The sequence below is a fragment of the Oncorhynchus keta genome, chromosome 21, assembly GCF_023373465.1.
Source record: "Oncorhynchus keta strain PuntledgeMale-10-30-2019 chromosome 21, Oket_V2, whole genome shotgun sequence".
In the NCBI taxonomy this organism is placed as follows: Eukaryota; Metazoa; Chordata; class Actinopteri; order Salmoniformes; family Salmonidae; genus Oncorhynchus; species Oncorhynchus keta.
Window position 1 is genome coordinate 57,244,064 of NC_068441.1, and position 144,179 is coordinate 57,388,242.

General features: G+C 42.7%; 2 protein-coding genes and 1 long non-coding RNA gene across 8 annotated transcripts; 1 reads left to right on the forward strand and 2 right to left on the reverse strand.

Annotated features, from left to right (window-relative positions):
• Nucleotides 1–25,837: 25,837 nt before the first annotated feature.
• dyrk3 (dual specificity tyrosine phosphorylation regulated kinase 3) lies at nucleotides 25,838–97,290 on the reverse strand. The gene is made up of 8 exons (XM_052474481.1): nucleotides 95,696–97,290; nucleotides 68,829–68,938; nucleotides 48,789–49,169; nucleotides 44,377–44,541; nucleotides 40,993–41,382; nucleotides 28,554–31,517; nucleotides 27,521–28,396; nucleotides 25,838–27,451 (listed from the first exon to the last, which is right to left on the reverse strand). The coding sequence occupies exons 1-6, from the start codon at nucleotides 95,736–95,738 to the stop codon at nucleotides 30,804–30,806; spliced, it is 1,803 nt and encodes a 600-aa protein (XP_052330441.1). The 5' UTR covers nucleotides 95,739–97,290; the 3' UTR covers nucleotides 25,838–27,451; nucleotides 27,521–28,396; nucleotides 28,554–30,803.
• LOC127910499 (melanoma-associated antigen E1-like) lies at nucleotides 41,341–44,366 on the reverse strand. Of its 5 annotated transcripts, none has more exons than XM_052474480.1 (6): nucleotides 43,190–44,366; nucleotides 42,615–42,866; nucleotides 42,235–42,408; nucleotides 42,061–42,204; nucleotides 41,917–42,024; nucleotides 41,341–41,743 (listed from the first exon to the last, which is right to left on the reverse strand). In XM_052474480.1, the coding sequence occupies exons 1-6, from the start codon at nucleotides 43,392–43,394 to the stop codon at nucleotides 41,679–41,681; spliced, it is 948 nt and encodes a 315-aa protein (XP_052330440.1). In that variant the 5' UTR covers nucleotides 43,395–44,366; the 3' UTR covers nucleotides 41,341–41,678. The 5 variants fall into 5 exon arrangements, 1 of the variants encoding a protein (XP_052330440.1); XR_008075102.1 differs by lacking the exon at nucleotides 41,341–41,743 and adding an exon at nucleotides 41,787–41,844 and having other exon boundaries at nucleotides 41,917–41,952; nucleotides 42,061–42,132; nucleotides 42,235–42,372; XR_008075100.1 differs by lacking the exon at nucleotides 41,341–41,743 and having other exon boundaries at nucleotides 41,859–41,988; nucleotides 42,235–42,372.
• On the forward strand, nucleotides 42,021–43,123 carry LOC127910500 (uncharacterized). 2 transcript variants are annotated; one of them, XR_008075104.1, is made up of 4 exons: nucleotides 42,021–42,138; nucleotides 42,627–42,734; nucleotides 42,807–42,842; nucleotides 42,950–43,123. It is a non-coding gene; the product is annotated as an uncharacterized LOC127910500 (long non-coding RNA). The 2 variants fall into 2 exon arrangements; XR_008075103.1 differs by lacking the exon at nucleotides 42,807–42,842.
• Nucleotides 97,291–144,179: the final 46,889 nt, after the last annotated feature.

Sequence of the window (144,179 nt, forward strand, 5' to 3'; positions counted from 1 at the left end):
CTTGTCCCAAAGCCACTCCTGAGTTATCTTGGCTGTGTGCTTAGGGTTGTTGTCCTGTTGGAAGGTGAACCTTCACCCCAGTTTGAGGTCCTGAGGGCTCTGGAGCAGGTTTTCATCAAGGATCTCTTTGTACTTTGCTCCGTTCATCTTTCCCTCGATCCTGACTAGTCTCCCAGTCCCTGCCGCTGAAAAACATCCCCAACAGCATGATGCTGCCACCACCATGCTTCGCCGTAGGGATGGTGCCAGGTTTCCTTCAGATGTGACATTTGGCATTCAGGCCAAAGAGTTCAATCTTGGTTTCATCAGACCAGAGAAGGTTGTTTCTCATGGTCTGAGAGTCTTTGGTGCCTTCTGGCAAACTCCCAGTAGGCTCTATTTTATTACTATGGATCCCTATGAGCTATTTTCCATTTTCCATTAAGCTTCGTTGAACCCGGAAGCCAGCTGGACCAATGTGATTGTTATGACCAGTGATTAGTTAATTGACTTTAACTGCCTTGGAAGTGAGGGATCTAACATTAATTAGCCCTATTTTGAGATGTGAGATATCACGATCTCTTTCAATAATGACATAAATGGAGGTGGTCTTTATCCTAGTGAGATTGCTAAGGCGAACACCGCCATGTTTAGTTTTGCCCAACCCAGGTCGAGGCACAGACACGGTCTCAATGGGAATAGCTGAGCTGACTACACTGACTGTGCTAGTAGGAGACTCCACTAAGCTGGCAGAATGGCTAACAGCCTGCTGTCTGGCCTGCACCCTCTCATTGTGTTGCTCGGGGAGTTAGTGCCCTGTCTATGTTGGTAGATAAGATGAGAGCACCCCTCCAGCTAGGATGGAGTCTGTCACTCCTCAGCAGGCCAGGCTTGGTCCCACAAACAATTATCTACAAATTCTATATTTTGGGATTTCAGTTCTTTTCAGTTTTCAACCAGCGATTGAGTTGTGAGACTCTGCTGTAGAGCTCATCACTTCCCCTAAGGGGGCCAGAGACAATTACTCGATGCCGACACATCTTTCTAGCTAATTTACTCACTGAAGCTATGTTACACTTAGTGACCTCTGACTGTTTCATCCTAACATCGTTGGTGCCGACGTGGATAACAATATCTCTATACTCTCTACACTCGCCAGTTTTAGCTTTAGCCAGCACCATCTTCAGATTAGCCTTAACGTCGGTAGCCCTGCCCCCTGGTAAACAGATTATCCTTAACGTCAGTAGCCCTGCCCCCTGGTAAACAGATTAGCCTTAACGTCGGTAGCCCTGCCCCCTGGTAAACAGTGTATGATCGCTGGATGATTCATTTTAAGTCTAATACTGCGGGTAATGGAGTCGCCAATGACTAGGGTTTTCAATTTGTCAGAGCTAACGGTGGGAGGCTTCAGCATCTCAGACCAGAGAAGGCTTTTGACTCTGACTCGCTGCTTAATGGGGAAAACCGGTTGAAAGTTTCTGTCGGCTGAATGAGGTACACCGGTTGAGCATTCCTAGAGCTTCTCACAGGGCTATAGAGCGAGAGAGAGAGAGGGTTCTCATTGGGCAGCTACTTCAACCTGCTGGCCTCATCATATCTGAAAGACAGAGCTAGAAGCCTCATCATATCTGTTGAGAGAGAGAGAGAGAGAGAGAGAGAGAGAGAGAGAGAGAGAGAGGGTGTAGCTCATTGGGCTGTGAGCTACTTCAACCTGCTGGCCTCATCATATCTGTTGAGAGAGAGAGAGAGAGAGAGAGAGAAGAGAGAGAGAGAGAGAGAGAGAGAGAGGAGAGAGAGAGAGAGAGAGGAGAGAGAGAGAGAGGAGAGGAGAGGAGAGAGAGAGAGAGAGGAGAGGAGAGAGAGAGAGAGAGAGGAGAGAGAGAGAGAGAGAGAGAGAGAGAGAGAGACAGAGAGACAGAGACAGAGAGAGAGAGAGAGAGAGAGACAGAGAGCTCATTCAGCTGTGAGCTCCTTCAACCTGCTGGCCTCATCATGTCTGTTGAGATTGAGTTACCCTTTCCTTTTCTTCACGTGTGAGTGTAAAGGTGTAAAGTGGTGGAAGTAATTTTAAGACAGCAGGTCCAATGTACAAATCAATGATCAATACCATGTCTATTCTTGGTTGGAGACGTCTCTGTAGTTTCCACGGTTGTGAAAGCCTCTCATATTTTCCCCTTCAATGAATTAGATCATATCGTTCTCAGAAGTCCCGTTATAATGCGCTGTTCTATTCACAGCCTATCTGTGGAGATTCTCAATAACTGGGTCGCATCTCATTGTAGCCTGTCTTGATATCGTCTATTTTAATTACCACATTTTCCAACTTATTTAGTCATGTAAATAAAACCTTGAATTAAGTGTCTGTGGTATTGAAGTGACTTGTGGGAGACTGGGTTTGAGCCTTTCCAGAACCTATTCAGAAAGAGGACATAGACTGAATATAGCGATGAATAATGATAAAGGGTTCCTCTATATCCAACCCTTAATTAATGGTGCCCCTCTTAATCTGGATAAACAAATTCAGCACATCAATCAGATCAATTCATCTGTAAATGATCTTGAATATCAATATTAGGTCATAACTCTGTGTGTGTGTGTGTGTGTGTGTGTGTGTGTGTGTGTGTGTGTGTGTGTGTGTGTGTGTGTGTGTGTGTGTGTGTGTGTGTGTGTGTGTGTGTGTGTGTGTGTGTGTGTGTGTGTGTGTGTGTGTGTGTGTGTGTGTGTGTGTGTGTGTGTGTGTGTGTGTGTGTGTGTGTGTGTGTGTGTGTGTGTGTGTGTGTGTGTGTGTGTGTGTGTGTGTGTGTGTGTGTGTGTGTGTGTGTGTGTGTGTGTGTGTGTGTGTGTGTGTGTGTGTGTGTGTGTGTGTGTGTGTGTGTGTGTGGCTGTGTGTGTTCCTGGCTGCTGTCAGCAGCAGACGGATCCTAGAGCTCCTTCAGACTCTCAGAGTCTTTCTGGGTGACCACTCAGGGCGAAAACACACACCCACAGCTGCTGCTAGGAAGGAGAGAGGAGAGGGAAGGAGATGGGATGAGAGTAGAGGAGAGAGAGTTGAGGAGAAGTAAGGAGAGGGGAGGGGAGAGAGCAGAGGAGAGGAGAGGGAAGGAGATGGGATGAGAGTAGAGGAGAAAGAGGTGAGGAGATTTGAGGAGAGGGGAGAGAGCAGAGGAGAGAGAGCAGAGGAAAGACGAGAGAGCAGAGGGGATGGGAGAGAGTAGAGGAGAGGGGAGAGAGCAGAGGAGAGGGGAGAGGAGAGAGAGCAGAGGAGAGGGGAGAGAGCAGTGGATAGGGGCGGAGAGAGGAGGAGAAGGAATGAGAGGAGAGAAGAGAGAGGAGAGGAGAGGGAAGAGGGAAGAAGAGGGGAGGAGAGGGAAGAAGAGGGGAGGAGAGGGAAGAAGAGGGGAGGAGAGGGAAGGAGAGGGGAGGAGAGAAGATGGGAAGAGAGAGGGGAGGAGAGGAGAGGGGATGAGAGGAGAGATAAGGAAAGGGGAGGAGAAGGGAGAAGAGAGAGGGGAGGAAAGGTGGAGGGGAAATAAGAGGAGAGGGGGAGAGCAGTGGGAGTGGCTATCCTGGCCAGAGGTAAAACATTCACACAACATAACAACAGATCAACGAGGGTTGATATACTGACCACAACATAGCTACAGATCAGTGAGGGTTGATATCCTGACCACAACATAACTACAGATCAGTGAGGGTTGATATACTGACCACAACATAACTACAGATCAACGAGGGTTAATATACTGACCACAACATAACTCCAGATCAACGAGGGTTGATATACTGACCACAACATAACTACAGATCAGTGAGGGTTGATATACTGACCACAACATAACTACAGATCAGTGAGGGTTGATATACTGACCACAACATAACTACAGATCAGTGAGGGTTGATATACTGACCACAACATAACTACAGATCAGTGAGGGTTGATATATTGACCACAACATAACTACAGATCAGTGAGGGTTGATATACTGACCACAACATAACTACAGATCAGTGAGGGTTGATATACTGACCACAACATAACTACAGATCAGTGAGGGTTGATATACTGACCACAACATAACTACAGATCAGTGAGGGTTGATATACTGACCACAACATAACTACAGATCAGTGAGGGTTGATATACTGACCACAACATAACTACAGATCCGTGAGGGTTGATATACTGACCACAACATAACTACAGATCAGTGAGGGTTGATATACTGACCACAACATAACTTAATTGTTGACTGCAGGCTGTCACCCTCACACAGAGAGAGAGAGAGAGAGGGAGGAGAGGAGAGAGAGAGAAAGAGAGGGAGAAAGACAGAGAGAGTGAGGGGAGTGAGAGAGAGAGATAGAGGAGAGGAGAGTGAGCAAGAGAGGAGACAGAGGGGAGAGGGAGAGAGAGAGAGAGAGAGAGAGAGAGAGAGAGAGAGAGAGAGAGAGAGAGAGAGAAAGGAGAGAGACAGAGGGGAGTGAGGGGAGAGAGAGAGAGAGAGAGAGAGAGGGAGAGGGGAGTGAGCAAGAGAGGAGAGACAGAAAGGAGAGTGAGACAGAGGAGTGAGGGGAGTGAGAGAGAGAGATAGAGGAGAGTGAGCAAGAGAGGAGAGAGGGAGAGAGAGAGAGAGAGAGAGAGAGAAAGGAGAGAGACAAATGAGAATGAGGGGAGAGAGAGAGAGAGAGAGAGAGAGAGGAGAGTGAGCAAGAGAGGAGAGAGGGAGAGTGGGAGAGAGAGACAGCGAAAGAGGAGTGAGTGAGAGAGATCGAGCGACAGAGAGAGAGAGGGGAGGGAAAAGAGACAGGGAGAGGGAGAGAGAGAGCGAGCGACAGAGGAGAGAGATGAGGGAGAGGGAGAGAGAGGGAGAGGGAGAGAGAGAGCGTGAAAGAGGGAGAGAGACAGCGAGAGAAAGAAAGAGAGGGCGGGTAAGCAGGAGAGAGGATCAACCAGTTTGGTCACATCACTCAACTGTGTGTGTGTGTGTGTGTGTGTGTGTGTGTGTGTGTGTGTGTGTGTGTGTGTGTGTGTGTGTGTGTGTGTGTGTGTGTGTGTGTGTGTGTGTGTGTGTGTGTGTGTGTGTGTGTGTGTACAGGTGTTTGCGTAGGTGCACATGGGTGTTATCATGTGTGTGTATCAGAGTTTCACTCAGTCAGGGTGACTCATGTAAATATACAGTTGATCTGTCTACAACTGATATCATCATGATATGAATGGAGCTACTGAGACTGGACACACCTGGCTCTTAGTCAGGGTACTGAGACATCTCTATGGAGTGGAGCTACTGAGACTGGACACACCTGGCTCTTAGTCAGGGTACTGAGACATCTCTATGGAGTGGAGCTACTGAGACTGGACACACCTGGCTCTTAGTCAGGGTACTGAGACATCTCTATGGAGTGGAGCTACTGAGACTGGACACACCTGGCTCTTAGTCAGGGTACTGGGACATCTCTATGGAGTGGAGCTACTGAGACTGGACACACCTGGCTCTTAGTCAGGGTACTGAGACATCTCTATGGAGTGGAGCTACTGAGACTGGACACACCTGGCTCTTAGTCAGGGTACTGAGACATCTCTATGGAGTGGAGCTACTGAGACTGGACACACCTGGCTCTTAGTCAGGGTACTGAGACATCTCTATGGAGTGGAGCTACTGAGACTGGACACACCTGGCTCTTAGTCAGGGTACTGAGACATCTCTATGGAGTGGAGCTACTGAGACTGGACACACCTGGCTCTTAGTCAGGGTACTGGGACATCTCTATGGAGTGGAGCTACTGAGACTGGACACACCTGGCTCTTAGTCAGGGTACTGAGACATCTCTATGGAGTGGAGCTACAGACTGGACACACCTGGCTCTTAGTCAGGGTACTGAGACATCTCAGTGGAGCTACTGAGACTGGACACACCTGGCTCTTAGTCAGGGTACTGGGACATCTCTATGGAGTGGAGCTACTGAGACTGGACACACCTGGCTCTTAGTCAGGGTACTGAGACATCTCTATGGAGTGGAGCTACTGAGACTGGACACACCTGGCTCTTACAGTCGAAGCCCCGTCTAACAGTCTAACAGTCCAACCCCCGTCTAACAGTCCAACCCCCGTCTAACAGTCCAAGCCCCGTCTAACAGTCCAAGCCCCGTCTAACAGTCCAACCCCCGTCTAACAGTCCAACCCCCGTCTAACAGTCCAAGCCCCGTCTAACAGTCGAACAGTCCAAGCCCCGTCTAACAGTCCAAGCCCCGTCTAACAGTCCAACCCCCGTCTAACAGTCTAACAGTCCAACCCCCGTCTAACAGTCCAACCCCCGTCTAACAGTCTAATAGTCTAATAGTCTAACAGTCTAACAGTCCAAGCCCCGTCTAACAGTCCAAGCCCCGTCTAACAGTCCAACCCCAGTCTAACAGTCTAATAGTCTAATAGTCTAACAGTCTAACAGTCCAAGCCCCGTCTAACAGTCCAACCCCAGTCTAACAGTCTAATAGTCTAATAGTCTAACAGTCCAACCCCCGCCTAACAGTCCAACCCCCGCCTAACAGTCCAACCCCCGTCTAACAGTCCAACCCCCGTCTAACAGTCCAAGCCCCGTCTAACAGTCCAAGCCCCGTCTAACAGTCCAAGCCCCGTCTAACAGTCCAAGCCCCGTCTAACAGTCCAAGCCCCGTCTAACAGTCCAACCCCCGTCTAACAGTCAAACAGTCTAACAGTCTAATAGTCTAATAGTCTAATAGTCTAACAGTCCAACCCCCGTCTAACAGTCTTAGCCCCGTCTAACAGTCTAACAGTCCAAGCCCCGTCTAACAGTCTAAGCCCCGTCTAACAGTCTAACAGTCTAACAGTCTAAGCCCCGTCTAACAGTCTAAGCCCCGTCTAACAGTCCAACCCCCGTATAACAGTCTAAGCCCCGTCTAACAGTCTAACCCCCGTCTAACAGTCTAACAGTCCAACCCCAGTCTAACAGTCTAACAGTCTAACAGTCCAACCCCAGTCTAACAGTCTAACAGTCCAACCCCAGTCTAACAGTCCAGCAGTCCAACCCCGTCTAACAGTCTAACAGTCTAACAGTCTAACAGTCTAACAGTCCAACCCCAGTCTAACAGTCTAACAGTCTAACAGTCTAACAGTCCAACCCCAGTCTAACAGTCTAACAGTTCAACCCCGTCTAACAGTCTAACAGTCTAACAGTCCAACCCCAGTCTAACAGTCCAACCCAGTCTAACAGTCTAACAGTCCAACCCCAGTCTAACAGTCTAACCCCCGTCTAACAGTCTAACAGTCCAACCCCAGTCTAACAGTCCAACCCAGTCTAACAGTCTAACAGTCCAACCCCAGTCTAACAGTCTAACAGTTCAACCCCGTCTAACAGTCTAACAGTCTAACAGTCCAACCCCAGTCTAACAGTCTAACAGTCTAAGCCCCGTTGAATAACATATAGTCCTTACTGCTATTAGCCAATAGAAACACATTGAATAACAGATAGTCCTTACTGCTATTAGCCAATAGAAACACATTGAATAACAGATAGTCCTTACTGCTATTAGCCCATAGAAACACATTGAATAACAGATAGTCCTTACTGCTATTAGCCAATAGAAACACATTGAATAACAGATAGTCCTTACTGCTATTAGCCCATAGAAACACATTGAATAACAGATATTCAATGTGTTTCTAATAGCAGTAAGGACTATCTGTTATTCAATGTGTTTCTAATAGCAGTAAGGACTAACAGATAGTCCTTACTGCTATTAGCCCATAGAAACACATTGAATAACAGATAGTCCTTACTGCTATTAGAAACACATTGAATAACAGATAGTCCTTACTGCTATTAGCCAATAGAAACACATTGAATAACAGATAGTCCTTTCTGCTATTAGCCAATAGAAACACATTGAATAACAGATAGTCCTTTCTGCTATTAGCCAATAGAAACACATTGAATAACAGATAGTCCTTACTGCTATTAGCCAATAGAAACACATTGAATAACAGATAGTCCTTACTGCTATTAGCAAATAGAAACACATTGAATAACAGATAGTCCTTACTGCTATTAGCCAATAGAAACACATTGAATAACAGATAGTCCTTACTGCTATTAGCCAATAGAAACACATTGAATAACAGATAGTCCTTACTGCTATTAGCCCATAGAAACACATTGAATAACAGATAGTCCTTACTGCTATTAGCCAATAGAAACACATTGAATAACAGATAGTCCTTACTGCTATTAGCCAATAGAAACACATTGAATAACAGATAGTCCTTACTGCTATTAGAAACACATTGAATAACAGATAGTCCTTACTGCTATTAGCCCATAGAAACACATTGAATAACAGACAGTCCTTACTGCTATTAGCCCATAGAAACACATTGAATAACAGATAGTCCTTACTGCTATTAGCCAATAGAAACACATTGAATAACAGATAGTCCTTACTGCTATTAGAAACACATTGAATAACAGATAGTCCTTACTGCTGTTAGCCCATAGAAACACATTGAATAACAGATAGTCCTTACTGCTATTAGCCCATAGAAACACATTGAATAACAGATAGTCCTTACTGCTATTAGCCCATAGAAACACATTGAATAACAGATAGTCCTTACTGCTATTAGAAACACATTGAATAACAGATAGTCCTTACTGCTATTAGCCAATAGAAACACATTGAATAACAGATAGTCCTTACTGCTATTAGCCCATAGAAACACATTGAATAACAGATAGTCCTTACTGCTATTAGCCAATAGAAACACATTGAATAACAGATAGTCCTTACTGCTATTAGCCCATAGAAACACATTGAATAACAGGTAGTCCTTACTGCTATTAGCCAATAGAAAAACATTGAATAACAGAGAGTCCTTACTGCTATTAGCCAATAGAAACACATTGAATAACAGATAGTCCTTACTGCTATTAGCCCATAGAAACACATTGAATAACAGATAGTCCTTACTGCTATTAGCCCATAGAAACACATTGAATAACAGATAGTCCTTACTGCTATTAGAAACACATTGAATAACAGATAGTCCTTACTGCTATTAGCCAATAGAAACACATTGAATAACAGATAGTCCTTACTGCTATTAGCCCATAGAAACACATTGAATAACAGATAGTCCTTACTGCTATTAGCCAATAGAAACACATTGAATAACAGAGAGTCCTTACTGCTATTAGCCCATAGAAACACATTGAATAACAGACAGTCCTTACTGCTGTTAGCCCATAGAAACACATTGAATAACAGATAGTCCTTACTACTATTAGCCCATAGAAACACATTGAATAACAGATAGTCCTTACTGCTATTAGCCCATAGAAACACATTGAATAACAGATAGTCCTTACTGCTATTAGCCCATAGAGACGCATTGAATAACAGAGAGTCCTTATTAGCCAATAGAAACACATTGAATAACAGATAGTCCATACTGCTATTAGCCCATAGAAACACATTGAATAACAGATAGTCCTTACTGCTATTAGCCCATAGAAACACATTGAATAACAGATAGTCCTTACTGCTATTAGCCCATAGAAACACATTGAATAACAGATAGTCCTTACTGCTATTAGCCAATAGAAACACATTGAATAACAGATAGTCCTTACTGCTATTAGAAACACATTGAATAACAGATAGTCCTTACTGCTATTAGCCCATAGAAACACATTGAATAACAGATAGTCCTTACTGCTATTAGCCAATAGAAACACATTGAATAACAGATAGTCCTTACTGCTGTTAGCCCATAGAAACACATTGAATAACAGATAGTCCTTACTGCTATTAGCCCATAGAAACACATTGAATAACAGATAGTCCTTACTGCTATTAGCCCATAGAAACACATTGAATAACAGATAGTCCTTACTGCTATTAGAAACACACTGAATAACAGATAGTCCTTACTGCTATTAGCCCATAGAAACACACTGAATAACAGATAGTCCTTACTGCTGTTAGCCCATAGAAACACATTGAATAACAGATAGTCCCAAAAACAAAAGGAAGTTTGTTCTGATGTGTCTGTCCAATATCTGAGAGATAGAAGAGAGATCAGGAAACTATTCATATTGGTGTATTTAACCCCTTATCTTAGGCACTAAACTATCTCCATAAGAGATAGAAGAGAGAGCTTATCTTTGGAACTAAACTATCTCCATGAGAGATAGAAGAGAGAGCTTATTTTAGGCACTAAACTATCTCCATGAGAGATAGAAGAGAGAGCTTATCTTAGGCACTAAACTATCTCCATAAGAGGTAGGAGAGAGAGCTTATCTTTGGAACTAAACTATCTCCATAAGAGATAGAAGAGAGAGCTTATCTTAGGCACTAAACTATCTCCATAAGAGGTAGGAGAGAGAGCTTATCTTAGGAACTAAACTATCTCCATGAGAGGTAGGAGAGAGAGCTTATCTTAGGCACTAAACTATCTCCATGAGAGGTAGAAGAGAGAGCTTATCTTAGGAACTAAACTATCTCCATGAGAGGTAGAAGAGAGAGCTTATCTTTGGAACTGAACAATCTTCATATATGCTTCCAATCATTTTTTTCAACTGGTACCGAGTATAACGATGTAGCCCATAGAAACGGGAAGCAAGTTCAGGGAATACATTTAAATTAATAAACAAAACAAGAAACACAAACAGCCGCACCGACATGAAACAGGAACACTGACGACTGGGGAAAAAACACAAAGGGAGGTGACATATAAAGGACAGGTAATCAAGGAGGTGATGGAGTCCAGGTGAGCGTCGTTATGAGCATTACGCTGGTGACAGGTGTGCGCCCTAACGTGCAGCCTGGTGACCTAGAGGCCGGAGAGGGAGCACACGTGACACCGGGGGATCTTCAGACGAGTCTTGTGTAAAACTGACATGTGTGTGTTTGTGAGAGTCTCATCTTTTAGAGGGCTCATAAGTTGTTTTTAATTTATTTTTTTAGGTCAAACCGTTTGGACGCTACAGACGATTTTGTGAGAAGACAGATTTTCAGGATGTCCTCATGGTCTGACAAACACAGCTCTAGCTCTGTCACTTCTTACAGCAGATGCGGAGGTGCGACGTAGACGGATGTGGGGAATTGAGACGCATCCACAGACATCAACAACAGCCCCTACACATTACACTCCATGCAGTTTGGCTTCAGATCGAAACACTCCACAGAAACGGCCAACTGCTTTCTTCTGGAAAATGTGAAGTCCAAGATGGACAAAGGTGGTGTTGTCGGGGCTGTGTTTCTGGACCTAAGGAAGGCTTTTGATACTGTTAACCATGAGATTCTCATCACAAAATTGTCCAAGTTCAACTTTTCCCCCGATGCCTTGAGATGGATATAATCATGCCTTGAAGGCAGAACTCAGCGTGTCAGAGTGAGCAATGAGCTGTCGCCCACTCTGAGCTATGCTGTGGGCGTGCCCCAAGGTTCAATAATGGGGCCCCTCCTGTTCAGCCTGTACATTAATGATCTGCCTTCTGTCTGTACTGGGTCTGATGTTCAAATGTATGTAGACGATACAGTGATATGTGTGCAAAGAGCAAACAACAAGCTGCACAAGAACTCACTACTGTAATGGTCCAGGTTACATAGTGACTCACTACTGTACTGGTCCAGGTTACATAGTGACTCACTACTGTACTGGTCCAGGTTACATAGTGACTCACTACTGTAATGGTCCAGGTTACATAGTGACTCACTACTGTAATGGTCCAGGTTACATAGTGACTCACTACTGTAATGGTCCAGGTTACATAGTGACTCACTACTGTAATGGTCCAGGTTACATAGTGACTCACTACTGTAATGGTCCAGGTTACATAGTGACTCACTACTGTAATGGTCCAGGTTACATAGTGACTCACTACTGTAATGGTCCAGGTTACATAGTGACTCACTACTGTAATGGTCCAGGTTACATAGTGACTGACTACTGTAACGGTCCAGGTTACATAGTGACTGACTACTGTAATGGTCCAGGTTACATAGTGACTCACTACGGTAATGGTCCAGGTTACATAGTGACTCACTACTGTAACGGTCCAGGTTACACAGTGACTCACTACTGTAACGGTCCAGGTTACACAGTGACTGACTACTGTAACGGTCCAGGTTACATAGTGACTCACTACTGTAATGGTCCAGGTTACATAGTGACTGACTACTGTAATGGTCCATGTTACATAGTGACTGACTACTGTAATGGTCCATGTTACATAGTGACTCACTACTGTAATGGTCCAGGTTACATAGTGACTCACTACTGTAATGGTCCAGGTTACATAGTGACTCACTACTGTAACGGTCCAGGTTACATAGTGACTCACTACTGTAACGGTCCAGGTTACATAGTGACTCACTACTGTAACGGTCCAGGTTACATAGTGACTCACTACTGTAACGGTCCAGGTTACATAGTGACTCACTACTGTAACGGTCCAGGTTACATAGTGACTGACTACTGTAACGGTCCAGGTTACATAGTGACTCACTACGGTAATGGTCCAGGTTACATAGTGACTCACTACTGTAATGGTCCAGGTTACATAGTGACTCACTACTGTAATGGTCCAGGTTACATAGTGACTCACTACGGTAATGGTCCAGGTTACATAGTAACTCACTACTGTAACGGTCCAGGTTACATAGTGACTCACTACTGTAACGGTCCAGGTTACATAGTGACTCACTACTGTAACGGTCCAGGTTACATAGTGACTCACTACGGTAACGGTCCAGGTTACATAGTGACTCACTACTGTAACGGTCCAGGTTACATAGTAACTCACTACTGTAACGGTCCAGGTTACATAGTGACTCACTACTGTAACGGTCCAGGTTACATAGTGACTCACTACTGTAACGGTCCAGGTTACATAGTGACTCACTACTGTAACGGTCCAGGTTACATAGTGACTCACTACTGTAACGGTCCAGGTTACATAGTGACTCACTACTGTAATGGTCCAGGTTACATAGTGACTGACTACTGTAATGGTCCAGGTTACATAGTGACTCACTACTGTAATGGTCCAGGTTACATAGTGACTCACTACTGTAATGGTCCAGGTTACACAGTGACTCACTACTGTAATGGTCCAGGTTACACAGTGACTCACTACTGTAATTGTCCAGGTTACATAGTGACTGACTACTGTAATGGTCCAGGTTACATAGTGACTCACTACTGTAATGGTCCAGGTTACACAGTGACTCACTACGGTAATGGTCCAGGTTACACAGTGACTCACTACGGTAATGGTCCAGGTTACACAGTAACTCACTACTGTAATGGTCCAGGTTACATAGTGACTCACTACTGTAATGGTCCAGGTTACATAGTGACTCACTACGGTAATGGTCCAGGTTACATAGTGACTCACTACTGTAATGGTCCAGGTTACATAGTGACTCACTACTGTAATGGTCCAGGTTACATAGTGACTCACTACTGTAATGGTCCAGGTTACATAGTAACTCACTACTGTAATGGTCCAGGTTACATAGTGACTCACTACTGTAATGGTCCAGGTTACATAGTGACTCACTACTGTAATGGTCCAGGTTACATAGTGACTCACTACGGTAATGGTCCAGGTTACATAGTAACTCACTACTGTAACGGTCCAGGTTACATAGTGACTCACTACTGTAACGGTCCAGGTTACATAGTGACTAACGGTCCAGGTTACATAGTGACTCACTACTGTAATGGTCCAGGTTACATAGTGACTCACTACTGTAACGGTCCAGGTTACATAGTGACTCACTACTGTAACGGTCCAGGTTACATAGTGACTCACTACTGTAACGGTCCAGGTTACATAGTGACTCACTACTGTAACGGTCCAGGTTACATAGTGACTCACTACTGTAACGGTCCAGGTTACATAGTGACTCACTACTGTAACGGTCCAGGTTACATAGTGACTCACTACTGTAATGGTCCAGGTTACATAGTGACTCACTACTGTAATGGTCCAGGTTACATAGTGACTCACTACTGTAATGGTCCAGGTTACATAGTGACTCACTACTGTAATGGTCCAGGTTACATAGTGACTCACTACTGTAATGGTCCAGGTTACATAGTGACTCACTACTGTAATGGTCCAGGTTACATAGTGACTCACTACTGTAATGGTCCAGGTTACATAGTGACTCACTACTGTAATGGTCCAGGTTACATAGTGACTCACTACTGTAATGGTCCAGGTTCATAGTGACTCACTACTGTAATGGTCCAGGTTACATAGTGACTCACTACTGTAATGGTCCAGGTTACATAGTGACTCACTACTGTAATGGTCCAGGTTACATAGTGACTCACTACTGTAATGGTCCAGGTTACATAGTGACTCACTACTGTAATGGTCCAGGTTACATAGTGACTCACTACTGTAATGGTCCAGGTTACATAGTGACTCACTACTGTAATGGTCCAGGTTACATAGTGACTCACTACTGTAATGGTCCAGGTTACATAGTGACTCACTACTGTAATGGTCCAGGTTACATAGTGACTCACTACTGTAATGGTCCAGGTTACATAGTGACTCACTACTGTAATGGTCCAGGTTACATAGTGACTCATTGACTCACTACTGTAATGGTCCAGGTTACATAGTGACTCACTACTGTAATGGTCCAGGTTACATAGTGACTCACTACTGTAATGGTCCAGGTTACATAGTGACTCACTACTGTAATGGTCCAGGTTACATAGTGACTCACTACTGTAATGGTCCAGGTTACTCAGTGACTCACTACTGTAATGGTCCAGGTTACATAGTGACTCACTACTGTAATGGTCCAGGTTACATAGTGACTCACTACTGTAATGGTCCAGGTTACATAGTGACTCACTACTGTAATGGTCCAGGTTACATAGTGATGTAATGGTCCAGGATAGTGAACTATGTAATGGCAGGTTACATAGTGACTTACTGTATGGCAGGTTCAGTGACTCACTACTGTAATGGTCCAGGCATAGTGACTCGCTACTGTAATTGTCCAGGTTACATAGTGACTCACTACTGTAATGGTCCAGGTTACATAGTGACTCACTACTGTAATTGTCCAGGTTACATAGTGACTCACTACTGTAATGGTCCAGGTTACATAGTGACTCACTACTGTAATGGTCCAGGTTACATAGTGACTCACTACTGTAATTGTCCAGGTTACATAGTGACTCACTACTGTAATTGTCCAGGCATAAAACACTTTTTAATTAAGCAATGAGGCTGACGCAACAGATCATAACATTTATCTTTAGATGTTGATAAACTATTAGGCTATTACTACAGTTGAAGTCAGAAGTTTACATAAACTTAGGTTGGAGTCATGAAAACTTGTTTTTCAAGGCCTCCACAAATTTCTTGTCAACAAACTACAGTTTTGTCAAGTCGGTTTGGACATCTACTTTGTGCATGACACAAATAATTTTTCCAACAAATATTAACAGACAGATTATTTCACTTATAATTCACTGTATCACAATTCCAGTGGGTCAGAAGTTTACAGACACTAAGTTGACCGTGCCTTTAAACAGCTTGGAAAATTCCAGAAAATGATGTCATGGCTTTAGAATCTTCTGATAGTCTAATTGACATCATTTGAGTCATTTGGAGGTGTACCTGTAGATGCATTTCAAGGCCTACCTTCAAACTCAGTGCCTCTTTGCTTGACATCATGAGAAAATCAAAAGAAATCAGCCAAGACCTCAGAAAAAAGTGTAGACCTCCACAAGTCTGGTTCATCCTTGGGAGCAATTTCCAAACGCCTGAAGGTATCACGTTCTGGACAAACAATAGTATGCAAGTATAAACACCATGGGACCACGCAGCCGTCATACCGCTCAAGAAGGAGACGCGTTCTGTCTCTATGGGATGTACGTACGTTGGTTCGAAAAGTGCAAATCAATCCCAGAACAGCAGCAAAGGACCTTGTAAAGATGCTGGAGGGAACAGGTACAAATGTATCTGTATCCACAGTAAAACGAGTCCTATTTTGACCTGAAAGGTCTCTCAGCAAGGAAGAAGCCACTGCTCCAAAACCGCCATAAAAAAGCCAGACTACGGTTTGCAACTGCACACGGGGACAAAGATCGTACTTTTTGGAGAAATGTCCTCTAGTCTGATGAAACAAAAATAGAACTGTTTGGCCATAATGACCATCGTTACGTTTGGATGAAAAAGGGGGAGGCTTGCAAGCCGAAGAACACCATCCCAACCGTGAGGCACGGGGGTGGCAGCATCATGTTGTGGGGGTGCTTTGCTGCAGGAGGGACTGGTGCACTTCACAAAATAGATGGCATCGTGAGGAAGTAAAATTATGTGGATATATTGAAGCAACATCTCAAGACATCAGTTAAAGCTTGGTCGCAAATGGACAATGACCCCAAGCAAACTTCCAAAGTTGTGGACAACAAAGTAAACGTATTGGAGTGGCCATCACAAAGCCCTGACCTCAACCCTATAGAATATGTGTGGCCAGAACTGAAAAAGCATGTGCGAGCAAGGAGGCCTCCAAACCTGACTCAGTTACACCAGCTCTGTCAAGGGGAATGGGCCACAATTCACCCAACTTATTGTGGGGAACATATGGTGTTGGGAACACTGGTACACGTTGGTACACAAAGCACTGTGCCTTCAGATACATAATGCTCTTATCCTCAAGCATATCCTTTGGGTAGTTCTGCTGCACATCCAACAAGATCAACAAACTGGACTCCCAGCACATTGTTGTTATTTTGGTTCAACTCTTCCAGCTCATCATTAACCTGTGTTAGAAACCTAAACCCACTTCCCCCACTCACCGCTTGATGTGCCTCAATGTTGACGTCTCAAAGATTACCCCCTCCCCTACCTCCATGTTTATGGAGCTTGTGGAAGGCTACCAGAAACGTTTGACAATTTAAAGGAAATGCTACCAAATAGTAATTGAGTGTATGTAAACTTCTGACCCACTGGGAATGGGATGAAAGAAATAAAAGCTGAAATAAATAATTCCCTCGACTATTATTCTGACATTTCACATTGGTAAAATAGAGTGGTGATCCTAACCGACCTAGGACAGGCAAATTTTACTTGGATTGAATGTCAGGAATTGAGTTTAAATGTATTTGGCCAAGGTGTTTGTAAACGTCTGACTTCAACTGTATATGGCAGTAGACTGTAAGAGTCAAAATGCAATCAAATAACATTAAACTTTGGAAGAAAAAAAACATGCTGGGCTGTTTGTCCACGTGTCCTTCAGACAAGGAAGTGACTGAAAATGTTGTTGTGTTGTTTGATGTAAAAAAACACATTACAACATAAAATGCATTATTATTACAGAGAATCAGTCAAATTATGCTACCCTCGGCCTATTGGCTACTTAGCTTATTAATGCCTTTCTCAAAATACAGCACTGCTCCTTTAAGACATGACTCACTGGCTCACTTTTCAAAGATGTCTAGAAATGTACACATTTTGTGCTCTTGTAGGAAGAAACCACTCCCCCATTGTTGACTAGAAATTATCAATAACTAGGCTAATAACTCACTATCTAGCAAAGTATATTAACAAAATGTGCATGTCAATACATGCACCTCTCGCCTTGATCTCAAAACAAGTGCATCTACTCATGACCGCTCATGCTGTAAACACAGTCCAGTTCAAAATAAATGGCACAGATCCATATATGGCAATGGTCTATTTGCATATAGGCCTACTGCAGCTCTGATGGTTTATGCCACACTGGTCTGTGTAAAGTACGGGCTGAGTAGTGCCTGTCAATGCAATAGAATCCTACTCCGATGAGTTCTGGCTACAACAAAATCTCTTGCATAGTTTGTTTTGTTTTGGTATGTTGCATTGAAAGTGATGAATATCACATTGATTCGATCACAATTGCCACAGTAAAGGGATACGTTGATAGTGTTAACCGGGAAAACTCTAGAACAGTGGGAACTCTAGAACCTTTTCTGATTGAAGATCAATGTCATTTGAGGTAGGCTATATGATAACAAATATAATAGACCCATTGTTTTATTTATGTGAAGCACATCTGATTGAGCATACATGTAAATCATTAGCTTTTTATTTTACTGGACTGATGGTACCTGCATCAAATGGTCAGTCTCAGCAGAGGGAGAGAGCAGCAGACTGAGGGTCAGTCTCAGCAGAGGGAGAGAGCAGCAGACTGAGGGTCAGTCTCAGCAGAGGGAGAGAGCAGCAGACTGAGGGTCCGTCTCAGCAGAGGGAGAGCAGCAGACTGAGGGTCAGTCTCAGCAGATGGAGAGAGCAGCAGACTGAGGGTCCGTCTCAGCAGAGGGAGAGAGCAGCAGACTGAGGGTCCATCTCAGCAGAGGGAGAGAGCAGCAGACTGAGGGTCAGTCTCAGCAGAGGGAGAGAGCAGCAGACTGAGGGTCTGTCTCAGAGGAGGAAGAGAGCAGCAGACTGAGGGAGAGAGCAGCAGACTGAGGGTCAGTCTCAGCAGAGGGAGAGAGCAGCAGACTGAGGGAGAGAGCAGCAGACTGAGGGTCAGTCTCAGCAGAGGGAGAGAGCAGCAGACTAAGGGAGAGAGCAGCAGACTGAGGGTCAGTCTCAGCAGAGGGAGAGAGCAGCAGACTGGGGGTCCGTCTCAGCAGAGGGAGAGAGCAGCAGACTGAGGGAGAGAGCAGCAGACTGAGGGTCAGTCTCAGCAGAGGGTGAGAGCAGCAGACTGAGGGTCAGTCTCAGCAGAGGGAGAGAGCAGCAGACTGAGGGTCAGTCTCAGCAGAGGGAGAGAGCAGCAGACTAAGGGAGAGAGCAGCAGACTGAGGGTCAGTCTCAGCAGAGGGAGAGAGCAGCAGACTGAGGGTCAGTCTCAGCAGAGGGAGAGAGCAGCAGACTGAGGGTCAGTCTCAGCAGAGGGGAGCAGCAGACAGGGCAGACTGAGGGTCCGTCTCAGCAGAGGGAGAGAGCAGCAGACTGAGGGTCCGTCTCAGCAGAGGGAGAGAGCAGCAGACTGAGGGTCTGTCTCAGCAGAGGGAGAGAGCAGCAGACTGAGGGTCCGTCTCAGCAGAGGGAGAGAGCAGCAGACTGAGGGTCCGTCTCAGCAGAGGGATAGAGCAGCAGACTGAGGGAGAGAGCAGCAGACTGAGGGAGAGAGCAGCAGACTGAGGGTCCGTCTCAGCAGAGGGAGAGAGCAGCAGACTGAGGGTCCGTCTCAGCAGAGGGATAGAGCAGCAGACTGAGGGAGAGAGCAGCAGACTGAGAGAGCAGCAGACTGAGGGTCTGTCTCAGCAGAGGGAGAGCAGCAGACTGAGGGTCAGTCTCAGCAGAGGAGAGAGCAGCAGACTGAGGGTCCGTCTCAGCAGAGGGAGAGAGCAGCAGACTGAGGGTCAGTCTCAGCAGAGGGAGAGAGCAGCAGACTGGGGGAGAGAGCAGCAGACTGAGGGTCAGTCTCAGCAGAGGGAGAGAGCAGCAGACTGAGGGTCAGTCTCAGCAGAGGGAGAGAGCAGCAGACTGAGGGCCCGTCTCTCAACGTCCCTCCTCTCTCCCTTTCCTCCGCTGACTCTGACCAAAAGGGACACCGTCTTCCAGCTGATTGTGAAACTCGAGTCGCACCGCATTATTTCTGCCTCATTTATTTACATTTTTTAACCTTTAATTAACCAGGCAAATCAGTTAAGAACAAATTCTTATTTACAATGATGGCCTAGGAACAGTGGGTTAACTGCCTTGTTCAGGGGCAGAAAGACAGATTTTTACCTTGTGAACTCGATCTTGCAACTATTTCAGTTACTAGTCCAACGCTCTAACCACTAGGCTACCTGCCACCCCACAAATTGTAGTTGATACTCTTATGAACAAGGGAAATATTCCGCGATATTAACAAAGACCCAAGCCATCAATAATAACCTAATACATCTCTTTGCTGTATTCGTTGACAGTCTCTCTCGTCATGGTTTTAAATGTTTTGAAATCTCAGAGTATCAAGTTTGCTGTAACTTTCTTTTATGCCTGCTACATTACTGCAGACATGGTCAACGGAGCCATCCGATTGGCCAGCGGGTAGGCCTTTTGTACACTTGATTCGCTCTCTGGGCCTGCCAGGAAGGCAACATTTGTAACTTCAGTCACATTAAATGGTACAAAATGGCAGCAGTTGCCCACCTGACACACAGGATGGCTGAATCACCTACTGCCAACAACAACAATAAAAAAATAGCAAGACATTATCGTTGTTTTGTTGACAGAAATGTTTGGCGATCGACTAGGAATGCCTTGAAGATCGTAAGAAACTAGCTACCTGGTATACAGAAAATACCCGAGCTCTGAAGCAAGCTACCAGAAAATTAGAACGGAAATGGCGCCACACCAAACTGGAAGTCTTCCGACTAGCTTGGAAAGACAGTACCGTGCAGTATCGAAGAGCCCTCACTGCTGCTCGATCTTCCTATTTTTCCAACTGAATTGAGGAAAATAAGAACAATCCGAAATTTATTTTTGATACTGTCGCAAAGCTAACTAAAAAGCAGCATAACCCAAGTGAGGATGGCTTTCACTTCAGCAGTAATAAATTCATGAGCTTCTTTGAGGAAAAGATCATTAGAAAGCAAATTACGGACTCCTCTTTAAATCTGCGTATTCCTCCAAAGCTCAGTTGTCCTGAGTCTGCACAACTCTGCCAGGACCTAGGATCAAGAGAGACACTCAAGTGTTTTAGTACTATATCTCTTGACACAATGATGAAAATAATCATGGCCTATAAACCTTCAAGCTGCATACTGGACCCTATTCCAACTAAACTACTTCCTGTGCTTGGCCCTCCTATGTTGAGCAGGCTACCCTGGGCGGCAGGGTAGCCTAGTGGTTAGAGCGGTGTACTAGCAACCGCAAGGTTGCAAGTTCAAACCCCTGAGCTGACGAGGTACATATCTGTCATCCTGCCCCTGAACAGGCAGTTAACCCAATGTTCATAGGCTGTCATTGAAAATAAGAATGTGTTCTTAACTGACTTGCCTAGTTAAATAAATGTAATAAAAAAAAAAAATGGCTATCTATCCACCAGATGTGTGCCAAACTCACTAAAAGTGCCAGTAATAAAGCCAAACCTTGACCCAGAAAATATTTTTTTAAACTAAATCGGCCTATATCGAATCTTCTATCCTCTCAACATTTTTAGAAAAAGCTGTTGCGCAGCAACTCACTGCCTTCCTGAAGACAAACAATGTATACAAAATGCTTTAGTATGGTTTTAGACCCCATCATAGCACTGAGATTACACTTGTGAAGGTGGTAAACTACCTATTAATGGCGTCAGACCGAGGCTCTGCATCTGTCCTTGTGCTCCTAGACCTTAGTGCTGCTTTTGATACCATCAATCACCACATTCTTTTGGAGAGATTGGAAACCCAAATTGGTCTACACGGACAAGTTCTGGCCTGGTCTAGATCTTATCTGTCGGAAAGATATCAGTTTGTCTCTGTGAATGGTTTGTCCTCTGACAAATCAACTGTAAATTTCGGTGTTCCTCAAGGTTCCGTTTTAGGACCACTATTGTTTTCACTATATATTTTACCTCTTGGGGATGTCATTCAAAAACATAATGTTAACTTTCACTGCTATGCGGATGACACACAGCTGTACATTTCAATGAAACATGGTGAAGCCCCAAAATTGCCCTCGCTAGGAGCCTGTGTTTCAGACATAAGGAAGTGGATGGCTGCAAACTTTCTACTTTTAAACTCGGACAAAGCAGAGATGCTTGTTCTAGGTCCCAAGAAACAAAGAGATCTTCTGTTGAATCTGACAATTAATCTTAATGGTTGTACAGTCATCTCAAATAAAACTGTGAAGGACCTCGGCGTTAGTCTGGACCCTGATCTCTCTTTTGAAGAACATATCGAGACCATTTCAAGGACAGCTTTTTTTTCCATCTACGTAACATTGCAAAAATCAGAAACTTTCTGTCCAAAAATTATGCAGAAAAATTAATCCATGCTTTTGTCACTTTTAGGTTAGACTACTGCAATGCTCTACTTTCCGGCTACCCGGATAAAGCACTAAATAAACTTGTCTCTAACCCTATTACAGGGGCTGAGTCACTGGCTTACTGGTGCTCTTTCATGCCGTCGCTAGGAGGGGTGCATCACTTGAGTGTGTTGAGTCACTGACGTGATCTTCCTGTCTGGGCTGGTGCCCCTCCTTGGGTTGTGCCGTGGTGGAGATCTTTGTGGGCTATACTCGGCCTTGTCTCAGGATGGTAAGTTGGTGGTTGAAGATATCCCTCTAGTGGTGTGGGGGCTGTGCTTTGGCAAAGTGGGCGGGGTTATATCCTTCCTGTTTGGCCCTGTCCGGGGGTATCATCGAATGGGGCCACAGTGTCTCCTGACCCCTCCTGTCTCAGCCTCCAGTATTTATGCTACAGTAGTTTATGTGCCGTGGGGCTGGGGTCAGTTTGTTATATCTGGAGTACTTCCCCTGTCTTATCCGGTGTCCTGTGTGAATTTAAGTATGCTCTCTAATTCTCTCTTTCTTTCTCTCTCTCAGAGGACCTGAGCCCTAGGACCATGCCTCAGGACTACCTGGCATGATGACTCCTTGCTGTCCCCAGTCCACCTGGCCGTGCTGCTGCTCCAGTTTCAACTGTTCTGCCTGCGGCTATGGAACCCTGACCTGTTCACCGGATGTGCTACCTGTCCCAGACCTGCTGTTTTCAACTCTCTAGAGACAGCAGGAGTGGTAGAGATACTATTAATGATCGGCTATGAAAAGCCAAATGACATTTACTCCTGAGGTGCTGACTTGCTGCACCCTCGACAACTACTGTGATTATTATTATTTGACCATGCTGGTCATTTATGAACATTTGAACATCTTGGCCATGTTCTGTTATAATCTCCACCTGGCACAGCCAGAAGAGGACTGGCCACCCCTCATAGCCTGGTTCCTCTCTAGGTTTCTTCCTAGGTTTTGGCCTTTCTAGGGAGTTTTTCCTAGCCACCGTGCTTCTACACCTGCATTGCTTGCTGTTTGGGGTTTTAGGCTGGGTTTCTGTACAACACTTTGAGATATCAGCTGATGTAAGAAGGGCTATATAAATAAATTTGATTTGGAGATGGACCAGTGGATCGTGATCGACTAGGAATGCCTCGGAGACGGAACAGTGGATCGTGATCGACTAGGAATGCCTCGGAGACGGACCAGTGGATCGTGATCGACTAGGAATGCCTCGGAGACGGACCAGTGGATCGTGATCGACTAGGAATGCCTCGGAGACGGACCAGTGGATCGTGATTGACTAGGAATGCCTCGGAGACGGACCAGTGGATCGTGATCGACCAGTTGGTGACCATTGCTCTAGAAAGTGGAGTTAAGTTCAGTCTCCTGCTTCCCTCTGTGGGCTGATATTTGGGAGCTAAGCTGTAGTCTTGGGCTACTGCACACGTGTCCGCACACGCTCAGTTTAGAGGGGATATTGTTCACAAGCTAATATTGTCACCCACAGACTATTCTTGATTGAATCTTCTCTTTACATATACTAAATAATGTGTTAGAATAGACCATTATCATACAGCTGTATCGAAACAGGGGGAAAATACATGTTATCTATGCACTTAAATATCGACTGGAGGACGCTTTTCATGCCAGCCAGGTAGGCTATACTCCTGTTGTAAAGAGAAGCAATGTGCTTCATATTAAGAAGGTTGAGAAATTTAGTAGGCCTAGCCTATAGAAAGCTGATGGGATACTCCTCTTTTTAGTAGAGGCCATCACTCTGTTTTCTCACACAATTGCATAACCTGTAGAAATGTTGCGCAACATGAGCTCACGGGCTCTTGAAGTGTTTGATTAGATTTTCTCACTTCATTTGCATTGATGTCAGAGTGATTAGAGGGACAATAGAGTGCTGAGTACCAGGCAGTTAACAAGTTTGGTAGGCTACTAACGACCATAAGCAGCATCAGAGCTTGGAGAAGACTAATTACTGTGACTAAATAGTCATGTGGAATTTGACCCCCTTCATGACTTGTGACCGCTGGTGTTGCAGTAATACAGTCATTATAACAGCCCTACCTCTGACCACCGTAATGTTCTACAAGGCGCTTGATAGTTAAGACTAACGTTCTACAAGGCGCTTGGTAGTGAAGACCAACTAATGTCCTACAAGGTGCTTGGTAGTGAAGACTAACGTTCTACAAGGCGCTCGGTAGTGAAGACCAACTAATGTCCTACAAGGCGCTTGGTAGTTAAGACTAACTAATGTCCTACAAGGCGCTTGGTAGTTAAGACTAACGTTCTACAAGGCGCTTGGTAGTGAAGACCAACTAATGTCCTACAAGGCGCTTGGTAGTGAAGACTAACGTTCTACAAGGCGCTCGGTAGTGAAGACCAACTAATGTCCTACAAGGCGCTTGGTAGTGAAGACCAACTAATGTCCTACAAGGCGCTTGGTAGTGAAGACCAACTAATGTCCTACAAGGCGCTTGGTAGTTAAGACTAACTAATGTCCTACAAGGCGCTTGGTAGTTAAGACTAACGTTCTACAAGGAGCTCGGTAGTTAAGACTAACTAATGTCCTACAAGGCGCTTGGTGGTTAAGACTAACGTTCTACAAGGTGCTCGGTAGTTAAGACTAACGTTCTACAAGGCGCTCGGTAGTTAAGACTAACGTTCTACAAGGCGCTCGGTAGTTAAGACTAACGTTCTACAAGGCGCTCGGTAGTTAAGACTAACGTCCTACAAGAAGGGGCTCGGCAGTTAAGACTAACGTCCTACAAGAAGGGGCTCGGCAGTTAAGACTAACGTCCTACAAGGGGCTCGGCAGTTAAGACTAACGTCCTACAAGGGGCTCGGCAGTTAAGACTAACGTCCTACAAGGGGCTCGGTAGTTAAGACTAACGTCCTACAAGGAGCTCGGCAGTTAAGACTAACGTCCTACAAGGGGCTCGGCAGTTAAGACTAACGTTCTACAAGGGGCTCGGCAGTTAAGACTAACTAACGTCCTACAAGGGGCTTGGCAGTTAAGACTAACGTCCTACAAGGGGCTCGGTAGTTAAGACTAACGTCCTACAAGGGGCTCGGCAGTTAAGACTAACTAACGTCCTACAAGGAGCTCGGCAGTTAAGACTAACGTCCTACAAGAAGGGGCTCGGCAGTTAAGACTAACGTCCTACAAGAAGGGGCTCGGCAGTTAAGACTAACGTCCTACAAGGGGCTCGGCAGTTAAGACTAACGTCCTACAAGAAGGGGCTCGGCAGTTAAGACTAACGTCCTACAAGGGGCTCGGCAGTTAAGACTAACTAACGTCCTACAAGGAGCTCGGCAGTTAAGACTAACGTCCTACAAGGGGCTCGGCAGTTAAGACTAACGTTCTACAAGGGGCTCGGCAGTTAAGACTAACTAACGTCCTACAAGGGGCTCGGCAGTTAAGACTAACTAACGTCCTACAAGGCGCTCGGCAGTTAAGACTAACGTCCTACAAGGGGCTCGGCAGTTAAGACTAACGTCCTACAAGGGGCTCGGCAGTTAAGACTAACGTTCTACAAGGGGCTCGGTAGTTAAGACTAACGTTCTACAAGGGACTCGGCAGTTAAGACTAATGTCCGTGCTCTGAACTCTGTAATAAGTTTTATCCTGCTGACCATATAGAGACTCAGCAGGATCTCATGGTGCACACAGCTGAGTACGTGCCTACATGGGCAGAGCAGCTGCGTTATAAGGAGGGGCTGTGAGGGTCAGTTGCCCACCCAACCCACCATACCACACCACACCCGCACACACACTGCTGGGGAGAGGGAATGTGGTGTGTAGCAGTAACACCGACACAACAGGACAGAAATGTGAGGAACATGACCTTTCAGTTAATATTTTATTACATCTCACCGGTTAACAGTAGGTCTTCATCTCAGTGTTGAAACAGTTTCATGTGATTCCATCATGCTGAAACAGCCTACAACACACATCACCACCATTAACGCTATAAAACACATCGTCACCTTCATTTATGCTTTTAAAAACCCTCTCGTCTTGAGTAACAAAAAGCTATAAAAAAAAACAATTTCTATAAAAAAAAAAGAAAGAAAAAAAGGAAGGAATACAGGATAAGTCCAAATAAAAACAAACCCTGACTGTCGTTGAGGAGGTTGAACCCTGAACTATAACCTCTGTGGCCTGGTCCATACAACATGCACCTGATGCATACATGTCGTCTGTGTGTGTGTGTGTGTAGTGACAGCACCATTAACACAATGTGTGTGTCTAAGAGTATCAGCAGTGTCCGTGATCTTTGTCTGCCAGAGCCCTGAGAGTGAGAGACTGAGCTGCACTTCCTGACCTCATGCTAAATGTATAACCACGTTACAGATACATATTTCACACAGAAACATAAAGAATTTGAAAAGAAAAATCAAACAAGACTTATTTGAAATGTTGATATTTTTGTAAAAACCTTTTTTTGAGTGCAATGTTGACTGTTCTAAATTCTAAATAGTTTTGTTGTTGTTGTTTTGCCTTGTCACTTTTGTAAACATGTTTCCCGTGCCAATAAAGCCTCTTGAGAGCGAGAACGTCTTTTAAAATCAGCCTCCACCATCTCAGGATGTAGAAATGTATGGTGTAGAACAAACATGGTCAGGTCTGTTATGTAGAACAGGGAGTCGTTCCAGCTGTAGTTCATCTATTTCTATCTGCAACGTTCTGACCGCTTCACGTCAACGATTAAAGCCCTGCAGCTGACAGAGAGTATGATGTCACTCTTCCGTCTCCTTTAACCTCTCCTACTGCCCCTCCACGACAACACCATGGCAACCACGGCAGGCTCCATAGCGACCACTGAGTAAACAGGGAGGTGTGGCATGTGCTACCTCTTTCCTCTCGCCTTTCAGTGTAACATCCATCCCTCCCTCCCCAGGCTACTGTAAACGACAGAGATATACCCACATTAGTGTTAAAGAGCCGCACTCTCACTCTCCTCCCCCCACCACATACCAACAGGGAGCGATAACGAGAGATAAACAACTCTGGACACAATGATTTAATAAACATTGTGATTTAGCAGAGAGATAGCCCAGTCTCTGGCTCAGCTCAGTGATCTAACGAGGTGGTCTGTGATGAAAGATATTTTTCTGTGCAGGAGTGTAGGGGCAGAGAGGTTCCTGTCTCTTCAGAAGGACCTGTCTCATCAACATGTAGGAGCAGAGAGGTTCCTGTCTCATCAACATGTAGGAGCAGAGAGGTCCGTGTCTCATCAACATGTAGGAGCAGAGAGGTTCCTGTCTCATCAACATGTAGGAGCAGAGAGGTTCCTGTCTCATCAACATGTAGGAGCAGAGAGGTTCCTGTCTCATCAACATGTAGGAGCAGAGAGGTTCCTGTCTCATCAACATGTAGGAGCAGAGAGGTTCCTGTCTCATCAACATGTAGGAGCAGAGAGGTTCCTGTCTCATCAACATGTAGGAGCAGAGAGGTTCCTGTCTCTTCAGAAGGACCTGTCTCATCAACATGTAGGAGCAGAGAGGTCCGTGTCTCCTCAGAAGGACCTGTCTCATCAACATGTAGGAGCAGAGAGGTCCGTGTCTCCTCAGAAGGACCTGTCTCATCAACATGTAGGAGCAGAGAGGTCCGTGTCTCATCAACATGATTCAATGATTTTTAAAAGCTGGTTGTTGCTACATGATCCAACAGATCTCCTTTAGCATATATATATGACACTACACCGCACAAACAAGGGCAGACGTGTGTGTGTGCGTGTGTGTGTGTGTGTGTGTGTGTGTGTGTGTGTACACACATGTTTTAGTTGTTGTCCTAGCACAACATAGCCGATTCAAATAACCAACTCATCGTCAAGCTTTGATTATTTGAGTCAGCTGTGTCGTGCTAGGACAACAACCAATGTGTACCCAAGAGGGGCCCCGGGACCGAGTTTGAGAAACCTGCTGTACAGCAAAACACACTGGAGATGAAAACAGCTGATCCTGGCTGACTAAACCCATAGAATAACATGTAGAACAGCTATGACCTCTAGGACCCTGGAGCTCCAAGCCAGCGCCACTGTTCTCCTCTCATCAGGGTCTAGACCTGGGATACCAGGTGGGTGATTCCCCTCTAATCAGGGCCTAATTTAGACCTGGGACACCAGGTGGGTGATTCCCCTCTAATCAGGGCCTAATTTAGACCTGGGACACCAGGTGGGTGATTCCCCTCTAATCAGGGTCTAGACCTGGGACACCAGGTGGGTGATTCCCCTCTAATCAGGGACTGATTTAGACCTGGGACACCAGGTGGGTGATTCCCCTCTAATCAGGGACTGATTTAGACCTGGGATACCAGGTGGGTGATTCCCCTCTAATCAGGGCCTGATTTAGACCTGGGACACCAGGTGGGTGATTCCCCTCTAATCAGGGCCTAATTTAGACCTGGGACACCAGGTGGTGATTAATCAGGGACCCTGGGACACCTGATTTCCCTCTAATCAGGGTCTAGACCTGGGACACCAGGTGGGTGATTTCCCTCTAATCAGGGCCTAGACCTGGGACACCAGGTGAGTGATTTCCCTCTAATCAGGGTCTAGACCTGGGACACCAGGTGGGTGATTCCCCTCATCAGGGTCTAGACCTGGGACACCAGGTGGGTGATTTCCCTCTAATCAGGGTCTAGACCTGGGACACCAGGTGAGTGATTTCCCTCTAATCAGGGTCTAGACCTGGGACACCAGGTGGGTGATTCCCCTCTAATCAGGGACTGATTTAGACCTGGGACACCAGGTGGGTGATTCCCCTCTAATCAGGGACTGATTTAGACCTGGGACACCAGGTGAGTGATTTCCCTCTAATCAGGGTCTAGACCTGGGACACCAGGTGGGTGATTCCCCTCATCAGGGTCTAGACCTGGGACACCAGGTGGGTGATTCCCCTCATCAGGGTCTAGACCTGGGACACCAGGTGGGTGATTCCCCTCTAATCAGGGTCTAGACCTGGGACACCAGGTGGGTGATTCCCCTCTAATCAGGGACTGATTTAGACCTGGGACACCAGGTGGGTGATTCCCCTCTAATCAGGGACTGATTTAGACCTGGGATACCAGGTGGGTGATTCCCCTCTAATCAGGGCCTGATTTAGACCTGGGACACCAGGTGGGTGATTTCCCTCTAATCAGGGACTGATTTAGACCTGGGATACCAGGTGGGTGATTCCCCTCTAATCAGGGACTGATTTAGACCTGGGACACCAGGTGGGTGATTCCCCTCTAATCAGGGACTGATTTAGACCTGGGATACCAGGTGGGTGATTCCCCTCTAATCAGGGCCTGATTTAGACCTGGGACACCAGGTGGGTGATTCCCCTCTAATCAGGGTCTAGACCTGGGACACCAGGTGAGTGATTTCCCTCTAATCAGGGTCTAGACCTGGGACACCAGGTGGGTGATTCCCCTCATCAGGGTCTAGACCTGGGACACCAGGTGGGTGATTCCCCTCATCAGGGTCTAGACCTGGGACACCAGGTGAGTGATTTCCCTCTAATCAGGGTCTAGACCTGGGACACCAGGTGGGTGATTCCCCTCTAATCAGGGACTGATTTAGACCTGGGACACCAGGTGGGTGATTCCCCTCTAATCAGGGACTGATTTAGACCTGGGACACCAGGTGGGTGATTCCCCTCTAATCAGGGTCTAGACCTGGGACACCAGGTGAGTGATTTCCCTCTAATCAGGGTCTAGACCTGGGACACCAGGTGGGTGATTTCCCTCTAATCAGGGTCTAGACCTGGGACACCAGGTGAGTGATTTCCCTCTAATCAGGGTCTAGACCTGGGACACCAGGTGGGTGATTCCCCTCTAATCAGGGACTGATTTAGACCTGGGACACCAGGTGGGTGATTCCCCTCTAATCAGGGACTGATTTAGACCTGGGACACCAGGTGAGTGATTTCCCTCTAATCAGGGCCTAGACCTGGGACACCAGGTGGGTGATTCCCCTCTAATCAGGGTCTAGACCTGGGACACCAGGTGGGTGATTCCCCTCTAATCAGGGTCTAGACCTGGGACACCAGGTGGGTGATTCCCCTCTAATCAGGGTCTAGACCTGGGACACCAGGTGGGTGATTCCCCTCTAATCAGGGTCTAGACCTGGGACACCAGGTGAGTGATTTCCCTCTAATCAGGGTCTAGACCTGGGACACCAGGTGGGTGATTCCCCTCTAATCAGGGTCTAGACCTGGGACACCAGGTGGGTGATTCCCCTCTAATCAGGGTCTAGACCTGGGACACCAGGTGGGTGATTCCCCTCTAATCAGGGTCTAGACCTGGGACACCAGGTGAGTGATTTCCCTCTAATCAGGGTCTAGACCTGGGACACCAGGTGAGTGATTTCCCTCTAATCAGGGTCTAGACCTGGGACACCAGGTGGGTGATTCCCCTCATCAGGGTCTAGACCTGGGACACCAGGTGGGTGATTCCCCTCATCAGGGTCTAGACCTGGGACACCAGGTGAGTGATTTCCCTCTAATCAGGGTCTAGACCTGGGACACCAGGTGGGTGATTCCCCTCATCAGGGACTGGTCTAGACCCTGTAATGAATGATGAGGTAGGAGAGCAGCAGGGCCGGAGCTGCTCTAAGGTGTCTATGTAGTAATCACTGAGTCAGTTAACCTGCTGTAAACACCTTTATATAGTCTGTCCAAAACGGCCGTTTACCAGATACAATTCTAAATCAACACCTGGAGTGTCCACGCGTTCCAAAATAATTAAAAACACAGAAAACCAAAAGAGAAAAGAACAACCCAACTCATTTAAAACCTCCTGGTTCTGTCCCTCTCTCCATCTGTCCTATGAGACCAGTTTGGGCAGCACGGTGCGGAGGGGTATGGACCCTGCTGAGTCTCCCATCATGTTGGCTCTCTGTTTGTGATTTGCCCCTGTGCCGCTCCCTCCTTTAGCCGGCGGGATGGATGGGAAGGAGGTAGAGTGGTGTTCTGCCGCTCCCTTCTTCTCCCCAGCGGCGGGGGCCAGGGGCTTAGGCAGGCGTCGGTAGAGCCAGGGGTGTCTGAGGGCCTGGCTAGGGGTCAGTCTGCTGGAAGGGTCCCAGTCTAGACACCTCTTAATAAAGTCTGCAAAGGTGAGATCTTCACATCCCTTCAGGGCCGCGCTCCACTCTTTACTGGCAGGGGGACCCCGGAGCTTACCCCTGCGCGAGCGGGAGCCCGTGAACACCGTGGCCCCACTGGGCAAGGTGTTAGCCCCGCAGTAGCGCGGGTGGCCCTTGGAGGAGATGAAGTTCTTAGCCCTCTTGGCTTGCTCCAGCAGCTTGGTAGGGGGCATGCCCAGTAGCTCCATGACACAGGCCAGCTGGTCCCCCTCGTCCTCGCCTGGGAACATGGGATACCCTGTCAGCAGCTCAGCCAGGATACAGCCAAATGACCACATGTCAATGGGGAGACCGTAGCGTGACCCCAGGATGACCTCAGGGGCACGGTAGAAGCGGGACTGGATGTACGTGTAGACACGCTGGTGATGGAAACATGACGAACCAAAGTCTATCACCTGGACAGAGAGACCGAGTCAGACACAGAAATAGCAAAGCAAGGAGCGTGTGTGTGCCTTTCTTTCTGTATCTGTGTGTAGTGTGTGTTCCTGTGTGTGTAGTGTAGTGTGTGTGTAGTGTAGTGTGTTGTGTGTATGTGTAGTGTGTGTGTAGTGTAGTGTGTGTAGTGTGTGTGTAGTGTGTAGTGTAGTGTGTGTAGTGTGTGTAGTGTGTAGTGTGTGTAGTGTGTGTAGTGTGTATAGTGTGTATAGTGTGTGTTGTGTGTAGAGTGTGTAGTGTAGTGTGTATAGTGTGTAGTGTGTGTAGTGTGTATAGTGTGTGTAGTGTGTAGTGTAGTGTGTATAGTGTGTATAGTGTAGTGTGTATAGTGTGTATAGTGTAGTGTGTATAGTGTGTATAGTGTAGTGTGTATAGTGTGTATAGTGTAGTGTGTATAGTGTGTATAGTGTAGTGTGTATAGTGTAGTGTGTATAGTGTAGTGTGTATAGATGGTCCCTGTAGCTCAGTTGGTAGAGCATGGCGCTTGTAACGCCAGGGTAGTGGGTTCGATTCCCGGGACCACCCATACGTAGAATGTATGCACACATGACTGTAAGTCGCTTTGGATAAAAGCGTCTGCTAAATGGCATATATTATTATTATATATTATAGTGTAGTGTAGTGTGTATAGTGTGTATAGTGTGTATAGTGTGTGTAGTGTGTGTAGTGTGTGTAGTGTGTGTAGTGTGTATAGTGTGTGTATAGTGTGTGTATAGTGTGTGTATAGTGTGTGTATAGTGTGTAGTGTGTAGTGTGTGTAGTATAGTGTGTGTAGTGTGTGTAATGTGTATAGTCGTCCCATCCTCACCTTGATTCCACTCCGTCCCTGCTGTTTCAGCAGTATATTCTCTGTGTATAGTGTGTGTAGTGTGTATAGTGTGTATAGTGTGTGTAGTGTGTGTAGTGTGTGTAGTGTGTGTAGTGTGTGTGTAGTGTAGTGTAGTGTGTGTATAGTGTGTAGTGTGTATAGTGTGTAGTGTGTGTAGTGTGTATAGTGTGTATAGTGTGTATAGTGTGTGTATAGTGTGTAGTGTGTGTATAGTGTGTGTAGTGTGTGTAGTGTGTAGTGTGTATAGTGTGTGTGTGTAGTGTGTGTATAGTGTGTATAGTGTGTATAGTGTGTGTGTGTAGTGTAGTGTGTATAGTGTGTGTGTGTAGTGTAGTGTGTGTAGTGTGTATAGTGTGTATAGTGTGTATAGTGTGTAGTGTGTATAGTGTGTATAGTGTGTATAGTGTGTGTGTGTGTGTAGTGTAGTGTGTGTATAGTGTGTATAGTGTGTGTGTGTAGTGTAGTGTGTGTATAGTGTGTAGTGTGTATAGTGTGTAGTGTGTATAGTGTGTGTAGTGTGTATAGTGTGTATAGTGTGTGTAGTGTGTGTGTAGTGTAGTGTGTGTATAGTGTGTAGTGTGTGTAGTGTGTATAGTGTGTGTAGTGTAGTGTGTAGTATGTGTAGTGTGTGTATAGTGTGTAGTGTGTGTATAGTGTGTGTAGTGTGTGTAGTGTGTATAGTGTGTGTAGTGTGTGTGTAGTGTAGTGTGTGTGTAGTGTAGTGTGTGTATAGTGTGTAGTGTGTGTATAGTGTGTAGTGTGTGTAGTGTGTGTAGTGTGTGTAGTGTGTGTGTAGTGTGTGTAGTGTGTGTAGTGTGTAGTGTGTGTAGTGTGTAGTGTAGTGTGTGTATAGTGTGTAGTGTGTGTATAGTGTGTAGTGTGTGTATAGTGTGTAGTGTGTGTAGTGTGTGTAGTATAGTGTGTGTAGTGTGTGTAGTGTGTGTAGTGTGTGTAGTGTGTGTAGTGTAGTGTGTAGTGTGTGTATAGTGTGTAGTGTGTGTATAGTGTGTGTAGTGTGTGTAGTGTGTATAGTGTGTGTATAGTGTGTAGTGTGTGTAGTGTAGTGTGTGTAGTGTGTAGTGTAGTGTGTGTAGTGTGTATAGTGTGTAGTGTAGTGTGTGTAGTGTGTGTGTAGTGTGTGTAGTGTAGTGTGTGTAGTGTGTAGTGTAGTGTGTGTAGTGTGTAGTGTAGTGTGTGTGTGTGTGTAGTGTGTGTGTAGTGTGGTGTGTGTAGTGTGTGTAGTGTGTGTAGTGTGTATAGTGTGTAGTGTAGTGTGTGTAGTGTGTATAGTGTGTAGTGTAGTGTGTGTAGTGTGTATAGTGTGTATAGTGTGTGTATAGTGTGTATAGTGTGTGTAGTGTGTATAGTGTGTGTAGTGTGTATAGTGTGTATAGTGTGTGTAGTGTGTATAGTGTGTAGTGTGTGTAGTGTGTATAGTGTGTGTAGTGTGTGTGTAGTGTATAGTGTGTAGTGTGTGTAGTGTGTGTAGTGTGTATAGTGTGTGTAGTGTGTGTAGTGTGTATAGTGTGTGTAGTGTGTGTAGTGTAGTGTGTGTAGTGTAGTGTGTGTATAGTGTGTAGTGTGTGTATAGTGTGTAGTGTGTGTATAGTGTGTAGTGTGTGTAGTGTGTGTAGTATAGTGTGTGTAGTGTGTGTAGTGTGTGTAGTGTGTGTAGTGTAGTGTGTAGTGTGTGTATAGTGTGTAGTGTGTGTATAGTGTGTGTAGTGTGTGTAGTGTGTGTAGTGTGTGTATAGTGTGTAGTGTGTGTATAGTGTGTAGTGTGTGTAGTGTAGTGTGTGTAGTGTGTAGTGACTAAATGGCATATATTATTATTATTATTATTATTAGTGTGTGTAGTGTGTGTAGTGTGTATAGTGTGTAGTGTAGTGTGTGTAGTGTGTGTGTAGTGTGGTGTGTGTAGTGTGTAGTGTAGTGTGTGTGTTGTGTGTAGTGTAGTGTGTGTAGTGTGTGTAGTGTGTGTAGTGTAGTGTGTATAGTGTGTGTAGTGTGTATAGTGTGTGTAGTGTGTATAGTGTGTATAGTGTGTGTAGTGTGTAGTGTAGTGTGTGTAGTGTGTAGTGTAGTGTGTGTAGTGTGTGTAGTGTGTATAGTGTGTGTAGTGTGTATAGTGTGTATAGTGTGTGTAGTGTGTGTAGTGTGTAGTGTAGTGTGTGTAGTGTGTGTAATGTGTGTAGTGTGTGTAGTGTGTATAGTGTGTGTAGTGTGTATAGTGTGTGTATTGTGTGTAGTGTGTAGTGTGTGTAGTGTGTATAGTGTGTGTAGTGTGTATAGTGTGTAGTGTGTATAGTGTGTGTAGTGTGTGTAGTGTGTGTATAGTGTGTAGTGTGTGTATAGTGTGTAGTGTGTGTAGTGTGTGTAGTGTGTATAGTGTGTATAGTGTGTGTAGTGTGTATAGTGTGTGTAGTGTGTGTAGAGTGTGTAGTGTGTGTAGTGTGTGTAGTGTGTGTAGTGTGTGTAGTGTGTGTAGAGTGTATAGTGTAGTGTGTATAGTGTGTAGTGTGTATAGTGTGTGTAGTGTGTGTAGTGTGTGTAGTAGTGTGTAGTGTGTGTAGTGTGTGTAGTGTGTATAGTGTGTATAGTGTGTATAGTGTGTAGTGTGTGTAGTGTGTGTAGTGTGTATAGTGTGTGTAGTGTGTGTAGTGTGTGTAGTGTGTAGTGTGTATAGTGTGTAGTGTGTATAGTGTGTGTAGTGTGTGTAGTGTGTATAGTGTGTGTATAGTGTGTAGTGTGTGTAGTGTGTGTAGTGTGTATAGTGTGTGTAGTGTGTGTAGTGTGTATAGTGTGTGTAGTGTGTGTAGTGTGTAGTGTGTGTAGTGTGTATAGTGTGTGTAGTGTGTATAGTGTGTATAGTGTGTAGTGTGTATAGTGTGTGTAGTGTGTATAGTGTGTATAGTGTGTGTAGTGTGTATAGTGTGTGTAGTGTGTATAGTGTGTAGTGTGTGTAGTGTGTATAGTGTGTGTAGTGTGTATAGTGTGTAGTGTGTATAGTGTGTGTAGTGTGTGTAGTGTGTATAGTGTGTAGTGTGTGTAGTGTGTATAGTGTGTGTATAGTGTGTAGTGTGTGTAGTGTGTATAGTGTGTGTAGTGTGTATAGTGTGTAGTGTGTATAGTGTGTGTAGTGTGTGTAGTGTGTGTATAGTGTGTAGTGTGTGTATAGTGTGTAGTGTGTGTAGTGTGTATAGTGTGTGTAGTGTGTATAGTGTGTGTAGTGTGTATAGTGTGTGTAGTGTGTATAGTGTGTAGTGTGTAGTGTGTATAGTGTGTGTATAGTGTGTAGTGTGTAGTGTGTGTAGTGTGTGTAGTGTGTATAGTGTGTGTAGTGTGTGTAGTGTGTATAGTGTGTATAGTGTGTAGTGTGTATAGTGTGTGTAGTGTGTGTAGTGTGTATAGTGTGTGTAGTGTGTGTAGTGTGTATAGTGTGTGTAGTGTGTATAGTGTGTATAGTGTGTGTAGTGTGTGTAGTGTGTATAGTGTGTAGTGTGTGTAGTGTGTATAGTGTGTGTAGTGTGTATAGTGTGTATAGTGTGTGTAGTGTGTAGTGTGTGTAGTGTGTATAGTGTGTGTAGTGTGTATAGTGTGTGTAGTGTGTATAGTGTGTAGTGTGTGTAGTGTGTATAGTGTGTAGTGTGTGTAGTGTGTATAGTGTGTATAGTGTGTATAGTGTGTGTAGTGTGTAGTGTGTGTAGTGTGTATAGTGTGTGTAGTGTGTATAGTGTGTAGTGTGTATAGTGTGTATAGTGTGTGTAGTGTGTATAGTGTGTGTGTAGTGTAGTGTGTGTATAGTGTGTAGTGTGTGTAGTGTGTATAGTGTGTATAGTGTGTGTAGTGTAGTGTGTGTAGTGTGTGTAGTATAGTGTGTGTAGTGTGTGTAGTGTGTGTAGTGTGTGTAGTGTGTGTAGTGTATAGTGTGTATAGTGTGTGTAGTGTGTGTAGTGTGTATAGTGTGTGTGTGTGTGTAGTGTGTGTAGTGTATGTAGTGTGTATAGTGTGTATAGTGTGTATAGTGTGTATAGTGTGTGTAGTGTGTATAGTGTGTATAGTGTGTGTAGTGTGTATAGTGTGTAGTGTGTGTAGTGTGTATAGTGTGTGTAGTGTGTGTGTAGTGTATAGTGTGTAGTGTGTGTAGTGTGTGTGTAGTGTGTGTAGTGTGTGTAGTGTGTATAGTGTGTGTAGTGTGTGTAGTGTAGTGTGTGTAGTGTAGTGTGTGTATAGTGTGTAGTGTGTGTATAGTGTGTAGTGTGTGTATAGTGTGTAGTGTGTGTAGTGTGTGTAGTATAGTGTGTGTAGTGTGTGTAGTGTGTGTAGTGTGTGTAGTGTAGTGTAGTGTGTGTATAGTGTGTAGTGTGTGTATAGTGTGTGTAGTGTGTGTAGTGTGTATAGTGTGTGTATAGTGTGTAGTGTGTGTAGTGTGTGTATAGTGTGTAGTGTGTGTAGTGTAGTGTGTGTAGTGTGTAGTGACTAAATGGCATATATTATTATTATTATTATTATTAGTGTGTGTAGTGTGTGTAGTGTGTAGTGTAGTGTGTGTAGTGTGTGTGTAGTGTGTGTAGTGTAGTGTGTGTAGTGTAGTGTGTGTAGTGTGTAGTGTAGTGTGTGTAGTGTGTGTAGTGTAGTGTGTATAGTGTGTGTAGTGTGTATAGTGTGTGTAGTGTGTATAGTGTGTGTAGTGTGTAGTGTAGTGTGTGTAGTGTGTAGTGTAGTGTGTGTAGTGTGTATAGTGTGTGTAGTGTGTATAGTGTGTGTAGTGTGTATAGTGTGTATAGTGTGTAGTGTAGTGTGTGTAGTGTGTGTATAGTGTGTAATGTGTGTAGTGTGTGTAGTGTGTATAGTGTGTGTAGTGTGTATAGTGTGTGTATTGTGTGTAGTGTAGTGTGTGTAGTGTGTAGTGTGTATAGTGTGTGTAGTGTGTATAGTGTGTGTAGTGTGTATAGTGTGTATAGTGTGTATAGTGTGTATAGTGTGTATAGTGTGTGTAGTGTGTGTAGTGTGTATAGTGTGTGTAGTGTGTATAGTGTGTGTAGTGTGTGTAGAGTGTGTAGTGTGTATAGTGTGTATAGTGTGTAGTGTGTGTAGAGTGTATAGTGTGTAGTGTGTATAGTGTGTGTAGTGTGTGTAGTGTGTGTAGTGTAGTGTGTATAGTGTGTAGTGTGTGTAGTGTGTGTAGTGTGTGTAGTGTGTATAGTGTGTAGTGTGTGTAGTGTGTATAGTGTGTATAGTGTGTATAGTGTGTATAGTGTGTATAGTGTGTAGTGTGTATAGTGTGTGTAGTGTGTGTAGTGTGTATAGTGTGTATAGTGTGTGTAGTGTGTATAGTGTGTGTAGTGTGTGTAGTGTGTATAGTGTGTGTAGTGTGTATAGTGTGTATAGTGTGTAGTGTGTATAGTGTGTGTAGTGTGTATAGTGTGTATAGTGTGTGTAGTGTGTATAGTGTGTGTAGTGTGTATAGTGTGTAGTGTGTGTAGTGTGTATAGTGTGTGTAGTGTGTATAGTGTGTAGTGTGTATAGTGTGTGTAGTGTGTGTAGTGTGTATAGTGTGTATAGTGTGTGTAGTGTGTATAGTGTGTAGAGTGTGTATAGTGTGTGTAGTGTGTATAGTGTGTAGTGTGTGTAGTGTGTATAGTGTGTATAGTGTGTAGTGTGTGTAGTGTGTATAGTGTGTGTAGTGTGTGTAGTGTGTGTATAGTGTGTAGTGTGTGTAGTGTGTGTAGTGTGTATAGTGTGTAGTGTGTGTAGTGTGTATAGTGTGTGTAGTGTGTATAGTGTGTAGTGTGTAGTGTGTATAGTGTATGTAGTGTGTGTAGTGTGTATAGTGTGTGTATAGTGTGTAGTGTGTGTAGTGTAGTGTGTGTAGTGTGTATAGTGTGTGTAGTGTGTGTAGTGTGTATAGTGTGTAGTGTGTGTAGTGTGTATAGTGTGTGTAGTGTGTGTAGTGTGTATAGTGTGTGTAGTGTGTAGTGTGTATAGTGTGTATAGTGTGTGTAGTGTGTGTAGTGTGTATAGTGTGTAGTGTGTGTAGTGTGTATAGTGTGTGTAGTGTGTATAGTGTGTGTAGTGTGTATAGTGTGTGTAGTGTGTATAGTGTGTGTAGTGTGTATAGTGTGTAGTGTGTGTAGTGTGTATAGTGTGTGTAGTGTGTATAGTGTGTAGTGTGTAGTGTGTATGTGTAGTGTGTGTAGTGTGTATAGTGTGTGTAGTGTGTGTAGTGTGTGTAGTGTAGTGTGTGTAGTGTGTGTAGTGTGTGTAGTGTGTATAGTGTGTATAGTGTGTAGTGTGTGTAGTGTGTATAGTGTGTGTAGTGTGTATAGTGTGTGTAGTGTGTATAGTGTGTGTAGTGTGTATAGTGTGTATAGTGTGTGTAGTGTGTGTAGTGTGTATAGTGTGTAGTGTGTATAGTGTGTATAGTGTGTGTAGTGTGTATAGTGTGTGTAGTGTGTATAGTGTGTGTAGTGTGTATAGTGTGTATAGTGTGTGTAGTGTGTAGTGTGTGTAGTGTGTATAGTGTGTGTAGTGTGTATAGTGTGTGTAGTGTGTATAGTGTGTAGTGTGTGTAGTGTGTATAGTGTGTATAGTGTGTAGTGTGTGTAGTGTGTATAGTGTGTATAGTGTGTGTATAGTGTGTGTATAGTGTGTATAGTGTGTATAGTGTGTAGTGTGTAGTGTGTATAGTGTGTAGTGTGTGTAGTGTGTATAGTGTGTGTAGTGTGTATAGTGTGTAGTGTGTGTAGTGTGTATAGTGTGTGTAGTGTGTATAGTGTGTAGTGTGTGTAGTGTGTATAGTGTGTGTAGTGTGTATAGTGTGTAGTGTGTATAGTGTGTATAGTGTGTGTAGTATAGTGTGTGTAGTGTGTGTAGTGTGTATAGTGTGTGTGTAGTGTAGTGTGTGTATAGTGTGTAGTGTGTGTAGTGTGTATAGTGTGTATAGTGTGTGTAGTGTAGTGTGTGTAGTGTGTGTAGTGTGTGTAGTATAGTGTGTGTAGTGTGTGTAGTGTATAGTGTGTGTAGTGTGTGTAGTGTATAGTGTGTATAGTGTGTGTAGTAGTGTGTAGTGTGTGTAGTGTGTATAGTGTGTGTAGTGTGTAGTGTGTGTAGTGTATGTAGTGTGTATAGTGTGTATAGTGTGTAGTGTGTATAGTGTGTAGTGTGTGTAGTGTGTGTAGTGTGTGTAGTGTGTGTAGTGTGTGTAGTGTGTGTAGTGTGTGTAGTGTGTGTAGTGTATAGTGTGTGTAGTGTGTGTAGTGTGTATAGTGTGTGTAGTGTGTGTGTGTAGTGTGTATAGTGTGTATAGTGTGTAGTAGTGTGTGTAGTGTGTATAGTGTGTGTAGTGTGTATAGTGTGTATAGTGTGTGTAGTGTGTGTAGTGTGTGTAGTGTGTGTATAGTGTGTGTAGTGTGTGTATAGTGTGTATAGTGTGTATAGTGTGTATAGTGTGTGTAGTGTGTGTATAGTGTGTATAGTGTGTATAGTGTGTGTAGTGTGTGTAGTGTGTATAGTGTGTAGTGTGTGTATAGTGTGTAGTGTGTAGTGTGTGTATAGTGTGTGTAGTGTGTGTATAGTGTGTGTATAGTGTGTATAGTGTGTGTAGTGTGTGTAGTGTGTGTAGTGTGTAGTGTGTGTATAGTGTGTGTAGTGTGTATAGTGTGTATAGTGTGTGTAGTGTGTGTCGTGTGTATAGTGTGTATAATGTGTATAGTGTGTATAGTGTGTGTAGTGTGTAGAGTGTGTAGTGTGTGTATAGTGTGTATAGTGTGTATAGTGTGTGTAGTGTGTGTATAGTGTGTATAGTGTGTGTAGTGTGTATAGTGTGTGTAGTGTGTGTAGTGTGTGTAGTGTGTATAGTGTGTGTAGTGTGTATAGTGTGTGTAGTGTGTGTAGTGTGTGTAGTGTGTATAGTGTGTATAGTGTGTGTAGTGTGTATAGTGTGTATAGTGTGTATAGTGTGTGTAGTGTGTGTAGTGTGTGTAGTGTGTGGTGTGTGTATAGTGTGTATAGTGTGTATAGTGTGTGTAGTGTGTATAGTGTGTATAGTGTGTATAGTGTGTGCAGTGTGTATAGTGTGTGTAGTGTGTATAGTGTGTATAGTGTGTATAGTGTGTGTAGTGTGTATAGTGTGTGTAGTGTGTATAGTGTGTATAGTGTGTATAGTGTGTGTAGTGTGTGTAGTGTGTGTAGTGTGTGTAGTGTGTATAGTGTGTGTAGTGTGTGTAGTGTGTATAGTGTGTATAGTGTGTGTAGTGTGTGTCGTGTGTATAGTGTGTATAGTGTGTGTAGTGTGTATAGTGTGTATAGTGTGTATAGTGTGTGTAGTGTGTGTAGTGTGTGTAGTGTGTATAGTGTGTGTCGTGTGTATAGTGTGTGTAGTGTGTATAGTGTGTATAGTGTGTATAGTGTGTGTAGTGTGTGTAGTGTGTGTAGTGTGTATAGTGTATAGTGTGTATAGTGTGTATAGTGTGTATAGTGTGTATAGTGTGTGTAGTGTGTATAGTGTGTATAGTGTGTATAGTGTGTATAGTGTGTATAGTGTGTATAGTGTGTGTAGTGTGTGTAGTGTGTGTAGTGTGTGTAGTGTGTGTAGTCGTCCTCACCTTGATTCCACTCCGTCCCTGCTGTTTCAGCAGTATATTCTCCGGCTTCAGGTCACAGTGGATGATCCGATGTCGGTTCAAAGCCTCCAGACACTGCAGGATGCTGTGGGCAAACTTCCTGACCAGCGGCAGACTGAAGCCCTGGAACTTATTCCTCTTGATCAGCTCATACAGGTTCATGCTGAGCAGTTCAAAGGTCATGCAGATGTGGTTTCTGAAGGTGAAGTGTTCTAGCATGTGGACGGCGTTCATGGATCCAGAGCGGTCCTGCTTACGGAGGTGCTCGAGGATACGTATCTCCTCCTGGGCTTGGCGGTGGAAACGCTTCTCGTTACGGACCATCTTCAGAGCCAGGTGCTGCTGCAGCTTGTGGTCGTACACCTTCGCCACCTGGTCATCAGATCAATATATATATATATATTTGTCAATACGTCAGTTATCCCATCAATACATCTATCAGGTAATCAATCAAAAACCAACCAACAGGCTGTTGTAGCACCTTGAGGGGACGAGGGTTAGGGTTCATGGGTTAAGGGTCAGGTTGCATAAAACCAATAGGCTGTTGTGGCACCTTGAGGGGACGAGGGTTAGGGTTCATGGGTTAAGGGTCAGGTTGCATAAAACCTCTTAAGTGTTTCACTTGTAGTTTGATACCAAGGAGATCACTGATTAGTAAGGAACACCCCTCACCCTGGTTGTCTCAGTAAGGAACTCCCCTCACCTGGTTGTCTCAGTAAGGAACTCCCCTCACCTGGTTGTCTCAGTAAGGAACCCCCTCACCTGGTTGTCTAGGTCTCAGTAAGGAACTCTCCTCACCTGGTTGTCTAGGTCTCAGTAAGGAACTCCCCTCACCTGGTTGTCTAGGTCTCAGTAAGGATCTCCCCTCACCTGGTTGTCTAGGTCTCAGTAAGGATCTCCCCTCACCTGGTTGTCTAGGTCTCAGTAAGGAACTCCCCTCACCTGGTTGTCTAGGTCTCAGTAAGGAACTCCCCTCACCTGGTTGTCTAGGTCTCAGTAAGGAACTCCCCTCACCTGGTTGTCTAGGTCTCAGTAAGAAAAACCCCTCACCTGGTTGTCTAGGTCTCAGTAAGGAACTCCCCTCATCTGGTTGTCTAGGTCTCAGTAAGGATCTCCCCTCACCTGGTTGTCTAGATCTCAGTAAGGAACTCCCCTCACCTGGTTGTCTAGGTCTCAGTAAGGAACTCCCCTCACCTGGTTGTCTCAGTAAGGAACTCCCCTCACCTGGTTGTCTCAGTAAGGAACTCCCCTCACCTGGTTGTCTAGGTCTCAGTAAGGAACTCCCCTCACCTGGTTGTCTAGGTCTCAGTAAGGAACTCCCCTCACCTGGTTGTCTAGGTCTCAGTAAGGATCTCCCCTCACCTGGTTGTCTAGGTCTCAGTAAGGATCTCCCCTCACCTGGTTGTCTAGGTCTCAGTAAGGAACTCCCTCACCTGGTTGTCTCAGTAAGGAACTCCCTCACCTGGTTGTCTAGGTCTCAGTAAGGAACTCCCCTCACCTGGTTGTCTAGGTCTCAGAAAGGAACCCCCTCACCTGGTTGTCTAGGTCTCAGTAAGGAACTCTCCTCACCTGGTTGTCTAGGTCTCAGTAAGGAACTCCCTCACCTGGTTGTCTAGGTCTCAGTAAGGAACTCCCCTCACCTGGTTGTCTAGGTCTCAGTAAGGAACTCCCCTCACCTGGTTGTCTAGGTCTCAGTAAGGAACTCCCCTCACCTGGTTGTCTAGGTCTCAGTAAGGAACTCCCCTCATCTGGTTGTCTAGGTCTCAGTAAGGAACTCCCCTCATCTGGTTGTCTAGGTCTCAGTAAGGAACTCCCCTCACCTGGTTGTCTAGGTCTCAGTAAGGAACTCCCCTCACCTGGTTGTCCAGGTCTCAGTAAGGAACCCCCTCACCTGGTTGTCCAGGTCTCAGTAAGGAACCCCCCTCACCTGGTTGTCCAGGTCTCAGTAAGGAACCCCCCTCACCTGGTTGTCCAGGTCTCAGTAAGGAACTCTCCTCACCTGGTTGTCCAGGTCTCAGTAAGGAACTCTCCTCACCTGGTTGTCCAGGTCTCAGTAAGGAACTCTCCTCACCTGGTTGTCCAGGTCTCAGTAAGGAACTCTCCTCACCTGGTTGTCCAGGTCTCAGTAAGGAACTCTCCTCACCTGGTTGTCCAGGTCTCAGTAAGGAACTCTCCTCACCTGGTTGTCTAGGTCTCAGTAAGGAACTCCCCTCACCTGGTTGTCTAGGTCTCAGTAAGGAACTCCCCTCACCTGGTTGTCTAGGTCTCAGTAAGGAACTCCCCTCACCTGGTTGTCTAGGTCTCAGTAAGGAACTCTCCTCACCTGGTTGTCTAGTTCTTAATTGAAAGGAAAAACAAAAACCAGCAGACACTAGACCCTCCATGGAATGAGTTTGACACCCTGTGCTTTAAGGAATAATTTCCCCTTGTTTAATTGTTTAAAGGTGTTACTAACATTTCCCTAGGTAAGGGCACAATTTAAGGGTTTTACGGTAGTTTGAAGGCAAGTACTGCAGAAAGAGTCTCTGGTTACCATGGAGACGACCTGGTTCATTGACAAAGTCTCCCCAAAGAGATTGCCTTTATTTTGGGAGATCGCAAAACAAAACTTCTATATTCAAGACAGGAGATTCAAGACAGGAGAAACAAATTGATTCAGAAGATAAAACACTTTTCTTGTAGTTGCTTTTCCTCAACTTGTTTTTATTCCTTTCTAGTACATGAAGCTAGCTCACAGAGTAGCTAACTAGCCAGCTAGCTTACAGAGTAGCTAACTAGCCAGCTAACTCTAGCCAGCTAGCTCACAGAGTAGCTATAGCCAACTAGCCAGCTAGCTCACAGAGTAGCTATAGCCAACTAGCCAGCTAGCTCACAAAGTAGCTATAGCTAACTAGCCAGCTAGCTCACAGGGTAGCTATAGCTAACGAGCCAGCTAGCTCACAGAGTAGCTATAGATAACTAGCCAGCGAGCTCACAAAGTAGCTATAGCTACTGATTGTGCACTTTCCATTGAATAACTAAGTAGCTAGCTGGTTGATATTTTCCTTTTGTAACCAGAGCAGATGAAAGCAACATTCACCTCCAAAAATGCAGTTTACATTGATATCCATACTGAATGAAGCCGTTAAGGGACCTCATGGGCCTTTTGCCTCTTGGTAGGCCATCATTATAAATAACAATTTGATCTTAACCGACTTGCCTAGTTAAATAAAGGTTAAATAATCAAAAATATAAAAACATTTCACTTCATTTAAGGGGGGAATATGCCTTAAAAAGTTGTGTGCAACTAATTAAGTTAAGGAAACATGAAGAGAAAAGATGAGGGGGAAATTAACTGGGTCCAGGGGTCAGAGGTTAAAGCGTTACCTGTCCGAAGCTGCCCTTGCCGATGACTTTGAGGAACTCGTATCTGAAGGCCAGGTGATCGTGGGGTACATGGATGTACCCGCCCTGCTCGTCATCAAAACCCCCATTGTTGTTGCCCCCAGCGACTGCAGGACGCTTCTTAGCGTTGGGACCCAGGAAATACACCTGTTGGAACCATAATATTATTAACAAATTAATCACAGAATTGTTTTAATGTAACAAAATACATGTTTGTGTGTGTGTGTCTCAGTGTGTGTGTGTTTGTCTGTGTCTCAGTGTGTGTGTGTGTGTGTGTGTGTGTGTGCTTGTCTCAGGAGGCTGAAGAAATTTGGCTTGGCACCTAAAATGTTTACAGATGCACAATCGAGAGCATCCTGTAGTCTGGTACGGCAACTTCTCTGCCCACAATCGTAAGGTTCTCCCAGAGGGGAGTGAGGTCTGCACAATGCATCACCGGGGGAAAACTACCTGCCCTCCAGGACACCGACACCACCCGATGTCACAGGAAGGCTAAAAAGATCATCAAGGACAACAACCACCTGAGCCACTGCCTGTTCACCCCGCTATCATCCAGAAGGCGAGGTCAGCACAGGTGCATCAAAGCTGGGATCGAGAGACTGAAAAAGAGCTTCTATCTCAAGGCCTTCAGACTGTAAAATAGCCATCACTAACACGTTAGAGGCTGCCGCCCAATATAAATAGACTTGAAAACACTCGTCACTTAAATCATGTTTACATATCTTGCATTACCTTTTCATTATCTATACTATTCTACAGTATCATGGTATATGCATTACTCATCTCATATGTATATACTGTATTCTATACTATTCTACTGTATCTTAGTCTATGCATTACTCATCTCATATGTATATACTGTATTCTATACTATTCTACTGTATCTTAGTCTATGCATTACTCATCTCATATGTATATAGTATCTTAGTCTATACTATTCTCATATGTATATACTGTATCTTAGTCTAGTCTACATTACTCATCTCATATGTATATACTGTATTCTATACTATTCTACAGTATCTTAGTCTATGCATTACATCTATACTATTCTCATCTCATATGTATCTATTCTACATTCTAGTCTATGCATTACTCATCTTGTACATTATATCATCTCATATGTATATACTGTATTCTATACTATTCTACTGTATCTTAGTCTATGCATTACTCATCTCATATGTATATACTGTATTCTATACTATTCTTACAGCATTATCTTAGTCTATGCATTACTCATCTCATATGTATATACTGTATTCTATACTGTATTCTACAGTATCTTAGTCTATGCATTACTCATCTCATATGTATATACTGTATTCTATACTATTCTACAGTATCTTAGTCTATACATTACTATCTCATATGTATATACTGTATTCTATACTATTCTACTGTATCTTAGTCTATGCATTACTCATCTCATATGTATATACACTGTATTCTATACTATTGTATCTTAGTCTATGCATTACTATCTCATATGTATATACTGTATTCTATACTATTCTACAGTATCTTAGTCTATGCATTACTCATCTCATATGTATATACTGTATTCTATACTATTCTACAGTATCTTAGTCTATGTATTACTCATCTCATATGTATATACTGTATTCTATACTATTCTACTGTATCTTAGTCTATGCATTACTCATCTCATATGTATATACTGTATTCTATACTATTCTACTGTATCTTAGTCTATGCATTACTCATCTCATATGTATATACTGTATTCTATACTATTCTACAGTATCTTAGTCTATGCATTACTCATCTCATATGTATATACTGTATTCTATACTATTCTACTGTATCTTAGTCTGTGCCGCTCTGACATTGCTCATCCAAATATTGATATATTCTTAATTCCATTCCTTTACTTTAGATGTGTGTATTGTTGTGAAATTTCTAGATATTACTGAACTGTTGGAGCTAGAAATCAAAGTATTTCACTACACCCGTAATAACATCTACTAAACGTGTATGTGACCCCAAAAATTGTTTTGAACTGTCAAGTTTGGTGGAGGAGGCATAATGGTCTGGGGCTGTTTTTCATGGTTTGGGCCCCTTAGTTCCAGTGAAGGGAAATCTTAGGCAAGTCAGTTAATTAAGAACACATTGTCATTTTCAAATACGGCCTAGGAACAGTGGGTTAACAGCCTTGTTCAGGGGCAGAACGGCAGATTTTCACCTTGTCAGCTCGGAGGATCCAGTATTGCAACCTTACAGTTAACTAGTCCAACGCTATAACCACCTGCCTCTCGTTGCACTCCACGAGGAGACTGCCTGTTATGCGAATGCAGTAAGCCAAGGTAAGTTGCTAGCTAGCATTAAACTTATCTTATAAAAAACAATCATAAGCACTAGTTAACTACACATGATTGATAATATTACTAGTTTATCTAGCGTGGCCTGCGTTGCATATAAACTGACTGAGCATACAAGCATACACGTATCTGACTGAGCGGTGGTTGGTAGCAGCTCGTTCATTCAAACAGCACTTTCGTGCGTTTTGCCAGCAGCTCTTCTGTTTATGACTTCAAGCCTATCAACTCCCGAGATGAGGCTGGTGTAACCGATGTGAAATGGCTAGCTAGTTAGCGGGGTGCGCGCTAATAGCGTTTCAAACATCACTCGCTCTGAGACTTGGAGTAGTTGTTCCCCTTGCTCTGCATGGGTAATGCTGCTTCGAGGGTGGCTGTTGTCGTTGTGTTCCTGGTTCGAGCCCAGGGAGGAGAGAGGAGAGGGACAGAAGCTATACTGTTACACTGGCAATACTAAAGTGTCTATAAGAATAACCAATAGTCAAAGGTTAATGAAAAACAAAATGGTATAGAGAGAAATAGTCCTATAAATACTATATTAACTACAAACTAAAACCTCTTACCTTGGAATATTGAAGACTCGTTAAAAGGAACCACCAGCTTTCATTTGTTCTCATGTTCTGAGCAAGGAACTTAAATGTTAGCTTTCTTACATGGCACATATTGCACTTTTACTTTCTTCTCCAACACTTTGTTTTTGCATTATTTAAACCAAATTGAAAATGTTTCATTATTTATTTCAGGCTTTTTTGATTTTATTGATGTATTATATTAAGTTAAAATAAGTGTTCATTCAGTATTGTTGTAATTGTCATTATTACAAATAAATAAACAAATAAAAAACGGCCTATTAATCGGTATCGGCTTTTTTGGTCCTCCAATAATCGGTATCGGTGTTGAAAAATCATAATCGGTCGACCTCTAATGGGGAGTGTCACCGCACAGCTGGTTAAAAGGTCTCTCCAGAGATGTTAGATCGGGTTCAGGTCCGGGCTCTGACTGGGCCCCTCAAGGACACTCAAGACTTGTCCCGAAGCCACTCCTGCGTTGTCTTGGCTGTGTGCTTAGGGTCGTTGTCCTGTTGGAAGGTGAACCTTCACCCCAGTCTGAGGTCCTGAGCGCTCTGGAGCAGGTTTTCATCAAGGATCTATCTGTCCTTTGCGCCGTTCATCTTTATCTCGATCCTGACTAGTCTCCCAGTCCCTGCCGATGAAAAACATCCACACAGCATGATGATGCTGCCACCACCATGCTTCACCGTAAGAATGGTGCCATGTTAACTCCAGACAGATGCTTGGCATTCAGGCCAAAGAGTTCAATCTTGGTTGCATCAGACCAGAGAATCTTGTTTCTCATGGTCTGAGAGTCTTTAGGTGCCTTTTTGCAAACTCAATGGGCTGTCATGTGCCTTTTACTGAGGAGTGGCTTCCACCTGGCCACTCTACCATAAATGCCTGATTGGTGGAGTGCTCCCGAAATGGTTGTCCTTCTGGAAGGTTCTCCCATCTCTACAGAGGAACTCTGGAACTCTATCAGAGTGACCATCAAGTTCTTGGTCACCTTCCTGACCGAGTCCCTTTTCTGCCTATTTCTCAGTTTTTCCAGGCGGCCAGCTCTAGGAAGAGTCTTGATGGTTCCAAACATCTTCCATTTAAGAATGCCTAAGCTCAACGTCGAGTCTCATAGCAAAGGCTCTGAATACTCGTTTAAATAAGTTTTACATTTTAACATTTGATAAATTTGCAAACATTTTTAAAAACCTGTTTTCGCTATGTCATTAACGGGTATTGTATATAGATATTATTTAATCCAGTTTAGAATAAGGCTGTAATGTAACAAAATGTGGGAAAAGGGAAGGGGTCTGAATACTTTCAGAGTACAATGGTCACACTGTAGAGCTCTGGTGTGAATGTGTGTCTGTGAGTGTCTGTGAGTGTGTGTGTGCCTGTGAGTGAGTGTGTGTGTGCCTGTGAGTGTGTCTGTGAGTGAGTGTGTGTGTGTCTGTGAGTGTGTGTGTGTCTGTGAGTGTGTGTGTGTGTGTGTGTGTGTGTGTACCTCTGGGTAGGAGTGTATCTCAGTCTGTTCCAGGATAGTGAGTTGAGAGCGGTACTGTCTGAGGGCCTGTTCAGGAGTCAGGGGTCCCACCAGTTTGCCTCCCCAGGGTCCGGTACTCTCTGACGACCCTTTACTGGAGCCCGTACTGTCTGAGCTGCGTTCTTTAGACAGCCCAGTCACCGGGGAGGGTTTACCGGTGGTGCGCTCTTTAGACAGCCCAGTCACCGGGGCGGGTTTACCGGTGGTGCTGTTGCCGTTGTGTGTTGTTGTGGTAATAGCATTGACCTTGCGGTTGTAGGTGGAGTCATCGTACGGGTACTTGACCTTCAGCTGACCCCCGCTAACACCGATCTGGTCCCGCATCACACCTGGCTTATTCACCTGGGGGAGGGAGAAGAGAGAGAGTTAGAGAGAACGTGACAGAGAAAGAGAGATGGGGGAAGGGTGAGAACCAGTGGAACAGGAACTAATTCCTGCCAGACAATGTCGTCTGGTAATAGGGTCAAGTGCAGCAAAGAAAGACTCATCAGAGCTGTAGCTGGCTCAAAACAGAGCTGTAGCTGGCTCCAAACAGAGCTGTAGCTGGCTCCAAACAGAGCTGTAGCTGGCTCCAAACAGAGCTGTAGCTGGCTCCAAACAGAGCTGTAGCTGGCTCCAAACAGAGCTGTAGCTGGCTCCAAACAGAGCTGTCGCTGGCTCAAAACAGAGCTGTAGCTGTCTCAAAACAGAGCTGGAGCTGGCTCAAAAGTTGTAGTGGTTTATTGGTTGTAACGGTGGTATTGAGGTTGCGCCTTGTGGTTATTTTTGTTTTATTTGTAATGTACATTTTTCTTCCTGTTAATCAAATAACACACAGCTCAGACACCCATACATACCCCACAAGACATGGCACCAGGGGTCTCTTCAGACACCCATATATAACCCACAAGACATGCCACTAGGGGTCTCTTCAGACACCCATACATACCCCACAAGACATGCCACCAGGGGTCTCTTCAGACACCCATACATACCCCACAAGACATGCCACCAGGGATCTCTTCAGACACCCATACATACCCCACAAGACATGCCACCAGGGGTCTCTTCAGACACCCATATATACCACAAGACATGCCACCAGGGGTCTCTTCAGACACCCATATATAACCCACAAGACATGCCACCAGGGGTCTCTCAGACACCCATATATACCCCACAAGACATGCCACCAGGGGTCTCTTCAGACACCCATATATAACCCACAAGACATGCCACCAGGGATCTCTTCAGACACCCATACATACCCCACAAGACATGCCACCAGGGGTCTCTTCAGACCCCCATATATACCCCACAAGACATGCCACCAGGGGTCTCTTCAGACACCCATATATAACCCACGAGACATGCCACCAGGGGTCTCTTCAGACACCCATATATACCCCACAAGACATGCCACCAGGGGTCTATTCACAGTCTCAAAGTACATTAAGCCAATGCACAGTATTACACAGAGCCATGATCGCATGGAACTCCCATCTCCAATTACTCAAGCAAACAGATGAAATCTCATGGAACGGACCGTGAGGGGACACAAACACACTAACATTATTCTGTTGTATTGTTAATATATTCTTGTATTTTAAAATTGGTCTGTTCTTGCCTATCACTGTTTTGTTTACTTGTCATGTTTTGTGTTTTCTTGTGGACCCCAGGAAGAGTAGCTGCTGCTTCTGCAGATCAACGAGGACAAACACAAACTCTCCATGTGTCAGCTGTTATCAGACTGGGAGGGTAGAGACAGTTAGACAAGACACACTATAAAAACCTAGTTACATTTCAATCTGTCCCAGAAGTCTACCAAGAGATCTAACTCCCGAGTCTGGTTCAAACTTCCTCAAGCTCAACAGGGATAAGACAAAACTTCCTCAAGCTCAACAGGGATAAAACATAACTTCCTCAAGCTCAACAGGGATAAAACAAAACTTCCTCAAGCTCAACAGGGATAAAACAGAACTTCCTCAAGCTCAACAGGGATAAAACAGAACTTCCTCAAGCTCAACATGGATAAAACAGAACTTCCTCAAGCTGAGAATGAGAACTTGTTCTCAACTGGCCTACCTGATTAAATAAAGGTGAAATAAATGAAAGCTCAACAGTGATAAAAACAGAACTCCTCATAGGCACCAAATCCACCCTCGCCAAAGCTGAGAACCTCACCATTGACAACAGCTCCTCTGTTTCTCCCTCCCTCCACGCACACAACCTTGGTGTCACCCTGGACTCTCATTTGACCACCACATAAGATTGAGGATTTGACGGTCTTTCTTCCACTTCCGCAACATTCAGATCAACTGTATTATCCCACCAGGGGGACATTCATTCATGTGCTTAAAGAAAAAAGACGTTACATAACACATGAAACACACAGAAATAACACATAAAAAACATTCACTCAAAGCGCTACAGCTACACATTGAAAGTGAATGTGCAGTATACTGGAGGGACCAACAGACTATCTATTATTCAGCCTGGTGGCTGTTGGAATAAACTAGTCCCCATGTCTATCTGGTTTATTCTTCTATTGAACAAGTCTCTTTTCCCTTGTCTGGCTGCTGCTGTCAATCAGTTCTCAGTGATGAGTACTGTCCTGTAAAACGCTTTCAAGTTCTACGAGGACGAGTTTTGGAGTGAAGGGGGATGAGTACTGTCCTGTAAAACGCTTTCAAGTTCTACGAGGATAAGTTTTGAGTGAAGGGGGATGAGTACTGTCCTGTAAAACGCTTTCAAGTTCTACGAGGACGAGTTTTGGAGTGAAGGGGGATGAGTACTGTCCTGTAAAACGCTTTCAAGTTCTACGAGGATGAGTTTTGAGTGAAGGGGGATGAGTACTATCCTGTAAAACGCTTTCAAGTTCTACGAGGATGAGTTTTGAGTGAAGGGGGATGAGTACTGTCCTGTAAAACGCTTTCAAGTTTTACGAGGATGAGTTTTGAGTGAAGGGGGATGAGTACTGTCCTGTAAATCGCTTTCAAGTTTTACGAGGATGAGTTTTGAGTGAAGGGGGACGAGTACTGTCCTGTAAAACGCTTTCAAGTTCTACGAGGATGAGTTTTGAGTGAAGGGGGATGAGTACTGTCCTGTAAAACGCTTTCGAGTTTTAGGAGGATGAGTTTTGTGTACAGGTTGGCGGCTGGTTCTTGTTCTTGTTCTATTCTTGTTCTATGCCAATTTTCTTTCCTGCCGTCTTAAGCAAGCCCTGAAGCTCGACTTGTTCTCGCATGTTTCCGAACACGCATATCAGACCAAAGGTCAGCACACTCTGCAGGACAGATTTTTAGAACAGTTGTAAGATATGGCGGTCGACTATAAAATGGTTTAGTTTGCGTTTCAAAAAAAGAACTCCTGCAATTTCTTTATCTTTGCAAAGGTACAGACAGAGGTTAGAGGAACAGGGGGGAGGGGCAGTTTAGAGGAACAGGGGAAGGGGCGCAGCTTAGAGGAACAGGGGAAGGGGCGCAGCTTAGAGGAACAGGGGGGAGGGGCGCAGCTTAGAGGAACAGGGGGGAGGGGCGCAGCTTAGAGGAACAGGGGGGGGGGGCGCAGCTTAGAGGAACAGGGGGGAGGGGCGCAGGTTAGAGGAACAGGGGAAGGGGCGCAGCTTAGAGGAACAGGGAGGGGCGCAGTTTAGAGGAACAGGGGAGGGGCGAGCTAGAGGAACAGGGGAGGGGCGCAGCTTAGAGGAACAGGGGGAGGGCGCAGCTTAGAGGAACAGGGGAGGGCGCAGTTTAGAGGAACAGGGGGAGGGGGGAGGGGGGCGCAGCTTAGAGGAACAGGGGGGGGCGCAGCTTAGAGGAACAGGGGAGGGTGCAGCTTAGAGGAACAGGGGAGGGGCGCAGCTTAGAGGAACAGGGGAGGGGGTGCAGCTTAGAGGAACAGGGGAGGGGCGCAGCTTAGAGGAACAGGGGGGCGCAGCTTAGAGGAACAGGGGGGAGGGGCGCAGCTTAGAGGAACAGGGGGAGGGGCGCAGCTTAGAGGAACAGGGGAGGGGCGCAGCTTAGAGGAACAGGGGGGGGTGCAGTTTAGAGGAACAGGGGAGGGGCGTAGTTTAGAGGAACAGGGGGAGGGGCGCATTTTAGAGGAACAGGGGAGGGGCAGTTTAGAGGAACAGGGGAAGAGGCGCAGCTTAGAGGGACAGGGGAGTGGGGCAGCTTAGAGGGAACAGGGGAGGGGGCGTCAGTTTAGAGGAACAGGGGAGGGGGGCAGTTTAGAGGAACAGGGGAAGAGGCGCAGCTTAGAGGGACAGGGGAGGGGGTCAGCTTAGAGGAACAGGGGAAGGGGGTCAGCTTAGATGAACAGGGGAGGGGCGCATCTTAGAGGGACAGGGGGGGTGCAGCTTAGAGGAACAGGGGGACAGGGGAGAGGGGCAGCTTAGATGAACAGGGAAGAGGTGCAGCTTAGAGGAACAGGGGAGAGGTGCATCTTAGAGGGACAGGGGGGAGGTGCATCTTAGAGGAACAGGGGAGGGGCAGTTTAGAGGAACAGGGAAGGGCGCAGCTTAGAGGAACAGGGAAGAGGCGCAGCTTAGAGGAACAGGGGGACAGGGGCGCAGCTAGAGGGGACAGGGGAGGCGCAGTTTAGAGGAACAGGGGGAGGGGCGCAGCTTAGAGGAACAGGGGAAGGGGCGCAGCTTAGAGGAACAGGGGGGGGGGGCGCAGCTTAGAGGAACAGGGGAAGAGGCGCAGCTTAGAGGACAGGGGGAGGGCGCAGCTTAGAGGAACAGGGGGAGGGCGCAGCTTAGAGGGACAGGGGAGGCGCAGCTTAGAGGAACAGGGGGGAGGGGCGCAGCTTAGAGGAACAGGGGGAGGGGCGCAGCTTAGAGGAACAGGGGGAGGGGCGCAGCTTAGAGGAACAGGGGGAGGGGCGCAGCTTAGAGGAACAGGGGAGGGGCGCAGCTTAGAGGAACAGGGGGGAGGGGCGCAGCTTAGAGGAACAGGGGGAGGGGCGCAGCTTAGAGGAACAGGGAAGGGCGCAGCTTAGAGGAACAGGGGAAGGAAGGCGCAGCTTAGAGGAACAGGGGGGAGGGGCGCAGCTTAGAGGAACAGGGGGGGGGGGCGCAGCTTAGAGGAACAGGGGGAGGGGTGCAGCTTAGAGGAACAGGGGGAGGGGCGCAGTTTAGAGGAACAGGGGGGAGGGGCGCAGCTTAGAGGAACAGGGGGAGGGGTGCAGCTTAGAGGAACAGGGGGAGGGGCGCAGTTTAGAGGAACAGGGGAAGAGGCGCAGCTTAGAGGGACAGGGGGAGAGGGGCAGTTTTAGAGGAACAGGGGAAGGGGCGCAGTTTAGAGGAACAGGGGGGAGGGGCAGTTTAGAGGAACAGGGGAAGAGGCGCAGTTTAGAGGGACAGGGGAGGGTCAGCTTAGAGGAACAGGGGGAGGGGGGTCAGCTTAGAGGAACAGGGGGAGGGGCGCAGCTTAGAGGGGGAGGGGCGCAGCTTAGAGGGACAGGGGGAGAGGTGCAGCTTAGATGAACAGGGGAAGAGGCGCAGCTTAGAGGAACAGGGGGAGAGGTGCATCTTAGAGGGACAGGGGGAGGGGTGCAGCTTAGAGGAACAGGGGGGCAGCTTAGAGGAACAGGGGGGCAGCGTAGAGGAACAGATGGAGAGGTGCAGCTTAGAGGAACAGGGGGGAGGGGCGCAGCTTAGAGGGACAGGGGGAGGGGCACATCTTAGAGGAACAGGGGAAGAGGCGCAGCTTAGAGGAACAGGGGAAGGGGCGCAGCTTAGAGGAACAGGGGGAGAGGCGCAGCTTAGAGGAACAGGGGGAGGGGCGCAGCTTAGAGGGACAGGGGAAGAGGCGCAGCTTAGAGGGACAGGGGGAGGGGCGCAGCTTAGAGGGACAGGGGGGAGGGGCGCAGTTTAGAGGAACAGGGGGGGGGGCGCAGCTTAGAGGAACAGGGGAGGGGAGCAGCTTAGAGGGACAGGGGAAGAGGCGCAGCTTAGAGGGACAGGGGGAGGGGCGCAACTTAGAGGGACAGGGGGAGAGGCGCAGCTTAGAGGGACAGGGGGGAGAGGGGCAGCTTAGAGGGACATGGGGAGAGGGGCAGCTTAGAGGAACAGGGGGGGGGGGCGCAGCTTAGAGGAACAGGGGGGAGGGGCGCAGCTTAGAGGAACAGGGGGAGGGGCGCAGCTTAGAGGAACAACAGGGGGAGGCGCAATTTAGAGGAACAGGGGGAGGGGCCAGCTTAGAGGCACAGGGGAGGGGGCAGCTTAGAGGAACAGGGGGAGGGGGGCAGCTTAGAGGAACAGGGAGAGGGGCGCAGCTTAGAGGAACAGGGGGAGGGGCGCAGTTTCGAAGGACAGGGGGAGGGGTTCAGCTTAGAGGAACAGGGGGGAGGGGCGCAGCTTAGAGGAACAGGGGGAGGGGCGCAGTTACGAAGGACAGGGGGGGGGCGTAGCTTAGAGGAACAGGGAGAGGGGCGTAGCTTAGAGGAACAGGGAGGAGGGGCGCAGCTTAGAGGAACAGGGGGAGGGGCGCAGTTTAGAGGAACAGGGGGAGGGGCGCAGCTTGGAGGAACAGGGGGGAGGGGCATAGCTTAGAGGAACAGGGGGAGAGGTGCAGCTTAGAGGAACAGGGGAAGAGGCGCAGCTTAGAGGGACAGGGGGAGGGGCGCAGCTTAGAGGGACAGGGGAGGGGCGCAGCAGAGGGACAGGGGAGGGGCGCAGCTTAGAGGAACAGGGGGGGAGGGGCGCAGCTTAGAGGAACAGGGGGAGGGGCGCAGCTTAGAGGAACAGGGGAGGCGCAGCTTAGAGGAACAGGGGAGGGGTGCAGCTTAGAGGAACAGGGGAGGGCGCAGCTTAGAGGAACAGGGGAGGGTTCAGCTTAGAGGAACAGGGGAGGGCGCAGCTTAGAGGAACAGGGGGAGGGGCGCAGCTTAGAGGGACAGGGGAGGGTGCAGCTTAGAGGGACAGGGGAGGGGTGTAGCTTAGAGGGACAGGGGGAGGGGTGCAGCTTAGAGGAACAGGGGGAGGGGCGCAGCTTAGAGGGACAGTGGGAGGGGCGCAGCTTAGAGGTACAGGGGGAGGGGCGCAGCTTAGAGGGAACATTTGTTATGAGAGGGTGCAAACACACTCCTGAACTATGCAATCCTTCCCCCCAGCTGAGAAGTGAGAGTGTGTGTGTGTGTGTGTGTGTGTGTGTGTGTGTGTGTGTGTGTGTGTGTGTGTGGCAGGCGTGTGTGTGTGTGGCAGGCGTGTGTGTGTGTGTGTGTGTGTATGTGTGTGGCAGGCGCGTGTGTGTGTAGCAGGCATGCATGTGTGTGGCAAGCGCGCGTGTGTGTGTGTGTGTGTGTGTGTGTGTGTGTGTGTGTGTGTGTGTGTGTGTGTGTGTGTGGCAAGCGTGCGTGTGTGTGTGTGTGTGTGTGCGTGTGTGTGTGCGTGTGTGTGTGTGTGTGGCAGCGTGTGTGTGTGTGTGTGTGGCAGCGTGTGTGTGTGTGTGTGTGTGTGTGTGGCAGGCGCGTGTGTGTGTAGCAGGCATGCATGTGTGTATGCCAAGCGCGCGTGTGTGTGTGTGGGCAGGCTTGTGCGTGCGTGTGTGTGTGTGTGTGTGTGTGGCAGGCTTGTGCGTGTGTGTGTGTGTGTGTGTGTGTGCAGGTGTGTGTGTGTGTGTGTGTGTGTGTGTGTGTGTGTGTGTGTGTGTGTGTGTGTGTGTGTGTGTGTGTGGCAGGCGTGAGCCCTGAATAGCTGTGGGTGTGCAGCAGCAGGCATTCCAGTGGGAGCAGAGCAGACCTTCCTCCTACATCAGCTGTCTGAACGAACACAGCCACACACAGACACACAGACACACAGACAGACAGACACACAGACAGACACACAGACACACACACAGACACAGACACAGACACACACAGACACACAGACACAGAGACAAAGAGACACAGAGACACAGAGACACAGAGACACAGACACACAGAGACACAGAGACACAGACACAGAGACACAGAGAGAGTGTATGAGGACAGTATAACATGTTGTAGCAGAAGACTAGGACAGCAGGACCCTATTCTCTGTGCTCGTGGATTATTTACATTTACATTTAAGTCATTTAGCAGACGCTCTTATCCAGAGCGACTTACAAATTGGATATAACTTGTCGGGAGAGAAGAGAGGTGAGGGGTAATGGTGAATGTGTTAGGTCAGATTTTCAAGCCTAGTAAATCTTTACAATCTATCAGACCTTGTTTCCTGCCTGCTTGTGGTGTGTGCCCTCCTTAATGGGTCTGGATGTAAACAGCCCCTCTGGCAGTAAGCCAATCAGAGAGCACCGTTCAAAAGGACCTACTGGGTCTGGTTCCAACACTAACACATCCCTCCTCCACATCCCTCCTTCTCATCCCTCCTTACGGTTCAAGGGAGAGAGAGACGAGTGAGGGGAGAGGATAAGGAGGGAGAGGGGATAAGGAGGTAGAGGGGATAAGGAGGTAGAGGGGATAAGGAGGTAGAGGGGATAAGGAGGTAGAGGGGATGAGGAGGTAGAGGGGATGAGGAGGTAGAGGGGATGAGGAGGTAGAGGGGATAAGGAGGTAGAGGGGATACGGAGGTAGAGGGGATGAGGAGGTAGAGGGGATGAGGAGGTAGAGGGGATGAGGAGGTAGAGGGGATGAGGAGGTAGAGGGGATGAGGAGGTAGAGGGGATGAGGAGGTAGAGGGAATGAGGAGGTAGAGGGGATAAGGAGGTAGAGGGAATGAGGAGGTAGAGGGGATAAGGAGGTAGAGAGGGGCAAATGACGAGATAGGATAAGGAGGGAGAGGGGATAAGGAGGAGAGGGGATAAGGAGGGAGAGGGGATAAGGAGGGAGAGGGGATAAGGAGGGAGAGGGGATAAGGAGGGAGAGGGGATACGGAGGGAGAGAGGATAAGGAGGGAGAGAGGATAAGGAGGGAGAGAGGATAAGGAGGGAGAGAGAGGTGAAGGACGAGAGGAGATAAGGAGGTATAGGGGATAAGGAGGCAGAGGGGATAAGGAGGTAGAGGGGATAAGGAGGGAGAGAGATGAAGGAGAGAGAGAAACGGAGGAGAGAGGATAAAAAGAGAGAGACGGAGGAGAGGGTATAAGGAGTGAGAGGGACGGAGGAGAGGGGATAAGGAGTGAGAGGGACGGAGGAGAGAGGATAAGGAGTGAGAGGGACAGAGGAGAGGGATAAGGAGAGAGGGACGGAGAGAGAGGATAAGGAAGAGGGACGGAGGAGAGAGGATAAGGATGAGAGGGACAGAGGAGAGGGGATAAGGAGGAAGAGGGAGGAGGAGGGGATAAGGAGAGAGAGGGATAAGGAGAGGATAAGGAGTGAGAGGACGGAGGAGAAGGGATAAGGGAGAAGGGACGGAGGAGAGGGGATAAGGAGGAGGGGACGGAGGAGAGAGGATAAGGAGTGAGAGGGACGGAGGAGAGGGGATAAGGAGTGAGAGGGACGGAGGAGAGAGGATAAGGAGTGAGAGGGACGGAGGAGAGAGGATAAGGAGTGAGAGGGACAGAGGAGAGGGGATAAGGAGTGAGAGGGACGGAGGAGAGGGGATAAGGAGAGAGAGGGACGGAGGAGAGAGGATAAGGAGTGAGAGGGACGGAGCAGAGGGGATAAGGAGTGAGAGGGACGGAGCAGAGGGGATAAGGAGTGAGAGGGACAGAGCAGAGGGGATAAGGAGTGAGAGGGACGGAGGAGAGGGGATAAGGAGTGAGAGGGACGGAGGAGAGGGGATAAGGAGTGAGAGGGACGGAGGAGAGGGGATAAGGAGTGAGAGGGACGGAGGAGAGGGGATAAGGAGTGAGAGGGACGGAGGAGAGGGGATAAGGAGTGAGAGGGATGGAGGAGAGAGGATAAGGAGAGAGAGGGAGGAGAGAGGATAAGGAGAGAGAGGGAGAAGAGGGGATAAGGAGAGGGACGGAGAAGAGGGGATAAGGAGAGAGAGGGAGAAGAGGGGATAAGGAGAGAGACGGAGGAGACAGGATAAGGAGAGAGACAGGGGAGAGAAGATAAGGAGAGAGAGAGGAGAGAGGATAAGGAGAGAGACAGAGGAGAGGGGATAAGGAGAGAGAGGGACGGAGGAGAGAGGATAAGGAGAGAGAGGGATGGAGGAGAGGGGATAAGGAGTGAGAGGGACGGAGGAGAGGGACGGAGGAGTGAGAGGGACGGAGGAGAGGGACGGAGGAGAGAGGATAAGGAGTGAGAGGGACGGAGGAGAGGGGATAAGGAGTGAGAGGGACGGAGGAGAGGGGATAAGGAGAGAGAGGGACGGAGGAGAGAGGATAAGGAGTGAGAGGGGCGGAGGAGAGGGGATAAGGAGTGAGAGGGACGGAGGAGAGGGGATAAGGAGTGAGAGGGACGGAGGAGAGGGGATAAGGAGTGAGAGGGACGGAGGAGAGAGGATAAGGAGAGAGAGGGAGAAGAGGGGATAAGGAGAGGGACGGAGAAGAGGGGATAAGGAGAGGGACGGAGAAGAGGGGACAAGGAGAGAGAGGGAGAAGAGGGGACAAGGAGAGAGGGAGAAGAGGGGATAAGGATAGAGAGGGAGAAGAGGGGATAAGGAGAGAGAGGGAGACGGAGGAGAGAAGATAAGGAGAGAGACAGAGGAGAGAAGATAAGGAGAGAGACAGAGGAGAGAAGATAAGGAGAGAGAGAGGGACGGAGGAGAGGGGATAAGGAGAGAGAGGGACGGAGGAGAGGGGATAAGGAGAGAGAGGGACAGAGGAGAGGGGATAAGGAGAGAGAGAGGGACAGAGGAGAGAGGATAAGGAGAGAGAGAGACGGAGGAGAGGGGATAAGGAGAGAGGGACGGAGGAGAGGGGATAAGGAGAGAGAGGGACGGAGGAGAGGGGATAAGGAGAGAGAGGGACGGAGGAGAGGGGATAAGGAGAGAGAGGGACGGAGGAGAGGGGATAAGGAGAGAGAGAGAGACGAAGGAGAGGGGATAAGGAGGGAGAGGAAGGGGAGAGAGGATAAGGAGAGAGAGGGTCGGAGGAGAGAGAGGATAAGGAGAGAGAGAGGCAGAGGAGAGAGGATAAGGAGAGAGAGGGAGACGAAGGGGAGAGAGGATAAGGAGAGAGAGAGGATAGGGAGAGAGAGAGGATAAGGAGAGCAAGGAAGGGGGAGAGAGATGAAGAGGGAGAGAGGAAGGAACATGTATTTGTATCAAGGCCCTGAGAAATAGCCGTCCTGTATCGCAACAAAACGTCTCCATAACAGTGTTTTAGGACAGGACAGTGAGTGTGTGCGTACCAACAGTGTGTTTGGGTACATGAGGCAGGCCAGAGTGGACTGTGTGTATGTCAGGGTTTGGTAAAAAACAAAATGCAGTAAAATATCCAAGATGGCGCAGCAGTAGGGCGTGTGTATCTGTCTTTATCTTATCCCGTGTAAAGAGCCGGACTTATTCGTATCTTAATCTCACTTTCCATCTACGAACTAAATATACTTTCCTGCAACCCGTCCTCACCCAATGTGGTACGGTTCTGCAATTTTTATTCCTTATAACTGGAAATTCCATAAGGAGCTAGCCAGCTAACGAGCTACTAGTCTTGTTAGCCACGGCTAGCGGTCCTCGCCTATTTTCCCCCCAGTCATCAGCCAGCTCGGACAACACCTGCCAGTCTGCACAGCGCGATATCAACCCAGAGCATATCGTACTGCTTCTCTCTACCTCATCACCAGATTCCTGCCCGCTCTGGATCATTACACCAGATCTTTACTCCGGATCATCGCAGCTAGCTAGCTGCGAAAGAGTGGATACTGTTAGCTAACGCATCTGTCCCGAAGCAAGCACCAGCTAGCCTCGAGCTCGGCCCATATACCAGCTAATTCTAGGGCTACAATACCTCCTTTGCCAATTTGCCTGGAACCTTCATTGTCAACATGGAGCACTGCCGATTCATCGCGACTGGACTGCCAACGTGATTACCCGATGTGGTCTCAACAGGCTATTCTGTTACGATGTCGCCACAGAACCATCTACTAGCCACGGCCCACTAGCTTTTCTGAATGCTGTGTCCCCTGCTCGCCTAGTGTAGTAGTGACTACCGAACAGCACCCTGACTCACCTAGTGTAGTAGTGACTACCGAACGGCACCCTGACTCACCTAGTGTAGTAGTGACTACCGGACAGCACCCTGACTCACCTAGTGTAGTAGTGACTACCGAACAGCACCCTGACTCACCTAGTGTAGTAGTGACTACCGAACGGCACCCTGACTCACCTAGTGTAGTAGTGACTACCGAACAGCACCCTGACTGACCTAGTGTAGTAGTGACTACCGAACAGCACCCTGACTCACCTAGTGTAGTAGTGACTACCGAACAGCACCCTGACTCACCTAGTGTAGTAGTGATTACCGAACGGCACCCTGACTCACCTAGTGTAGTAGTGACTACCGAACGGCACCCTGACTCACCTAGTGTAGTAGTGACTACCGGACAGCACCTTGACTCACCTATGAGTGACTACCGGCGGCACCCTGACTCACCTAGACAGTTTCAATAACGGCACCCTGACTTTTGTTTAGTAGTGACGGCCGAACAGCACCCTGACTCACCTAGTCCCAGTGACTACCTAACTGCACCCTGACTCACCTAGTGCCCAGTGACTACCGAACAGCATTGACCTAGTGTAGTGACTACCGAACAGCACCCTGACTCACCTAGTGTAGTAGTGACTACCGAACAGCACCCTGACTCACCTAGTGTAGTAGTGATTACCCGAACGGCACCCTGACTCACCTAGTGTAGTAGTGACTTACAGCACCCTGACTCACCTAGTGTAGTAGTGACTACCGAACGGCACCCTGACTCACCTAGTGTAGTAGTGACTTTACAGCACCCTGACTCACCTAGTGTAGTAGTGACTACCGAACAGCACCCTGACTGACCTAGTGTTAGTGACCACCCGAACAGCACCCTGACTCACCTAGTGTAGTAGTGACTACCGAACAGCACCCTGACTCACCTAGTGTAGTAGTGATTACCGAACGGCACCCTGACTCACCTAGTGTAGTCGTGACTACTGAACGGCACCCTGACTCCCCTATTGCTGCTCTTTTGACCCTATGATCACTCGGCTACACAGCTGATGTCCTCTGGACTGTTTCAATAACATGGTACCTCATTTTGTTTACCTGTCAGCCCCAGCCTCGAACTCAGGTCCTGTATGTACCTAACTGACCCGCTCTGCCCATTCATCACCATTTACCTGTTGGCCCCAGCCTCGAACTCAGGTCCTGTATGTACCGAACTGACCCGCTCTGCCCATTCATCGCCATTTACCCGACCAGTTGTCTTAGCTCTCCTGATCAACACCGTGTTAACCCAGCCCCCAGTTGTGATTGCTTTATGTCTCTCAATATGTCTAGTCTACTGCTGTCTTGGCTAGTTTTTACTGTTTTATTTCACTGTAGAGTCAAAATGCCTTAGACAGCTCTTGATGTCCCACCCCACACACATGCAGAGATCCTGGCTTAACTTGTACCTCCAAACTAAACCTCTCTCATTTCTCAACACCAAGGTTTACTCCACTTTCATCCTACCATATCCCTGTCTGTACATTATGCCTTGAATCTATTCTGCCCAGAAATCTGCTCCTTTCACTATCTGTCCCCAACGCACTAGACGACCAGTTCTTATAGCCTTTAGCCGTACCCTCATCCTACTCCTCCTCTGGTGATGTAGAGGTTAACCCAGGCCCTGTAGCCCCCAGTTCCAGTCCTATTCCCCAGACGCTATCATTTGTTGACTTCTGTAACTGCAAAAGCCTACGTTAGTTTTATTCACTGTTTTAGCTCACTCTGCCAACCCTGATGTCCTAGCCGTGTCTGAATCCTGGCTTAGGAAGGCCACCAAAAATTCAGAAATTTCCATCGCCAACTACAACATTTTCCGCCAAGATAGAACTGCCAAAGGGGGTGGAGTTGCAATCTACTGCAGAGATAGGCTGCAGAGTTCTGTCATACTATCCAGGTCTGTGCCCAAACAGTTTAAGCTTCTACTTTTAAAAATCCATCTCTCCAGAAATAAGTCTCTCACTGTTGCCGCTTGTTATAGACCCCCCTCAGCCCCCAGCTGTGCCCTGGACACCATATGTGAATTAATTGTCCCCCATTTATCTTCAGTTTGTACTGTTAGGTGACCTAAACTGGGACATGCTTAACACCCAGCCATCCCACAATCTAAGATAGATGCTGTCAATCTCACACAAATGATCAAGGAACCCACCAGGTACTACCCTAAATCCTCATAGAAATCATCCTGACCAACCTGCCCTCTAAACACACCTCTGCTGTCTTCAACCAGGATCTCAGCGTTCACTGCCTGCATCCGTAATGGGTCCGCGGGCAAACGACTAACCCTCATCACTGTCAAACGCTCCCTAAAACACTTCAGCGAGCAGGCCATTCTAATCAACCTGGCCCAGGTATTTTCGAAGGATATTGACCTCATTCCATCAGTAGAAGATGCCTGGTTATTCTTTAAAAGTGGTTTCTTCACCATCTTAAATAATCATGCCCCATTCAAAAAAATGTAGAACTAAGAACAGATATCGCCCTTTGTTCACCCCAGTACTGACTGCCCTTGACCAGGACAAAAACATCCTGTGGCATATTGCATCAGCATCGAATAGCCCCCGTGATATGCATCTTTTCAGGGAAGTTAGGAACCAATATACACAGGCAGTTTGAAAAAGCTAGCCTTTGTTTTCCTAACAGAAAACATCAGAACAAAACTCCAAAAAGTTCTGGGACACTAAAGTCCATGGAGAATAAGAGGGCCTCCTCCCAGCTGGCCACTGCTCTGAGGCTAGGAAACACTGTCACCACCGATAAATCTATGATAATCATGAATTTCAATAAGCATTTATTTTTTAACAGCTGGCCATGCTTTCCACTTGGCAACCCCCTACCCCGGTCAACATCTCTGCACAGCAACTTGCCCAAGCCTCACCCATTTCTCCAGCAGATGTTCTGAATGAGGTACAAAATCTGGACCCGTACAAATCAGCCAGGCTAGACAATCTAGACCCTCTCGTTCTGAAATTATCCGCCGCAATTGTTGCAACCCCTATTACTAGCCTATTCAACCTCTCTTTCGTATCTTCTGAAATCCCTAAAGATTGGCAAGCTGCCATGGTCATCCCCCTCTTCAAAAGAGGGAGACACTCTAGACCCAAACTGCTACAGACCCATATCTATCCTACCCTGCCTTTCTAAAGTCTTCGAAAGTCAAGTTAACAAACAGATCACCAACTATTTTGAATCCCACCGTACCTTCACCGCTATGTAATCTGGTTTGTGAGCTGGTCATAAGTGCACCTCAGCCACGCTCAAGGTCAGTGTGACGTAATTATCAACCTGGCCAAGGCTTTCGACTCTGTCAATCACCACATTCTTATCGACAGACTCAACAGTCTTGGTTTCTCAAATGACTGCCTCGCCTGGTTTACCAACTACTTTTCAGAGAGAGTTCAGTGTGTCAAATCAGAGGGCCTGTTGTCCGGACCTCTGGCAGTCTCTATGTGGGTGCCACAGGGTTCAATTCTCGGGCAGACTCTTTTCTCTGTATACATCAAAGATGTTGCTCTTGCTGCTGGTGATTCTCTGATCCACATCTACGCAGGCGACACCATTCTATATACTTCTGGCCCATCCTTGGACACTGTGTTGACAAACCCCCAGATGAGCTTCAATGCCATACAACACTCCTTCCGTGGCCTCCAACTGCTCTTAAATGCAAGCTAAACTAAATGCTCTTTAACCGATCGCTGCCCACACCCACTCACCCATCTAGCATCACTACTCTGGACGGTTCTGACTTAGAATATGTGGACAACCACAAATACCTAGGTGTCTGGGTAGACTGTAAACTCTCCTTCCAGACTCACATTAAGTATCTCCAATCCAAAATTAAATCTAGAATCGGTTTCCTATTTCGCAACAAAGCATCCTTCACTCATGCTGCCAAACATACCCTCGTAAAACTGACTATCCTACCGATCCTCGACGATGTCATTTACAAAATAGCCTTCAACACTCTACTCAGCAAATTGGATGCACTCTACCACAGTGCCATCCGTTTTGTCACTAAAGCCCCATATACTACCCACCACTGCGACCTGTATGCTCTCGTTGGCTGGTCCTCGCTACATATTCTTTGCCAAACCCACTGGCTCCAGGTCATCTTTTAGTCTTTGCTCGGTAAAGCCCCGCCTTATCTCAGCTCACTCCATAGCACGCGCTCCAGCAGGTATATTTCACTGGTCACCCCCAAAGCCGACTCCTCCTTTGGCCACCTTTCCTTCCAGTTCTCTGCTGCCAATGACTGGAACGAATTGTAAAAATCACTGAAGCTGGAGACTCATATCTCCCTCACTAACTTTAAGCATCAACTGTCAGAGCAGCTTACCGATCATTGCACCCGTACATAGCACATCTGTAAATAGCCCACCCAACTACCTCATCCCCATGTTATTTATGTTTTTGCTCCTTTGCATCCCAGTATCTCTACTTGCACATTCATCTTCTGCACATCTATCACTCCAGTGTTATTTGCTGAATTGTAATTATTTCACCACTATGGCCTATTTATTGCCTTACCTCCCTAATCTTACTACATTTGCACACACTGTATATAGACTTTTTCTATTGTGTTATTGACCGTACGTTTGTTTATCCCATGTGTAACTGTGTTGTCTGTGTCACACTGCTTTGCTCTGTCTTGGACAGGTCACAGTTGTAAATGAGAACTTGTTCTCGACTGGCCTACCTGGTTAAATAAAGGTGAAATTTAATAAATCTATATTAAAAATAAAAATGTAAAAAACATGGCAAGGGTGTGGCAGGGGGCTTGTCAATGGGCGCCGTCTGCGCAGCAGAAGTTTTACGTTTTAGAAAGGTAGACTCAGCGAAATGACGTCATCACGAGCAGCACTGCAATATCATCAATGAGCGAGACGCAAGACTTCACTCTCACACAGTATCTGCGCCTGTGCACAGGTTTGGTTCATGCATTACGGCGTGGTAGAAACGGGACCAAAACAGCGGAGAAGTTGAGCCTCGTGCTCCAACGCTCTTAGATGTTGCGGTAATTGACCCACTATGCTGTTTATGTTCCTCATTTGAAGCTAATTTCCTGCCATTCTACACATTTTGCCATGTAGCTGAGAAAAAATTGCAGATTTAAAGTACATTTTCTACAATTCAATGCATTTTGCCATGGCTAATACGGTGTTATTTTTCTCTACTCTCCTGGATTCTCGAGCTTTGACTATAAGTATATAGGTTCATTATCTTCCTACTTACTTTATATCTGTTTGTCGTCATTTAAGTTCACACCGAAAGCCTTTTTCCATCCTGAATGAATTCAGAAAATGTTTCTTTACACTTTGGACATAGGCATTCCGGAAAAACCTTACCGGCCCGCTCCAAGGGAGGTAAAGTAAAGGTAGGTAAGTAAAGTAAATACAAATAAAAGTATGCGAAACAGAGTACAGATGGCACTTTTCGGATACATACTCCGCTTAAACACATTTTGAAGTATGGAAGCTTCAACGAAAAGTATGGACAGAAATATGACACAACCACATAAAACAAACTAATTTCTAAACTAATTTCTTGAAATCAATTGCTGCCATTATTTGGACTGAAGCAAGAGAAAATAAACTTCCGACTTCAGAATGAAATGCTGCCCAGTCCCATCTCATAGGCTTGCCCAGTCCCATCTCATAGGCTGCCCAGTCCCATCTCATAGGCTGCCCAGTCCCATCTCATAGGCTGCCCAGTCCCATCTCATAGGCTGCCCAGTCCCATCTCATAGGCTGCCCAGTCCCATCTCCCATAGGCTGCCCAGTCCCATCTCATAGGCTGCCCAGTCCCATCTCATAGGCTGCCCAGTCCCATCTCATAGGCTGCCCAGTCCCATCTCATAGGCTGCCCAGTCCCATCTCATAGGCTGCCCAGTCCCATCTCATAGGCTGCCCAGTCCCATCTTTTTGCCCAGTCCCATCTCATAGGCTGGTCCCATCTCAGAGGCTGCCCAGTCCCATCTCATAGGCTGCCCAGTCCCATCTCATAGGCTGCCCAGTCCCATCTCATAGGCTGCCCAGTCCCCTCTCATAGGCTGCCCAGTCCCATCTCAAAGGCTGCCCAGTCCCATCTCATAGGCTGCCCAGTCCCATCTCTAGGTTGCCCAGTCCCATCCTGGCTGCCCAGTCCCATCTCATAGGCTGCCCAGTCCCATCTCATAGGCTGCCCAGTCCCATCTCATAGGCTGCCCAGTCCCATCTCATAGGCTGCCCAGTCCCATCTCATAGGCTGCCCAGTCCCATCTCAGGCTGCCCAGTCCCATCTCTAGGCTGCCCAGTCCCATCTCATAGGCTGCCCAGTCCCATCTCTCATAGGCTGCCCAGTCCCATCTCATAGGCTGCCCAGTGATTATTTATTGCCCAGTCCCATCTCATAGGCTGCCCAGTCCCATCTCATAGGCTGCCCAGTCCCATCTCATATTTGCCCAGTCCCATCTCATAGGCTGCCCAGTCCCCAGGGCCCAGTCCCATCTCATAGGCTGCCCAGTCCCATCTCATAGGCATCTCTAGGCTGCCCAGTCCCATCTCATAGGCTGCCCAGTCCCATCTCATAGGCTTGCCCAGTCCCATCTCATAGGCTGCCCAGTACCATCTTTTTGCCTGTTAAAATGGCTGGTTAGCTAGATGATTACAATTCCCATATAGCTAGCTGATAATTATGAAGTTAAAAGTTTGTTTATGTGGCCATCTTGTCATCTGGGTTACCATTAGCCTGGCTGGCAGCAGGTTGAGTGAATAGGCAGTACGATACAAGGCATAGTCGTGAGGTGATTGATGCACCCCACATCGTCTACCCGCCCTCTCACTGACAGACAGAGTGCCACAACAGGCTCGGAGTGATTATTTATTATTATTTATTTGTATCGTAGCTAGAATCAGGTTATATTTGCGTGTTTTCCCAGGGTTGACAGAGTCCCTGCAGGCTCTGTAGTAGCCCATGGCTCATGAAAAGTGATGTGATAGATAGCTAGCCAGCCCTACTTGCTAAATAACCATGGATTATGATCAGGGATAACCTATAGGTACAGCCCTCTCCTGCTAGAATGAACGATATGTATCTTCTATCGATCTATTGACAGGTCAGGCGCAGTCACAAAGTGAGCGATGACAGGAAAACACTGCTGGTTTGACAGTCTGCTATCTGACCCGCCTCTCGGTAGCTGGGTGTGTGTTTTGTGTACACACTGTGGTTACAGTCACGTGTCATCACACAGAGACAGAGAACATGGACGATCCTTCAATGTCTTTGAATTTTGCTGTTGTTTAAAAGGTGTGGAACGGACTGAATACAGCTGGACCAGTTGATTAAAAGGTGTGGAACAGACTGAATAAAGCTGGACCAGTTGATTAAAAGGTGTGGAACAGACTGAATAAAGCTGGACCAGTTGATTAAAAGGTGTGGAACGGACTGAATACAGCTGGACCAGTTGATTAAAAGGTGTGGAACAGACTGAATAAAGCTGGACCAGTTGATTAAAAGGTGTGGAACAGACTGAATAAAGCTGGACCAGTTGATTAAAAGGTGTGGAACAGACTGAATAAAGCTGGACCAGCTGATTAAAAGGTGTGGAACAGACTGAATAAAGCTGGACCAGCTGATTAAAAAGTGTGGAACAGACTGAATAAAGCTGGACCAGTTGATTAAAAGGTGTGGAACAGACTGAATAAAGCTGGACCAGTTGATTAAAAGGTGTGGAACAGACTGAATAAAGCTGGACCAGCTGATTAAAAGGTGTGGAACAGACTGAATACAGCTGGACCAGTTGATTAAAAGGTGTGGAACAGACTGAATTAAGCTGGACCAGTTGATTAAAAGGTGTGGAACAGACCTGAACAGCGATTTGGTGTATTGGGGGCAGGCCTGCGGGGTGGCGTCTGTGCGTGTGTGTGTGTGTGTGTGTGGTGTTTTGGGAGCAGGCCTGCGGGGCGGTGTTGTGTGTGTGTACTCACAGTGTGTTTGGGTATCGGGGGCAGGCCAGCGGGACTGTGTGTGTCTGCTTCTTCCTTCAGTAGGTGGTCAGTTCTCATGTAGGAGTTATAGAGGCCGTCACCATGACGCGCTGGTGGATACAACAACACAGGTCAGAGGTCACGCTCTGGATCAACTTCATTAACAATATAATCAGACACATCAGTAATAAATAAATTGGTCTAACAGGAGCTCTCATATTGAAACATCACCCTAACAGACATACACTGAGTACACCTTATGCCCTCAGAAAAGCCTCAAATCGTTGGGGGATGGACTCGACAAGATGTCGAAAGCTTTCCACGAGCAGAGCCACATCCTCACCTTCCCGGTACCGCAATTTCAACTGTCCCAAACTTAACTTGAACCATCCCAAAATTAAAAACACATGTTTTTTTTTTTTGTGTGTGTTAATATGCCAACATTTACATTTACATTTAAGTCATTTAGCAGAGTCTAGATAATTTACAATGCTTTTAAAGTCAAATATTTCAGTCAATATTACATCAACTTCATTTGTTAACATAAAACTTTTTTGCATCTTAAATGAAAAAAAGAAAAAAAACATCCATTACATTATTAGAAAGTATAACGTATTAATTGAACATGCTAACCACATTTATACAATATACACAACCAGTCAAAAGTTTGGCCACACCTACTGAAAGTTTGGCCACACCTACTGAAAGTTTGGCCACACCTACTGAAAGTTTGGCCACACCTACTGATTTCTTTATTATTATTCTACATTGTAGAATAATAGTGAAGACATCAAAACTATAAAATAACACATATGGAATCAGTCTCATTAAAGTTTGGCTACATATTCAGGCTCCTCCCTTATGTAAGCATGGGTCTGGACATGACAGGCTGTAGCCAATAGCCATAGGCTATCACCTACACATCGACATAAATGCTAATTACTTATGGACATTTACATACACTTTTGTTTTTCTTCACAGAATACCTACTATTTTTTCATTTTTTAAAACAATTTACTTAGCCAATTTAGTTAATGGCCTTGCAGCCCTGACAGAAGGCCCTGGTGCCCTGGCAGAAGGCCCTGGTGCCCTGGCAGATTGGGCACTTCTTAACTGGTATATAGAGCAAAACAACCGACATGTAAGTGTCTGTGGGAGTCTCACCTTTCCACAGAGCTGTCACATTAGTGTGTAGAACAAACTGTTTGGACGCTACAGACAGAAGTTGGCAGAAGAGCCTGTACCGACTTCAGCAGAGTCCTGTGATGATTGTGGGGACCATCGAGACAAAACTGAAAACACCATCGTGTTCCTGAGAGTCTCATCTTTCTACAGAGTAGTGGTAGTTTTTTGTAGGCCAAACCAGTCGGAGACGACAGACGTTTTCGCGAGAAGACGGATTTTCAGGACGTCTCAGTGTGACAAACAGACGCTCTACCTCTGCCATCTTTCACCATAGATATGGAAGGGCTGACGGATGTGGTGGATTGAGACACCACCCATGCAAACAAAAAAAAAAGATCTGTAGTTTAAACAGATGGAGATTTACATTTACATTCAAGTCATTTAGCAGACGCTCTTATCCAGAGCGACTTACACATTTTGCATGATGTTAATTTGATTTCCGTGGCGCCACTTATAATAACAACATTTCAGGCCTGTCGTTCCCCCTCCAATATAACACCTTCTCTGTGTGCAGGTCTCAGGTGACACACACAGTCACGCACACTGTGGCATATCATAAATCACACCCATTCCGGTTATCAGATCCCTTTCCGTATTAATGACTCTATTTCTGATTACACCTGTGTCTGTGCTCCATCGTTTCAACGTGGATGCACAGAACAAAATGGCGGAGACACGGACAGACAAGCGGAAAGATGCTGCCGTCACAGTAGCATCTGCTAGCCCCATTAATAGGCCAATAATAGGCCTACCACTTTCAGCAACACTGGCTCTCTGGCAACCTTAAGCACCTGGCTAAGCCAGTCTGGGCTGTGAATGGGGTTGGCCGGTTCATGCTAGTAACAGCGTTAACCCATAGAGAGCTGTGGGGTTCGTTATCATTTGCCAATAGGAAGCTGTAGCGCTAGCATTAGCCCATAGAGAGCTGTGGGGTTAGTTATCATTTGCCAATAGGGAGCTGTAGTGCTAGCATTAGCCCATAGAGAGCTGTGGGGTTAGTTATCATTTGCCAATAGGGAGCTGTAGTGCCCATAGAGAGCTGTGGGGTTAGTTATCATTTGCCAATAGGGAGCTGTAGTGCTAGCATTAGCCCATAGAGAGCTGTGGGGTTAGTTATCATTTGCCAATAGGGAGCTGTAGTGCTAGCATTAGCCCATAGAGAGCTGTGGGGTTAGTTATCATTTGCCAATAGGGAGCTGTAGTGCTAGCATTAGCCCATAGAGAGCTGTGGGGTTAGTTATCATTTGCCAATAGGGAGCTGTAGTGCTAGCATTAGCCCATAGAGAGCTATGGGGCTAGTTTGCATTAGGTAATAGGGAGCCGTGGAATTCACCTGCTAGCATTAACCCATAGACCAGGGGTTGTCCAACTACCAGTAGTCCGCCGTCCACCTAGAAGTAGCTCGCCAATCAATTTTGAAAGTACATGCATTTTTACATCAAAAGCCGTCTCAAAGATCCCGGCTATTATACAAACAAAACCACATTATCCCACCCCTGGTTAGCCACTATTGGCTTTTTTTTAAAAGTCAAAAAAGGTAACAATATCTTCCAATTAATTTCCAGCAATATTACCCGTCTGTCTGTGGCACGTGTTTCGTCTTTTAACTCCGTATGTAGCCAGCTAGCGATGCTAATCATTTTCCCCGAAAACCTTCTCAGTTAAAAGTTAAGTAGTCTCACCTGACAGAAGTATAGAATGATTATTTGTTTTAATTGGGTGGTCATTGTTTTGCAAACTCTTGCCATGACAATTGCTGCAGCAGTAGGTCTTAACATCAGCAGAAACATCTCTAGACCGACACATTCCTCGACTCCTAGATGCGCAATTACAGGGAATTACACTCAAAACTAAACGTTAGTTTCTCTCCTTTAAGTAAAACATTTATAAAATGGTCTTCTGATGTGATTTAAGCCTTGACATGAACTCAGAACATTCAATTTCATTGTTTCTCTAGGAATAATTGTAATATTGAGAGTATAAAGATAAAATCCCAAACCAAGAAAAATAAAACTGACTTTGGTTTTAACAGTTTAGTTAGCGTTAGCTCTAAAAGAGCAATCTTAGCTAGTGTTAGCTCCACAGATAACTGTGTCACTAAGTTAGCGTTAGCCCCATAGAGAACTGTGTCACTAAGTTAGCGTTAGCCCCATAGAGAACTGTGTCACTAAGTTAGCCCCATAGAGAACTGTGTCACTAAGTTAGCCCCATAGAGAACTGTGTCACTAAGTTAGCGTTAGCCCCACAGATAACTGTGTCACTAAGTTAGCGTTAGCCCCACAGATAACTGTGTAGGGGAGTTAGCGCCCCATAGAGAAGCCCCACAGATAACTGTGTCACTAAGTTAGCGTTAGCCCCATAGAGAACTGTGTCACTAAGTTAGCCCCATAGAGAACTGTGTCACTAAGTTAGCCCCATAGAGAACTGTGTCACTAAGTTAGCGTTAGCCCCACTAAGAGTTAGCCCCACAGAGAACTGTGTCACTAAGTTAGCGTTAGCCCCACAGAGAACTGTGTCACTAAGTTAGCCCCATAGAGAACTGTGTCACTAAGTTAGCGTTAGCCCCATAGAGAACTGTGTCACTAAGTTAGCGTTAGCCCCACAGATAACTGTGTCACTAAGTTAGCCCCATAGAGAACTGTGTCACTAAGTTAGCCCCATAGAGAACTGTGTCACTAAGTTAGCGTTAGCCCCACAGATAACTGTGTAGGGGAAGTTAGCGTTAGCCCCACAGATAACTGTGTCACTAAGTTAGCGTTAGCCCCATAGAGAACTGTGTCACTAAGTTAGCCCCATAGAGAACTGTGTCACTAATTTAGCGTTAGCCCCATAGAGAACTGTGTCACTAAGTTAGCGTTAGCCCCACAGATAACTGTGTCACTAAGTTAGCGTTAGCCCCATAGAGAACTGTGTCACTAAGTTAGCGTTAGCCCCACAGATAACTGTGTCACTAAGTTAGCGTTAGCCCCATAGAGAACTGTGTCACTAAGTTAGCGTTAGCCCCACAGAGAACTGTGTCACTAAGTTAGCGTTAGCCCCATAGAGAACTGTGTCACTAAGTTAGCGTTAGCCCCACAGATAACTGTGTCACTAAGTTAGCGTTAGCCCCACAGATAACTGTGTCACTAAGTTAGCGTTAGCCCCATAGAGAACTGTGTCACTAAGTTAGCCCCATAGAGAAGCCCCTGAACTGTGTCACTAAGTTAGCGTTAGCCCCCATAGAGAACTGTCACTAAGTTAGCCCCATAGAGAAACTGTTCAGAACTGTGTCACTAAGTTAGCATTAGCCCCATAGAGAACTGTGTCACTAAGTTAGCGTTAGCCCCACAGATAACTGTGTCAGGGGAGTTAGCGTTAGCCCCACAGATAACTGTGTCACTAAAGCGTTAGCCCCATAGAGAACTGTGTCACTAAGTTAGCGTTAGCCCCATAGAGAACTGTGTCACTAATTTAGCGTTAGCCCCATAGAGAACTGTGTCACTAAGTTAGCGTTAGCCCCACAGATAACTGTGTCACTAAGTTAGCGTTAGCCCCACAGATAACTGTGTCACTAAGTTAGCGTTAGCCCCACGAACTGTGTCACTAAGTTAGCGTTAGCCCCATAGAGAACTGTGTCACTAAGTTAGCCCCATAGAGAACTGTGTCACTAAGTTAGCGTTAGCCCCATAGAGAACTGTGTCACTAAGTTTAGCCCCATAGAGAACTGTCACTAAGTTAGCCCCATAGAGAACTGTGTCACTAAGTTAGCCCCATAGAGAACTGTGTCACTAATTTAGCATTAGCCCCACAGATAACTGTGTCACTAAGTTAGCGTTAGCCCCACAGATAACTGTGTAGGGGAGTTAGCGTTAGCCCCACAGATAACTGTGTCACTAAGTTAGCGTTAGCCCCATAGAGAACTGTGTCACTAAGTTAGCCCCATAGAGAACTGTGTCACTAATTTAGCGTTAGCCCCATAGAGAACTGTGTCACTAAGTTAGCGTTAGCCCCACAGATAACTGTGTCACTAAGTTAGCGTTAGCCCCACAGATAACTGTGTCACTAAGTTAGCGTTAGCCCCACAGAGAACTGTGTCACTAAGTTAAGTTAGCCCCACAGAGAACTGTGTCACTAAGTTAGCCCCACAGATAACTGTGTCACTAAGCGTTAGCCCCATAGAGAACTGTGTCACTAAGTTAGCCCCATAGAGAACTGTGTCACTAAGTTAGCCCCATAGAGAACTGTGTCACTAAGTTAGCGTTAGCCCCATAGAGAACTGTGTCACTAAGAACTGTGTCACTAAGTTAGCCCCACAGATAACTGTGTCACTAATTTAGCATTAGCCCCACAGATAACTGTGTCACTAAGTTAGCGTTAGCCCCACAGATAACTGTGTAGGGGAGTTAGCGTTAGCCCCACAGATAACTGTGTCACACATAGAGAACTGTGTCACTAAGTTAGCCCCACAGAGAACTGTGTCACTAATTTAGCGTTAGCCCCATAGAGAACTGTGTCACTAAGTTAGCGTTAGCCCCATAGAGAACTGTGTCACTAAGTTAGCGTTAGCCCCACAGATAACTGTGTCACTAAGTTAGCGTTAGCCCCACAGATAACTGTGTCTAAGCGTTAGCCCCATAGAGAACTGTGTCACTAAGTTAGCCCCATAGAGAACTGTGTCACTAATTTAGCGTTAGCCCCATAGAGAACTGTGTCACTAAGTTAGCGTTAGCCCCATAGAGAACTGTGTCACTAAGTTAGCGTTAGCCCCATAGAGAACTGTCACTAAGTTGTCTAAGTTAGCCCCATAGAGAACTGTGTCACTAATTTAGCGTTAGCCCCATAGAGAACTGTGTCACTAAGTTAGCGTTAGCCCCATAGAGAACTGTGTAGCCCCACAGATAACTGTGTCACTAAGTTAGCGTTAGCCCCATAGAGAACTGTGTCACACTAAGTTAGCCCCATAGAGAACTGTCACTAAGTTAGCCCCATAGAGAACTGTGTCACTAATTTAGCGTTAGCCCCATAGAGAACTGTGTCACTAACTGTGTTAGCGTTAGCCCCACAGATAACTGTGTCACTAAGTTAGCGTTAGCCCCACAGATAACTGTGTAGGGAGTTAGCGTTAGCCCCACAGATAACTGTGTCACTAAGTTAGCGTTAGCCCCATAGAGAACTGTGTCACTAAGTTAGCCCCACAGATAACTGTGTCACTAAGTTAGCCCCATAGAGAACTGTGTCACTAATTTAGCGTTAGCCCCATAGAGAACTGTGTCACTAAGTTAGCGTTAGCCCCACAGATAACTGTGTCACTAAGTTAGCGTTAGCCCCAGAGATAACTGTGTCACTAAGTTAGCGTTAGCCCCACAGAGAACTGTGTCACTAAGTTAGCGTTAGCCCCATAGAGAACTGTGTCACTAAGTTAAGTTAGCCCCACAGAGAACTGTGTCACTAAGTTAGCGTTAGCCCCATAGAGAACTGTGTCACTAAGTTAGCGTTAGCCCCACAGATAACTGTCACTAAGTTAGCCCCATAGATAACTGTGTCACTAAGTTAGCCCCATAGAGAACTGTGTCACTAAGTTAGCCCCATAGAGAACTGTGTCACTAAGTTAGCCCCATAGAGAACTGTGTCACTAATTTAGCGTTAGCCCCACAGATAACTGTGTCACTAAGTTAGCGTTAGCCCCACAGATAACTGTGTCACTAGGGGAGTTAGCGTTAGCCCCACAGAGAACTGTCACTAAAGCGTTAGCCCCATAGAGAACTGTGTCACTAGCGTTAGCCCCATAGAGAACTGTGTCACTAAGTTAGCGTTAGCCCCACAGATAACTGTGTCACTAAGTTAGCGTTAGCCCCACAGAGAACTGTGTCACTAAGTTAGCGTTAGCCCCATAGAGAACTGTGTCACTAAGTTAGCGTTAGCCCCACAGATAACTGTGTCACTAAGTTAGCGTTAGCCCCATAGAGAACTGTGTCACTAAGTTAGAGAAGCGTTAGCCCCATAGAGAACTGTGTCACTAAGTTAGCCCCATAGAGAACTGTGTCACTAAGTTAGCCCCATAGAGAACTGTGTCACTAATTTAGCATTAGCCCCACAGATAACTGTGTCACTAAGTTAGCGTTAGCCCCACAGATAACTGTGTAGGGGAGTTAACTGTGCGTTAGCCCCACAGATAACTGTGTCACTAAGTTAGCGTTAGCCCCATAGAGAACTGTGTCACGTTAGCCCCATAGAGAACTGTGTCACTAATTTAGCGTTAGCCCCATAGAGAACTGTGTCACTAAGTTAGCGTTAGCCCCACAGATAACTGTGTCACTAAGTTAGCGTTAGCCCCACAGAGAACTGTGTCACTAAGTTAGCGTTAGCCCCATAGAGAACTGTGTCACTAAGTTAGCGTTAGCCCCACAGATAACTGTGTCACTAAGTTAGCGTTAGCCCCATAGAGAACTGTGTCACTAAGTTAGCGTTAGCCCCATAGAGAACTGTCACTAAGTTAGCCCCATAGAGAACTGTGTCACTAAGTTAGCCCCATAGAGAACTGTGTCACTAATTTAGCATTAGCCCCACAGATAACTGTGTCACTAAGTTAGCGTTAGCCCCACAGATAACTGTGTAGGGGAGTTAGCGTTAGCCCCACAGATAACTGTGTCACTAAGTTAGCGTTAGCCCCATAGAGAACTGTGTCACTAAGTTAGCCCCATAGAGAACTGTGTCACTAAGTTAGCCCTAATTTATAGAGAGAACTGTGTCACACTAATTTTAGCGTTAGCCCCATAGAGAACTGTGTCACTAAGGGCGTTAGCCCCACAGAGAACTGTGTCACTAAGTTAGCGTTAGCCCCACAGATAACTGTGTCACTAAGTTAGCGTTAGCCCCACAGATAACTGTGTCACTAAGTTAGCGTTAGCCCCATAGAGAACTGTGTCACTAAGTTAGCGTTAGCCCCATAGAGAACTGTGTCACTAAGTTACTAAGTTAGCCCCATAGAGAACTGTGTCACTAAGTTAGATAACTGTGTCACTAAGTTAGCCCCATAGAGAACTGTCACTAAGTTAGCCCCATAGAGAACTGTGTCACTAAGTTAGCCCCATAGAGAACTGTGTCACTAATTTAGCATTAGCCCCACAGATAACTGTGTCACTAAGTTAGCGTTAGCCCCACAGAGAACTGTGTCATAACTGTGTAGAACTGTGAGTTAGCGTTAGCCCCACAGATAACTGTGTCACTCACTAGAGTTAGCTGTCACTAAGTTAGCCCCATAGAGAACTGTGTCACTAAGTTAGCCCCATAGAGAACTGTGTCACTAAGTTAGCCCCATAGAGAACTGTGTCACTAAGTTAGCGTTAGCCCCACAGATAACTGTGTCACTAAGTTAGCCCCATAGAGAACTGTGTCACTAAGTTAGCCCCATAGAGAACTGTGTCACTAAGTTAGCGTTAGCCCCACAGATAACTGTGTCACTAAGTTAGCGTTAGCCCCATAGAGAACTGTGTCACTAAGTTAGCGTTAGCCCCCACAGATAACTGTGTCACTAAGTTAGCGTTAGCCCCATAGAGAACTGTGTCACTAAGTTAGCCCAGAGAACATAGTCATAAGTTAGCCCCATAGAGAACTGTGTCACTAATTTAGCGTTAGCCCCATAGATAACTGTGTCACTAAGTTAGCGTTAGCCCCACAGATAACTGTGTCACTAAGTTAGCGTTAGCCCCACAGAGAACTGTGTCACTAAGTTAGCGTTAGCCCCATAGAGAACTGTGTCACTAAGTTAGCTAAGTTAGCCCCATAGAGAACTGTGTCACTAATTTAGCGTTAGCCCCATAGAGAACTGTGTCACTAAGTTAGCGTTAGCCCCACAGATAACTGTGTCACTAAGTTAGCGTTAGCCCCATAGAGAACTGTGTCACTAAAGCGTTAGCCCCATAGAGAACTGTGTCACTAAGTTAGCCCCATAGAGAACTGTGTCACTAAGTTAGCCCCATAGAGAACTGTGTCACTAATTTAGCGTTAGCCCCACAGATAACTGTGTCACTAAGTTAGCGTTAGCCCCACAGATAACTGTGTCAGGGGAGTTAGCGTTAGCCCCACAGATAACTGTGTCACTAAGTTAGCGTTAGCCCCATAGAGAACTGTGTCACTAAGTTAGCCCCATAGAGAACTGTGTCACTAAGTTAGCCCCATAGAGAACTGTGTCACTAATTTAGCGTTAGCCCCATAGAGAACTGTGTCACTAAGTTAGCGTTAGCCCCCACAGATAACTGTGTCACTAAGTTAGCGTTAGCCCCACAGATAACTGTGTCACTAGTTAGTTAGCCCCACAGATAACTGTGTCACTAAGTTAGCGTTAGCCCCACAGAGAACTGTGTCACTAAGTTAGCGTTAGCCCCATAGAGAACTGTGTCACTAAGTTAGCGTTAGCCCCATAGATAACTGTGTCACTAAGTTAGCGTTAGCCCCATAGAGAACTGTGTCACTAAGTTAGCCCCATAGAGAACTGTGTCACTAAGTTAGCCCCATAGAGAACTGTGTCACTAATTTAGCGTTAGCCCCACAGATAACTGTGTCACTAAGTTAGCGTTAGCCCCACAGAGAACTGTGTCACTAAGTTAGCGTTAGCCCCACAGATAACTGTGTCACTAAGTTAGCGTTAGCCCCATAGAGAACTGTGTCACTAGTTAGCGTTAGCCCCACAGATAACTGTGTCACTAGGGGAGTTAGCCCCACAGATAACTGTGTCACTAAGTTAGCGTTAGCCCCATAGAGAACTGTGTCACTAAGTTAGCGTTAGCCCCATAGAGAACTGTGTCACTAAGTTAGCCCCATAGAGAACTGTGTCACTAAGTTAGGAGAGAACTGTGTCACTAATTTAGCATTAGCCCCACAGATAACTGTGTCACTAAGTTAGCGTTAGCCCCACAGATAACTGTGTCAGGGAGTTAGCGTTAGCCCCACAGATAACTGTGTCACTAAGTTAGCGTTAGCCCCATAGAGAACTGTGTCACTAAGTTAGCCCCATAGAGAACTGTGTCACTAATTTAGCGTTAGCCCCATAGAGAACTGTGTCACTAATTTAGCGTTAGCCCCACAGAGAACTGTGTCACTAAGTTAGCGTTAGCCCCACAGATAACTGTGTCACTAAGTTAGCGTTAGCCCCACAGATAACTGTGTCACTAAGTTAGCGTTAGCCCCACAGAGAACTGTGTCACTAAGTTAGCGTTAGCCCCATAGAGAACTGTGTCACTAAGTTAGCGTTAGCCCCATAGAGAACTGTGTCACTAAGTTAGCGTTAGCCCCACAGATAACTGTGTCACTAAGTTAGCGTTAGCCCCATAGAGAACTGTGTCACTAAGTTAGCGTTAGCCCCATAGAGAACTGTGTCACTAAGTTAGCCCCATAGAGAACTGTGTCACTAAGTTAGAGCCCCATAGAGAACTGTGTCACTAATTTAGCGTTAGCCCCACAGATAACTGTGTCACTAAGTTAGCGTTAGCCCCACAGATAACTGTGTAGGGGAGTTAGCGTTAGCCCCACAGATAACTGTGTCACTAAGTTAGCGTTAGCCCCCCCTAATAGAGAACTGTGTTGGCCCCACTAAAGTTAGATAGAGAACTGTGTCACTAAGTTAGCGTTAGCCCCATAGAGAACTGTGTCACTAATTTAGCGTTAGCCCCATAGAGAACTGTGTCACTAAGTTAGCGTTAGCCCCACAGATAACTGTGTCACTAAGTTAGCGTTAGCCCCACAGATAACTGTGTCACTAAGTTAGCGTTAGCCCCACAGAGAACTGTGTCACTAAGTTAGCGTTAGCCCCATAGAGAACTGTGTCACTAAGTTAGCGTTAGCCCCACAGATAACTGTGTCACTAAGTTAGCGTTAGCCCCATAGAGAACTGTGTCACTAAGTTAGCGTTAGCCCCATAGAGAACTGTGTCACTAAGTTAGTTAGCCCCATAGAGAACTGTGTCACTAAGTTAAGTTAGCCCCATAGAGAACTGTGTCACTAATTTTAGCCCCACAGATAACTGTGTCACTAAGTTAGCGTTAGCCCCACAGAGAACTGTGTCACTAAGTTAGCGTTAGCCCCACAGAGAACTGTGTCACTAAGTTAGCGTTAGCCCCATAGAGAACTGTGTCACTAAGTTAGCCCCATAGAGAACTGTGTCACTAATTTAGCGTTAGCCCCATAGAGAACTGTGTCACTAAGTTAGCGTTAGCCCCACAGATAACTGTGTCAGGGGAGTTAGCGTTAGCCCCACAGATAACTGTGTCACTAAGTTAGCGTTAGCCCCATAGAGAACTGTGTCACTAAGTTAGCCCCATAGAGAACTGTGTCACTAAGTTAGCCCCATAGAGAACTGTGTCACTAATTTAGCGTTAGCCCCATAGAGAACTGTGTCACTAAGTTAGCGTTAGCCCCACAGATAACTGTGTCACTAAGTTAGCGTTAGCCCCACAGATAACTGTGTCACTAAGTTAGCGTTAGCCCCACAGATAACTGTGTCACTAAGTTAGCGTTAGCCCCATAGAGAACTGTGTCACTAAGTTAGCCCCATAGAGAACTGTGTCACTAAGTTAGCCCCATAGAGAACTGTGTCACTAATTTAGCGTTAGCCCCATAGAGAACTGTGTCACTAAGTTAGCGTTAGCCCCACAGATAACTGTGTCACTAAGTTAGCGTTAGCCCCACAGATAACTGTGTCACTAAGTTAGCGTTAGCCCCACAGAGAACTGTGTCACTAAGTTAGCGTTAGCCCCATAGAGAACTGTGTCACTAAGTTAGCGTTAGCCCCACAGATAACTGTGTCACTAAGTTAGCGTTAGCCCCATAGAGAACTGTGTCACTAAGTTAGCGTTAGCCCCATAGAGAACTGTCACTAAGTTAGCCCCATAGAGAACTGTGTCACTAAGTTAGCCCCATAGAGAACTGTGTCACTAATTTAGCATTAGCCCCACAGATAACTGTGTCACTAAGTTAGCGTTAGCCCCACAGATAACTGTGTCAGGGAGTTAGCGTTAGCCCCACAGATAACTGTGTCACTAAGTTAGCGTTAGCCCCATAGAGAACTGTGTCACTAAGTTAGCCCCATAGAGAACTGTGTCACTAATTTAGCGTTAGCCCCATAGAGAACTGTGTCACTAAGTTAGCGTTAGCCCCACAGATAACTGTGTCACTAAGTTAGCGTTAGCCCCACAGATAACTGTGTCACTAAGTTAGCGTTAGCCCCACAGATAACTGTGTCACTAAGTTAGCGTTAGCCCCATAGAGAACTGTGTCACTAAGTTAGCGTTAGCCCCACAGATAACTGTGTCACTAAGTTAGCGTTAGCCCCATAGAGAACTGTGTCACTAAGTTAGCGTTAGCCCCATAGAGAACTGTCACTAAGTTAGCCCCATAGAGAACTGTGTCACTAAGTTAGCCCCATAGAGAACTGTGTCACTAATTTAGCATTAGCCCCACAGATAACTGTGTCACTAAGTTAGCGTTAGCCCCACAGATAACTGTGTAGGGGGAGTTAGCGTTAGCCCCACAGATAACTGTGTCACTAAGTTAGCGTTAGCCCCATAGAGAACTGTGTCACTAAGTTAGCCCCATAGAGAACTGTGTCACTAATTTAGCGTTAGCCCCATAGAGAACTGTGTCACTAAGTTAGCGTTAGCCCCACAGATAACTGTGTCACTAAGTTAGCGTTAGCCCCACAGATAACTGTGTCACTAAGTTAGCGTTAGCCCCACAGAACTGTGTCACTAAGTTAGCGTTAGCCCCATAGAGAACTGTGTCACTAAGTTAGCGTTAGCCCCACAGATAACTGTGTCACTAAGTTAGCGTTAGCCCCATAGAGAACTGTGTCACTAAGTTAGCCCCATAGAGAACTGTGTCACTAAGTTAGCCCCATAGAGAACTGTGTCACTAAGTTAGCGTTAGCCCCATAGAGAACTGTCACTAAGTTAGCCCCATAGAGAACTGTGTCACTAAGTTAGCCCCATAGAGAACTGTGTCACTAATTTAGCATTAGCCCCACAGATAACTGTGTCACTAAGTTAGCGTTAGCCCCACAGATAACTGTGTAGGGGAGTTAGCGTTAGCCCCACAGATAACTGTGTCACTAAGTTAGCGTTAGCCCCATAGAGAACTGTGTCACTAAGTTAGCCCCATAGAGAACTGTGTCACTAAGTTAGCCCCATAGAGAACTGTGTCACTAATTTAGCGTTAGCCCCATAGAGAACTGTGTCACTAATTTAGCGTTAGCCCCACAGATAACTGTGTCACTAAGTTAGCGTTAGCCCCACAGATAATAACTGTGTCACTAAGTTAGCGTTAGCCCCACAGATAACTGTGTCACTAAGTTAGCGTTAGCCCCATAGAGAACTGTGTCACTAAGTTAGCCCCGTTAGCCCCACAGAGAACTGTGTCACTAAGTTTAGAGAACTGTGTCACTAATTTAGAGAAGCGTTAGCCCCATAGAGAACTGTGTCACTAAGTTAGCGTTAGCCCCACAGATAACTGTGTCACTAAGTTAGCGTTAGCCCCACAGATAACTGTGTCACTAAGCGTTAGCCCCACAGAGAACTGTGTCACTAAGTTAGCGTTAGCCCCATAGAGAACTGTGTCACTAAGTTAGCGTTAGCCCCACAGATAACTGTGTCACTAAGTTAGCGTTAGCCCCATAGAGAACTGTGTCACTAAGTTAGCGTTAGCCCCAGATAACTGTTGTAGAGAACTGTCACTAAGTTAGCCCCATAGAGAACTGTGTCACTAAGCGTTAGCCCCATAGAGAACTGTGTCACTAATTTAGCATTAGCCCCACAGATAACTGTGTCACTAATTTAGCGTTAGCCCCCACAGATAACTGTAGGGGTCACTAAGTTAGCGTTAGCCCCACAGATAACTGTGTCACTAAGTTAGCGTTAGCCCCATAGAGAACTGTGTCACTAAGTTAGCCCCACTGTGTCACTAATTTAGAGAACTGTGCGTTAGAGAACTGTGTCACTAATTTAGCGTTAGCCCCATAGAGAACTGTGTCACTAAGTTAGCGTTAGCCCCACAGATAACTGTGTCACTAAGTTAGCGTTAGCCCCACAGATAACTGTGTCACTAAGTTAGCGTTAGCCCCACAGAGAACTGTGTCACTAAGTTAGCGTTAGCCCCATAGAGAACTGTGTCACTAAAGCGTTAGCCCCACAGATAACTGTGTCACTAAGTTAGCGTTAGCCCCATAGAGAACTGTGTCACTAAGTTAGCGTTAGCCCCATAGAGAACTGTCACTAAGTTAGCCCCATAGAGAACTGTGTCACTAAGTTAGCCCCATAGAGAACTGTGTCACTAATTTAGCATTAGCCCCACAGATAACTGTGTCACTAAGTTAGCGTTAGCCCCACAGATAACTGTGTAGGGGAGTTAGCGTTAGCCCCATAGAGATAACTGTGTCACTAAGTTAGCGTTAGCCCCATAGAGAACTGTGTCACTAAGTTAGCCCCAAGAGAACTGTAGCGTTAGCCCCATAGAGAACTGTGTCACTAATTTAGCGTTAGCCCCATAGAGAACTGTGTCACTAAGTTAGCGTTAGCCCCACAGATAACTGTGTCACTAAGTTAGCGTTAGCCCCACAGAGAACTGTGATAGCGTTAGCCCCATAGAGAACTGTGTCACTAAGTTAGCGTTAGCCCCACAGATAACTGTGTCACTAAGTTAGCGTTAGCCCCATAGAGAACTGTGTCACTAAGTTAGCGTTAGCCCCATAGAGAACTGTCACTAAGTTAGCCCCATAGAGAACTGTGTCACTAAGTTAGCCCCATAGAGAACTGTGTCACTAATTTAGCATTAGCCCCACAGATAACTGTGTCACTAAGTTAGCGTTAGCCCCACAGATAACTGTGTAGGGGAGTTAGCGTTAGCCCCACAGATAACTGTGTCACTAAGTTAGCGTTAGCCCCATAGAGAACTGTGTCACTAAGTTAGCCCCATAGAGAACTGTGTCACTAATTTAGCGTTAGCCCCATAGAGAACTGTGTCACTAAGTTAGCGTTAGCCCCACAGATAACTGTGTCACTAAGTTAGCGTTAGCCCCACAGATAACTGTGTCACTAAGTTAGCGTTAGCCCCACAGAGAACTGTGTCACTAAGTTAGCGTTAGCCCCACAGAGAACTGTGTCACTAAGTTGCGTTAGCCCCACAGATAACTGTGTCACTAAGTTAGCGTTAGCCCCATAGAGAACTGTGTCACTAAGTTTAGAGAACTGTGTCACTAAGTTAGCCCCATAGAGAACTGTGTCACTAAGTTAGCGTTAGCCCCATAGAGAACTGTGTCACTAAAGTTAGCCCCATAGAGAACTGTGTCACTAAGTTAGCGTTAGCCCCATAGAGAACTGTGTCACTAAGTTAGCGTTAGCCCCACAGATAACTGTGTCAGGGAGTTAGCGTTAGCCCCACAGATAACTGTGTCACTAAGTTAGCGTTAGCCCCATAGAGAACTGTGTCACTAAGTTAGCCCCATAGAGAACTGTGTCACTAAGTTAGCCCCATAGAGAACTGTGTCACTAATTTAGCGTTAGCCCCATAGAGAACTGTGTCACTAAGTTAGCGTTAGCCCCACAGATAACTGTGTCACTAAGTTAGCGTTAGCCCCACAGATAACTGTGTCACTAAGTTAGCGTTAGCCCCACAGATAACTGTGTCACTAAGTTAGCGTTAGCCCCATAGAGAACTGTGTCACTAAGTTAGCCCCATAGAGAACTGTGTCACTAAGTTAGCCCCATAGAGAACTGTGTCACTAATTTAGCGTTAGCCCCATAGAGAACTGTGTCACTAAGTTAGCGTTAGCCCCACAGATAACTGTGTCACTAAGTTAGCGTTAGCCCCACAGATAACTGTGTCACTAAGTTAGCGTTAGCCCCACAGAGAACTGTGTCACTAAGTTAGCGTTAGCCCCATAGAGAACTGTGTCACTAAGTTAGCGTTAGCCCCACAGATAACTGTGTCACTAAGTTAGCGTTAGCCCCATAGAGAACTGTGTCACTAAGTTAGCGTTAGCCCCATAGAGAACTGTCACTAAGTTAGCCCCATAGAGAACTGTGTCACTAAGTTAGCCCCATAGAGAACTGTGTCACTAATTTAGCATTAGCCCCACAGATAACTGTGTCACTAAGTTAGCGTTAGCCCCACAGATAACTGTGTAGGGGAGTTAGCGTTAGCCCCACAGATAACTGTGTCACTAAGTTCGTTAGCCCCTAGAGAACTGTGTCACTAAGTTAGCCCCATAGAGAACTGTGTCACTAATTTAGCGTTAGCCCCATAGAGAACTGTGTCACTAATTTAGCGTTAGCCCCATAGAGAACTGTGTCACTAATTTAGCGTTAGCCCCATAGAGAACTGTGTCACTAAGTTAGCGTTAGCCCCACAGATAACTGTGTCACTAAGTTAGCGTTAGCCCCACAGATAACTGTGTCACTAAGTTAGCGTTAGCCCCACAGAGAACTGTGTCACTAAGTTAGCGTTAGCCCCATAGAGAACTGTGTCACTAAGTTAGCGTTAGCCCCACAGATAACTGTGTCACTAAGTTAGCGTTAGCCCCATAGAGAACTGTGTCACTAAGTTAGCCCCATAGAGAACTGTGTCACTAAGTTAGCCCCATAGAGAACTGTGTCACTAAGTTAGCGTTAGCCCCATAGAGAACTGTCACTAAGTTAGCCCCATAGAGAACTGTGTCACTAAGTTAGCCCCATAGAGAACTGTGTCACTAAGTTAGCGTTAGCCCCACAGATAACTGTGTCACTAAGTTAGCGTTAGCCCCACAGATAACTGTGTAGGGGAGTTAGCGTTAGCCCCACAGATAACTGTGTCACTAAGTTAGCGTTAGCCCCATAGAGAACTGTGTCACTAAGTTAGCCCCATAGAGAACTGTGTCACTAATTTAGCGTTAGCCCCATAGAGAACTGTGTCACTAAGTTAGCGTTAGCCCCACAGATAACTGTGTCACTAAGTTAGCGTTAGCCCCATAGAGAACTGTGTCACTAAGTTAGCGTTAGCCCCACAGATAACTGTGTCACTAAGTTAGCGTTAGCCCCATAGAGAACTGTGTCACTAAGTTAGCGTTAGCCCCACAGATAACTGTGTCACTAAGTTAGCGTTAGCCCCATAGAGAACTGTGTCACTAAGTTAGAGAACTGTGTCACTAAGTTAGCCCCATAGAGAACTGTGTCACTAAGTTAGCGTTAGCCCCATAGAGAACTGTCACTAAAGTTAGCCCCATAGAGAACTGTGTCACTAAGTTAGCCCCATAGAGAACTGTGTCACTAATTTAGCATTAGCCCCACAGATAACTGTGTCACTAAGTTAGCGTTAGCCCCACAGATAACTGTGTAGGGGAGTTAGCGTTAGCCCCACAGATAACTGTGTCACTAAGTTAGCGTTAGCCCCATAGAGAACTGTGTCACTAAGTTAGCGTTAGCCCCACAGAGAACTGTGTCACTAAGTTAGCGTTAGCCCCATAGAGAACTGTGTCACTAAGTTAGCGTTAGCCCCACAGATAACTGTGTCACTAAGTTAGCGTTAGCCCCATAGAGAACTGTGTCACTGTCAGCCCCATAGAGAACTGTGTCACTAAGTTAGCCCCATAGAGAACTGTGTCACTAAGTTAGCGTTAGCCCCATAGAGAACTGTCACTAAGTTAGCCCCATAGAGAACTGTGTCACTAAGTTAGCCCCATAGAGAACTGTGTCACTAATTTAGCATTAGCCCCACAGATAACTGTGTCACTAAGTTAGCGTTAGCCCCACAGATAACTGTGTAGGGGAGTTAGCGTTAGCCCCACAGATAACTGTGTCACTAAGTTAGCGTTAGCCCCCATAGAGAACTGTGTCACTAAGTTAGCCCCATAGAGAACTGTGTCACTAAAGTTAGCCCCATAGAGAACTGTGTCACTAAGTTAGCGTTAGCCCCACAGATAACTGTGTCACTAAGTTAGCGTTAGCCCCACAGATAACTGTGTCACTAAGTTAGCGTTAGCCCCACAGAGAACTGTGTCACTAGAGAACTTAGCGTTAGCCCCACAGATAACTGTGAACTAAGTTAGCGTTAGCCCCATAGATAACTGTGTCACTAAGTTACGTTAGCCCCACAGATAACTGTGTCACTAAGTTAGCGTTAGCCCCATAGAGAACTGTGTCACTAAGTTAGCGTTAGCCCCACAGATAACTGTGTCACTAAGTTAGCGTTAGCCCCATAGAGAACTGTGTCACTAAGTTAGCGTTAGCCCCATAGAGAACTGTCACTAAGTTAGCCCCATAGAGAACTGTGTCACTAAGTTAGCCCCATAGAGAACTGTGTCACTAAAGTTAGCCCCACAGATAACTGTGTCACTAAGTTAGCGTTAGCCCCACAGATAACTGTGTAGGGGAGTTAGCGTTAGCCCCACAGATAACTGTGTCACTAAGTGTAGCCCCATAGAGAACTGTGTCACTAAAGTTAGCCCCATAGAGAACTGTGTCACTAAGTTAGCCCCATAGAGAACTGTGTCACTAATTTAGCGTTAGCCCCATAGAGAACTGTGTCACTAAGTTAGCGTTAGCCCCACAGATAACTGTGTCACTAAGTTAGCGTTAGCCCCACAGATAACTGTGTCACTAAGTTAGCGTTAGCCCCACAGAGAACTGTGTCACTAAGTTAGCGTTAGCCCCACAGAGAACTGTGTCACTAAGTTAGCGTTAGCCCCACAGATAACTGTGTCACTAAGTTAGCCCCATAGAGAACTGTGTCACTAAGTTAGCGTTAGCCCCATAGAGAACTGTGTCACTAAGTTAGCCCCATAGAGAACTGTCACTAAGTTAGCCCCATAGAGAACTGTGTCACTAAGTTAGCCCCATAGAGAACTGTGTCACTAATTTAGCATTAGCCCCACAGATAACTGTGTCACTAAGTTAGCGTTAGCCCCACAGATAACTGTGTAGGGAGTTAGCGTTAGCCCCACAGATAACTGTGTCACTAAGTTAGCGTTAGCCCCATAGAGAACTGTGTCACTAAGTTAGCCCCATAGAGAACTGTGTCACTAATTTAGCGTTAGCCCCATAGAGAACTGTGTCACTAAGTTAGCGTTAGCCCCACAGATAACTGTGTCACTAAGTTAGCGTTAGCCCCACAGATAACTGTGTCACTAAGTTAGCGTTAGCCCCATAGAGAACTGTGTCACTAAGTTAGCCCCATAGAGAACTGTGTCACTAAGTTAGCCCCATAGAGAACTGTGTCACTAATTTAGCGTTAGCCCCATAGAGAACTGTGTCACTAAGTTAGCGTTAGCCCCACAGATAACTGTGTCACTAAGTTAGCGTTAGCCCCACAGATAACTGTGTCACTAAGTTAGCGTTAGCCCCACAGAGAACTGTGTCACTAAGTTAGCGTTAGCCCCATAGAGAACTGTGTCACTAAGTTAGCGTTAGCCCCACAGATAACTGTGTCACTAAGTTAGCGTTAGCCCCATAGAGAACTGTGTCACTAAAGTTAGCCCCATAGAGAACTGTGTCACTAAGTTAGCCCCATAGAGAACTGTGTCACTAAGTTAGCGTTAGCCCCATAGAGAACTGTCACTAAGTTAGCCCCATAGAGAACTGTGTCACTAAGTTAGCCCCATAGAGAACTGTGTCACTAATTTAGCATTAGCCCCACAGATAACTGTGTCACTAAGTTAGCGTTAGCCCCACAGATAACTGTGTAGGGGAGTTAGCGTTAGCCCCACAGATAACTGTGTCACTAAGTTAGCGTTAGCCCCATAGAGAACTGTGTCACTAAGTTAGCCCCATAGAGAACTGTGTCACTAAGTTAGTTAGCCCCATAGAGAACTGTGTCACTAATTTAGCGTTAGCCCCATAGAGAACTGTGTCACTAAGTTAGCGTTAGCCCCACAGATAACTGTGTCACTAAGTTAGCGTTAGCCCCACAGATAACTGTGTCACTAAGTTAGCGTTAGCCCCACAGAGAACTGTGTCACTAAGTTAGCGTTAGCCCCATAGAGAACTGTGTCACTAAGTTAGCGTTAGCCCCACAGATAACTGTGTCACTAAGTTAGCGTTAGCCCCATAGAGAACTGTGTCACTAAGTTAGCGTTAGCCCCATAGAGAACTGTCACTAAGTTAGCCCCATAGAGAACTGTGTCACTAAGTTAGCCCCATAGAGAACTGTGTCACTAATTTAGCATTAGCCCCACAGATAACTGTGTCACTAAGTTAGCGTTAGCCCCACAGATAACTGTGTAGGGAGTTAGCGTTAGCCCCACAGATAACTGTGTCACTAAGTTAGCGTTAGCCCCATAGAGAACTGTGTCACTAAGTTAGCCCCATAGAGAACTGTGTCACTAATTTAGCGTTAGCCCCATAGAGAACTGTGTCACTAATTTAGCGTTAGCCCCATAGAGAACTGTGTCACTAATTTAGCGTTAGCCCCATAGAGAACTGTGTCACTAAGTTAGCGTTAGCCCCACAGATAACTGTGTCACTAAGTTAGCGTTAGCCCCACAGATAACTGTGTCACTAAGTTAGCGTTAGCCCCACAGAGAACTGTGTCACTAAGTTAGCGTTAGCCCCATAGAGAACTGTGTCACTAAGTTAGCGTTAGCCCCACAGATAACTGTGTCACTAAGTTAGCGTTAGCCCCATAGAGAACTGTGTCACTAAGTTAGCCCCATAGAGAACTGTGTCACTAAGTTAGCCCCATAGAGAACTGTGTCACTAAGTTAGCGTTAGCCCCATAGAGAACTGTCACTAAGTTAGCCCCATAGAGAACTGTGTCACTAAGTTAGCCCCATAGAGAACTGTGTCACTAATTTAGCATTAGCCCCACAGATAACTGTGTCACTAAGTTAGCGTTAGCCCCACAGATAACTGTGTAGGGGAGTTAGCGTTAGCCCCACAGATAACTGTGTCACTAAGTTAGCGTTAGCCCCATAGAGAACTGTGTCACTAAGTTGGCCCCATAGAGAACTGTGTCACTAAGTTAGCCCCATAGAGAACTGTGTCACTAATTTAGCGTTAGCCCCATAGAGAACTGTGTCACTAAGTTAGCGTTAGCCCCACAGATAACTGTGTCACTAAGTTAGCGTTAGCCCCACAGATAACTGTGTCACTAAGTTAGCGTTAGCCCCACAGAGAACTGTGTCACTAAGTTAGCGTTAGCCCCATAGAGAACTGTGTCACTAAGCGTTAGCCCCACAGATAACTGTGTCACTAAGTTAGCGTTAGCCCCATAGAGAACTGTGTCACTAAGTTAGCGTTAGCCCCATAGAGAACTGTCACTAAGTTAGCCCCATAGAGAACTGTGTCACTAAGTTAGCCCCATAGAGAACTGTGTCACTAATTTAGCATTAGCCCCACAGATAACTGTGTCACTAAGTTAGCGTTAGCCCCCAGATAACTGTGTAGGGGAGAGATAACTGTGTCACTAAGTTAGCGTTAGCCCCATAGAGAACTGTGTCACTAAGTTAGCCCCATAGAGAACTGTGTCACTAATTTAGCGTTAGCCCCATAGAGAACTGTGTCACTGTTAGCCTAAGTTAGCGTTAGCCCCACAGATAACTGTGTCACTAAGTTAGCGTTAGCCCCACAGATAACTGTGTCACTAAGTTAGCGTTAGCCCCACAGAGAACTGTGTCACTAAGTTAGCGTTAGCCCCATAGAGAACTGTGTCACTAAGTTAGCGTTAGCCCCATAGAGAACTGTGTCACTAAGTTAGCGTTAGCCCCATAGAGAACTGTGTCACTAAGTTAGCGTTAGCCCCATAGAGAACTGTGTCACTAAGTTAGCGTTAGCCCCATAGAGAACTGTGTCACTAAGTTAGCCCCACAGAGAACTGTGTCACTAAAGTTAGCCCCACAGATAACTGTGTCACTAAGTTAGTTAGCCCCACAGATAACTGTGTCACTAAGTTAGCCCCACAGAGAACTGTGTCACTAAGTTAGCGTTTAGAGAACTGTGTCGTTAGCCCCACAGATAACTGTGTCACTAAGTTAGCGTTAGCCCCATAGAGAAACTGTGTCACTGTGTCACTAAGTTAGCCCCATAGGAAGTTAGCGTTAGCCCCACAGAGAACTGTGTCACTAAGTTAGCGTTAGCCCCATAGAGAACTGTGTCTAAGTTAAGTTAGCCCCATAGAGAACTGTGTCACTAAGTTAGCGTTAGCCCCACAGAGAACTGTGTCAGGGGAGTTAGCGTTAGCCCCACAGATAACTGTGTCACTAAGTTAGCGTTAGCCCCATAGATAACTGTGTCACTAAGTTAGCGTTAGCCCCATAGAGAACTGTGTGTTAGCCCCACTAACTGTGTGTCACTAGCCCCACAGATAACTGTGTTAGGGAGTTAGCGTTAGCCCCACAGATAACTGTGTCACTAAGTTAGCGTTAGCCCCATAGAGAACTGTGTCACTAAGTTAGCGTTAGCCCCACAGATAACTGTGTCACTAAGTTAGCGTTAGCCCCATAGAGAACTGTGTCACTAAGTTAGCGTTAGCCCCACAGATAACTGTGTAGGGGAGTTAGCGTTAGCCCCACAGATAACTGTGTCACTAAGTTAGCGTTAGCCCCACAGATAACTGTGTCACAAAGTTAGTGTTAGTGAAACAGACATCAGTGTATTGCTATCCGTTTAGTTAGAGTTAGCCCTAAGAGAGCCATGCTAACTAGTAATAACCCATAGAGAGATGTAGGGTTAGTTAGAGCTGTGTTGCAGTGTCAACCGACGGGCTCTGTGTGGGGGTGGGGGTACAATACACATGGCCTGCATGAAAGGGGAGTCAAGACTGTGGGTTCAGCACTTTACCCCCATATTCACATTCCCTCTGGCCCCAAACATTACTACTGAAACCTTGCCACAACAAAACTCAAACCAAAAGGGTTGGCGTCAATTTCATGTGAATGGCACGGTTGTTATGGAAAAATGTAGCTATTTAGCAAACACACCGCCTGGGTCTGTGTGCGGAGATGGTGCTCCAGGAGGGACAAACACCACAGAGAGTAGAGCGAAGGGAACACCCCAGAAACGTGTCATAAACCAGACTAATAACAATGGTGCAACAGCGTAGACACAGACTGCTGGCTAGACTGTAGCTGACTCAACTAGAACTAGCTAGACTGCCGGTCTTGTCTGTTGTTCATACAAAACTACTGAGATATAATCTATTTATTTGATAAGACTATCGATTTGCCTAGTAAGCTAAATACTTAAAAAAAAAATATTTTTTAAATATGATACAAAGACCTGCAAAGAAACATGAGTTCAGAACTTGTTCCAGTGTTGACTGGCCCTGGAGTACTTACAGACATGCAGGAGAGAGTCTAGTGTTTGTCTGATCAATGGACACAAAGTTGCAAGTCAGAAAACAGCTTGTTTACCTCCACTGGGTGGAACTGATCAGCGCTATTATGACATCACAGTCTACAGGGCTCTACAGCGCTACCCTTCTGAGAGCATACACTCCTAAATATTTTGCTGTGCAACTTAAGAATATTAAAATGTGGTAGCACCAGTGCCTCTAGAGAAAAATGAAAATCACACAAACTGCGTACTGCGGCTTTAATACATCCAACAACAACAAAACATGTATTGAGCGCCTTAATTTCTGTGTCACCACAGAGCCCCAGATCTGCCTGACAATCAGACTGCGATACCTCTGGTTCACAGTCTAAGATTAATGCCATACAATGTGCTTGGAAAAACTTCCACTCACAAGCTATAAAGCCAGAATGTTCCAGAAAAGATATATTTTTTATGTATTGGTTGTTTCGTGCGGTTGGCCGTTTTGCAGGTAGGAAGCGCTGGTATTTGAGTTCCTATTTCTACCACCAGAAGCATGTGCAGAACCATGCAAACATGCATCTATTTTCAACTTGTGTAAATGCTTCATGTGACAAATCTGAACGCACTACTCCTTCTGTGGCTCAGTTGGTAGAGCATGGCGCTTGTAAAGCCAGGGTAGTGGGTTCGATTCCCGGGACCACCCATACGTAGAATGTATGCACACATGACTGTAAGTCGCTTTGGATAAAAGCGTCAGCTAAATGGCATATATATATATATACTACCAAGCGCTTTGAAAAGTTCATGCAATTATACTTTCCTGTCGATATCTAGTCTCACATTCCTACCTGCAAAAGGACCAACAGCACAGACAACCAGTGAAGTATCATTTTACTCGGCATGCTGTCTTGTAGAGGTCACGAGAGGAAACTTTCCTGATTCAAAACACTCATTTCTGCCTGACGTAGAATTCTAATGCAATTCCTCTTCGGTGGAGTTTAACGGCGGTTGGCATATAATTATGTTGCATTACCGCCTCCAACTGAACTATAGTAAAGAGACATTACACTTTGTGATACAAAATGGGAAAAGGGGAAACTGGAAAAAATTAAATAACTATTCAGACCCCTTAACTTTTTCCCACATTTTGTTACGTTACAGCCTTATCCTAAAATATATATTTATATATTTTAAATCAACCTATCCACAATACCCCATAATGACAAACTAAAAACAGGTTTTTAGAAATGTTTGCAAAGATTAAAAACAGAAATACCTTATATACATAAGTATTCAGACCCTTTTGCTATGAGACTCAACATTGAGCTCAGGTGCATCCGGTTTCCATTGATCATCCTTGAGATGTTTCTATAACTTGATTGGACTCCACCTGTGGTCAATTCAATTGATTGGACATGATTTGGAAAGGCGCACAGCTGTCTGTATAAGGTCCCACAGGTGACAGTGCATGTCAGAGCAAAAACCAAGCCATGAGGTCAAAGGAATTGGCTGTAGTGCTCCTAGACTGAATTGTGTTGCGGCACAGATCTGGGGAAAGGTACCAAAATAATGTCTGCAGCATTGAAGAACCCCAAGAACACAGTGGCCTCCATCATTTTTAAATGGAAGAAGTTTGGAACCACCAAGACTCTTCCTAGAGGTGGCCGCCCGACCAAACTGAGCAATTGGGAGAGAAGGGCCTTGGTCAGGAAGGTGACCAAGAACTCGATGGTCACTCTCCAGAGTTCCTCTGTGGAGATGGGAGAACATTCCTGAAGGACAACCATCTCTGCAGAACTCCACCAATCAGGCGTTTATGGTAGAGTGGCCAGATGGAAGCCACTCCTCAGTAAAAGGCACATGTCAGCCCACTGGGATTTTGTCAAAAGGCACCTAAAGACTCTCAGACCATGAGCAACAAGATGGTCTCTGGTCTGATGAAACCAAGATTGAACTCTTTGGCCTGAATGTCAAGCGCCCCTACTGTGAAGCATGGCGGTGGTAGCATCATGCTGTGGGGATGTTCTTCAGAGGCAGGGACTGGGAGACTAGTCGGGATTGAGGGAAAGATGAACTGCGCAAAGTACAGAGAGATTCTTGATGAAAACCTGCTCCAGGGCGCTCAGGACCTCAGACTGGGGCGAAGGTTCACCTTCCAACAGGACAACGACCCTAAGCACACAGCCAAGACAACGCAGGAGTGGCTTTGGGTCAAGTCTCTGAATGTCCTTGAGTGACCCAGCCAGAGCCTGGACTTAAACCCAATCGAACATCTCTGGAAAGACCAGAAAATAGCTGTGCAGTGACACACCCCCACCAAACTTGACAGAACTTGAGAGGATCTGCAGAGAAGAACGGGAGAAACTCCCCAAATACAGGTGTGCCAAGGTTGTAGCGTCATACCCAAGAAGGCTGTAATCGCTGTCAAAGGCGCTTCAAAAAAGTACTGAGTACTTATGTAAATGTGATATTTCAGTTGATTTAATACATTTGCAAACATCACCAAAAACCTGTTTTTGCTTTGTCATTATTGGGTATTGTGTGTAGATTTTTTTTTTGTTGGGGACAGACACTTCAAAACCTTGTTTCATATTTATTTTCTGACCGACCACTTCAGCCGAGGGCTGAAGTGCGGAAAAATATTTTACCCTCGGTTACAACACTTACTACCGAGTTCCAAATAGCGTCTGGAAGCAACATCAGCACAATAACTTTATCGGGAGCTTCATGGAATGAGTTTCCATGGCCGAGCAGCCGCACACAAGCCTAAGATCACCATGCGCAATGCCGAGCGTCGGCTGGAGCGGTGTAAAGATCGCCGCCATTGGACTCTGGAGCAGTGGAAACGCGTTCTCTGGAGTGATGAATAAAGTAATCTGGGTTTGGCGGATGCCAGGAGAACGCTTCCTGCCCCAATGATTAGTGCCAATTGTGAAGTTTGGTGGAAGAGGAATAATGGTCTGGGGCTGTTCGATGAGCAGGTGACCACATTCTTAAAAATACACTACGTGACCAAAAGTAAGCAACTCCCGAGCTATTTGAGATGATCAACTGTCTTGAACCATGGAAACAAAATAATTCAGGGACAAATGTTACACTTGCGTTCAACAAAATGGCAAGCTAACAAATGATGACCGGTGAAATGCCACTTTGTGCAATAGCTGATACTAGAATCAACATCTATCCTGATGCCAAATCACTTTACCCTGCATTCATGTACATATCTATCTGAAATACGTGTGTATTTCTTTGTAATTCCTTGTGTTACAAACGTATTTTCTCATTATTTCTAAGGGCTCGTAAGTTAAACATGTCACGGTAAAAACCTACACCAGTTGTATTCGGCAAATAGAGTTTGCTTTGAGTACATTCACGTAACGTTGCAGTTAAGTACATTAGAATACAGTACGAAGCCAGTTATAATCAGTTCATTACCTGCTGTTATGGGGCCTTCTGCTTTTCTCTGTAATACCATCATGATTGCAGTTTAACTTTGAAGCCAGCATCCGAGGTGGAGTTTTAAAAAAATCTTTAGTAAAAACAACCGTATCTAAAAAAAATAAAAAATAAAAAACGTTTAAAAAAACTAGCCAAGACTTCGGCTAGTTATAATTTTTTTTAAAGACTTCCGAGGACAGCTTGTATCACTTGCAATTCGTGCTCGTTTAGCTAGCTCAAGGGATCCAAAACAACCCCTACTAGCCAACTTCATCGGATGAAATAGAGCTACATAAATTAGTTTTTAATATAGCTTTCCTCACTTGCTCAACTTAATATTATAGCCAGGACTCTCTACCTACACAATGTGACCTTTATACTCTCGTCCTTAAAACCCATGGCTTTGTCGACTCGTTATAGCCCTGCAGGCTGAAAAAGTTCCAGCGATGGGAGTCGTCGTTTCTCGTTTCCGTCAGCTAAACGTCGTTAGCACACAACCACGCACACAACCACACACAACCACACACAACCACACAAAAACACACAACCACACAAAAACACACAACTACACACACAACCACACAAAAACACACAACCACGCACACAACCACACAAAAACACACAACCACACACACAACCACACAAAAACACACAACCACACAAAAACACACACAACCACACAACTACACACACAACCACGCACACAACCACACAAAAACACACAACCACACAAAAACACACGTCCGCGAGATGAGCAAAAACTAAACGACTCCCGCCGTCCGAAACCGTTTCGAATCTCAAAATGACACAGCTTTAGCTTGTCTGACCCCTCCTCGCCTCTCTCTCTCTCTCGGTTGATTACTATATATATATATATCCAACCCCAGAGAACCATTCCCCATAAGAAACACTAAATATCGAGTGTACTATGCGGTCACTGATTAGTTAAAAAGAGTTAGTTAGCTTCTGCTTCGACCGGCCCCGTGACCCGTCCTCCTTCCGGAATGCTCGTGAAGCCGTTTTCGCTTTGAGGAGAGGTAATCGTCGGTTAGCTTTAGCTAACGTTTACCTCAACTCTGGGCACACACACACACACACAACAACAATAAAAAGCCCCAGTTCTCGTTGAAATTCAGATTCGGGTAATATTATAATGTCCTCAAGTGCGTTAACACCGTTAAAAACGACGTTATGTTTTTTTTTTTTTTTTTTAAACCCAGTCTTGTCAGCAGCAGGAGCTCCAATTATTATTATTTTTTTGTTGTTGATGTGATTTGTCTGGTTTGTTGCTAAGGGCGTCTTCGCCGTGTGTTTCGAGTAGCGTCATTAAACAGGTGGTAGAAGGCTGGAGTGACGCGGGGTTACAGCGACGCCATCTTGGCTCAAAGGACCACGGTCCCCAATCGTCCCATTGTTGTTACTATCAGGTGGTGTCTACATGGATATGGTGGTGGCCATCCGTGTTCCTAGGTACATGAAGCAAGAAGACGGATAACGTACACTTTAGTGATGGGGAAACCGAGGCTTTTCTGAAGGCTTCCGAGGTTTCACCAAATTGTGTCGGGAAAACGGTTCATTTTATACTCGCAGCTTCATTAGCGGTTCACAATACACATTAGTGACATCTGCTGGTCAGCAATAAGTGCTTGCAAGATTAATGTTTTCCCCCGTAATTTTCATCAAAACTCTGTGGCGCAGCGGTGAAACTGTTGATTTAATAGTCCATAATTAGTTGGAATACCAGGCTCGAATTCTATATCGTGCTGCCCTTTTTGCCTTCAAGTTGACTATTCTTCAAAGACGAATTATTTGAACAACAATGCAGAATGTGTGCTTTCCAGTGGCGATCCGATATTCAGGGCAGGTGATTTGAACCCCACATTTTTGCAAAAATAAATAAAATATTAATACGTGTCACACATCAGTTTGCAAACGATGTAAAAACAAATATATATTGAGTTAATAAAGCTGCATACAAACACGGTCTCTTTTCTGTTTTCTGTGCTGGTGAGGCAAGCCAGCAGAAAATACAGAGCTTTGCACTGTGATTGGCTCAGTGTTCTGTCACTCATGGGGACACTACATCACAGCTAAATCTAAGGTTAGACCTAGAAAATTCTAGCCCCTTGGGTGCAGCCAGAGTTACAATAGAAGTGCCCATCCAAGAAGGTAAAATGTCATTGGCCACAGATACAATGACTTCAAATCACATTATATGTACAGTAGCTTTGATTGGGCAGACTATGTCAACATCATACTTTCAAAATCTTAGCGAGTAGTCATCATCAGGAATCAAGTCGACAACCTACTGGCTAATCATTTTTAATCCTTGTCATATGAGGGGCACAGGGCGGCAGCGTAGCCTAGTGGTTAGAGCTTTGGACTAGTAACCGGAAGGTTGCGAGTTCAAACCCCCGAGCTGACAAGGTACAAATCTGTCGTTCTGCCCCTGAACAGGCAGTTAACCCACTGTTCCCAGGCCGTCATTGAAAATAAGAATATGTTCTTAACTGACTTGCTTGGTTAAATAAAGGTTAAAAAAAAAAAAATGAAGAGAAATAAGGAAGAGAAATTATAGATAAAACGTATCGGTGCTCATCGGCCATTGGGCATAAACATTACACAACAAGTTGGAAATCGCAAATTCAACAATGAGTGGTTTGGAAGGAGTCAGTGACAGTGGCTGTGTGGTCCCAGACAGCATTGCAAATCAATCACTAGCATGCTATTCAGTGGAGTGGCTGTGTGGTCCCAGATCTGGGATTAAAAGGGGCTCTTTTTCAACTTTAAAATGACAAACCTTCAACATTGGCCATGCTGTCAATGAACCCTGATTTATTCTGCGCCCAAAACAACTGTTAACTCGGAACTGCAAAAACGTGACAACAGTGAGTTCAAGGACAGCTGAGAAGTCTGGAATATTACTGTCTCTATTATATTATGACAGACCAGCTAGATCTACTGTCTCTATTATAATTTGACAGACCAGCTAGATCTACTGTCTATATTATAAAATGACAGGCCAGCTAGATCTACTGTCTCTATTATCATATGAAAGACCAGCGAGATCTACTGTCTCATATTATGACAGACCAGCTTGATCTACTGTCTCATATTATGACAGAACAGCTAGATCTACTGTCTCTATCATATTATGACAGACCAGCAATATCTACTGTCTCTATTATATTATGACAGACCAGCTAGATCTACTGTCTCTATTATAATTTGACAGACCAGCTAGATCTACTGTCTATATTATAAAATGACAGGCCAGCTAGATCTACTGTCTCTATTATAATATGAAAGACCAGCGAGATCTACTGTCTCATATTATGACAGACCAGCTTGATCTACTGTTTCTATTATAATATGAAAGACCAGCTAGATCTACTGTCTCTATTATTTTATGACAGATCATCTAGATCTACTGTCTCTATCATATTATGACAGACCAGCTAGATCTACTGTCTCTATTATAATATGAAAGACCAGCTAGATCTACTGTCTCATATTATGACGTACTGTCTCATATTATGGGATAAGCTAGATCTACTGTCTCTATTATAATATGAGAGACCAGCTAGGTCTACTGTCTCTATTCTATTATGACAGACCAGCTAGATGTACTGTCTCTATTATAATATGACAGACCAGCTAGATCTACTGTCTCTATTATAATATGACAGACCAGCTAGATCTACTGTCTCCATTATAATATGACAGACCAGCTAGATCTACTGTCTCTATTATATTATGACAGACCAGCTACATCTACTTTCTCTATTATATTATGACAGACCAGGTAGATCTACTGTCTCTATTATAATATGAAAGACCAGCTAGATCTACTGTCTCATATTATGACGGATACAGCTAGATCTACTGTCTCTATTATAATATGAGAGACCAGCTATCTACTGTCTCTATTCTATTATGACAGACCAGCTAGATGTACTGTCTCTATTATAATATGACAGACCAGCTAGATCTACTGTCTCTATTATAATATGACAGACCAGCTAGATCTACTGTCTCCATTATAATATGACAGACCAGCTAGATCTACTGTCTCTATTATATTATGACAGACCAGCTACATCTACTTTCTCTATTATATTATGACAGACCAGGTAGATCTACTGTCTCTATTATAATATGAAAGACCAGTTAAATCTACTGTCTAATATTATGACAGAACAGTTAGATCTACTGTATCTATTATAATATGACAGACCAGCTAGATCTACTGTCTCTATTCTATTATGACAGACCAGCTAGATCTACTGTCTCTATTATAATATGACAGACCAGCTAGATCTACTGTCTCTATTATTCTATGACAGACCAGGTAGATCTACTGTCTCTATTATTTTATGACAGACCAGCCTGATCTACTGTCTCTATTATATTATGACAGACCAGCTAGATCTACTGTCTCATATTATGACAGACCAGCTAGATGTACTGTCTCTATTATAATATTACAGACCAGCTCAATCTACTGTCTCTATTATATTATGACAGACCAGGTAGATCTACTGTCTCTATTCTATTATGACAGACCAGCAAGATGTACTGTCTCTATTATAATATGACAGACCAGCTAGATCTACTGTCTCTATTATAATATGACAGACCAGGTAGATCTACTGTCTCCATTATAATATGACAGACCAGCTAGATCTACTGTCTCTATTATATTATGACAGACCAGCGACATCTACTGTCTCTATTATAATATGACAAACCAGCTAGATCTACTGTCTCTATTATATTATGACAGACCAGGTAGATCTACTGTCTCTATTATAATATGAAAGACCAGTTAGATCTACTGTCTAATATTATGACAGAACAGCTAGATCTACTGTATCTATTATAATATGACAGACCAGCTAGATCTACTGTCTCTATTATTCTATGACAGACCAGGTAGATCTACTGTCTCTATTATAATATTAAAGACCAGCTAGATCTACTGTCTCATATTATGACAGAACAGCTAGATCTACTGTCTCTATTATAATATGACAGACCAGCAAAATCTACTGTCTCTATTAGATTATGACAGACCAGGTAGATCTACTGTCTCTATTCTATTATGACAGACCAGCTAGATGTACTGTCTCTATTATAATATGACAGACCAGCTAGATCTACTGTCTCTCTTATAATATGACAGACCAGCAAGATCTCCTGTCTCATATTATGACAGAACAGCTAAATCTACTGTCTCTATTCTATTATGACAGACCAGCTAGATGTACTGTCTCTATTATAATATGACAGACCAGCTAGATCTACTGTCTCTATTATAATATGACAGACCATCTAGATCTACTGTCTCTATCATAATATGACAGACCAGCTAGATCTACTGTCTCTATTATAATATGACAGACCAGCTAGATCTACTGTCTCTATTATAATATGAAAGACCAGCTAGATCTACTGTCTCATATTATGACGGATAAGCTAGATCTACTGTCTCTATTATAATATGAGAGACCAGCTAGGTCTACTGTCTCTATTCTATTATGACAGACCAGCTAGATGTACTGTCTCTATTATAATATGACAGACCAGCTAGATCTACTGTCTCTATTATAATATGACAGACCAGCTAGATCTACTGTCTCCATTATAATATGACAGATCATCTAGATCTACTGTCTCTATCATATTATGACAGACCAGCTAGATCTACTGTCTCTATTATAAAATGACAGACAAGCTAGATCTACTGTCTCTATTATAATATGAAAGACCAGCTAGATCTACTGTCTCATATTATGACGGATAAGCTAGATCTACTGTCTCTATTATAATATGAGAGACCAGCTAGGTCTACTGTCTCTATTCTATTATGACAGACCAGCTAGATGTACTGTCTCTATTATAATATGACAGACCAGCTAGATCTACTGTCTCTATTATAATATGACAGACCAGCTAGATCTACTGTCTCCATTATAATATGACAGACCAGCTAGATCTACTGTCTCTATTATATTATGACAGACCAGCTACATCTACTTCTCTATTATATTATGACAGACCAGGTAGATCTACTGTCTCTATTATAATATGAAAGACCAGTTAAATCTACTGTCTAATATTATGACAGAACAGTTAGATCTACTGTATCTATTATAATATGACAGACCAGCTAGATTGACTGTCTCTATTCTATTACGACAGACCAGCTAGATCTACTGTCTCTATTATAATATGACAGACCAGCTAGATCTACTGTCTCTATTATTCTATGACAGACCAGGAAGATCTACTGTATAAATTATATTATGACAGACCAGGTAGATCTACTGTCTCTATTATAATATGAAAGACCAGCTCGATCAACTGTCTTATATTATGACAGAACAGCTAGATCTACTGTCTCTATTATAATATGACAGACCAGCAAAATCTACTGTCTCTATTAGATTATCACAGACCAGGTAGATCTACTGTCTCTATTATATTATGACAGACCAGCTAGATGTACTGTCTCTATTATAATATGACAGACCAGCTAGATCTACTGTCTCTATTATAATATGACAGACCAGCTAGATCTACTGTCTCCATTATAATATGACAGACCAGCTAGATCTACTGTCTCTATTATATTATGACAGACCAGCTACATCTACTTTCTCTATTATAATATGACAGACCAGGTAGATCTACTGTCTCTATTATATTATGACAGACCAGGTAGATCTACTGTCTCTATTATAATATGAAAGACCAGTTAGATCTACTGTCTAATATTATGACAGAACAGCTAGATCTACTGTATCTATTATAATATGACAGACCAGCTAGATCTACTGTCTCTATTATTCTATGACAGACCAGGTAGATCTACTGTCTCTATTATAATATTAAAGACCAGCTAGATCTACTGTCTCATATTATGACAGAACAGCTAGATCTACTGTCTCTATTATAATATGACAGACCAGCAAAATCTACTGTCTCTATTAGATTATGACAGACCAGGTAGATCTACTGTCTCTATTCTATTATGACAGACCAGCTAGATGTACTGTCTCTATTATAATATGACAGACCAGCTAGATCTACTGTCTCTATTATAATATGACAGACCAGCAAGATCTCCTGTCTCATATTATGACAGAACAGCTAAATCTACTGTCTCTATTCTATTATGACAGACCAGCTAGATGTACTGTCTCTATTATAATATGACAGACCAGCTAGATCTACTGTCTCTATTATAATATGACAGACCAGCTAGATCTACTGTCTCTATTATAATATGACAGACCAGCTAGATCTGTCTCTATTATAATATGACAGACCAGCTAGATCTACAGTCTCTATTATATTATGACAGACCAGCTAGATCTACTGTCTCCATTATAATATGATAGACCAGCTAGATCTACTGTCTCTATTCTATTATGACAGACCAGCTAGATCTACTGTCTCTATTATAATATGACAGACCAGCTAGATCTACTGTCTATATTATAAAATGACAGGCCAGCTTGATCTACTGTCTCTATTATAATATGATAGACCAGCAAGATCTACTGTCTCATATTATGACAGAACAGCTAGATCTACTGTCTCTATTATAATATGACAGACCAGCTAGATCTACTGTCTCTATTATAATATGACAGACCAGCTAGATCTACTGTCTCCATTATAATATGACAGACCAGCTAGATCTACTGTCTCTATTATAATATGACAGACCAGCTAGATCTACTGTATCTATTATATTATGACAGACCAGGTAGATCTACTGTCTCTATTATAATATGAAAGACCAGCTAGATCTACTGTCTCATATTATGACAGAACAGCTAGATCTACTGTCTCTATTATAATATGACAGACCAGCAAAATCTACTGTCTCTATTATAATATGACAGACCAGCTAGATCTACTGTCTCTATTATATTATGACAGACCAGGTAGATCTACTGTCTCTATTATAATATGAAAGACCAGTTAAATCTACTGTCTAATATTATGACAGAACAGCTAGATCTACTGTATCTATTATAATATGACAGACCAGCTAGATCTACTGTCTCTATTCTATTATGACAGACCAGCTAGATCTACTGTCTCTATCATATTATGACAGACCAGCAATATCTACTGTCTCTATTATTTTATGACAGACCAGCTAGATCTACTGTCTCTATTATAATTTGACAGACCAGCTAGATCTACTGTCTATATTATAAAATGACAGGCCAGCTAGATCTACTGTCTCTATTATAATATGAAAGACCAGCGAGATCTACTGTCTCATATTATGACAGACCAGCTTGATCTACTGTTTCTATTATAATATGAAAGACCAGCTAGATCTACTGTCTCTATTATTTTATGACAGATCATCTAGATCTACTGTCTCTATCATATTATGACAGACCAGCTAGATCTACTGTCTCTATTATAATATGAAAGACCAGCTAGATCTACTGTCTCATATTATGACGGATAAGCTAGATCTACTGTCTCTATTATAATATGAGAGACCAGCTAGGTCTACTGTCTCTATTCTATTATGACAGACCAGCTAGATGTACTGTCTCTATTATAATATGACAGACCAGCTAGATCTACTGTCTCTATTATAATATGACAGACCAGTTAGATCTACTGTCTCCATTATAATATGACAGACCAGCTAGATCTACTGTCTCTATTATATTATGACAGACCAGCTACATCTACTTTCTCTATTATATTATGACAGACCAGGTAGATCTACTGTCTCTATTATAATATGAAAGACCAGTTAAATCTACTGTCTAATATTATGACAGAACAGTTAGATCTACTGTATCTATTATAATATGACAGACCAGCTAGATCTACTGTCTCTATTCTATTATGACAGACCAGCTAGATCTACTGTCTCTATTATAATATGACAGACCAGCTAGATCTACTGTCTCTATTATTCTATGACAGACCAGGTAGATCTACTGTATATATTATATTATGACAGACCAGGTAGATCTACTGTCTCTATTATAATATGAAAGACCAGCTAGATCTACTGTCTCATATTATGACAGAACAGCTAGATCTACTGTCTCTATTATAATATGACAGACCAGCAAAATCTACTGTCTCTATTAGATTATGACAGACCAGGTAGATCTACTGTCTCTATTCTATTATTACAGACCAGCTAGATGTACTGTCTCTATTATAATATGACAGACCAGCTAGATCTAATGTCTCTATTATAATATGACAGACCAGCTAGATCTACTGTCTCCATTATAATATGACAGACCAGCTAGATCTACTGTCTCTATTATATTATGACAGACCAGCTACATCTACTTTCTCTATTATAATATGACAGACCAGGTAGATCTACTGTCTCTATTATATTATGACAGACCAGGTAGATCTACTGTCTCTATTATAATATGAAAGACCAGTTAGATCTACTGTCTAATATTATGACAGAACAGCTAGATCTACTGTATCTATTATAATATGACAGACCAGCTAGATCTACTGTCTCTATTATTCTATGACAGACCAGGTAGATCTACTGTCTCTATTATAATATTAAAGACCAGCTAGATCTACTGTCTCATATTATGACAGAACAGCTAGATCTACTGTCTCTATTATAATATGACAGACCAGCAAAATCTACTGTCTCTATTAGATTATGACAGACCAGGTAGATCTACTGTCTCTATTCTATTATGACAGACCAGCTAGATGTACTGTCTCTATTATAATATGACAGACCAGCTAGATCTACTGTCTCTATTATAATATGACAGACCAGCAAGATCTCCTGTCTCATATTATGACAGAACAGCTAAATCTACTGTCTCTATTCTATTATGACAGACCAGCTAGATGTACTGTCTCTATTATAATATGACAGACCAGCTAGATCTACTGTCTCTATTATAATATGACAGACCAGCTAGATCTACTGTCTCCATTATAATATGACAGACCAGCTAGATCTACTGTCTCTATTATAATATGACAGACCAGCTAGATCTACTGTCTCCATTATAATATGATAGACCAGCTAGATCTACTGTCTCTATTATATTATGACAGACCAGCTAGATCTACTGTCTCTATTCTATTATGACAGACCAGCTAGATCTACTGTCTCTATTATAATATGACAGACCAGCTAGATCTACTGTCTATATTATAAAATGACAGGCCAGCTTGATCTACTGTCTCTATTATAATATGAAAGACCAGCTAGATCTACTGTCTCATATTATGACAGACCAGCTAGATCTACTGTCTCTATTCTATTATGACAGACCAGGTAGATCTACTGTCTCTATTATAATATGAAAGACCAGTTAAATCTACTGTCTAATATTATGACAGAACAGCTAGATCTACTGTATCTATTATAATATGACAGACCAGCTAGATCTACTGTCTCTATTCTATTATGACAGACCAGCTAGATCTACTGTCTCTATCATATTATGACAGACCAGCAATATCTACTGTCTCTATTATTTTATGACAGACCAGCTAGATCTACTGTCTCTATTATAATTTGACAGACCAGCTAGATCTACTGTCTATATTATAAAATGACAGGCCAGCTAGATCTACTGTCTCTATTATAATATGAAAGACCAGCGAGATCTACTGTCTCATATTATGACAGACCAGCTTGATCTACTGTTTCTATTATAATATGAAAGACCAGCTAGATCTACTGTCTCTATTATTTTATGACAGATCATCTAGATCTACTGTCTCTATCATATTATGACAGACCAGCTAGATCTACTGTCTCTATTATAAAATGACAGACAAGCTAGATCTACTGTCTCTATTATAATATGAAAGACCAGCTAGATCTACTGTCTCATATTATGACGGATAAGCTAGATCTACTGTCTCTATTATAATATGAGAGACCAGCTAGGTCTACTGTCTCTATTCTATTATGACAGACCAGCTAGATGTACTGTCTCTATTATAATATGACAGACCAGCTAGATCTACTGTCTCTATTATAATATGACAGACCAGTTAGATCTACTGTCTCCATTATAATATGACAGACCAGCTAGATCTACTGTCTCTATTATATTATGACAGACCAGCTACATCTACTTTCTCTATTATAATATGACAGACCAGGTAGATCTACTGTCTCTATTATATTATGACAGACCAGGTAGATCTACTGTCTCTATTATAATATGAAAGACCAGTTAGATCTACTGTCTAATATTATGACAGAACAGCTAGATCTACTGTATCTATTATAATATGACAGACCAGCTAGATCTACTGTCTCTATTATTCTATGACAGACCAGGTAGATCTACTGTCTCTATTATAATATGAAAGACCAGCTAGATCTACTGTCTCATATTATGACAGAACAGCTAGATCTACTGTCTCTATTATAATATGACAGACCAGCAAAATCTACTGTCTCTATTAGATTATGACAGACCAGGTAGATCTACTGTCTCTATTCTATTATGACAGACCAGCTAGATGTACTGTCTCTATTATAATATGACAGACCAGCTAGATCTACTGTCTCTATTATAATATGACAGACCAGCAAGATCTACTGTCTCATATTATGACAGAACAGCTAGATCTACTGTCTCTATTCTATTATGACAGACCAGCTAGATCTACTGTCTCCATTATAATATGACAGACCAGCTAGATCTACTGTCTCTATTATATTATGACAGACCAGCGACATCTACTGTCTCTATAATATGACAGACCAGCTAGATCTGTCTCTATTATAATATGACAGACCAGCTAGATCTACTGTCTCCATTATAATATGATAGACCAGCTAGATCTACTGTCTCTATTATATTATGACAGACCAGCTAGATCTACTGTCTCTATTCTATTATGACAGACCAGCTAGATCTACTGTCTCTATTATAATATGACAGACCAGCTAGATCTACTGTCTATATTATAAAATGACAGGCCAGCTTGATCTACTGTCTCTATTATAATATGAAAGACCAGCTAGATCTACTGTCTCATATTATGACAGACCAGCTAGATCTACTGTCTCTATTCTATTATGACAGACCAGCTAGATCTACTGTCTCAATTATAATATGACAGACCAGCTAGATCTACTGTCTCTATTATAATATGACAGACCAGCTAGATCTACTGTCTCCATTATAATATGACAGACCAGCTAGATTTACTGTCTCTATTATTCTATGACAGACCAGGTAGATCTACTGTATCTATTATATTATGACAGACCAGGTAGATCTACTGTCTCTATTATAATATGAAAGACCAGCTAGATCTACTGTCTCATATTATGACAGAACAGCTAGATCTACTGTCTCTATTATAATATGACAGACCAGCAAAATCTACTGTCTCTATTATAATATGACAGACCAGCTAGATCTACTGTCTCTATTATATTATGACAGACCAGGTAGATCTACTGTCTCTATTATAATATGAAAGACCAGTTAAATCTACTGTCTAATATTATGACAGAACAGCTAGATCTACTGTATCTATTATAATATGACAGACCAGCTAGATCTACTGTCTCTATTCTATTATGACAGACCAGCTAGATCTACCGTCTCTATTATAATATGACAGACCAGCTAGATCTACTGTCTCTATTATTCGATGACAGACCAGGTAGATCTACTGTATATATTATATTATGACAGAACAGGTAGATCTACTGTCTCTATTATAATATGAAGACCAGCTAGATCTACTGTCTCATATTATGACAGAACAGCTAGATCTACTGTCTCTATTATAATATGACAGACCAGCAAAATCTACTGTCTCTATTAGATTATGACAGACCAGGTAGATCTACTGTCTCTATTCTATTATGACAGACCAGCTAGATGTACTGTCTCTATTATAATATGACAGACCAGCTAGATCTACTGTCTCTATTATAATATGACAGACCAGCTAGATCTACTGTCTCTATTATATTATGACAGACCAGCTACATCTACTTCTCTATTATAATATGACAGACCAGGTAGATCTACTGTCTCTATTATATTATGACAGACCAGGTAGATCTACTGTCTCTATTATAATATGAAAGACCAGTTAGATCTACTGTCTAATATTATGACAGAACAGCTAGATCTACTGTATCTATTATAATATGACAGACCAGCTAGATCTACTGTCTCTATTATTCTATGACAGACCAGGTAGATCTACTGTATATATTATATTATGACAGACCAGGTAGATCTACTGTCTCTATTATAATATGAAAGACCAGCTAGATCTACTGTCTCATATTATGACAGAACAGCTAGATCTACTGTCTCTATTATAATATGACAGACCAGCAAAATCTACTGTCTCTATTAGATTATGACAGACCAGGTAGATCTACTGTCTCTATTCTATTATGACAGACCAGCTAGATGTACTGTCTCTATTATAATATGACAGAACAGCTAGATCTACTGTATCTATTATAATATGACAGACCAGCTAGATCTACCTTCTCCATTATAATATGAAAGACCAGCTAGATATACTGTCTACATTATAATATGACATACCAGCTAGATATACTGTCTCTATTATATTATGACTGACCAGCTAGATCTACTGTATCTGTTATAATATGACAGACCAGCTAGATCTACTGTCTCTATTCTATTATGACAGACCAGCTCGATCTACTGTCTCTATTATATTGTGACAGACCAGCTAGATCTACTGTCTCTATTCTATTATGACAGACCAGCTAGATCTACTGTCTCTATTATATTGTGACAGACCAGCTAGATCTCCTGTCTCCATTATAATATGACAGACCAGCTAGATCTACTGTCTCTAATATAATATGAAAGACCAGCTAGATCTACTGTCTCATATTATGACAAAGCAGCTTGATCTACTGTTTCTATTCTAACATGAAAGACCAGCTCGATCTACTGTCTCTATTATTTTATGACACATCAGCTAGATCTACTGCCTCTATTATAATATGACAGACCAATTAGATATACTGTCTCAAATTATGACAGAACAGCTAGATCTACTGTCTCTATTATAATATGACAGACCAGCTAGATCTACTGTCTCTATTATATTATGACAGACCAGGTAGATCTACAGTTTCTATTATAACATGAAAGAACAGCTCGATCTACTGTCTCTATTATTTTATGACAGACCAGCTAGATCTACTGTCTCTATTATTTTATGACAGACCAGCTAGATCTACTGTCTCTATCATATTATGACAGACCAGCTCGATCTACTGTCTCTATTATTTTATGACAGACCAGGTAGATCTACTGTCTCTGCTATATTATGACAGACCAGCTAGATCTACTGTCTCTATTATATTATGACAGACCAGCTACATCTACTTTCTCTATTATAATATGACAGACCAGGTAGATCTACTGTCTCTATTATATTATGACAGACCAGGTAGATCTACTGTCTCTATTATAATATGAAAGACCAGTTAGATCTACTGTCTAATATTATGACAGAACAGCTAGATCTACTGTATCTATTATAATATGACAGACCAGCTAGATCTACTGTCTCTATTATTCTATGACAGACCAGGTAGATCTACTGTATATATTATATTATGACAGACCAGGTAGATCTACTGTCTCTATTATAATATGAAAGACCAGCTAGATCTACTGTCTCATATTATGACAGAACAGCTAGATCTACTGTCTCTATTATAATATGACAGACCAGCAAAATCTACTGTCTCTATTAGATTATGACAGACCAGGTAGATCTACTGTCTCTATTCTATTATGACAGACCAGCTAGATGTACTGTCTCTATTATAATATGACAGAACAGCTAGATCTACTGTCTAATATTATGACAGAACAGCTAGATCTACTGTATCTATTATAATATGACAGACCAGCTAGATCTACCTTCTCCATTATAATATGAAAGACCAGCTAGATATACTGTCTACATTATAATATGACATACCAGCTAGATATACTGTCTCTATTATATTATGACTGACCAGCTAGATCTACTGTATCTGTTATAATATGACAGACCAGCTAGATCTACTGTCTCTATTCTATTATGACAGACCAGCTAGATCTACAGTCTCTATTATATTATGACAGACCAGCTAGATCTACTGTCTCCATTATAACATGATAGACCAGCTAGATCTACTGTCTCTATTCTATTATGACAGACCAGCTCGATCTACTGTCTCTATTATATTGTGACAGACCAGCTAGATCTACTGTCTCTATTCTATTATGACAGACCAGCTAGATCTACTGTCTCTATTATATTGTGACAGACCAGCTAGATCTCCTGTCTCCATTATAATATGACAGACCAGCTAGATCTACTGTCTCTAATATAATATGAAAGACCAGCTAGATCTACTGTCTCATATTATGACAAATCAGCTTGATCTACTGTTTCTATTCTAACATGAAAGACCAGCTCGATCTACTGTCTCTATTATTTTATGACACATCAGCTAGATCTACTGCCTCTATTATAATATGACAGACCAATTAGATATACTGTCTCATATTATGACAGAACAGCTAGATCTACTGTCTCTATTATAATATGACAGACCAGCTAGATCTACTGTCTCTATTATATTATGACAGACCAGGTAGATCTACAGTTTCTATTATAACATGAAAGAACAGCTCGATCTACTGTCTCTATTATTTTATGACAGACCAGCTAGATCTACTGTCTCTATTATTTTATGACAGACCAGCTAGATCTACTGTCTCTATCATATTATGACAGACCAGCTCGATCTACTGTCTCTATTATTTTATGGGTGGTCCTTCTGTAGCTCAGTTGGTAGAGCATGGCGCTTGTAACGCCAGGGTAGTGGGTTCGATTCCCGGGACCACCCATACGTAGAATGTATGCACACATGACTGTAAGTCGCTTTGGATAAAAGCGTCAGCTAAATGGCATATATTATTATTATTATTATATTATGACAGACCAGCTAGATCTACTGTCTATTATATTATGACAGACCAGCTAGATCTACTGTCTCTATTATAATATGACAGACCAGCTAGATCTACTGTCTCTATTATATTATGACAGACCAGCTCGATCTACTGTCTCTATTATTTTATGACAGACCAGGTAGATCTACTGTCTCTGCTATATTATGACAGACCAGCTAGATCTACTGTCTCTATTATAATTTGACAGACCAGCTAGATATTCTGTCTCTATTATATTATGACAGACCAGCTAGATATACTGTTTCTATTATAACATGAAAGACCAGCTCGATCTACTGTCTCTTATTTTATGACAGATCAGCTAGATCTACTGTCTCTATCATATTATGACAGACCAGCTAGATCTACTGTCTCTATTATTTTATAATAATAATAATATATAATATGACAGACCAGGTAGATCTACTGTCTCTGCTATATTATGACAGACCAGCTAGATCTACTGTCTCTATTATTTTATGACAGATCAGCTAGATATACTGTCTCTATTATATTATGACAGACCAGCTAGATCAACTGTCTCTATTATAATATGACAGACCAGCTAGATCTACTGTCTCTATTATTCTATGACAGACCAGGTAGATCTACTGTCTCTATTATAATATGAAAGACCAGCGAGATCTACTGTCTCATATTATGACAGACCAGCTCGATCTACAGTCTCTATTATATTATGACAGACCAGCTCGATCTACAGTCTCTATTATATTATGACAGACCAGCTAGATCTACTGTCTCCATTATAATATGACAGACCAGCTAGATGTACTGTCTCTATTATAAAATGACAGAACAGCTAGATCTACTGTCTCTATTCTATTATGACAGACCAGCTCGATCTACTGTCTCTATTCTATTATGACAGACCAGCTAGATCTACTGTCCCCATTATAATATGACAGACCAGCTAGTTCTACTGTCTCTATTCTATTATGACAGAACAGCTAGATCTACTGTCTCTATTATAATATGACAGACCAGCTAGATCTACTGTTTCTATTATAACATGACAGATCAGCTCGATCTACTGTCTCTATTATTTTATGACAGATCAGCTAGATCTACTGTCTCTGCTATATTATGACAGACCAGCTAGATCTACTGTCTCTATTATTTAATGACAGACCAGGTAGATCTACTGTCTCTGCTATATTATGACAGACCAGCTAGATCTACTGCCTCTATTATAATTTGACAGACCAGCTAGATCTACTGTCTCTATTATATTATGACAGACCAGCTAGATCTACTGTCTCATATTATGACAGAACAGCTAGATCTACTGTCTCTGTTAGATTATGACAGACCAGGTAGGTCTACTGTCTCTATTATATTATGACAGACCAGCTAGATGTACTGTCTCTATTATAAAATGACAGACCAGCTAGATCTACTGTCTCTACTATATTATGACAGACCAGCAAGATCTACTGTCTCTATTATAATATGAAAGACCAGCGAGATCTACTTTCTCATATTATGACAGAACAGTTAGATCTACTGTCTCTACTATATTATGACAGACCAGTAAGCTCTACTCTCTATTATATTATGACAGACCAGCTAGATGTACTGTCTCTATTATAAAATGACAGACCAGCGAGATCTACTTTCTCATATTATGACAGAACAGCTAGATCTACTGTCTCTATTCTATTATGACAGACCAGCTAGATGTACTGTCTCTATTATAATGACAGACCAGCTAGATCTACTGTCTCTATTATATTATGACAGACCAGCTAGATCTACTGTCTCCATTATAATATGACAGACCAGCAAAATCTGCTGTCTCTATTAGATTATGACAGACCAGGTAGATCTACTGTCTCTACTATATTATGACAGACCAGTAAGCTCTACTGTCTCTATTATAATATGAAAGACCAGCGAGATCTACTGTCTCATATTATGACAGAACAGCTAGATCTACTGTCTCTATTCTATTATGACAGACCAGCTAGATGTACTGTATATATTATAATATGACAGACCAGCTAGATCTACTGTCTGTATTATAATTTGACAGACCAGCTAGATATACTGTCTCTATTATATTATGACAGACCAGCTAGATCAACTGTCTCTATTATAATATGACAGACCAGCTAGATCTACTGTCTCTATTATTCTATGACAGACCAGGTAGATCTACTGTCTCTATTAGATTATGACAGACCAGGTAGATCTACTGTCTCTACTATATTATGACAGAACAGTAAGCTCTACTGTCTCTATTATAATATGAAAGACCAGCGAGATCTACTGTCTCATATTATGACAGAACAGCTAGATCTACTGTCTCTATTCTATTATGACAGACCAGCTAGATGTACTGTCTATATTATAATATGACAGACCAGCTAGATCTACTGTCTCTATTATAATATGACAGACCAGCTAGATCTACTGTCACTATTATATTATGACAGACCAGCGACATCTACTGTCTCTATTATAACATGACAGACCAGCTAGATCTACTGTCTCTATTATAATATGACAGACCAGCGAGATCAACTGTCTGTATTATAATATGACAGACCAGCTCGATCTACTGTCTCTATTATAATTTTACAGACCAGCTAGATATACTGTCTCTATTATATTATGACAGACCAGCTAGATCTACTGTCTCCATTATAATATGACATACCAGCTCGATCTACAGTCTCTATTCTATTGTGACAGACCAGAAAAATCTGCTGTCTCTATTAGATTATGACAGACCAGGTAGATCTACTGTCTCTATTATATTATGACAGACCAGCTAGATGTACTGTCTCTATTATAAAATGACAGACCAGCTAGATCTACTGTCTCTACTATATTATGACATACCAGCTAGATCTACTGTTTCTATTACAACATGAAAGAACAGCTCGATCTTCTGTCTCTATTATTTTATGACAGACCAGCTAGATCTACTGTCTCCATTATTTTATGACAGACCAGGTAGATCTACTGTCTCTGCTATATTATGACAGACCAGCTAGATCTACTGCCTCTATTATAATTTGACAGACCAGCTAGATCTACTGTCTCTATTATATTATGACAGACCAGCTAGATCTACTGTCTCATATTATGACAGAACAGCTAGATCTACTGTCTCTGTTAGATTATGACAGACCAGGTAGGTCTACTGTCTCTATTATATTATGACAGACCAGCTAGATGTACTGTCTCTATTATAAAATGACAGACCAGCGAGATCTACTTTCTCATATTATGACAGAACAGCTAGATCTACTGTCTCTATTCTATTATGACAGACCAGCTAGATGTACTGTCTCTATTATAATATGACAGACCAGCTAGATCTACTGTCTCTATTATATTATGACAGACCAGCTCGATCTACTGTCTCTATTATAATTTGACAGACCAGCTAGATATACTGTCTCTATTATATTATGACAGACCAGCTAGATCTACTGTCTCCATTATAATATGACATACCAGCTCGATCTACAGTCTCTATTCTATTGTGACAGACCAGAAAAATCTGCTGTCTCTATTAGATTATGGTAGATCTACTGTCTCTATTATATTATGACAGACCAGCTAGATGTACTGTCTCTATTATAAAATGACAGACCAGCTAGATCTACTGTCTCTACTATATTATGACATACCAGCTAGATCTACTGTTTCTATTACAACATGAAATAACAGCTCGATCTTCTGTCTCTATTATTTTATGACAGACCAGCTAGATCTACTGTCTCTATTATTTTATGACAGACCAGGTAGATCTACTGTCTCTGCTATATTATGACAGACCAGCTAGATCTACTGCCTCTATTATAATTTGACAGACCAGCTAGATCTACTGTCTCTATTATATTATGACAGACCAGCTAGATCTACTGTCTCATATTGTGACAGAACAGCTAGATCTACTGTCTCTGTTAGATTATGACAGACCAGGTAGGTCTACTGTCTCTATTATATTATGACAGACCAGCTAGATGTACTGTCTCTATTATAAAATGACAGACCAGCGAGATCTACTTTCTCATATTATGACAGAACAGCTAGATCTACTGTCTCTATTCTATTATGACAGACCAGCTAGATGTACTGTCTCTATTATAATATGACAGACCAGCTAGATCTACTGTCTCTATTATATTATGACAGACCAGCTAGATCTACTGTCTCCATTATAATATGACAGACCAGCAAAATCTGCTGTCTCTATTAGATTATGACAGACCAGGTAGATCTACTGTCTCTACTATATTATGACAGACCAGTAAGCTCTACTGTCTCTATTATAATATGAAAGACCAGCGAGATCTACTGTCTCATATTATGACAGAACAGCTAGATCTACTGTCTCTATTCTATTATGACAGACCAGCTAGATGTACTGTCTATATTATAATATGACAGACCAGCTAGATCTACTGTCTCTATTATAATATGACAGACCAGCTAGATCTACTGTCACTATTATATTATGACAGACCAGCGACATCTACTGTCTCTATTATAACATGACAGACCAGCTAGATCTACTGTCTCTATTATAATATGACAGACCAGCGAGATCAACTGTCTGTATTATAATATGACAGACCAGCTCGATCTACTGTCTCTATTATAATTTGACAGACCAGCTAGATATACTGTCTCTATTATATTATGACAGACCAGCTAGATCTACTGTCTCCATTATAATATGACATACCAGCTCGATCTACAGTCTCTATTCTATTGTGACAGACCAGAAAAATCTGCTGTCTCTATTAGATTATGACAGACCAGGTAGATCTACTGTCTCTATTATATTATGACAGACCAGCTAGATGTACTGTCTCTATTATAAAATGACAGACCAGCTAGATCTACTGTCTCTACTATATTATGACATACCAGCTAGATCTACTGTTTCTATTACAACATGAAAGAACAGCTCGATCTTCTGTCTCTATTATTTTATGACAGACCAGCTAGATCTACTGTCTCTATCATATTATGACAGACCAGCTCGATCTACTGTCTCTATTGTAATATGACAGACCAGCGAGATCTACTGTCTCTATTATAATATGACAGACCAGCGAGATCTACTGTTTCTATTATAACATGAAAGACCAACTCGATCAACTGTCTCATATTATGACAGAACAGCTAGATCTACTGTCTCCATTATAATATGACAGACCAGCTAGATATACTGTCTCTATTATATTATGTCAGACCAGCTAGATCTACTGTATCTATTATAATATGACAGACCAGCTAGATCTACTGTCTCTATTATAATATGAAAGACCAGCTCAATCAACTGTCTCATATTATGACAGAACAGCTAGATCTACTGTCTCCATTATAATATGACAGACCAGCAAGATATACTGTCTCTATTATATTATGACAGACCAGCTAGACCTACTGTATCTATTATAATATGACAGACCAGCTAGATCTACTGTCTCTATTCTATTATGACAGACCAGCTAGATCTACTCTCTCCATTATAACATGATAGACCAGCTAGATCTACAGTCTCTATTCTATTATGACAGACCAGCTAGATCTACTGTCCCCATTATAATATGACAGACCAGCTAGATCTACTGTCTCTATTATAATATGACAGACCAATTAGATATACTGTCTCATATTATGACAGAACAGCTAGATCTACTGTCTCTATTATAATATGACAGACCAGTTAGATCTACTGTCTCTATTATATTATGACAGACCAGGTAGATCTACTGTTTCTATTATAACACGAAAGAACAGCTAGATCTTCTGTCTCTATTATTTTATGACAGACCAGCTCGATCTACTGTCTCTATTATTTTATGACAGACCAGGTAGATCTACTGTCTCTATTATTTTATGACAGACCAGCTAGATCTAATGTCTCTATCATATTATGACAGACCAGCTCGATCTACTGTCTCTATTATTTTATGACAGACCAGGTAGATCTACTGTCTCTGCTATATTATGACAGACCAGCTAGATCTACTGTCTGTATTATAATTTGACAGACCAGCTAGATATACTGTCTCTATTATATTATGACAGACCAGCTAGATCAACTGTCTCTATTATAATATGACAGACCAGCTAGATCTACTGTCTCTATTATTCTATGACAGACCAGGTAGATCTACTGTCTCTATTATAATATGAAAGATCAGCTAGATCTATTGTCTCATATTATGACAGAACAGCTACATCTACTGTCTCTATTATAATATGACAGACCAGCTCGATCTACAGTCTCTATTATATTATGACAGACCAGCTAGATCTACTGTCTCCATTATAATATGACAGACCAGCTAGATGTACTGTCTCTATTATAAAATGACAGACCAGCTAGATCTACTGTCTTTATTCTATTATGACAGACCAGCTCGATCTACTATCTCTATTCTATTATTACAGACCAGCTAGATCTACTGTCCCCATTATAATATGACAGACCAGCTAGTTCTACTGTCTCTATTCTATTATGACAGAACAGCTAAATCTACTGTCTCTATTATAATATGACAGACCAGCTAGATCTACTGTTTCTATTATAACATGACAGATCAGCTCGATCTACTGTCTCAATTATTTTATGACAGATCAGCTAGATCTACTGTCTCTATCATATTATGACAGACCAGCTAGATCTAATGTCTCTATTATTTTATGACAGACCAGGTAGATCTACTGTCTCTGCTATATTATGACAGACCAGCTAGATCTACTGTCTGTATTATAATTTGACAGACCAGCTAGATATACTGTCTCTATTATTCTATGACAGACCAGGTAGATCTACTGTCTCTATTATAATATGAAAGACCAGCTAGATCTACTGTCTCATATTATGACAGAACAGCTACATCTACTGTCTCTATTATAATATGACAGACCAGCCCGATCTACAGTCTCTATTATATTATGACAGAGCAGCTAGATCTACTGTCTCCATTATAATATGACAGACCAGCTAGATGTACTGTCTATATTATAATATGACAGACCAGCTAGATCTACTGTCTCTATTATAATATGACAGACCAGCTAGATCTACTGTCACTATTATATTATGACAGACCAGCGACATCTACTGTCTCTATTATAACATGACAGACCAGCTAGATCTACTGTCTCTATTATAATATGACAGACCAGCGAGATCAACTGTCTGTATTATAATATGACAGACCAGCTCGATCTACTGTCTCTATTATAATTTGACAGACCAGCTAGATATACTGTCTCTATTATATTATGACAGACCAGCTAGATCTACTGTCTCCATTATAATATGACATACCAGCTCGATCTACAGTCTCTATTCTATTGTGACAGACCAGAAAAATCTGCTGTCTCTATTAGATTATGACAGACCAGGTAGATCTACTGTCTCTATTATATTATGACAGACCAGCTAGATGTACTGTCTCTATTATAAAATGACAGACCAGCTAGATCTACTGTCTCTACTATATTATGACATACCAGCTAGATCTACTGTTTCTATTACAACATGAAAGAACAGCTCGATCTTCTGTCTCTATTATTTTATGACAGACCAGCTAGATCTACTGTCTCTATCATATTATGACAGACCAGCTCGATCTACTGTCTCTATTGTAATATGACAGACCAGCGAGATCTACTGTCTCTATTATAATATGACAGACCAGCGAGATCTACTGTTTCTATTATAACATGAAAGACCAACTCGATCAACTGTCTCATATTATGACAGACCAGCTCGATCTACTGTCTATATTATAAAATGACAGGCCAGCTTGATCTACTGTCTCTATTATATTATGTCAGACCAGCTAGATCTACTGTATCTATTATAATATGACAGACCAGCTAGATCTACTGTCTCTATTATAATATGAAAGACCAGCTCAATCAACTGTCTCATATTATGACAGAACAGCTAGATCTACTGTCTCCATTATAATATGACAGACCAGCAAGATATACTGTCTCTATTATATTATGACAGACCAGCTAGACCTACTGTATCTATTATAATATGACAGACCAGCTAGATCTACTGTCTCTATTCTATTATGACAGACCAGCTAGATCTACTCTCTCCATTATAACATGATAGACCAGCTAGATCTACAGTCTCTATTCTATTATGACAGACCAGCTAGATCTACTGTCCCCATTATAATATGACAGACCAGCTAGATCTACTGTCTCTATTATAATATGACAGACCAATTAGATATACTGTCTCATATTATGACAGAACAGCTAGATCTACTGTCTCTATTATAATATGACAGACCAGCTAGATCTACTGTCTCTATTATATTATGACAGACCAGGTAGATCTACTGTTTCTATTATAATATGAAAGAACAGCTAGATCTTCTGTCTCTATTATTTTATGACAGATCAGGTAGATCTACTGTTTCTATTATAACATGAAAGACCAGCTCGATCTACTGTCTCTATTATTTTATGACAGACCAGGTAGATCTACTGTTTCTGCTATATTATGACAGACCAGCTAGATCTACTGTCTGTATTATAATTTGACAGACCAGCTAGATATACTGTCTCTATTATATTATGACAGACCAGCTAGATCAACTGTCTCTATTATAATATGACAGACCAGCTAGATCTACTGTCTCTATTATTCTATGACAGACCAGGTAGATCTACTGTCTCTATTATAATATGAAAGATCAGCTAGATCTATTGTCTCATATTATGACAGAACAGCTACATCTACTGTCTCTATTATAATATGACAGACCAGCTCGATCTACAGTCTCTATTATATTATGACAGACCAGCTAGATCTACTGTCTCCATTATAATATGACAGACCAGCTAGATGTACTGTCTCTATTATAAAATGACAGACCAGCTAGATGTACTGTCCCCATTATAATATGACAGACCAGCTAGTTCTACTGTCTCTATTCTATTATGACAGAACAGCTAAATCTACTGTCTCTATTATAATATGACAGACCAGCTAGATCTACTGTTTCTATTATAACATGACAGATCAGCTCGATCTACTGTCTCAATTATTTTATGACAGATCAGCTAGATCTACTGTCTCTATCATATTATGACAGACCAGCTAGATCTAATGTCTCTATTATTTTATGACAGACCAGGTAGATCTACTGTCTCTGCTATATTATGACAGACCAGCTAGATCTACTGTCTGTATTATAATTTGACAGACCAGCTAGATATACTGTCTCTATTATTCTATGACAGACCAGGTAGATCTACTGTCTCTATTATAATATGAAAGACCAGCTAGATCTACTGTCTCATATTATGACAGAACAGCTACATCTACTGTCTCTATTATAATATGACAGACCAGCCCGATCTACAGTCTCTATTATATTATGACAGAGCAGCTAGATCTACTGTCTCCATTATAATATGACAGACCAGCTAGATGTACTGTCTATATTATAATATGACAGACCAGCTAGATCTACTGTCTCTATTATAATATGACAGACCAGCTAGATCTACTGTCACTATTATATTATGACAGACCAGCGACATCTACTGTCTCTATTATAACATGACAGACCAGCTAGATCTACTGTCTCTATTATAATATGACAGACCAGCGAGATCAACTGTCTGTATTATAATATGACAGACCAGCTCGATCTACTGTCTCTATTATAATTTGACAGACCAGCTAGATATACTGTCTCTATTATATTATGACAGACCAGCTAGATCTACTGTCTCCATTATAATATGACATACCAGCTCGATCTACAGTCTCTATTCTATTGTGACAGACCAGAAAAATCTGCTGTCTCTATTAGATTATGACAGACCAGGTAGATCTACTGTCTCTATTATATTATGACAGACCAGCTAGATGTACTGTCTCTATTATAAAATGACAGACCAGCTAGATCTACTGTCTCTACTATATTATGACATACCAGCTAGATCTACTGTTTCTATTACAACATGAAAGAACAGCTCGATCTTCTGTCTCTATTATTTTATGACAGACCAGCTAGATCTACTGTCTCTATCATATTATGACAGACCAGCTCGATCTACTGTCTCTATTATAATATGACAGACCAGCGAGATCTACTGTCTCTATTATAATATGACAGACCAGCGAGATCTACTGTTTCTATTATAACATGAAAGACCAACTCGATCAACTGTCTCATATTATGACAGAACAGCTAGATCTACTGTCTCCATTATAATATGACAGACCAGCAAGATATACTGTCTCTATTATATTATGTCAGACCAGCTAGATCTACTGTATCTATTATAATATGACAGACCAGCTAGATCTACTGTCTCTATTATAATATGAAAGACCAGCTCAATCAACTGTCTCATATTATGACAGAACAGCTAGATCTACTGTCTCCATTATAATATGACAGACCAGCAAGATATACTGTCTCTATTATATTATGACAGACCAGCTAGACCTACTGTATCTATTATAATATGACAGACCAGCTAGATCTACTGTCTCTATTATATTATGACAGACCAGCTAGATCTACTTTCCATTATAACATGATAGACCAGCTAGATCTACTGTCTATATTCTATTATGACAGACCAGCTAGATCTACTGTCCCCATTATAATATGACAGACCGGCTAGATCTACTGTCTCTATTATAATATGACAGACCAATTAGATATACTGTCTCATATTATGACAGAACAGCTAGATCTACTGTCTCTATTATAATATGACAGACCAGTTAGATCTACTGTCTCTATTATATTATGACAGACCAGGTAGATCTACTGTTTCTATTATAACACGAAAGACCAGCTACATCTACTGTCTCTGCTATATTATGACAGACCAGCTAGTTCTACTGTCTCTATTCTATTATGACAGAACAGCTAAATCTACTGTCTCTATTATAATATGACAGACCAGCTAGATCTACTGTTTCTATTATAACATGACAGATCAGCTCGATCTACTGTCTCATTATTTTATGACAGATCAGCTAGATCTACTGTCTCTATCATATTATGACAGACGAGCTAGATCTAATGTCTCTATTATTTTATGACAGACCAGGTAGATCTACTGTCTCTGCTATATTATGACAGACCAGCTAGATCTACTGTCTGTATTATAATTTGACAGACCAGCTAGATATACTGTCTCTATTATATTATGACAGACCAGCTAGATCAACTGTCTCTATTATAATATGACAGACCAGCTAGATCTACTGTCTCTATTATTCTATGACAGACCAGGTAGATCTACTGTCTCTATTATAATATGAAAGACCAGCTAGATCTACTGTCTCATATTATGACAGAACAGCTACATCTACTGTCTCTATTATAATATGACAGACCAGCTCGATCTACAGTCTCTATTATATTATGACAGACCAGCTAGATCTACTGTCTCCATTATAATATGACAGACCAGCTAGATGTACTGTCTCTATTATAAATGACAGACCAGCTAGATCTACTGTCTCTATTCTATTATGACAGACCAGCTCGATCTACTATCTCTATTCTATTATTACAGACCAGCTAGATCTACTGTCCCCATTATAATATGACAGACCAGCTAGTTCTACTGTCTCTATTCTATTATGACAGAACAGCTAAATCTACTGTCTCTATTATAATATGACAGACCAGCTAGATCTACTGTTTCTATTATAACATGACAGATCAGCTCGATCTACTGTCTCTATTATTTTATGACAGATCAGCTAGATCTACTGTCTCTATCATATTATGACAGACCAGCTAGATCTACTGTCTCTATTATTTTATGACAGACCAGGTAGATCTACTGTCTCTGCTATATTATGACAGACCAGCTAGATCTACTGCCTCTATTATAATTTGACAGACCAGCTAGATCTACTGTCTCTATTATATTATGACAGACCAGCTAGATCTACTGTCTCATATTATGACAGAACAGCTAGATCTACTGTCTCTGTTAGATTATGACAGACCAGGTAGGTCTACTGTCTCTATTATATTATGACAGACCAGCTAGATGTACTGTCTCTATTATAAAATGACAGACCAGCTAGATCTACTGTCTCTACTATATTATGACAGACCAGCAAGATCTACTGTCTCTATTATAATATGAAAGACCAGCGAGATGTACTTTCTCATATTATGACAGAACAGCTAGATCTACTGTCTCTATTCTATTATGACAGACCAGCTAGATGTACTGTCTCTATTATAATATGACAGACCAGCTAGATCTACTGTCTCTATTATATTATGACAGACCAGCTAGATCTACTGTCTCTGCTATATTATGACAGACCAGCTAGATTTACTGTCTGTATTATAATTTGACAGACCAGCTAGATATACTGTCTCTATTATATTATGACAGACCAGCTAGATCAACTGTCTCTATTATAATATGACAGACCAGCTAGATCTACTGTCTCTATTATTCTATGACAGACCAGGTAGATCTACTGTCTCTATTATAATATGAAAGACCAGCTAGATCTACTGTCTCATATTATGACAGAACAGCTACATCTACTGTCTCTATTATAATATGACAGACCAGCTCGATCTACAGTCTCTATTATATTATGACAGACCAGCTAGATCTACTGTCTCCATTATAATATGACAGACCAGCTAGATCTACTGTCTCTATTATAAAATGACAGACCAGCTAGATCTACTGTCTCTATTCTATTATGACAGACCAGCTCGATCTACTGTCTCTATTCTATTATGACAGACAAGCTAGATCTACTGTCCCTATTATAATATGACAGAACAGCTAGTTCTACTTTCTCTATTCTATTATGACAGAACAGCTAGATCTACTGTCTCTATTATAATATGACAGACCAGCTAGATCTACTGTTTCTATTATAACATGACAGATCAGCTCGATCTACTGTCTCTATTATTTTATGACAGATCAGCTAGATCTACTGTCTCTGCTATATTATGACAGACCAGCTAAATCTACTGTCTCTATTATTTAATGACAGACCAGGTAGATCTACTGTCTCTGCTATATTATGACAGACCAGCTAGATCTACTGCCTCTATTATAATTTGACAGACCAGCTAGATCTACTGTCTCTATTATATTATGACAGACCAGCTAGATCTACTGTCTCATATTATGACAGAACAGCTAGATCTACTGTCTCTGTTAGATTATGACAGACCAGGTAGGTCTACTGTCTCTATTATATTATGACAGACCAGCTAGATGTACTGTCTCTATTATAAAATGACAGACCAGCTAGATCTACTGTCTCTACTATATTATGACAGACCAGCAAGATCTACTGTCTCTATTATAATATGAAAGACCAGCGAGATCTACTTTCTCATATTATGACAGACCAGCAAGATCTACTGTCTCTATTATAATATGAAAGACCAGCGAGATCTACTGTCTCATATTATGACAGAACAGCTAGATCTACTGTCTCTATTATTTTATGACAGATCAGCTAGATCTACTGTCTCTATCATATTATGACAGACCAGCTAGATCTACTGTCTCTATTATTTTATGACAGACCAGGTAGATCTACTGTGTCTGCTATATTATGACAGACCAGCTAGATCTATTGTCTCTATTATAATTTGACAGACCAGCTAGATCTACTGTCTCTATTATAATATGAAAGACCAGCGAGATCTACTGTCTCATATTATGACAGAACAGCTAGATCTACTGTCTCTATTATAATATGACAGACCAGCTAGATCTACTGTCTCTATTATATTATGACAGACCAGCTAGATCTACTGTCTCTATTATAAAATGACAGACCAGCTAGATCTACTGTCTCTACTATATTATGACAGACCAGCAAGATCTACTGTCTCTATTATAATATGAAAGACCAGCGAGATGTACTTTCTCATATTATGACAGAACAGCTAAATCTACTGTCTCTATTATAATATGACAGACCAGCTAGATCTACTGTTTCTATTATAACATGACAGATCAGCTCGATCTACTGTCTCTATTATTTTATGACAGATCAGCTAGATCTACTGTCTCTATCATATTATGACAGACCAGCTAGATCTACTGTCTCTATTATTTTATGACAGACCAGGTAGATCTACTGTCTCTGCTATATTATGACAGACCAGCTAGATCTACTGCCTCTATTATAATTTGACAGACCAGCTAGATCTACTGTCTCTATTATATTATGACAGACCAGCTAGATCTACTGTCTCATATTATGACAGAACAGCTAGATCTACTGTCTCTGTTAGATTATGACAGACCAGGTAGGTCTACTGTCTCTATTATATTATGACAGACCAGCTAGATGTACTGTCTCTATTATAAAATGACAGACCAGCTAGATCTACTGTCTCTACTATATTATGACAGACCAGCAAGATCTACTGTCTCTATTATAATATGAAAGACCAGCGAGATGTACTTTCTCATATTATGACAGAACAGCTAGATCTACTGTCTCTATTCTATTATGACAGACCAGCTAGATGTACTGTCTCTATTATAATATGACAGACCAGCTAGATCTACTGTCTCTATTATATTATGACAGACCAGCTAGATCTACTGTCTCTGCTATATTATGACAGACCAGCTAGATCTACTGTCTGTATTATAATTTGACAGACCAGCTAGATATACTGTCTCTATTATATTATGACAGACCAGCTAGATCAACTGTCTCTATTATAATATGACAGACCAGCTAGATCTACTGTCTCTATTATTCTATGACAGACCAGGTAGATCTACTGTCTCTATTATAATATGAAAGACCAGCTAGATCTACTGTCTCATATTATGACAGAACAGCTACATCTACTGTCTCTATTATAATATGACAGACCAGCTCGATCTACAGTCTCTATTATATTATGACAGACCAGCTAGATCTACTGTCTCCATTATAATATGACAGACCAGCTAGATGTACTGTCTCTATTATAAAATGACAGACCAGCTAGATCTACTGTCTCTATTCTATTATGACAGACCAGCTCGATCTACTGTCTCTATTCTATTATGACAGACCAGCTAGATCTACTGTCCCCATTATAATATGACAGACCAGCTAGTTCTACTGTCTCTATTCTATTATGACAGAACAGCTAGATCTACTGTCTCTATTATAATATGACAGACCAGCTAGATCTACTGTTTCTATTATAACATGACAGATCAGCTCGATCTACTGTCTCTATTATTTTATGACAGATCAGCTAGATCTACTGTCTCTGCTATATTATGACAGACCAGCTAGATCTACTGTCTCTATTATTTAATGACAGACCAGGTAGATCTACTGTCTCTGCTATATTATGACAGACCAGCTAGATCTACTGCCTCTATTATAATTTGACAGACCAGCTAGATCTACTGTCTCTATTATATTATGACAGACCAGCTAGATCTACTGTCTCATATTATGACAGAACAGCTAGATCTACTGTCTCTGTTAGATTATGACAGACCAGGTAGGTCTACTGTCTCTATTATATTATGACAGACCAGCTAGATGTACTGTCTCTATTATAAAATGACAGACCAGCTAGATCTACTGTCTCTACTATATTATGACAGACCAGCAAGATCTACTGTCTCTATTATAATATGAAAGACCAGCGAGATCTACTTTCTCATATTATGACAGAACAGTTAGATCTACTGTCTCTATTCTATTATGACAGACCAGCTAGATGTACTGTCTCTATTATAATATGACAGACCAGCTAGATCTACTGTCTCTATTATATTATGACAGACCAGCTAGATCTACTGTCTCTGTTATTTTATGACAGACCAGGTAGATCTACTGTCTCTGCTATATTATGACAGACCAGCTAGATCTACTGTCTGTATTATAATTTGACAGACCAGCTAGATATACTGTCTCTATTATATTATGACAGACCAGCTAGATCAACTGTCTCTATTATAATATGACAGACCAGCTAGATCTACTGTCTCTATTATTCTATGACAGACCAGGTAGATCTACTGTCTCTATTATAATATGAAAGACCAGCTAGATGTACTGTCTCATATTATGACAGAACAGCTACATCTACTGTCTCTATTATAATATGACAGACCAGCTCGATCTACAGTCTCTATTATATTATGACAAACCAGCTAGATCTACTGTCTCCATTATAATATGACAGACCAGCAAGATGTACTGTCTCTATTATAAAATGACAGACCAGCTAGATCTACTGTCTCTATTCTATTATGACAGACCAGCTCGATCTACTGTCTCTATTCTATTATGACAGACCAGCTAGATCTACTGTCCCCATTATAATATGACAGACCAGCTAGTTCTACTGTCTCTATTCTATTATGACAGAACAGCTAGATCTACTGTCTCTATTATAATATGACAGACCAGCTAGATCTACTGTTTCTATTATAACATGACAGATCAGCTCGATCTACTGTCTCTATTATTTTATGACAGATCAGCTAGATCTACTGTCTCTATCATATTATGACAGACCAGCTAGATCTACTGTCTCTATTATTTTATGACAGACCAGGTAGATCTACTGTCTCTGCTATATTATGACAGACCAGCTAGATCTACTGCCTCTATTATAATTTGACAGACCAGCTAGATCTACTGTCTCTATTATATTATGACAGACCAGCTAGATCTACTGTCTCATATTATGACAGAACAGCTAGATCTACTGTCTCTGTTAGATTATGACAGAGCAGGTAGGTCTACTGTCTCTATTATATTATGACAGACCAGCTAGATGTACTGTCTCTATTATAAAATGACAGACCAGCTAGATCTACTGTCTCTACTATATTATGACAGACCAGCAAGATCTACTGTCTCTATTATAATACGAAAGAGGAGCGAGATCTACTTTCTCATATTATGACAGAACAGCTAGATCTACTGTCTCTATTCTATTATGACAGACCAGCTAGATGTACTGTCTCTATTATAATATGACAGACCAGCTAGATCTACTGTCTCTATTATATTATGACAGACCAGCTAGATCTACTGTCTCTATTATTTTATGACAGACCAGGTAGATCTACTGTCTCTGCTATATTATGACAGACCAGCTAGATCTACTGTCTGTATTATAATTTGACAGACCAGCTAGATATACTGTCTCTATTATATTATGACAGACCAGCTAGATCAACTGTCTCTATTATAATATGACAGACCAGCTAGATCTACTGTCTCTATTATTCTATGACAGACCAGGTAGATCTACTGTCTCTATTATAATATGAAAGACCAGCTAGATCTACTTTCTCATATTATGACAGAACAGCTAGATCTACTGTCTCTATTCTATTATGACAGACCAGCTAGATGTACTGTCTCTATTATAATATGACAGACCAGCTAGATCTACTGTCTCTATTATATTATGACAGACCAGCTAGATCTACTGTCTCCATTATAATATGACAGACCAGCAAAATCTGCTGTCTCTATTAGATTATGACAGACCAGGTAGATCTACTGTCTCTACTATATTATGACAGACTAGTAAGCACTACTGTCTCTATTATAATATGAAAGACCAGCGAGATCTACTGTCTCATATTATGACAGAACAGCTAGATCTACTGTCTCTATTCTATTATGACAGAACAGCTAGATGTACTGTCTATATTATAATATGACAGACCAGCTAGATCTACTGTCTCTATTATAATATGACAGACCAGCTAGATCTACTGTCACTATTATATTATGACAGACCAGCGACATCTACTGTCTCTATTATAACATGACAGACCAGCTAGATCTACTGTCTCTATTATAATATGACAGACCAGCGAGATCAACTGTCTGTATTATAATATGACAGACCAGCTCGATCTACTGTCTCTATTATAATTTGACAGACCAGCTAGATATACTGTCTCTATTATATTATGACAGACCAGCTAGATCTACTGTCTCCATTATAATATGACATACCAGCTCGATCTACAGTCTCTATTCTATTGTGACAGACCGGAAAAATCTGCTGTCTCTATTAGATTATGACAGACCAGGTAGATCTACTGTCTCTATTATATTATGACAGACCAGCTAGATGTACTGTCTCTATTATAAAATGACAGACCAGCTAGATCTACTGTCTCTACTATATTATGACAGACCAGCAAGCTCTACTGTCTCTATTATAATATGAAAGACCAGCGAGATCTACTGTCTCATATTATGACAGAACAGCTAGATCTACTGTCTCTATTCTATTATGACAGACCAGCTAGATGTACTGTCTATATTATAATATGACAGACCAGCGAGATCTACTTTCTCTATTATAATTTGACAGACCAGCTAGATCTACTGTCTCCATTATAATATGACAGACCAGCTAGATCTACTGTCACTATTATATTATGACAGACCAGCGACATCTACTGTCTCTATTATAATATGACAGACCAGCTAGATCTACTGTCTCTATTATAATATGACAGACCAGCTAGATCTACTGTCTCTATTCTATTATGACAGACCAGCTAGATATACTGTCTCATATTATGACAGACCAGCGACATCTACTGTCTCTATTATAATATGACAGACCAGCTAGATCTACTGTCTCATATTATGACAGAACAGCTAGATCTACTGTCTCTATTCTATTATGACAGACCAGCTAGATGTACTGTCTCTATTATAATATGACAGACCAGCTAGATCTACTGTCACTATTATATTATGACAGACCAGCGACATCTACTGTCTCTATTATAACATGACAGACCAGCTAGATCTACTGTCTCTATTATAATATGACAGACCAGCGAGATCAACTGTCTGTATTATAATATGACAGACCAGCTCGATCTACTGTCTCTATTATAATTTGACAGACCAGCTAGATATACTGTCTCTATTATATTATGACAGACCAGCTAGATCTACTGTCTCCATTATAATATGACATACCAGCTCGATCTACAGTCTCTATTCTATTGTGACAGACCGGAAAAATCTGCTGTCTCTATTAGATTATGACAGACCAGGTAGATCTACTGTCTCTATTATATTATGACAGACCAGCTAGATGTACTGTCTCTATTATAAAATGACAGACCAGCTAGATCTACTGTCTCTACTATATTATGACAGACCAGCAAGCTCTACTGTCTCTATTATAATATGAAAGACCAGCGAGATCTACTGTCTCATATTATGACAGAACAGCTAGATCTACTGTCTCTATTCTATTATGACAGACCAGCTAGATGTACTGTCTATATTATAATATGACAGACCAGCGAGATCTACTTTCTCTATTATAATTTGACAGACCAGCTAGATCTACTGTCTCCATTATAATATGACAGACCAGCTAGATCTACTGTCACTATTATATTATGACAGACCAGCGACATCTACTGTCTCTATTATAATATGACAGACCAGCTAGATCTACTGTCTCTATTATAATATGACAGACCAGCTAGATCTACTGTCTCTATTCTATTATGACAGACCAGCTAGATATACTGTCTCATATTATGACAGACCAGCGACATCTACTGTCTCTATTATAATATGACAGACCAGCTAGATCTACTGTCTCATATTATGACAGAACAGCTAGATCTACTGTCTCTATTCTATTATGACAGACCAGCTAGATGTACTGTCTCTATTATAATATGACAGACCAGCTAGATCTACTGTCTCTATTATATTATGACAGACCAGCTAGATCTACTGTCTCTATTATTTTATGACAGACCAGGTAGATCTACTGTCTCTGCTATATTATGACAGACCAGCTAGATCTACTGTCTGTATTATAATTTGACAGACCAGCTAGATATACTGTCTCTATTATATTATGACAGACCAGCTAGATCAACTGTCTCTATTATAATATGACAGACCAGCTAGATCTACTGTCTCTATTATTCTATGACAGACCAGGTATATCTACTGTCTCTATTATAATATGAAAGACCAGCTAGATCTACTTTCTCATATTATGACAGAACAGCTAGATCTACTGTCTCTATTCTATTATGACAGACCAGCTAGATGTACTGTCTCTATTATAATATGACAGACCAGCTAGATCTACTGTCTCTATTATATTATGACAGACCAGCTAGATCTACTGTCTCCATTATAATATGACAGACCAGCAAAATCTGCTGTCTCTATTAGATTATGACAGACCAGGTAGATCTACTGTCTCTACTATATTATGACAGACCAGTAAGCACTACTGTCTCTATTATAATATGAAAGACCAGCGAGATCTACTGTCTCATATTATGACAGAACAGCTAGATCTACTGTCTCTATTCTATTATGACAGACCAGCTAGATGTACTGTCTATATTATAATATGACAGACCAGCTAGATCTACTGTCTCTATTATAATATGACAGACCAGCTAGATCTACTGTCACTATTATATTATGACAGACCAGCGACATCTACTGTCTCTATTATAACATGACAGACCAGCTAGATCTACTGTCTCTATTATAATATGACAGACCAGCGAGATCAACTGTCTGTATTATAATATGACAGACCAGCTCGATCTACTGTCTCTATTATAATTTGACAGACCAGCTAGATATACTGTCTCTATTATATTATGACAGACCAGCTAGATCTACTGTCTCCATTATAATATGACATACCAGCTCGATCTACAGTCTCTATTCTATTGTGACAGACCGGAAAAATCTGCTGTCTCTATTAGATTATGACAGACCAGGTAGATCTACTGTCTCTATTATATTATGACAGACCAGCTAGATGTACTGTCTCTATTATAAAATGACAGACCAGCTAGATCTACTGTCTCTACTATATTATGACAGACCAGCAAGCTCTACTGTCTCTATTATAATATGAAAGACCAGCGAGATCTACTGTCTCATATTATGACAGAACAGCTAGATCTACTGTCTCTATTCTATTATGACAGACCAGCGACATCTACTGTCTCTATTATAATATGACAGACCAGCTAGATCTACTGTCTCATATTATGACAGACCAGCTAGGTCTACTGTCTCTATTCTATTATGACAGACCAGCTAGATCTACTGTCTATATTATAATGTGACAGACCAGCTAGATCTACTGTCTCTATTCTATTATGACAGACCAGCTAGATCTACTGTCTCTATTATTTTATGACAGACCAGGTAGATCTACTGTCTCTGCTATATTATGACAGACCAGCTAGATCTACTGTCTCTATTATTTTATGACAGATCAGCTAGATATACTGTCTCTATTATATTATGACAGACCAGCTAGATCAACTGTCTCTATTATAATATGACAGACCAGCTAGATCTACTGTCTCTATTATTCTATGACAGACCAGGTAGATCTACTGTCTCTATTATAATATGAAAGACCAGCTAGATCTACTTTCTCATATTATGACAGAACAGCTAGATCTACTGTCTCTATTCTATTATGACAGACCAGCTAGATGTACTGTCTCTATTATAATATGACAGACCAGCTAGATCTACTGTCTCTATTATATTATGACAGACCAGCTAGATCTACTGTCTCCATTATAATATGACAGACCAGCAAAATCTGCTGTCTCTATTAGATTATGACAGACCAGGTAGATCTACTGTCTCTACTATATTATGACAGACCAGTAAGCACTACTGTCTCTATTATAATATGAAAGACCAGCGAGATCTACTGTCTCATATTATGACAGAACAGCTAGATCTACTGTCTCTATTCTATTATGACAGACCAGCTAGATGTACTGTCTATATTATAATATGACAGACCAGCTAGATCTACTGTCTCTATTATAATATGACAGACCAGCTAGATCTACTGTCACTATTATATTATGACAGACCAGCGACATCTACTGTCTCTATTATAACATGACAGACCAGCTAGATCTACTGTCTCTATTATAATATGACAGACCAGCGAGATCAACTGTCTGTATTATAATATGACAGACCAGCTCGATCTACTGTCTCTATTATAATTTGACAGACCAGCTAGATATACTGTCTCTATTATATTATGACAGACCAGCTAGATCTACTGTCTCCATTATAATATGACATACCAGCTCGATCTACAGTCTCTATTCTATTGTGACAGACCGGAAAAATCTGCTGTCTCTATTAGATTATGACAGACCAGGTAGATCTACTGTCTCTATTATATTATGACAGACCAGCTAGATGTACTGTCTCTATTATAAAATGACAGACCAGCTAGATCTACTGTCTCTACTATATTATGACAGACCAGCAAGCTCTACTGTCTCTATTATAATATGAAAGACCAGCGAGATCTACTGTCTCATATTATGACAGAACAGCTAGATCTACTGTCTCTATTCTATTATGACAGACCAGCTAGATGTACTGTCTATATTATAATATGACAGACCAGCGAGATCTACTTTCTCTATTATAATTTGACAGACCAGCTAGATCTACTGTCTCCATTATAATATGACAGACCAGCTAGATCTACTGTCACTATTAAATTATGACAGACCAGCGACATCTACTGTCTCTATTATAATATGACAGACCAGCTAGATCTACTGTCTCTATTATAATATGACAGACCAGCTAGATCTACTGTCTCTATTCTATTATGACAGACGAGCTAGATATACTGTCTCATATTATGACAGACCAGCGACATCTACTGTCTCTATTATAATATGACAGACCAGCTAGATCTACTGTCTCATATTATGACAGAACAGCTAGATCTACTGTCTCTATTCTATTATGACAGACCAGCTAGATGTACTGTCTCTATTATAATATGACAGACCAGCTAGATCTACTGTCTCTATTATATTATGACAGACCAGCTAGATCTACTGTCTCTATTATTTTATGACAGACCAGGTAGATCTACTGTCTCTGCTATATTATGACAGACCAGCTAGATCTGCTGTCTGTATTATAATTTGACAGACCAGCTAGATATACTGTCTCTATTATATTATGACAGACCAGCTAGATCAACTGTCTCTATTATAATATGACAGACCAGCTAGATCTACTGTCTCTATTATTCTATGACAGACCAGGTAGATCTACTGTCTCTATTATAATATGAAAGACCAGCTAGATCTACTTTCTCATATTATGACAGAACAGCTAGATCTACTGTCTCTATTCTATTATGACAGACCAGCTAGATGTACTGTCTCTATTATAATATGACAGACCAGCTAGATCTACTGTCTCTATTATATTATGACAGACCAGCTAGATCTACTGTCTCCATTATAATATGACAGACCGGAAAAATCTGCTGTCTCTATTAGATTATGACAGACCAGGTAGATCTACTGTCTCTATTATATTATGACAGACCAGCTAGATGTACTGTCTCTATTATAAAATGACAGACCAGCTAGATCTACTGTCTCTACTATATTATGACAGACCAGCAAGCTCTACTGTCTCTATTATAATATGAAAGACCAGCGAGATCTACTGTCTCATATTATGACAGAACAGCTAGATCTACTGTCTCTATTCTATTATGACAGACCAGCTAGATGTACTGTCTATATTATAATATGACAGACCAGCGAGATCTACTTTCTCTATTATAATTTGACAGACCAGCTAGATCTACTGTCTCCATTATAATATGACAGACCAGCTAGATCTACTGTCACTATTATATTATGACAGACCAGCGACATCTACTGTCTCTATTATAATATGACAGACCAGCTAGATCTACTGTCTCTATTATAATATGACAGACCAGCTAGATCTACTGTCTCTATTCTATTATGACAGACCAGCTAGATATACTGTCTCATATTATGACAGACCAGCGACATCTACTGTCTCTATTATAATATGACAGACCAGCTAGATCTACTGTCTCATATTATGACAGAACAGCTAGATCTACTGTCTCTATTCTATTATGACAGACCAGCTAGATGTACTGTCTCTATTATAATATGACAGACCAGCTAGATCTACTGTCACTATTATATTATGACAGACCAGCGACATCTACTGTCTCTATTATAACATGACAGACCAGCTAGATCTACTGTCTCTATTATAATATGACAGACCAGCGAGATCAACTGTCTGTATTATAATATGACAGACCAGCTCGATCTACTGTCTCTATTATAATTTGACAGACCAGCTAGATATACTGTCTCTATTATATTATGACAGACCAGCGAGATCAACTGTCTGTATTATAATATGACAGACCAGCTAGATGTACTGTCTCTATTATAATATGACAGACCAGCTAGATCTACTGTCTCTATTATATTATGACAGACCAGCTAGATCTACTGTCTCCATTATAATATGACAGACCGGAAAAATCTGCTGTCTCTATTAGATTATGACAGACCAGGTAGATCTACTGTCTCTATTATATTATGACAGACCAGCTAGATGTACTGTCTCTATTATAAAATGACAGACCAGCTAGATCTACTGTCTCTACTATATTATGACAGACCAGCAAGCTCTACTGTCTCTATTATAATATGAAAGACCAGCGAGATCTACTGTCTCATATTATGACAGAACAGCTAGATCTACTGTCTCTATTCTATTATGACAGACCAGCTAGATGTACTGTCTATATTATAATATGACAGACCAGCGAGATCTACTTTCTCTATTATAATTTGACAGACCAGCTAGATCTACTGTCTCCATTATAATATGACAGACCAGCTAGATCTACTGTCACTATTATATTATGACAGACCAGCGACATCTACTGTCTCTATTATAATATGACAGACCAGCTAGATCTACTGTCTCTATTATAATATGACAGACCAGCTAGATCTACTGTCTCTATTCTATTATGACAGACCAGCTAGATATACTGTCTCATATTATGACAGACCAGCGACATCTACTGTCTCTATTATAATATGACAGACCAGCTAGATCTACTGTCTCATATTATGACAGAACAGCTAGATCTACTGTCTCTATTCTATTATGACAGACCAGCTAGATGTACTGTCTCTATTATAATATGACAGACCAGCTAGATCTACTGTCACTATTATATTATGACAGACCAGCGACATCTACTGTCTCTATTATAACATGACAGACCAGCTAGATCTACTGTCTCTATTATAATATGACAGACCAGCGAGATCAACTGTCTGTATTATAATATGACAGACCAGCTCGATCTACTGTCTCTATTATAATTTGACAGACCAGCTAGATATACTGTCTCTATTATATTATGACAGACCAGCTAGATCTACTGTCTCCATTATAATATGACATACCAGCTCGATCTACAGTCTCTATTCTATTGTGACAGACCGGAAAAATCTGCTGTCTCTATTAGATTATGACAGACCAGGTAGATCTACTGTCTCTATTATATTATGACAGACCAGCTAGATGTACTGTCTCTATTATAAAATGACAGACCAGCTAGATCTACTGTCTCTACTATATTATGACAGACCAGCAAGCTCTACTGTCTCTATTATAATATGAAAGACCAGCGAGATCTACTGTCTCATATTATGACAGAACAGCTAGATCTACTGTCTCTATTCTATTATGACAGACCAGCTAGATGTACTGTCTATATTATAATATGACAGACCAGCGAGATCTACTTTCTATTATAATTTGACAGACCAGCTAGATCTACTGTCTCCATTATAATATGACAGACCAGCTAGATCTACTGTCACTATTATATTATGACAGACCAGCGACATCTACTGTCTCTATTATAATATGACAGACCAGCTAGATCTACTGTCTCTATTATAATATGACAGACCAGCTAGATCTACTGTCTCTATTCTATTATGACAGACCAGCTAGATATACTGTCTCATATTATGACAGACCAGCGACATCTACTGTCTCTATTATAATATGACAGACCAGCTAGATCTACTGTCTCATATTATGACAGAACAGCTAGATCTACTGTCTCTATTCTATTATGACAGACCAGCTAGATGTACTGTCTCTATTATAATATGACAGACCAGCTAGATCTACTGTCTCTATTATATTATGACAGACCAGCTAGATCTACTGTCTCTATTATTTTATGACAGACCAGGTAGATCTACTGTCTCTGCTATATTATGACAGACCAGCTAGATCTACTGTCTGTATTATAATTTGACAGACCAGCTAGATATACTGTCTCTATTATATTATGACAGACCAGCTAGATCAACTGTCTCTATTATAATATGACAGACCAGCTAGATCTACTGTCTCTATTATTCTATGACAGACCAGGTATATCTACTGTCTCTATTATAATATGAAAGACCAGCTAGATCTACTTTCTCATATTATGACAGAACAGCTAGATCTACTGTCTCTATTCTATTATGACAGACCAGCTAGATGTACTGTCTCTATTATAATATGACAGACCAGCTAGATCTACTGTCTCTATTATATTATGACAGACCAGCTAGATCTACTGTCTCCATTATAATATGACAGACCAGCAAAATCTGCTGTCTCTATTAGATTATGACAGACCAGGTAGATCTACTGTCTCTACTATATTATGACAGACCAGTAAGCACTACTGTCTCTATTATAATATGAAAGACCAGCGAGATCTACTGTCTCATATTATGACAGAACAGCTAGATCTACTGTCTCTATTCTATTATGACAGACCAGCTAGATGTACTGTCTATATTATAATATGACAGACCAGCTAGATCTACTGTCTCTATTATAATATGACAGACCAGCTAGATCTACTGTCACTATTATATTATGACAGACCAGCGACATCTACTGTCTCTATTATAACATGACAGACCAGCTAGATCTACTGTCTCTATTATAATATGACAGACCAGCGAGATCAACTGTCTGTATTATAATATGACAGACCAGCTCGATCTACTGTCTCTATTATAATTTGACAGACCAGCTAGATATACTGTCTCTATTATATTATGACAGACCAGCTAGATCTACTGTCTCCATTATAATATGACATACCAGCTCGATCTACAGTCTCTATTCTATTGTGACAGACCGGAAAAATCTGCTGTCTCTATTAGATTATGACAGACCAGGTAGATCTACTGTCTCTATTATATTATGACAGACCAGCTAGATGTACTGTCTCTATTATAAAATGACAGACCAGCTAGATCTACTGTCTCTACTATATTATGACAGACCAGCAAGCTCTACTGTCTCTATTATAATATGAAAGACCAGCGAGATCTACTGTCTCATATTATGACAGAACAGCTAGATCTACTGTCTCTATTCTATTATGACAGACCAGCGACATCTACTGTCTCTATTATAATATGACAGACCAGCTAGATCTACTGTCTCATATTATGACAGAACAGCTAGATCTACTGTCTCTATTCTATTATGACAGACCAGCTAGATGTACTGTCTCTATTATAATATGACAGACCAGCTAGATCTACTGTCTCTATTATATTATGACAGACCAGCTAGATCTACTGTCTCTATTATTTTATGACAGACCAGGTAGATCTACTGTCTCTGCTATATTATGACAGACCAGCTAGATCTACTGTCTGTATTATAATTTGACAGACCAGCTAGATATACTGTCTCTATTATATTATGACAGACCAGCTAGATCAACTGTCTCTATTATAATATGACAGACCAGCTAGATCTACTGTCTCTATTATTCTATGACAGACCAGGTAGATCTACTGTCTCTATTATAATATGAAAGACCAGCTAGATCTACTTTCTCATATTATGACAGAACAGCTAGATCTACTGTCTCTATTCTATTATGACAGACCAGCTAGATGTACTGTCTCTATTATAATATGACAGACCAGCTAGATCTACTGTCTCTATTATATTATGACAGACCAGCTAGATCTACTGTCTCCATTATAATATGACAGACCAGCAAAATCTGCTGTCTATTAGATTATGACAGACCAGGTAGATCTACTGTCTCTACTATATTATGACAGACCAGTAAGCACTACTGTCTCTATTATAATATGAAAGACCAGCGAGATCTACTGTCTCATATTATGACAGAACAGCTAGATCTACTGTCTCTATTCTATTATGACAGACCAGCTAGATGTACTGTCTATATTATAATATGACAGACCAGCTAGATCTACTGTCTCTATTATAATATGACAGACCAGCTAGATCTACTGTCACTATTATATTATGACAGACCAGCGACATCTACTGTCTCTATTATAACATGACAGACCAGCTAGATCTACTGTCTCTATTATAATATGACAGACCAGCGAGATCAACTGTCTGTATTATAATATGACAGACCAGCTCGATCTACTGTCTCTATTATAATTTGACAGACCAGCTAGATATACTGTCTCTATTATATTATGACAGACCAGCTAGATCTACTGTCTCCATTATAATATGACATACCAGCTCGATCTACAGTCTCTATTCTATTGTGACAGACCGGAAAAATCTGCTGTCTCTATTAGATTATGACAGACCAGGTAGATCTACTGTCTCTATTATATTATGACAGACCAGCTAGATGTACTGTCTCTATTATAAAATGACAGACCAGCTAGATCTACTGTCTCTACTATATTATGACAGACCAGCAAGCTCTACTGTCTCTATTATAATATGAAAGACCAGCGAGATCTACTGTCTCATATTATGACAGAACAGCTAGATCTACTGTCTCTATTCTATTATGACAGACCAGCTAGATGTACTGTCTATATTATAATATGACAGACCAGCGAGATCTACTTTCTCTATTATAATTTGACAGACCAGCTAGATCTACTGTCTCCATTATAATATGACAGACCAGCTAGATCTACTGTCACTATTAAATTATGACAGACCAGCGACATCTACTGTCTCTATTATAATATGACAGACCAGCTAGATCTACTGTCTCTATTATAATATGACAGACCAGCTAGATCTACTGTCTCTATTCTATTATGACAGACGAGCTAGATATACTGTCTCATATTATGACAGACCAGCGACATCTACTGTCTCTATTATAATATGACAGACCAGCTAGATCTACTGTCTCATATTATGACAGAACAGCTAGATCTACTGTCTCTATTCTATTATGACAGACCAGCTAGATGTACTGTCTCTATTATAATATGACAGACCAGCTAGATCTACTGTCTCTATTATATTATGACAGACCAGCTAGATCTACTGTCTCTATTATTTTATGACAGACCAGGTAGATCTACTGTCTCTGCTATATTATGACAGACCAGCTAGATCTGCTGTCTGTATTATAATTTGACAGACCAGCTAGATATACTGTCTCTATTATATTATGACAGACCAGCTAGATCAACTGTCTCTATTATAATATGACAGACCAGCTAGATCTACTGTCTCTATTATTCTATGACAGACCAGGTAGATCTACTGTCTCTATTATAATATGAAAGACCAGCTAGATCTACTTTCTCATATTATGACAGAACAGCTAGATCTACTGTCTCTATTCTATTATGACAGACCAGCTAGATGTACTGTCTCTATTATAATATGACAGACCAGCTAGATCTACTGTCTCTATTATATTATGACAGACCAGCTAGATCTACTGTCTCCATTATAATATGACAGACCAGCAAAATCTGCTGTCTCTATTAGATTATGACAGACCAGGTAGATCTACTGTCTCTACTATATTATGACAGACCAGTAAGCACTACTGTCTCTATTATAATATGAAAGACCAGCGAGATCTACTGTCTCATATTATGACAGAACAGCTAGATCTACTGTCTCTATTCTATTATGACAGACCAGCTAGATGTACTGTCTATATTATAATATGACAGACCAGCTAGATCTACTGTCTCTATTATAATATGACAGACCAGCTAGATCTACTGTCACTATTATATTATGACAGACCAGCGACATCTACTGTCTCTATTATAACATGACAGACCAGCTAGATCTACTGTCTCTATTATAATATGACAGACCAGCGAGATCAACTGTCTGTATTATAATATGACAGACCAGCTCGATCTACTGTCTCTATTATAATTTGACAGACCAGCTAGATATACTGTCTCTATTATATTATGACAGACCAGCTAGATCTACTGTCTCCATTATAATATGACATACCAGCTCGATCTACAGTCTCTATTCTATTGTGACAGACCGGAAAAATCTGCTGTCTCTATTAGATTATGACAGACCAGGTAGATCTACTGTCTCTATTATATTATGACAGACCAGCTAGATGTACTGTCTCTATTATAAAATGACAGACCAGCTAGATCTACTGTCTCTACTATATTATGACAGACCAGCAAGCTCTACTGTCTCTATTATAATATGAAAGACCAGCGAGATCTACTGTCTCATATTATGACAGAACAGCTAGATCTACTGTCTCTATTCTATTATGACAGACCAGCTAGATGTACTGTCTATATTATAATATGACAGACCTGCGAGATCTACTTTCTCTATTATAATTTGACAGACCAGCTAGATCTACTGTCTCCATTATAATATGACAGACCAGCTAGATCTACTGTCACTATTAAATTATGACAGACCAGCGACATCTACTGTCTCTATTATAATATGACAGACCAGCTAGATCTACTGTCTCTATTATAATATGACAGACCAGCTAGATCTACTGTCTCTATTCTATTATGACAGACCAGCTAGATATACTGTCTCATATTATGACAGACCAGCGACATCTACTGTCTCTATTATAATATGACAGACCAGCTAGATCTACTGTCTCATATTATGACAGAACAGCTAGATCTACTGTCTCTATTCTATTATGACAGACCAGCTAGATGTACTGTCTCTATTATAATATGACAGACCAGCTAGATCTACTGTCTCTATTATATTATGACAGACCAGCTAGATCTACTGTCTCTATTATTTTATGACAGACCAGGTAGATCTACTGTCTGCTATATTATGACAGACCAGCTAGATCTGCTGTCTGTATTATAATTTGACAGACCAGCTAGATATACTGTCTCTATTATATTATGACAGACCAGCTAGATCAACTGTCTCTATTATAATATGACAGACCAGCTAGATCTACTGTCTCTATTATTCTATGACAGACCAGGTAGATCTACTGTCTCTATTATAATATGAAAGACCAGCTAGATCTACTTTCTCATATTATGACAGAACAGCTAGATCTACTGTCTCTATTCTATTATGACAGACCAGCTAGATGTACTGTCTCTATTATAATATGACAGACCAGCTAGATCTACTGTCTCTATTATATTATGACAGACCAGCTAGATCTACTGTCTCTATTATTTTATGACAGACCAGGTAGATCTACTGTCTCTGCTATATTATGACAGACCAGCTAGATCTACTGTCTGTATTATAATTTGACAGACCAGCTAGATATACTGTCTCTATTATATTATGACAGACCAGCTAGATCAACTGTCTCTATTATAATATGACAGACCAGCTAGATCTACTGTCTCTATTATTCTATGACAGACCAGGTAGATCTACTGTCTCTATTATATTATGACAGACCAGCTAGATCTACTGTCTCTATTATATTATGACAGACCAGCTAGATCTACTGTCTCTGTTATTTTATGACAGAGCAGGTAGATCTACTGTCTCTGCTATATTATGACAGACCAGCTAGATCTACTGTCTGTATTATAATTTGACAGACCAGCTAGATATACTGTCTCTATTATATTATGACAGACCAGCTAGATCAACTGTCTCTATTATAATATGACAGACCAGCTAGATCTACTGTCTCTATTATTCTATGACAGACCAGGTAGATCTACTGTCTCTATTATATTATGACAGACCAGCTAGATCTACTGTCTCTATTATTTTATGACAGACCAGGTAGATCTACTGTCTCTGCTATATTATGACAGACCAGCTAGATCTACTGTCTGTATTATAATTTGACAGACCAGCTAGATATACTGTCTCTATTATATTATGACAGACCAGCTAGATCAACTGTCTCTATTATAATATGACAGACCAGCTAGATCTACTGTCTCTATTATTCTATGACAGACCAGGTAGATCTACTGTCTCTATTATAATATGAAAGACCAGCTAGATCTACTTTCTCATATTATGACAGAACAGCTAGATCTACTGTCTCTATTCTATTATGACAGACCAGCTAGATGTACTGTCTCTATTATAATATGACAGACCAGCTAGATCTACTGTCTCTATTATATTATGACAGACCAGCTAGATCTACTGTCTCCATTATAATATGACAGACCAGCAAAATCTGCTGTCTCTATTAGATTATGACAGACCAGGTAGA

Excerpts from the sequence above, each read along its gene's own strand:
- dyrk3 (XM_052474481.1), bottom strand. The coding sequence starts at position 95,738 with ATGATGGTATTACAGAGAAAAGCAGAAGGCCCCATAACAGCAG. Across the intron at positions 68,939-95,695 it reads AGAAGGCCCCATAACAGCAG|CGCGTCATGGTGACGGCCTC; the intron begins GTAATGAACTGA and ends TGTATCCACCAG. Across the intron at positions 44,542-48,788 it reads AGATACACTCCTACCCAGAG|GTGTATTTCCTGGGTCCCAA; the intron begins GTACACACACAC and ends TGGTTCCAACAG.
- LOC127910499 (XM_052474480.1), bottom strand. The coding sequence starts at position 43,394 with ATGGAGGGTCTAGTGTCTGCTGGTTTTTGTTTTTCCTTTCAATTAAGA. Across the intron at positions 42,025-42,060 it reads ACTGAGACCTAGACAACCAG|GTGAGGGGAGTTCCTTACTG; the intron begins GTGAGGGGTTTT and ends CTAGACAACCAG. Across the intron at positions 41,744-41,916 it reads ACTGAGACCTAGACAACCAG|GTGAGGGGAGTTCCTTACTG; the intron begins GTGAGGGGAGAT and ends TGAGACAACCAG.